Source organism: Cyprinus carpio, chromosome A5 (assembly GCF_018340385.1).
Source record: "Cyprinus carpio isolate SPL01 chromosome A5, ASM1834038v1, whole genome shotgun sequence".
In the NCBI taxonomy this organism is placed as follows: Eukaryota; Metazoa; Chordata; class Actinopteri; order Cypriniformes; family Cyprinidae; genus Cyprinus; species Cyprinus carpio.
This window is the reverse complement of record NC_056576.1, coordinates 23,051,747-23,195,925: the sequence shown is the minus strand read 5'-3', so window position 1 is coordinate 23,195,925 and position 144,179 is coordinate 23,051,747. Positions and strand designations below refer to the sequence as shown.

Here is a 144,179-nt window from a genome sequence, read left to right as displayed (position 1 = left end):
AGCCCAGCACCACAGCAGATGAACCACCAGCCCAGCACCACTGCACAGGAGGGTCGAATCTACACCTGTGTTGGCAGACAAGATGGTTTGACTCAACGCCTGAGTCTTCCGTCAAGGAGCCACCGGCACGTCATCATAGAGGCCGCAGGAGGAGGAGACAGGCGTCAGCCGTTCCTCAAAGCCCGGAGGACGTTCCCGAGCAGGCCGCTGCCGTCCAGGAGGACGTTCCCGAGCAGGCCGCTGCCGTCCAGGAGGACGTTCCCGAGCAGGCCGCTGCCGTCGTCCAGGAGGACGTTCCCGAGCAGGCCCGCGGTCGTCCAGGTGGAGGTGTCCAAGGTTCCCGAGGCGGTGGCCCGATGCCGAGGCCGTTCCCGAGGCGGTGCCCGATGCCGAGCCCGAGGCGGTTCCCGATGCAATGGCCGAGAAGGTGGCCGAGACAGAAGCGGTTCCCGATGCTATGCACGAGGCCGAGGCGGTGCCCGATGCCGAGGCGGGTTCCCGATGCCGAGGCGGTCCCCGATGCCGAGGCGGTGCCCGAGGCGGTCCCCGATGCCGAGGCAGTGCCCGAGGCGGTTCCCCATGCAATGTCCGATGCCGAGGCGGTGCCCGATTGCCGATGCGGTGCCCGATGCCGAGGCGGTTTTCCCGATGCGGTGCCCGATGCCGAGGCGGTTCCCGATGCGGTTGCCCGATGCCGAGGCGGTTCCCGATGCCGAGGCGGTGCCCGATGCGGTGGCCGAGGCGGTGCCCGATGCCGAGTTGCCCGATGCCGAGGCGGTGCCCGATCGGTGCCCGATGCCGAGGCGGTGCCCGAGGCGGTCCCCGATGCCGAGGGCGGTGCCCGAGGCGGTCCCCGATGCCGAGGGCGGTGCCCGAGGCGGTTCCCGATGCAATGTCCGATGCCGAGGCGGTGCCCGATGCGGTGCCCGATGCCGATGCGGTGCCCGATGCCGAGGCGGTTCCCGATGCGGTGCCCGATGCCGAGGCGGTTCCCGATGGCGGTGCCCGATGCCGAGGCGGTTCCCGATGCAATGTCCGATGCCGATGCGGGTGCCCGATGCCGAGGCGGTTTCCCGATGCGGTGGCCCGATGCCGATGCGGTGGCCGAGGCGGTGCCCGATGCCGAGGCGGTGCCCGATGCCGAGGCGGTGCCCGATGCCGTGGCGGTGCCCGATGCCGAGGCGGTGCCGAGGCCCGTGCCCGAGGCGGTTCCCGATGCAATGTCCGATGCCGAGGCGGTTGCGCCGATGCACAGGCGGTGCCCGATGCCGAGGCGGTTCCCGATGCGGTGCCCGATGCCGAGGCGGTTCCCGATGCCGAGGCGGTGCCCGATGCGGTGGCCGAGGCGGTGCCCGATGCCGAGGCGGTGCCCGATGCCGTGCCCGATATGCCGAGGCGGTCCCCGATGCCGAGGCCCCCCCGAGGCGGTTCCCGATGCAATGTCCCTTGCCCGAGGCGGTGCCCCGACGAGGCGGTGCCCCGATGCCCGAGGCGGTTCCCGATCCGATGCGGTGCCCGATCCCGAGGCGGTTCCCGATGCGGTGCCCGATGCCGAGGCGGGTTCCCGATGCAATGCCCGATGCCGAGGCGGTGCCCGATGCAATGCCGATGCCCGAGGCGATGCCCGATGGCCGAGGCGGTGCCCCGATGCGGTGCCCGATGCCGAGGCGGTGCCCCGATGCCGAGGCCGTGCCCGAGGCGGGTGCCCGATGCCGAGGCGGTGCCCGAGGCGGTGGCCCCGAGGCGGTGCCCCGATGCCGATGGGCGGTGCCCGAGCGGTCCCCGATGCTATGTCCGATGCCGAGGCCCCGATGCCCGATGCCGAGGCGGTGCCCGATGCGGTGGCCGAGGCGGTTCCCGATGCAATGTCCGATGCCGAGGCGGTGCCCGATGCCGAGGCGGTGCCCCGAGGCGGTGCCCGAGGCGGTGCCCGTTGCCGAGGCGGTGCCCGAGGCGGTGCCCGATGCCGAGGCGGTGCCCGATGCCGAGGCAGTGCCCGATGCGGTGCCAGAGACGGTGCCAGAGACGGTTCCCGATGTAATGCCCGAGACCGAGGCGGAGGTCGAGGCGGTGCCCGATGTTGTTCCCGATGCCGAGGCGGTGACCGATGCTGTTCCGCAGGTCGAGGCGGTGCCCGAGGCTGTGCCCGATGCCGAAGCGGTGCCCGATGCTGTTCCGGAGGCCGAGGCGGTGCCGAGATGCGCAGGCCGAGGTCGTTCCCGAGGCGGTGTCCTTGTCCAAGGCCGTTCCCCGAGGGCCGTTCCCGAGGCGGTGCCCGATGCCGAGACCATTCCCGAGGCGGTGCCCGATGCCGAGGTCCGTTCCCGAGGCGGTGTCCTTGTCCGATGCCGTTCCTGAGGCCATTCCCGAGGCGGTGCCCGATGCCGAGGTCGTTCCCGAGGCGGTGTCCTTGTCCGATGCCATTCCCGAGGCGGGTGCCCGATGCCGAGGTCGTTCCCGAGGCGGGGGGTCCTTGTCCAAACGCCGTTTCCTGAGGCCATTCCTGAGGCCGTTCCTGAGACCGTTCCCGAGGCGGTGTCCTTTCCGATGCCGTTCCTGAGGCCATTCCCCGAGGCGGTGCCCGATGCCGAGGTCGTTCCCGAGGCGGGGGTCCTTGTCCAATGCCGTTCCTGAGGCCATTCCTGAGGCCGTTCCTGAGACCGTTTCCCGAGGCGGTGCCCGATGCCGAGGTCGTTCCCGAGGCGGTGGCCCTTGTCCGATGTCGAGCCCGAGGCTGTTCCCGAGGCGGAGCCCGAGGTCGTGCCCGAGGCCGTTCCCGAGGCGGTGTCCTTGTCCAATGCCGTTCCTGAGGCCGTTCCTGAGACCGTTCCCGAGGCGGTGCCCGATGCCGAGGCCGTTCCCGAGGCAGGGTCCTTGTCCAATGCCGTTCCTGAGGCCATTCCCGAGGCCGTTCCTGAGACCGTTCCCGAGGCGGTGCCCGATGCCGAGGTCGTTCCCGAGGCGGTGTCCTTGACCGATGCCGTGCCTGAGGCCATTCCCGAGGCGGTGCCCGATGCTGTTCCGGAGGCCGATGCGGGGCCCGAGATGGTTCCCGAGGCGGTGCCCTTGTCTGAGGCCGTTCCCGATGCCGTTCCCAATGCCGTGACCTGGCCATCGCCACAGCCTGCTCCTTACTGGCTCCCCGATTGGCAGGTTCCGTTCGGGCCCACTCAAATGGCGAATTCCTCCCTGGCCGTCTGCACAACGAGAAATGGACTGATCCACCGTGGCCACCTGAACTGCCTGGCCCCTCGTGGTCCCCTGAACTTTCGGGTCCACCAATGGCCACCTGAACTGCCTGGTCCCCTCGTGGTCCCCTGAACTTTCGGGTCCACCATGGCCCCCTGATCTGACCGAGCCACCTGGGCTACCAGGGGAGCTATCACTGCCGGTCCCAGTTCCCTTACACGGGCCTGGCCCGCCATCCCTCCCCCTGTTTCTGCCTCCACCAGTCCCACCTCCCTCCTGGTCTCCTTTGTTTTTTGGTTATTTTGTTCTGAGGAGCATCTGGAAGCTGCTCCTTAGAGGGGGGGTATTGTCACAGTGTCTGTTTCTGTGTATCCCTGGGTGGCCACTAGAGGTCTCACTTCCCCTTATCGTCACTCCACTTTAGAACTGCATTTCCCATAGTCTTGTCTGTTTTCATCACTGCTCATTGCACTCAGCTGTCCGTGGTTATCAATCATTGCACTCAGCCAATTCCCCGTTAGCATTGTCATTTCCTTGTGTAATAAATACCCCGGTTGTTCTGTCATTGTTACCGGAGTCCTTGTTGAATGTCACCCTGAGTTTTCCTGGTTCCCTGGTTTCTCGTGTTTCGGATGTTGTGTATGTGTTCTTGTTTCTGGACTGCTATACCTGGATTGTGACCTTTGCCTGGCTGACCATGAGATTTGGATTATCCTAATAAAACATACTGCAATTGGATCTACCTGTTTGTGTGCGTGTCGTGACACTTATATTTTCTCTTTCCACTATACCATTGCCCTCCAATCTATCCATCTCTTCAATCTCTTCTCCTCTTCCTACATCTTCAGCTCTTCTTTCTCTTTATCTCCTTTTCTCCCTCTACCTTGGCCACCGCCTCTCACTCTTAAACCTCTTCTGTTTCCACTGCTCATACTTCTTTTTTTTATCTTCCTGTATCTCCTCATTTGTCTTCTTTGTTCTTCTTCTCTTCCCCTTTTGTAGTTGTTATAACTAAATAAAACAGCTTTAACAACAAGGAAATAAACTACTTCTTCTTTGATTAGTGGATTACTGACTCATCAGATAACAATTTGGCGTCAATTGAAGACACAAGGTGTGCAACTGACTATTTTACAATTCACAGAGTTTTGTTTGTTGTGTTTTGAAAATGGTACAAAAATGCTTGTGATACTTGTGAAGAACAATGAAAAAGTTACAAATGTTTTTCCTGATATATTAAAGATTTGGTTGGCTGTATGAACTGCTGTGATAAAATTTGGGATTTTTGGTGCACAGTGTTTTGAGAAAATTATGGTTTTGATTTGTGATTTGTATGAAATGAAGGAGAATTTACTATCTGTTTAGGACAATTACAAAGTGTACTGATCACTGTGTTAACTGTTTTGAGAGCTGTTACCTGAGTTTGGAGAAATGTACCAAATCGATTGAGAAAAACCCTACATTTCTCAGTGCTTACACCATGTGGTCATTTAGAAAGCACTAGCATTCAATATTGTTCACTAAAGTCAGCATAACTTGAGCTCAATTAGCACACAGATACCCACGTGGAAACACAAAGAGTCCAAATTTATCACACACCAGTCAGAACCTTCAATAGATAAATAAAAGAGCCCCATTCAGTTCATTCAGTTTTGGAACATTGGATCCAAAGAGACGTGATTGAAAAGGTCGAGGACATCAGAGAGGAGGAAGAGGAGGAACAGGATGAGCAAGAGCAGTAAGGAGTGAAGGAAGAGGTGAAGGAAGAGAAAGAGGAGGAGGATGAGGACGAGGATGAGGGGCAAGGAGACAAGGAGTCTCAGATGAAATTTTTGCCACTCCATGGTATGACTATGAGGGAGGCTGGGCAATGAGTTCAGCCAAACTTAAGTTGCTTCACCGTCGCCTCGATCAAAATAACATTCAGGTAGATGTACCTCAGTGTACTCTACTGTAACTTTTGAGAGCTGTACTCTGTTACAACACATGCATCAAATTCCCTTACATACAGATAGAGATTCTGTCTCCTTCCATTTTGTAAAAAGTACTTTTGTAAAATCAGTACTTCTATTTGTGTAGGACACAGAGACGATGGAATGGAAGAAGCCTGACTAGACATTACAGTTGATGTGTGACAGATTTTACCCCCGCTGCCTGGCTCCTTGAGGGGGAGAACCACAAGCAACAACTTATTACTGGTTTTTGTTTTCGGTTTTTGTAGTATTGTTTTGAATTTATCTCACCAGTGTGTAAGACTATGTTTGTAGTGTGTGTGTTTTTGAGGGCTTGTGTGTGATGTATGAGGGCAAAGTTCGGTTTTTCAGCAAGAGTGAATGTTTTTTGAGTGTAGAGCTTCATTTTGACCTGAAAAATAGATTGTTTGGGTAATTGGGTGAGACGTTATGGATTTGTGTTTACTGTTTTGAGAATATGAGGCATAGTTTCAAGAAATGTGTTTAAGCAATCGAGAAAAACTGTAATTATGTATTTTTTTATTCATTATTTATTTCTGTAAATTAACTGACAGTATATTTCAGTGTGTGTTTACTGTATACTGTATTATATATTGTTTGGTCTTTTCTCTTGTAGTGCTTTCCATTTACTGTAAGATCTCTTTACAGTAGTGTAATGACAGTAAACGTTTGGTAGTTTATTGCTGAATTTTACTTTATCTGCACTCCTCTATTTATGTTGTATATTGTAATAGTGATTGACTAGCAAAAGGATTCCTATTTCCCAAAAGGAGGTTTTTGTAACAGTGTTTTGAACTGATTTCACTAGTGTTCTCTAGGCAGTGCGGTAAGTAGTGTGTGTATTTGGCAGGTTTGTGTGTCATCTGAGGCCAAAGTTTGAGTCTGAAAAAGAGAACATGTTTTTAACTAAACTATTTGATTTTGACCTGGAAGTTTGAACATGGCACAAGTTCGTGTGTAGTTTTGAGATTGTGTTTATAGTTGTGAGAAAATGGTCAGTTGTTTCATGAATTGTGTATTATCAATCGAGAAAAACTGCATAAGCGAGTCATTGCGATTGAACCGAATCATTTTCTGCCAACTATACCTTCTTTGTTTGTTTGTTTTTTTTACCACAGCCAGAGATAGATTTTAGCCTCCTTGAATTGAAGAGAGATGAATGTGGGGGAAATTATAAGTTCTACCAGAAAGACTCAGGAGGTGAAGATAAACCCAATAGTATTTATATACAAAACCAATACAAAGAACAGAATTATTCTGTAACTTGAATCAGACGTTGTAGATTCCAGCTAATCCTGCCGAAGACGAAGGCAGGGCGGAGCATACCCCAAAAGAAAGAAGATTAATACCCACCAGACGAAGTACTTCTTACAAGATCCTAGATCATATGGACAAAAAAAATATAAAAAAAATAAAAGATAAGATAAGATTTAATTAGTCATAATTAAAGTGATTATAAAAGCATTTAAGTATGTATCAGATTATAGCTGAAGTATTAGCTTATAGAGTAGAGGAGATGGGCCACGATAGGCCGGACAGAGATAGACGCCACAACAGGCCAAGTATTGGTAGAGGCCAAGATAGGCCAGGTATTGATAGAGGCCAAGACAGGCCAGGTATTAATAGAGGCCATGATAGACCAGGTATTGATAGAGGCCAAGATAGACCAGTGATAGAGGCCAAGAAAGGCCGGATATTGATAGAGGCCATGATAGGCCGGATAGAGCCACGATAGGCTGGATAGAGGCCACGATAGGCCAGACAGTGATAAAGGCCGGATAGGCCATACTGTGAGTTAGGCCACAGAAAAGGCCCTGATGGGCCACAGTGAGAACGGCCCCGGCGGGCCACAGAAGATGGAAAGGCCCCGATAGGCCACAGTGGGAAACGCCACGAGATGGGTAACAGAGGGGAAAGCCATGAAAGACAGGCCACAGAAAGAAATGCGAAGTTAAGCCACAGTAAACCATAGAGGTTGATGGGATTGATATGAATAGGTATTGTACCACCACTAGTAATTGCATATAGATTACCTTGAGGACAGCTTGATATTCTTTGAGATGGTTTGTGGTTCAAGTCTAATGTAGGATTCGAATGCGGAGGATGACCATCTTCCCAGTAGCTTGATAGCTGATGTTTGAACTCCAAGTAGTGGCCGGTGTATAGAAGCGGTGACAGACCGTAGCTTCTAAACGTGACCAAATAGAGCTGAACCAGCTGCAGAGAGAAAGGCCCCGATAGGCCATGATAGAAAGGCTACAAGAGGCTGTAGAGAGTATAGGCCGTGACGGAAGGCCGCGAGAGGCGGTGAAAGAGTAGATGTAATGAATAGGTGTGACTACACCACCAGTAGATGCTTAATGTACCTTAAACATACAGCTTTACATTTTTAACAAAATGCATACATATTTAAAAACGAATGACTGTATGAGCTATCTAATGACAGGCCACATTATGCCATTTAACACAAAGACAGCGTAGTTCATGTAATGAGAAAAGCCATCACAGGCCAATTTTGCGAAGGACAATAATAGACATTACATAAACATAATGGTCACTTATCTGAAGGTCACAATAGGCCAAAATGAGCAAAAGGCCGCTATAGGGTGAGTACTGTGAAGCCTCGATTAGGCCATGTAAAGTGAAGGCCCCGACAGGGCTGCAGTTACAGTTGATAGCCTGCTTCCGTTTCCTATAAACTATGTTTGAAAGCTTGTGTACAGATGACCACGATAGCCATTGTATGTGACAAACCGTGATAGGACTGGCATGAGGAGCAATGTGAGAAGTAACCACCACGTTAGTTTTGCTAAGAGTCAGTGACTTTAGAGCATATACACGGATACATAAACATTCTACCCACAGCATTGAGTAAAAGAGGCCATTAGTTTAGGTTAAATGATAGAAGTAGAATTAGGGTTCTAGCAGTGACTTTAGAGCATATACACGGATACATAAACATTCTTTAGGCTAGACTCCTGTGCACACTTGATAGAACTCCATCTAACTGCCAGAACACAAAAAATAAACAAATTCAACCCAAAATAGAAAATGAGCCAGATCAGCATGACCATAAAAAGAAGAGATACCCAATGTTAAGCGAAGACCCCGATAGGCTGTGATATGTGAATGCCCTGATAAGCCGAATTTCATAAACAGTAATGGACAAACTTACCTGATGACCACCATAGCAGAATTATGCAAAGTGCCACAATAGTCCATGTAATGTGAAGGCCGCAACAGCCAAGTAAAAAACTTAAAGTCAATAGGTATGAGGAACAGAATGAACCAACACCAGTAGATGCACAAAATAAACAAGCCTTGGTTATAGCTTAAAGTCCACAGAATTGGGCTATTCTAACACTGTTGCTGCGGGCTGTGACCCCAATAATGTAATATTTAGTGCATGGAATGTGAATTTTACCAAGGATACTCTCTCGAACCGCGATTGGGCTAGTTTGAAATAGCAATTGGCGGTTTTGAGTAAGTGTAGAGTAAGTTTGGGGTGTACAATGTTCCCTCTAATTTTTTTTCTTGCTGAGCAAAACTTTTCTCTATTAGGCGGACATTTCGGCCACCTGTGCAAAAAAACATCGTTTATACCAGACTTGTACAGCTGCACACAAAAAAAGTGTGTAACTTTTAACTTTAATGTGCTATTTGTATTTGATTTGACCGTGACTAAATGATGTACATTTTAGATTACCTGATAAAACTTACTGAATATTATTTCACAAAATAATACTGTGAAATATTATTGCAATTTAAAATAAAAGTTTTCTATTTTAATATACTTTAAAATATAATTTATTCCTATGAAGCAAAGCAATTTTCAGCATCATTACTCCTGTCTTCAGTGTCACATGATCCTTCAGAAATCATTCTTATATGCTGATTTATTATCAGTGCTGGAAACTGTTGTGCTGCTTAATATTTTTGGGGGCTTGTGATTTTTGGGGATTCTTTGATAAATAAAAAGTTAAAAGGACAGTGTTTATTCAACATAGAATTTTGTGTTACACTATACACTACTATAAGTTGTGGTCAGATTTTTTCTTTTTTTCTTCTTTGTCTTATTATAATACTTTATTTCAGCTAAGAAAGTGTTTTAAAGGAATAAAAAAGTGATATAATAAAGGACATATTTTTAGGACAAAAGGACGAAAAGAGTTCTATTTGAATAAAGCCCCTGTTCTTTTTTAACTTTTTATTCATCTAAGAAGAATCAAAGAGAAAAAAGCCTCACATGTTCCAAAATAAAAATAAAAAACAAAAAATAAGAAAATATAAAGCATTACAAACAGATTCACAATGATAGTAAATCAGCCATCATTAGAAATGATTTCTGAAGGATAATATGCCACTGAAGGCCTGGAGTAATGAGGCTGAAATCAGCTTTTGCTCCTAGGGAGATAAATTCATATTTTAAAGTATATTAAAACAGGAACCAATATTAGAAATTGCAATAATGTTTCACAGATATTACTGGGTTTTTCTTTTTTTCTTCTGCATTTTCCGATAAAATAAAGACAATCCTTGCTGATCAGAGGACTCCATTAAAACACACAAGGTCAATTATTTATTTAGGTTACTCATCTAGGCCTCAACACTAATATAGCACAACAAAACTGAAAGTATTTCAACTGAGTAGAATAGAATAGAATAGAATAGAATTAGAATTAGAACAGAACAGCATAGGAAAATTGAGGCATTTACATCGGAGTGACTAGAATAGGATAGAAGAGAAACTGGAAGCATGGTTTAAAACTAGTAGAATAGAAACTGAAGCATTATTAAACTGATAGAATAGAATACAATTAGAATCGGAAAATGACAGCAATTTTTTAAACTGATAGAATCGAACCCGGAACTGAAGCATTTAAACTGAGATCTTGTAAGTTAAAATACTTTAAATAAAAAAAAAACAGTGACCGTCAATCTTTCTATAGCTATGCGTAAACAATCCACCTGTGTGTGACTGTCACTGTCTCTGATGTTTTTTGCTATAGTTGTACTTGTTGTTGCCCATCCGATCTTATCGTCACGCACTTACTGAATAGCCGCTCTCCTTTTAATACATGCTAAGACGTTTCGAGTTCACGTCAGTGCGTTTGATGTTGTACGGCCGTCACGATTTGAGAGGGGTATCGCGTACGCAACCATTTAACGAATATTCGCTATTCCGATGTGTCAAAATGTACATTGTGTCGCAACCTTCCTTTTCTGTGACTAACGCCCGCACATTCACCGGTACTGAAACGGTATCGCGATATCATACTCGTAGCCGGGTTTAATGGCCTGCAAGTCCTCCGACTTTCGCCAAAATGGCTTTCCCTCATTTGCGTTGTGCGCGGCATTATTCTTCTCTTGCGGCTGCGGTGGAAGAAGTCTTGTGACAGGTACAAGCTGCTTAACAGAGGAACATTGGTGTAGAGTAAGTTTGGGGTGTAGATTATGCGGGGGATGCGGGGGACATGTCCATGTACATGCTAATCATGCTAGATACATGTTAGTGACATGCTAGTAACTTGCTAATCATGCTAGAAACATGCTAGCAACGTGCTAGTAACTCGCTAATCATGCTAACAACATGCTAGTAATATGCTAATCATGCTAGAAACATGCTAGCGACATGCAAATAACTAGCCTGCATTTGATCAAACACTGTTAAAACAGTAATATTGTGAAATATAACTACTACAGAAATAAGTTTTCTATGTGAATGCATTGTAAAATGTAATTTATCCCTGTGAACTGAACCATTACTCCAGTCTTCAGTGTCACATGATCTTCAGAAATCATTCTAATATGCTGATTTGCTGCTCAAGAAACATTTCTGATTATTATCAATGTTTAAAACAGTTGTTCTGCCCAATATTTTTGTGGAAACCATTAAATTTATCAGTATTCATTGAATAGAACTTGCAAAAGAGCAGTATTTATTTGAAACTTTTTTTTATCAATTTAAAAGTCTTTACTGTAACTTATCAAATGAATCCATCTTTTCTGTATAAACATAATTTTTCAAAACAAATCTTTAAAATATTGAAGATGAAAACAATGACCAATTATAACCACATTAGAACATATTTCAACCAAAAATGTAAATTCTGTCATTAATTACTTACCCTCATGTTGCTCCAAACCCATGTGCAGAACACAAATGAAGATATTTTTTAACAGATGCCTTGTGTACACAAAAAACAGCAACAACAACAAAAAAATTTATTCAGAAATTATGTATCCCCAACGCATTTTCACAAAAGTATGAAAATACTTGAGATGGCCAGCTCTCACACCACTGTTTTTTTGATGCATCATGGTGCTCTCGTGAATGTTATTTTATAAATAAAAAAAGTAATTTTTCAGATTTCATTAAAAGTTCTACATTTATGCTCCAAAGATGAACAAAAGTCTGGTTTGGAACAACATGAAGGTGAGTGATGAAAATTTTTGGTTTAACTAACACATTAGGTAAATTGGTTCCCTCAAGGGCACCAGCAGATCTCTGCCTGATCTCTGATCTTCTCGTTCTTCTGCTCCTTCCACCATCCCAATTCTGGATTACTGAGCCACGGCAGATGTTTCCACTTTGAATACTTTAGCCTGGTTGTTTTTTCTCCAGCATCTAAAGTGAGAAAGAAAACAATAACTAAAGTGCAAATGTAAAACTTTTAATAATAAAAAAAACAATGGTTGTCCAAAATGTAAAGTATACAGTTAAGTTTTTCCTACTGTAAGGGCATTTCTACCTCAGGGCACAAAAGAGTGGGAGCTGACTTACAGGATAAGAACAATTTTCTAGAATTTTCACAGTTCCCTTTCGAAAGGGAACTCCATGCTGCATCCTCTAGAGGGCGCTATGGAAACGCTGTCAGCGTGGCCAGTGTCTGAAGCAGAATGAAATAATGACAATGAACTTGACATTGACAGGCGGACGCCTATGACGTAAGCAAATGAGCAACTGCGGATATAAAAGGGCACCTGTAGAACACATCATCCTCTTTTTTGTCTTCAAGTCTTGTGTACGAAGCTCATATGCATTTGACTCATGAGAGGGTAAGATGCGCTCACTGTTGCATTCGCGGAAATACTAGAGCAGAGGTCTGTACTCAAGTTTTTTTTGCCAGCTTTTGCTCGATCGTGTTTGCCTCTCGGTGGAGTTGAACAAGCTTAATGCGATGCATTCGCGGCGGTTTCTGTTCTTGCCTGATTCCTGAGGGAATTAAGTGTTTGAACAGAGTGTGTATGGATCTAGGAGGAGAGATAGCCATGCTGCGAGTTGTGATTGCATTGAGAATGCCTGATTCTCTTTGAGAATTTAGCGCCTATCACCCGCGTTTCGGGTCTCATGGCTGCCGAGCCAGTTAATCAGGCTGATCACGGGGATTGTAGGTGGGGCATGGAAGGAATCTGACGAGGAATGCTTTTTCTTCCTTTTTGTTTCTATTTTTTTTTTACAGAATAGGAACTGTGTATAATGTGGGTTATCTACATTATTGGTGAAGTAGGCTCCTGAATTGGTGTAAATAAAAAAAAGGGCAAGTTTTTTGAGTTGTTAGGCTCTTGTTTGAGCCTCCTCTGAGCCTCCTCATCCTCTCAGCCCAGGTTGTGATGCTCTCTGTGAGCCTCCCACTTTGGTTGCTATGCTGAGATCACAGTTCCTAATGCTCTCTCAACAGAGCTCTGTGGCTGCTAGGTTGTTAGGCTCTTGTGGGCCTCCTTGAGAAGTCGCTCTTCAGGCGAGCTTTCGAGTACTCCCCTCATCTGAGGGCCTTTGTGCTTATTTTTAATTACGACACTTAGGAGCATGGTTAGTACTCCTAGCTTAGTACTCTAGATTCTGAATCGTTAGCAGTGTACTCCGCTTCCTAGAGCTCCTCTTAGACAGAACTATTAATATGTAGGCTCCATTGTCAGCCTCACTAACTGTGTCTAGTGTTTAGTAGTATGAGTGTAGGCTCTTTCTTTGAGCCTCGCTAACTGCCTCTGGCGCTGAGTGTAACCAGGACTCCTCTCGGTTTAGAGAGTCATTATGCTGAGACCTCGACGCTTAAGAACTCCCCTCCAGGGTTGAGCGTTGTTAGGTTTCTTCTCATTTTAGAGAGTCATCCTGCTGGAGCCTCCACTCCCCAGAGCTCTGCCTAGGCAGTAAGGAGTGTGTAGGCTCTTCTATGTTGAGCCTCACTAACTGCCTTTGACGCTGAGTGTGGCTAGATCTCCTCTCGTTTTAGAGAGTCGTTATGCTGAGGCCTCCAATCTTAAGAGCTCAAACTAGGATTGTGTAGGTTCCCTCTCATTTAAGTCATTCTGCTGAAGCCTCCACTCTTCATAGCTCTGCTTGGACAGTACTATTGGTAGGTAGGCCCCTCTTCTTTTGGGAGCCTCGCTAACTGTCTTTAGCGCTGAGTGTAGTCAGGTCTCCTCTCGTTCTAGAGAGTCGTCATGCTGAGGCCTCCACTCTTAAGAGTTTCTCTAATAGGGTTGAGTGCTAGGCTTCCTCCCATTCAAGAGAGTCATCCTGCTGAAGCCTTCGCTCTTCAGAGCTCCATCAAGGGCAGTGATTGAGTTTGTAGGCCCATTCTTTGAGCCTCACTAACTGGCTCTGGCGCTGAGTGTTGCCAGGTCTCCTCTTGGTTTAGAGAGTCGTTATGCTGAGACCTCCACTCTAAAGAGCTCCCCTGCCAGGGTTGAGTTTTGTTAGGTTCCTCTCGTTTTAGAGAGTCATTCTGCTGAAGTAATATGAGTTTGTAGGTTCTTTTTATTTGAGCCTCACTACCTGCCTCTGGCGTTGAGTGTAGCTAGGTTTCCTCATGGTTTAGAGAGTCATTATGTTGAGACCTCCACTCTTAGAGCTCCAGACTTTGGCGGGTGAGTTAGTCTATGATGTTTGGAGCTTGAGCCTGCCATAAAGCCTAGTGGTTTTGCTGGTAGGGAAGCTGTTCCTCAAGTCCTGACTTTGGGAAACAGTTACCTAGGTACTTATCCCTCAGCATGGCGGCGTTGGTATACCTTTCCCATAGCGCCCTCTAGAGGACATAGCGTGGCGTTCCCTTTCAAAAGGGAACATCTCAGATTACGCATGTAACCATGGTTCCCTGAGAATAGGGAACGAGACGCTGCATCTCTGTGCCATGCTTTGGCATCATGCCTGTGTCTCCTCAGACAAAAAAAGAGGATGATGTGTTCTACAGGTGCCCTTTTATATCCGCAGTCACTCATTTGCTTACATCATAGGCTTCCGCCTGCCAATGTCAAGTTCATTGACGTTATTTCATTCTGCTTCAGACACCGGCCACGCTGACACAAAAACCATATAACCCTATACATTACCCACTTCCTAATTAAATTCTGGATTATACCTCACAGCACATCTTCTTCCAGAAATAATTTTTGTCACTTCCTATAAAGGGGCTTCAGACTGCAGCTAAATGGTTACATTTTGCGATAATTTTTTCTGCCGGTGCGACTACATTTTGTAATCAATCACACTGGTCAACCACTACATTACCCCACCTCATAAGCGCTGCTATTTCTGTTGTATATGAGAAACATCAAGCGAAACAAAAGCTAGTGAAAATGCGCTACTCATTATAAGCTCAGATCAGCGAAGCACAAACAAACTTATCCGAGCTCACAAAAGGTATACTAAGGAAGCTGTGTTGATTTTTCGACACTGTTACTGCACATTGCTGGTTAAGGTTGCCATGAGCTCTATTGAGAAGCATTCAAATTCTGCACAGAAATCTGTTATAAACAGGTCAAACAGCAAAAAGTTATTTACATGTAATCATTTAGCAGACACTTTTATCCAAAGCGACTTACAAATGACAACAATAGAAGCCATCAGTCCAACAACAACAATTTACAAGTGCCATGACAAGTCTCAGTCAGTCTAGCACAGAACACATAGCTATGTGTTTTTTTTTTTCCTAGAATAGAATAGAAAATAAAAGGTAAGTGCTAGTATAAGTTGGTCAAGTGCTGGTGAAGAAGATGTGTCTTTAGATGTTTTTTGAAAATGATTAAATACTCAGCTATTCGAATTGAGATTGGGAGGTCATTCCACCAGCTGTGCACAGTCCAGGAAAAGGTCTGTGAGAGTGATTTTGAACCTCTTTGGAATGGCACCACAAGGCGTCGTTCACTTGCAGAACGCAAGGTTCTGGAGGGCGCATAAGTTTGAACTAGTGACTTTAGGTATATTGGTGCCGCGCCAGTGGTTGTCTTGTAGGCAAGCATCAGTACCTAGAATTTGATGCGAGCGGCTACTGGTAGCGAGTGTAACCTGATGAGGAGAGGAGTAACGTGAGCGTTTTTTGGCTCATTGAAGACAACTCTTGCTGCTGCATTCTGGATCAGTTGCAGAGGCTTGATAGTACATGCAGAAAGGCCTGCCAGGAGAGGATTACAATAGTCCAGTCTGGAGAGAACAAGAGCTTGGACTAGAAGTTGTGTGGGTAGCTCTGACAAGAAGGGTCTAATATTCCTAATGTTGTATAAGGCAAATCTGCGGGACCGGGTCATTGTAGCAATTTGGTCTGTGAAGCTTAACTGATGATCGATCACAACTCCTAGGTTTCTGGCTGTCCTGCAAGGAGTTATGGTTGACGAACCCAGCTGTATAGAGTAGTTGTGATGAAACGATGGGTTAGCTGGAACCACAAGCACTTCTGTCTTAGTAAGGTTGAGGTCATTCATCCAGCTAGAAATGTCACTCAGACAGGCTGCAATGCGAGCAGCTACCTTCAGATCATCTGGTTGGAATGAGAAGTAGAGTTGAGTGTCATCAGCAGAACAGTGATAGGAAAATCCATGCTTCTGAATGACAGATCCTAATGACGTCATGTAGATGGAGAAGAGAAGTGGTCCAAGCACTGAACCTTGAGGAACCCCAGTAGCAAGAAGTTGTGACTTAAGCCCCTTTCACACTGCACGTTCAACCCAGAAAATTGCCGGAACATTGCCGGGTCACCTTCTGTGTGAATGCAAACACATCCCGGGATTGATTCCGGGTTGGGGACCTAGTAACATTGCCGGGTTCAGTCCCGGAATGAGCTCTGTGTGAACAAAAGCCAGAACCAATGCCGTGTCGTAGTATGGACGCACGTTATAGTGCGACTCTTTTACCAGGTGTTTTGAAGGCAGATCAACATTTGCGACGAAAAGATAGGTGCAAACTGTAATGAAGCAGAGATCAAGTAATTCCTCACTATTCCTCACAATTCCTAACCACCAGAGATAGGATCAAGTGGACAAGTAGTAGGATGATTGGAAAGGATAAGTTTGGAAACGTCTGTCGCTGAGAATGGAGAGAAGGAGGAGAGAGAGTGTGTATTAGTTGTTATGAAGTTATCATCAGTCTGCGGTGTGGCGAATTGGTCACTGATGGTTCTTGTCTTATTTGTGAAGAACACTGCAAAGTCATCGGCTGTAAGAGTCGACGAAGGAGGACAAAGAAGAGAAGAGAAAGTTTTGAAAAGTGTGCGACAGTCAGAACAGTTCGCTTGAGATCAAATGAGGCGAGCAGAGTGTTGAATTCAGCAGCCTGGGGTTTTTCTAGGTGGATGTTGAAGTCACTGAGCAGTACCAGAGGAGTACCATCCTCAGGAAAGTTTGATAGTAACACATGCAACTCCTCCAATAAGTTTCGGACGATAAACTACTACAAAGTGGATTTTAAAAGGGTGGGTTATAGTAATTCTATGTGATTCAAATGAAATGTTGCCTGTAAGAGATGGTTGAAGATCAAATTTCCATTCATTTGAGATAAGGAGACCAGTACCCCAACCCCTCCCGGTCGTGCGAGGAGTGTGGGAAAAGTGAAATTAGTGGAGAGGGCTGCGGGAGTGGCAGTGTCTTCAGGTTTGATCCAAGTCTCAGTTAAGGCCATGAGGTTGAGACCAGAATGAGTAGCAATAGAAGAAATAAATTCTGCTTTGTTAACAGCAGACTAGCTGTTCCAGAGACCAACTGGAATAGAGAGTAAAGTAGTAAAGATCAGAGGGACAGGCCGTAGATTGATGGGATAGGCCTGCCTCTGACGTACAGTGCATGCTCTCAGAGTGTTAGCAGTAATAGTAGAGATTTGAAAGCACATAGTGAGTACAATTGACCTAAATAAGTATTTGATAACAAGCTATACAAAAAGTAAAGAAAGGGGAGAAAAGCAATACTCAAGTGCCTTGTCTGTGTTCTTGGTCGGTGGAGTCGTGCAGGTAGAGTTGATGGTCTTTACACTCGTTGGTCTTCACACAAGAAGGCTTCACACAAGGGCTGCTGCGACCGCTGCCACAGTGAAATTAACCACTTTTATATTTGCCTGAGTACTTGTTATTGAAGTCAGCTGGCCACGCCTTATTATTTAGCAAACCGAAACTGGAGAGTCCCGCGATAGGCAAACGTGAGAACAAATGCGACTTGATCACGTATTTACCATGGTAAAACACAATAAGTGAAACAAAGTTCCCAGCAAAGACAACTGTGCTGAAATCTAATGAGAAAACAAGGCAAAACACTTACAAACTGCTGTCCTTTTTTGGATATTTAACCAAAAGTAGTATTGCTAACTATAACCATGCTGTTGTGGCACAAATATTTGAATTTCATTACATAATGCATTTCAGGGTTTGTACATCCTTTTGAGAGAGAAATTCAAGCAATTTTAAGTATCTCACACAACTATTCACAGCACATTAAAACTCTAAAGAGGATACAATTTAAACATTATTTTTAAAGGGAATACCATATACTTTGTGGTAATATACACAATATACTTTGTGGTAAACAAACACTTTTGTAAAATAAAAAGGGGCATCAAATTACCAATATAACCAGTAGATGGCAGCAGAGGAACACTTAGTAAGTAAGTAAGTAAAGTTTATTTGTATAGCACCTTTTACAGACAAGGAAGGGTCACAAAGTGCTGCACAGTAATATAAAAATAAACAATAAAATAAAATAACAACTGTATAAGTACAAACCTAGTACAACTTTACAACTATACTACCATCAAATTCCATAAAACTTCAATAACAAACAAATCATATTGTTAGTTAAAAGCTTGTCCAAAAAGATGAGTCTTTAAGTGTTTTTTAAAAGATTCCACAGAACTCATAGTTCTCAGAACTAAAGGGAGCGAGTTCCAGAGCCTTGGAGCCACAACACAGAAAGCACAGTCACCTCTTGTCTTAAGGCGTGTTCTGGGAACAGTTAAAAGATCTTGGCCTGAAGACCTCAGAGACCGACATGGAGTATGCATATGTAGTAGATCCTGGACGTAAGAGGGTGCTTGACCATGCAAGGCTCTGAAAGCAATGACCAAAATTTTAAAATGTACTCTAAAAAGGGTTACTTATAGGCTTATTAGTCATTCATTTCTACTTTTTACTTTATATTTTGAAATGAAATCACTATTTTAAAATTTTAAATCATCAAGAAATCAAATTTTGTAAAAGTTTTGCTCTTTTTTGTGTATGAAGTAAGAAAAGTTATAAAGTGGAAAAACACAATCTTTTCTGTGACTGAATCACGCATTGAAAAAAAAGAGCTCCTTTTATAATCACTGAAGTTGTTGGTCAGTTCCAATGTAATACAGACGAAAAACTCAAAACGAAACAACTGCCATAAATCTTGTATGTTTTTTTTTTTAATATTGATATTCCGTTTTTGAGAATCGATACAGTATCGGCAAACAAAATATCACGATACTCACGTGTATCAATATTTTCTTACACCCCTACATCCTATCGTGTATTCTAAAAGTATCTGATATTAACTTTTGCATGGATTTTATTGTAAAGAGTTTAGGCTCATGTAACCAGAAGTTTTAAGATATATGAATATGCTTTTAAGTTTTTCGTACCTCGTGGGTTTACTTTATCTTAACAAGCAAAGCAATTCAACATTAATTTCACGGTGTGTCTGTGAAACGTTGAGGTACCACTATAATAGTTTTGTGTGTGCATGAACGTCATGTAGGGTGACCACATCTTAGTTTTCCAAAAAGAGGACAGTCGGTGCGGGTTGGGAGGGGGGCTGGGGTGCGGCTGGTTGGTGGTTAAAGTAGTGTGAAAATATGTCATTTCAATACCTAAAATACATTTTTTTTTTACAGTTACTGTTCTGCATATTGATCATAAACACAGCTAAAAAGCTTACTACCAGTGGCCCTCCTTCAAAAATTTAACATCTAGCACAGTTTTATCATAGGCAGAATGCAAAATGTTTCAATACAAGCATTTCAGTCAAATGTGATTTAAGCAACATTTCAAACCTTTAACCCACGGGGGGAAATCAACCCATTAACAGTTTTTAAAGTAGCTGTTGGAAACTCAAAAGTGAAAACCAGGAGACTTCTTGGGTAATCTTCAGCAGAATTCTTTATTGAGAAAGTATTGCGTGGCGCTGCAGTCATCAAAAGTCTAACTAGTCATTTATACATTTGTGGTTTATATACATTTCTAGGGGGAGGGATACATAGAGGTGGAGACAATCTAAACAAAGCATGCAAATGCAGTACAGGGATCAGCTCGACACTGGAATTTTCCCAGCTTAGATCTCATCAGCATAACAGTGTCATTCAAATGCAGAGGTGCCTGACAGTATCGCCCATACCTCCACATTATCATAGAGACAAAAGCACAGCTGTGCCTTGTGCTTAAAAAGCCAAATGGCAAAGAAGAGCACAAAGACATAGGGCATTATCTCAGACACCTGGGCTTCCTGATTTGATCCTTTTTTTACCTCAAAATGTAAAACACAATGTACAGAACTTTTTCAGTTTATATACTGTTACATTGGAACCTAGATTTAACATTTTATAAATTTGTCATTCCACAATTCTCCCTTTGAGAGTTCTAATAACTCTCACAAAATGCAAATTTAGACACTTAAATGTTCCTTCTTGTAACCTGTTATCATTACAGGCACATAGCACTTGCTCTGTGTTGACTGTCTGTAGGGAAGAATGACATGTTGGCACAGAATCAAACTTGCAGCTAGGGTCCGTTTAGTTCTTATGGGTAATAATCTTTCCTGGTTGGAACTGTAATTTCCCTGTGATGGGCATGGGTTAGTTGTTGAATTAAACACTTGATACTGTGGACGCATAGATAGTACACCAGTAGGAAAACAGCAGACATGCTGTTTCCTTGATCCACAGCCAGGGTTTACTTAACAGGTTTCCGAACCATGTAGAATTGTTGTCAGTCATCTGGTGTAATTTTGATGAAAGATCAAGAATGTCTTGGTTTTTTTTTTCAAGTTCTCTGTTGGATCCAGTAACCCAGTGCAGCACTCAGATCCGATAATGGTGCATGCTCCCCCTTGCGTTGCAAGAATGTAATCCAAGGCCACTCTGTTCTGTAAGATCATTATCTTGTGTGAAGTGAGAATGTTCGTGATGTGACCCAGGGCCAAAGCCGTATCATAAGCTTCTAAATTGACATGTGCTTTGGTTAAAAATTCCATTAGTGACAACACCAAATAGAGTGCAGCTATCACAATCAGAAATGGGGTGTGCTACCCCTGGGATTCCTGCTCCTACTGAAGGTGGATGTGGCATGCAAACGTTCCTTCCAGCAAACAAGGTGTTTCTTGTGTATTTGATTTTTCTTCTGTGACAGTTAGCTCGGTTGTGGGTCTGGTTGTCTTTTAGAGGTGGTGGCTTCATACACAGGTGATGAGGTTGGTGCGTATGGGTCTTGGGACAGCCATCAAGTGGTATCTGCACAGAGTAAGAAAGAAAACAAACGACGACAGAGCAGCATTTGTTGTAAAAGACTGAAAACACTAGAGTTGTATCCTCTGTTCGATTTGAGTCTGCTATTGTTGTTCCTTCTTTCCCTATTTCTTAATTACTGTGACACCTAAAGAACAGCAAGGTAAGGATGGACTAGTGGGTGGGCGAAGGCCTATAAGGGAATCTTCACCGCAGGATTGGCCCCCGAAGCCTGTTGCATTCGGTTCTTTCCTGGGCACCTCACTGGTCCGTGTGTCCTATCCTATCCCTGTAGGTGGGGGAACAACTTAACATGTGTGAAACATGAGTCCAGGTTTTCCTTCCCTGACAAAACACTGCAGCTGCTGTAATAAGCATCACTTGATGTGGTCCGTGCCACTTAGGCTCTAACGGCTTGTTTCTGAATGACTTTATCATGACCTACTGACCTGGGATGATTGTGTGTCCCCCTTCTGGTGGAGTCTGCCAACACAACTCAACTCTCTCTCTGGCACTCTGTACTGCCTTTGTGAGGTTTTCACAGTAATTGATCAGGGCAGCTGAGGCAATGTGTACATCAGCATTTCTAAGATCAATCACACCCGGCATCTGCATTGGGGGTCCTGTAATAATCTCCTGAGGGCTCAGTCTTACTGATCTGTTAGCTGACGCTCTCATACTACACAGTACCGCTGGCAGCGCCTTGACCCATGGTACTCCTTCCTGATGCATTTTGCTTAGCCTGGTTTTGATAGTTCTGTTCGCTCGTTCAACTTGTCCTGATGCTTGTGGCCTATAGGGGCAGTGAAGATCCAACTTAATTTTCTACATTTTAGACACTTCCTTGACTACCTGTCCTGTGAAGTGTGTACCTTGATCTGAGTCAATGCAATCTGGTAATACCCATCTGTGAATGAAATCAGTGACAAGACATTTTGCAGTATGTGCAGCTGTAGCACGCCCTGTTGGATAAGCTTCTAGCCATCTAGAGAATTTGTCCAATATTACCAAAACTTGTAAGTGACAAAATGCTCCTGGTGGAGCTGGAGTATATCCTGCTGCTGTAGCTGCTGCTGGCACATCATTATTTTATCTGACATGTAACACATCTCTTGACTGTTTCGGCAGCTACATTTCTGGATTTTGGATTCCACCATTGATTTGAGAATGTGTGATTCATCATTGCTGGACCACTGTGACCCAAATTGTGTATTTGTTGAGCCAAATATGGCAGCAGTGATTCGGGAGCGACATACTTCACCTCTTTGGTCCAGCATCCAGATTAATCCACTGTGGCTCCTTTGTCTAACCATGTCCATGCTTTATATAGAGGAACATATTTGAACAGATCAATAATTGATTTAGGAGGCAGAATTGTCTTCTGTGCTGTACTACCTGAACACACTTGTACAGTTGCATAGGAACAAGCCTGTTTAGCAGCTACATCAGCAAGAGCATTACCTTTAGCTTCCGTAGTATTAGTTGTGAGATGTGCTTTCACTTTGATCACCACTAATTTCTTTGGAAGTTTCATGGAAAACATTAAATCTTTCACTAATCCAGCATGCTTAATGGGGGATCCAGCAGAAATTAAAAACTGTCTACTTTGCCAAATGACACCAAAATCATGAACCACCCTCAAAACCATACCTGGAATCAGTGTAGATATTTGCAATCGATCCTGAAGCCTGTGTGCATGCTCTAGTTAAAGCTACTAGTTCTGCAGCTTGAGCTGAAAAATGATCTGGAAGATGACCTGAAGCTACAACTTCATTGGTGGAAGTTACTGCATAACCTGCTCGTCTGTTACCCTCAAGGACTTGAGCTGAACCATCAACAAACAACTCCAATTCTGCATTCTCTATGGGAGTTTCTGTTATTTCACTCGTAGCTGCATATGTAAGCGTAACACAATTGTGAGTTATTTCGCCTTCGTTTGCTAACAAAACTTCAGTCATTGCAGACATCATACAAGAGGATGAGTTTATTACTGGCACATGCTGTAAAACAATGTTCAGGGCTGTGAGGGTCGTTAACCAATTTCCCCAACAAGAGGAGGTGACAGAAGTGACTTTTGCTTGATTCATTAGTGCAGACACTGCATGAGGGCATCTTACATTTACAGTCTGTCCTAACACCATTCCTGATGAAGCCTGAAGATCTAGATGAACTGCCTGCACTGCTCTAAGACATGGGCCCATGCCTTGAGCGACTTTGTTAAGTTTACCAGAATAGTAATGAATTGGGCCCCATGATCTTGCATTAAACATGCAGTCATAAAGCCTAAGTGTTCATGTACATAAAGCACAAAGGGTTTATTAGATTGTGCAATTCCCAATGCTGGTGCTTGACATAGTGTTCTCTTTAAATCATTGAAAGCTTTGAGGTGAATTTCTTCCATACAAACAGTACCAGAATCTTTAACCTGGCCTTTCAACAAGTCTTAGAGAGGCATATTCTTCAATCCAAGGTCTACAGTAACCTGCTGTTCCTAAAAATGATCTGAGTGTTTTAATGGTAGTAGGTGGAGGTATGGCTTTGACTGAAGCAGCTTGATCCTGTGTAATAAATCTATTTCCTGCACCAATTGTTTGACCCAGAAATGTGTCTTGGTTTTTACCAATTTGAGCTTTGTGAAAGCTGCATTTGTGTCCTCTTTTCTGCAAATAGTCCAACAATGCTGCCAATTCAGTTTGATGTACCTCGTGATCTGTAGAGGCTATCAAAATATCATCAACATATTGAATCATAGTGGACTGTTTGACTGGACATTCTGGGTCACACAAATCACGTCTGACAGCCTGATGGTATAAAGTTGGGGAATTCTGAAATCCCTGGGGCAAACGTCTCCACTGATATTGTTCATAGTCAACTGTAAAAGCTAATCATGTCTGGCTGTCAGAGTGCAAGGGTACAGAAAAGAATCCATTAGACATATCGATTACAGAAAAAAACTTTACAATCTAATGGTAAGCTATTACAAATTGTAGATGGATCTGCCACTAGGGGTGATTTTGTCAATATGTTTATTGGCTACTCTGTAGTCTATGGTGAGTCTCCATGTCCCATTAGATTTCTTGATTGGCCATATGGGTGAGTTACAGGGACTATTTGTTTTAACTAGCACTCCTTGCTTCAGCAATTTTTCTACAATAGGTTTTATTCCCTGTATAGCTTTCTTACTGATAGGATATTGTTTGGTAACAGGAGGTGGAGTTCCTGTCAATTTGACTGGTTCTACACCTGTCAAAAACCCACAATCATCCTTGTCTTTAGCTCAAATTGGATGATTCTGTAAGAAAGCATACTCAGGAGTTATTACATTATTGGTAGAAACGTGTGCTGAGGAAATGTTTATGCTAGCAGATTCTGAGGACATGTCTAAAGTTAGATATACTTGTCTGAGTAGATCCATGCCTAGAATTGCACCTGTATTTAATGGAGCACATAGCAATTTTGTAGTCAGAGTCTTCGGGCCTAATTGTACCTCTATGGACGGGGTTTCATACAAAACAAAATCTTCACCTATTACACCTGTTAAACAAAGTTTAGTTTTCTTGTATGGGATGTTCTTTTTTGTGATTTTAGAAGAACCTGAGCAAGCTGTCCTAAAGTTTCTGTGGACATTGTAGGAATTACTTTAGGGTTGTAGGTGGGCTGAGAAGGAGCAGAATTGTGCATAGCATTTCTTCTACTATCTTGCAACTTCTTTCTACACTCTTGTTCCCATTGACCTGATCTTTCACAGTAATTGCATTTGCCTTCTCTTTTAGGCCATCTATGGTCATGTTTCCTTGTGCTAAACGTAGCTGCTGCTGCTGCTACTCTCACTTTTACCTTAGCATCTGCATCTCTTTTCCATGTAGCTAAACTGTCTAGATTACTTCTGAGAGTTTTGTTAGATCAAGGTAGATCTAGGAATGGCAAGGCTTTTTTGTACTCAGCTACAAGGCCATTTGACCAGATGCGGAATAATGGTCCCTTGTCATCAAGCACACTTTCAGGATCATTAACTATTCCACTGTAAGACAAGTCTATTTTGGGTCCCATAATATTCTTTAGAATTCTCAAAACACCTTCTCTCAAATTGCCTTTACTTACATGTAGTAGTTCAGAAATAACAGCAGACTCAAAATTGTTGAATTCAGATTCATTTAGAATTTGTGACATCAGTTCTGTGACTTCTGCTAACGACCTGTCATAGAGATTCATTTTGCTGATTAATGCTATTCTAAATTCAGAAAAATGTGTGCTTACTGACGGTAAGCTCTGGCATAGTGACTCTATATCTTTAGGTCCTAGAACTTTGGCAACAGTTTGTACTTGGACAACAGAGGGGTTGGGAGGAACACTTTCAGTTCCCTCAATTCCCTAAGATCTCATCCTAGCGCCACATACCTTTACTGAATCTACAGGCACATCAGTTACTGACAGGATGGCTACATCTGTTTCAAAGAAAGCTTGTAAGTCAGGATAAATGTTATCAGTCTGACTAACTTCTTCCACATCAGTTTTTGCTGCAAATTGTTCTTGCTAATACATGTACCTTTTTACACTCATCTACAGACCAAGTCTTGTCTGGATGGATATCATATTTCTGAGTTAGTTCTTGTCTAACTTTCTCAGTGACTATTAGGTTCATTTGCACTCCTAACAATGATTTGAATTTGCTATCTGACCACAAAGGAGTCGCGAGACCACCTTTTTCAGTTGTGGGGATCAATCTATCATTCTTTGTAAACATTTTGTGAGTTTCTTTGTTACCACACAATCGAAAATATAAAAATTACCCTATCAAAAAAAACCACCAAATACTACCATAATATACAAATCACCCCATCCAAAACAAACTATAAACAATTCTTCCCTGCCGAAACAGAGGATAACACAAATTTCTAGCACTTTACGCTAAACTTCCCTGCCGAAACAGAGGGTAACCAGTTCTTCTCTGCCAAAACAGAGGGTAACAAATATTAACATGTAATGTTAATCTTCCCTGCCTGAAGGATAACCTTCATCTCTAAAATTTTTTTTAGAGGATAACTTAGCTAACCAAACCCTACAGCTGTCTGTAAACTCTTCTCTGATGGCACAGAGGATAACAAATTTGTACTGGTCTTAAAGGTTCTTCTGGATAGAGTTACACTCACCAACCCTTGGTTGTACAGAAAGATTCAGTCTGGAACGAAGACAGATCTTTGTTGAGCTTGAAGTTTCAATCTGGATTCAGGTGAGAAGCTCTATCTGGGTCACGGCACCAAAACTGTTGGAAACTCAAAAGCGAAAACCAGGAGACTCTTGGGTAATCTTCAGCAGAATTCTTTACTGAGAACGCGCTCTGTGGCGCTGCAGTCATAAAAAGTCTAACTAGTCATTTATACATTTGTAGTTTATATACATTTCTAGGGTGAGGGATACATAGAGGTGGAAACAATCTAAACAAAGCATGCAAATGCAGTACAGGGATCAGCCAGACACTGGAATTTTCCCAGCTTTGATCTCATCAGCATAACAGTGTGATTTAAATACAGAGGTGCCTGACAGTATCGCCCATACCTTCACATTATCATAGAGACAAAAGCACAGTTGTGCCTTGAGCTTAAAATGCCAAATGGCAAGTAAGAGCACAAAGACAAAAGGTTATTATCTCAGACACCTGGGCTTCCTGATTTGATCCTTTTTTACCTCAAAATGTATAACACAATGTACATAATTTTTTCAGTTTATAAACTTTTACATTGGAACCTAGATTTAACATTTAATAAATTTGTAATTCCACAGTAGCCATAGGAAAAAAAATGCAGACTTGGCAACCCTGTATTCATATAACCCAGATTGCACGTCTGATGGCAGATGGAGTATTCTGACGATGACTTTTCATACGTTTTAGGGACCTTGACACTGCTATTTACTTGGCAGTCTATGGGACAGTCTCAAGTCTCCAGGTTTTAATCCAAAATACCTTAAATTGTGGTCCGAAGACGAACGGAGCTTTTACGGGTTTGGAATGACATGGGGGTAAGTGATTAATAACAAAAAAATTTTTGGGGGATGGAGTATCCCATTAAAGTAGCCCAGTTCCGCAGGAAAACCACGGACTTGGCAACACTGATTCACAAAAAAAAATAAAGAACAAATCACTACCAAAGCACTGTGATGCAAGGGAGGGGGAGACCCAAAATGATTCTAAACTTAAAACTTTTTTTGCGTTTGTGCTGTTTTACTACTTACAAAGTTCTTTAAAATATAAAACATTGTTATTTACAATACACAGCGTGGTTTTTAATCAAATTTTTAGGGGGGACAACCCTCAGATAGGGTCAAAAAGTCAAAAATTCACAATTACTTTTTTTTATCACATGGTGGAAACCAGTTAAATTAAAATAAATCTAATATATTGATAATAATCAATAATAATTACACTTATTAATGCAAAACTATAACAATTTTATGATTTAATTATCTGTATTTTTAATACCCCCACACACCACCCCAGCGCTACCAAATCTGCTTCTGGTGCCACCATCTGTATTCTGTAGAACTCTCAAAATTTAGTCTGGAGCCCTGCTATATATGCATTGCAATTGTGGTAAAATTGAAATTACTATGCAAGTACTAAAAAAGTCAGCTGCTGAAATGTTAAAAGGATTATACAAAAGAACCGTACCGTAACGTTGACCCTAAAACAGTTATAAAAACCACATTTTAATTTTCCAAAAAGAGGACAGTGGGTGGGGCTGGACAGGGGGCTGGGGTGTGGTTGGTTGGTGGTTAAAGTAGTGTGAAAATATGTCATTTACATACCTAAAATACATTTTTTACAGTTACTGTTATGCATATTGATCATAAACACAGCTAAAAAGCTTACTACCAGTGGCCCTCCTTCACAAAACATAACATCTAGCACAGTTTTATCATAGGCAGAATGCAAAATGTTTCAATACAAGCATTTCAGTCAAATGTAATTTAAGCAACATTTCAAACCTGTAACCCACGGGTAAATCAAGCCATGGCAACAGTTTAAAAGTAGCCATAGGAAAAAAAATGCAGACTTGGCAACCCTGCATTCAACACGAGCTGCAGGAGTCAGATTTGACAGATCATGGGTTGAGGAGAGAGAGATGGCTGATAGACCATGATGGAGGATTTGCTGCTCAACAGATCCTGAGCTTATTGACAAATATCTGATCTTACTTCACACAAAGCATGCATGATCACGTAAACAGAAGTGAACAGTGAGCGCTTATTTAAAAGACATTTAAATACTTTGCGTATTGATAGATGCTCTCCAGATGCACAAAAATTATGCAATATTAGAATGTTTGCGGGAGCGGGCAGGACTGGACACAAAAATCACAGGAGCAGGCAATAATAGTCAGAAATTTAGTGGGAGTGGGATTACGAAACTGTCCCTTGTGACATCTAATACAAAAACTCACACAATCATTGACGACTGTCGAAAGCAAAAGCTGAATCCCCGATATTTTTGGCGGTTCAGAAATCCCGGCTGGAGACATGTCCCGGAAAAAGAAGAAATATGGTCACTCTAATGTCATGGCAACGTACAACACAAAGTACCTCACGTGGGAAACACTTAACGCAACGAGTGAATGTGCATAACTAATGTAAATCAAGCAAGCTAGTATGCACAGGCCACAAAGTGTTGGCGAAATAACACATTAGCGGACCAGAGGGAATAATATGGAATTTCTACCATATAAAACTTCTTGCACAAAATAAATTCAAGCACTTTCAAGGACCTGTGTCAATGTATGCTTATTTTCAAAAACTTTCCAGGGCCTTGAAAAATTTTGTTCAGATTCCCAAACTTTCAAGGATTTCAAGGACCCGTGGGAACCCTATAAAAAGTATGACAGGGGTTCTCAACTCTGGCCCTCAAGGTCCACTGTCATGCAGAGGTTACGCCGCAATCAGATTCATAGTTTGCTAAGTTGTGAATTAATATATTGTGTACACAAATTCAGGCACTGGTAAGCACAGTGGCTGACTATACACTGGTGACTAATTCTGTCATCATTGTACAACATCACTACTGACATTAGTGCACAAGAGTAAAACTGATATCTTTTTTTAATGCTATTTACAGCACATTATGATAAATACTTTGTTACATGTATGTGCAAGAGTTCAGTCATAAATAAATTGGAAATGTTTACTAGATAAGAGATTATTTATTCACTAGTGATATATGTTTATGCTGAAATATAATATTGGTTTGTGTTTTAAATTATATTATGTGTAATAGCGAATTATCTCTTTAAGTTGTGAGCTTCAGAACTTCCTAAGGGAACATAGTGAGCATTGATGATTCCTGGTTTTCACAGCTTTTTTAGGGAGCAAACATTTCAGTGCACTGTAAAAAAATTATGATTGAGACAGCCCTTAACCACTGACTACTGAACAAGGGACCTGAGTGATACACACCCAGAGTTTAGGTCCACACCTGTTCACACTCACCTGTTTGTGACTTTATAGTTAGTAAAACTGAAGACCTTGATTAATGTGTTCAGGTGCACTGCACTAGGTTGGAGCAAAACTCTGCATGTACAGTAAGTGGACCTTGAGAGACAATGTTGAGATCTCCTGCAATATGTTCTGAACATGACAATTCAGAGAGGCAGGATTGCTTCTAGATTAATGACTTACAACACTGGTGTCCAATCCTGGGCATGGAGGACCAATGTTCTGCATAGTTTCTGGTGATCCTTGATCAGCTGCTCAGGTCTGCTTAATTGGGGTTGGAGCTAAACTATGAAAAAAAGAAAGACAACAACCAATATTATGATGTTAAAAAGTTAAACTATGTTAAAATTAAAAAATTTGATTCATAAATATGCACAACATCCATTTTTAATAAGAGGTCTTAACACCGTGTCTACACTGAACGGCGCAACAAAATACAACAGAACCTATTATAATCAGTTATGCTTTTTACACTGGATGCGGCATGGCACGACACGTGAGGCATGATTTCTGAAGGATTATATGACACTGGAGACTGGTGTAATGATGTTGAAAATTCAGCTTTGATCACTTTTTGAAACATATTGAAAAAAAAAATAGATATAGATAGATATAGATTCAGTATGTTTAAATTTGGACTAAATCAGATGGACCAAACAAAACACAATGTTAAACGTCGATTTTTGGGCTAAATTTGGACCAAATCTGACACACCAAACGAAGACCAATTTTCAACATCGATTTTTGGGCTTAATTTGGACCCAATGTGTTGGACCAAACAAAGACCAATTTTCAACGTCGATTTTTTGGTCTAAAAGAAAGCCATGAAGGGCCGACTTTATTCCGCCCAAAAAACGACGTCCAAATGACGTCTGGTGCTGGGTGGGTTAGTTCTCTTATAATCCATTTCAGCGTACAAAACAATCGTAGCAAAATGGCAGCAGCTGGGTCTGTATGAAACGAGAGCAAGTCCGCGATACCAGGATGACATAATTAAACAATTGTACACAATTTTGAATCGAGTTTTAATATTTTATTAGCTAAACAAAAGCAAAGCTTCCAACAAGAAAAAAAAAAAAAATTGTTCAAGCAAGAGTACAGCACCGACTGCTGTTACCCGGATGAGCCCGTGTTATTAGCTTTTACAGGTTGTTATCCAGGGATAAAATACCTCGGAATGTCACGACTGACCAATCAGAATCAAGTATTCCACAGAGCCATGTAATAATGTTTTTTAAAGAAGTCTCTTCTGTTCACCAAGCCTGCATTTATTTAATCCAAAGTACAGCAAAACAGTAAAAAAATTTAAATATTTTTACTAGCCTATTTAAAAATAAACTGTGTTTCCTATTTTGAATATATTTTCAAAAATGTAATTTATTGAGATTTCAAAGCTGAATTTTTAGCATCATTACTCCAGTCACACAATCCTTCAGAAATAATTCTGATATTCTGATTTGCTGCTAAAAAAAACACTTATGATAATGTTGAATTTTTTCAGGTTTCTTTGGTGAAAAGAAAGTTCAAAAGAACAGCATTTATCTGAAATAGAAATCTTTTGTAAAATTATGTCTTTATCATCACTTTTGATCAATTTAAAGAATCCTTGCTACAGTAAATAAAAGTATCAATTTCTATAATTTATTTTCCAAAAAAATAAAAATTATACTGACTCTATGCTTTTGATTGACATAGTGTATAATGTTGCAAAAGCTTTTTATTTCACATAAATGCTGATCTTTGCATCCTTCTAATCATCAAAGAATACTGAAAAAAATGTACTTATCTGTTTTAAATATTGATAATCAGCAAATCAGCATATTAGAATGATTTCTGAAGTATGTGACTCTAAAGACTGGAGTAATGATGCTGAAAATTCACGTTTGATCACAGGAATAAATTACATTTTAAAATATATTCAAATAGAAAACAGTTATTTTAAATAGTAAAAATATTTCACAATTTTACTGTTTTGCTGTACTTTGGATCAAATAAATGCAGGCTTGGTGAGCAGAAGAGACTTCAAAAACATAAAAAATCTTACTGTTCAAAAACTGTTGACTGGTAGGCAATATAGATTACAGAAATGTTATATTGTAATGTTTTTATATATATATATATATATATATATATATATATATATATATATATATATATATAATAACATTATTTCTGTCCCCCTCACTTCTGAAAAGATGGCTATGCCCCTGCAACAATCGAAAAGAATGTCAAACCCACAAATGTTCAGAGAAAACAAACTTCAAACTATATGCAAGTAACCCAAACAAAAGCCGGGCAATAAACCGAGAGACAGCTTGACTGACTGAGTGGGAACGACACATCAGTATCTGCAAACACTATGAAGGGAACAATTATTTGTGTCACTGATGCCTTGTTTGTGCATACAGATATTTCCAGTATCTCATTGGCATATCAAAAAAAGGAAAACAAAAAGGTATGCATGTCCATCTGTCTGAAAAGGTGTGCTGCGCTGGATGTCAGTCCAGACTCCACATAGAAGGATGTGCTAGAACAGTGACCATTGCAGCTGCAACTGCCTCTCACTTTGTTTGGGACTTTGTGTTTCTGCTTTGGCTGAAATGACTGCTATAATCATCTGCAATGTGCACTGACATGGCAGACAGCTCTCTCCAATTATTGAGAGAATGAGAGAGCCTCACTTCGAGCCATAATGGCAGGTGATGTGTTGCTCACACTGGTTCAGAATTACACTCAGGTTGTCTTGGTGCAGTAAAATGAAAGCAAAACATTTAATTTGTCTCTTTATTTCCTAATATCTAGAGCATAAAGCAAAACAATGCAAATCTTCAAAGAGACAAGCTTAAATGAAGGTAAAAGAACCCTTTGTCAAGGTTCTGCCATGGCAGCTTTGACTGTGTTGTCTCTGTTTAATGTTTTTATGTTTGTCTTGTGCCTGCAACACATTGCTTTGTCTTTGTTTGTGTCTGCCATGTGTCCGTTTGGTCCCAAATCCTTGTTTCCCTCGGTTGCGCCCTCTTGTTTAGTCCTTGTCTTGTTCTTGTTTCTCTAATTGTGCTCATCTGGCCCTTGTGTTGTTCCCTCCTTTATATATATATAATATATATATTATATATATATATATATATATATATTAATATATATATATATATATATCTATATATATATATATATTTATATTTTTTTTTTTAATTTTTTTTTTTTCTCTTGTGTTTGCTGGTTTGTTTTGTGACTTGAATCTTGCTTGTCAAGACCTGTATTTATCCTCTTATTGTTTGGACTGTGCTCCATCCTCACCTATCTTGTGCTGTGATTTTGTTAATAACTCACTCATTCTGAATTTGGATCCCTTTCTGCTGATCTTGACACCCTTCCCTGTAATTTGACTGGGGGGTCCCAACATGCACTACACAAAATGTACCTTCTCAACCATGTCATAAAGTTAGATGTGGCTTTCAGAAAGTCTCCACTAATCAGAAGTGACACTGCTGTTTTTCTGGCTGTTGCAATCTCTGTTCTGTGCTCCTGAGAAGGATGAGGTTGAAAAAATAACAAACGCAGAGCGTGATTGTGCAGACAGTGGGAGCAACTCTGGGCCACTGAAAATGGCAGCTGTCAAGGCAAGCTTACAGAGAGAGGAACCTGCGCAGGCCCTTGCTGTCTGAAGACTTTGTCACATTGCAGTAGAAACCTCAAGGAGTTCAGAGGAGATGAGTGGTGGCAAGCTTGTCATATTTATTAAGGAGATATTTCGCCAACATGTGAACTCATGTGTGACCACCTTAGTAATTGCATTTAAAGGAGGAATTTCTTTTCCAGTTTGTGGTACTGGATCATGTTGCAGTTTTTGTGTGTGTACTATATGTAAAAGTTTAGATTCCTTAAATAACTGATTAATAAACTGAGTTGAATTAATGACAAGAGTATCTCACATAATATTATGTGCACTGTAGGGCTGTCAAAAAAAAAAAAAATCGAATTTCGAATATTCGTCGAATTTAAAATGAAAATCCACATTCGAATGCAAAAGCGTTGCATTTTAATTTTAGGTGTGCATTAAGGATGCTTTAAGGCCCGGCCCGGGTTCACATTCCGCGCCCGCACAGCTTTCAAAAGGCGGACGAGCTCAACACGCAGTACCACTTCTGTCTCATCATTCAACTCGTGCGTGCGCTGTTGTAAGCGCAACGTCCGCGCCGCGGTCTCATAAATTGCCTGCACGCGGACGGGGTGCGCGGCTGTCCGCGAGCCCTCTTGATGACGAAAATGACATAATGCAGACGGTGCGTGGACGCGGACGGCCGAAGTATATTTTGGCCTTTATCAGTGGCACACGAGATGCGATGACAATGTAAGAATAACAACATTAAAAATAATTTTTTTTTTTTTTTAGCAGCCTATCCAGTTGAAGCCACTAGATGCAGATATTCTTTCAAAATATTGCATTAAAAAGAGAGCATCAATGTGGAGAAGATCTTGTTTACATCAAAACCGAAACCAAGCCGTTCACACAGAACGAATATTTTGCGCATTTTCTAGAGGGACATCTTCTATCAGCGTTGCACTCGCGTCTTGCACAAGAGAGCCGCATGTTTAGAAAGCCATGTAAGATTAATGTAAATTCAACCTTTTAAAAACATATCTTAATATCGAGACATTTTTTTAATTTATGTTGGGTTTTTTGCCCATCCCACTGTGCCGCGCATGTTTTTAAATGAAAAATGTACTCTGTGTGATTGGCTTTCCGCCCTTTGTAAACTATGCATGCATACATGATGCTGTTTTTTTATAGCTGTTTAAGCAACTTAATTATAATTGGTTTATAAACATTATTTTAAATATTATTCACTACACAGTCATGTATTCTAATGCTTTGAATAAACATGCATTAGTAATATTTTGCTCTATGCACCCTCTTGTGGCCTCAGGAGAGAAGCCAAAAGTTTTTCTTCGCCCTAACTGAAATTATGCATTTTAAATTAGAATATAATTCGAATTTTGATAATATATAAGTACAAAATTCGAATTTAGTTTTTCAGTGATTTTGACAGCCCTAGTGCACTGTGCCAAAGAAGCTTGATAGTTTTATTATTTGAGCTGATAGCAAAGAACAGCACTTTGCTATATATGCACACAAATGAGGAGCTTGGCCCACTGCTCTTCGTCACACCCTGCACCAGCGGGCAGTTGCTGCCTCCACCCATCTACCAGCCACAGCCCCCCAGCCACAGCCCCCCCAGCATGCTCATTGCCGAGGGCAGCCCCTTGCGTCCCGTGCCCTTGTCCTAGCCCCAGCGGAGACACACAGGAGATTCAGGGCTGGATGGAACCAGTGGAGATACAGGAGGAATTAGGAATTACCTCCCCAAAAACCAGTCTATAAGGTCCATTTGAAAAATGTCCATTAATTCCTTCATATAATATCCAGAAACCAGTTGCAGCTCACCCTCAGTTGCAGGAGCATAGTCAGGGCTCTCCTCCACACCCTCGATCTCCACCAGTAATCCCACAACGCACGATGTTGCCGGCTCACACACCTGGTCAGTCGCGCTCTCGAGTCCAAGCTCCGGGACAATGATTGGCTCTGTTATAATGGCCGGCTCGGGCTCTGCAGCTGCTGTGGGCTCTGGCTTTAGCTCCGTGCAGCGGGATGACAGCTGGCTGGTCTCTGGTTCAGAAGTGGGGCTGGAGATATCCTGCTCAGCAGCGCAGACGGTGAACGGGGATCTGTTATTCTCCAGCACCCACTCCACGAAAGCGGCAAAATCATCCCTGGGACCGTTCGCTGGTAGGTGTGCCTTACACTGCTGGCTCAGGCAGGCATAGTAGAAAGCACAGAGTGAGTGGTCAGGGAAGTCCGTAAGGCATGCCAGATTGAGAAAGTCCCTGGTGTGGTCCTCCAGCGAATGGTCCCGTTGCTCCAGGCACAGGAGTCGAACTGCCACATTGGCGGGCTGAGGGAGATAGCTGAGTTCGGCTGCTGGAGTGGTATGTAGAGGCTCCCAGCTCGGGGTGAACGGGCGCAACACGGCTCGTTCCTGAGGGGACTGGACAAGGAAATTTTGGCTGTTCACGAACTTCTTCCACCTCGAAGTCCGAATTGCACAACAACAGAACAATAATAACAATCAAGATCAAATCACAAACCACAACATGTAAAACTGAAACTGACCTCAACCAGCCCCGGCAAAAAACAAGCGCCCAGGAACGAGTCGTGATAACTCACCTGGTTTGTGAGCTCGAGGACATCCTATACATATTGTTCCAACCTCCGACCGCTCTGCCTCAAACACCTCAGTTCTTCCTCAGCCTACATTTTCAGTTGCGGTCAGTTCTTCTGTAACACGTGCGTGTCTACAAATGAAGGGTGCCAGACGAAATTCAAAAAGGAGTTGGTTTTAATGATCACAAGGGCGAAGAACAAACACATACTTAACTTGACTTGACTTGACTTAACACAATGATACTTTAAGAACCGACAAACTAGAACTAAACAGACCGGGTTTATAAACAAAAAAGAAGTAATCAGAAGAACAGAAACAGAAGGGGAGTAATCAATTAACTAAACAAGAAAAGGAAGATGACCAAATAAGGAAAACTCAAAAGGAACAGGAGAACAGAAGTCCATGACTGTGACACTTTTGAGCCTGATAACATGGATCCTCTAGAGTTTTTGTCGAAACTGGATAAGGTAGTGGAGGTTTATAACATGTCAGATGAAGATGCTTGTAGACTTATTATGATATGCATACCACACTCATTAATTAGTGCTCTCTCACAGGAAGTTTGTGACAAAAGAGCAGACAAAGGTGCAAAGAGAAAAGATGTACTTAGACTTGCTGGGACTAATTTGGTTAACTTGAGAAAGATAACTAAGGTGACAATGGAAATTGGAGAGCATCCTCTAGCATTAGCATCCAAGTTGTGGGAAATGTTTACCTGTTACAGTGGTTTGCCCAATGCAACTAAACAAAATCTCATGTTTAAGTCCACATTATTTGCACAGAGTAGTTTGCACATGCGAAAAGCCATTGCTACATTGCTATGAATGTAGATGTAAATGCACCATACGAGCAAATCATTTCCAAAATGACACAGTATTTCATTGCAAGAAGTCAGATGAAAGCTGCAGAATCTAGACAACCAGTTGCTGCCTTTGGCAGGAGAGAATGTTCTAGATTATCAAATGGTTTCCATCTGAGACCAAGGCGATTTGCAAGAGTAAATTTGGAAGGTGTTACTCTTTGTCATGCATGTGGAAAGGATGGTAGGAAGTAGGAACGAACATGAAGTTGTCTGTTTTGCATGTGGAAGGAAGGGACACAAGGTGAGACAGTGTCACTTTTCACACAAAAAAAAGATGAGTTAAGGCCCTGATATTACTTCAGATGAAATCGAAGAACGAACTAATGCAATCTGGCTCCTAAACTCCTTTGAGTTTCCATTGGTCCGTGGCGGTTACGCAATCGGTGGGTGTGTTCTGAAACTCCACCTTCTTTGACGTGCGTTTTTTTTTTTCTAGTTCATTTCTCATTCAGCGGAGGTCAGGCAAGAGAGAACATTATCTCCGGCCTAGTCATGAGTGTCGAATAGCTGAGCTGGCACAGATATAGCTGCACCTGTACGATAGCTCACGGAGAGATTTTAATGATTCAGAGAAAGCATTTAATTCCTAGAAAGAAATTGCTACAAAGCTTGGTGTCGACGACCAGGAGTTATGCAAAAAGTAACATAGAGAAACAAACGAGACGTTTTCCAAAGCCATGAAAAGAATGAAAGGAAAGAGTAAAGAAAGGTAGCAAGTACCAAAGACGTGTTTCAAATAAATGTTACACCATACTGCTGCTGCTGTTGTTTTTCTTTTAATAAGTGAATTTAAAGGGTATACACTAAATGGAATGCCAAACGAACATACAATAATAAACCTTTGTTTTTCTCCAAAAGTAAATCATGACACCACAATAAAATATCAAAAGCTCAACCTTTCTGAAAAGCGAGGTTCTGTGCTCTGATTGACCAACTATCCCAGTGCATTGTGATTGGCCCGAATGCCTTAAAGGTGTGACGAACAATGTTACGCGCCCTTACCATATTGCCATGCCATTTTCCTGGTCAGAACACTGATGCAACAGACCAGCAAAAACATTAAAAACCCATTATTACGAGGCATTTATTGTATCCAGTGTGGAGATAATTACGGATTTATAATGACTTATATTGTCTTTTTGCACATGTGTGTTGCATCATACCTCGTAAACATAAAACCATGTCTGGGGCCATTTGTGATCGGGGAGGAAATGAACAAACAACAAGAATCAGATCAGTAGAAAGACGCTTTATTGCCAAGTTTGCTTGCTCATACACAAGGAATTTGTTTTAGTGACATAAGCTTCCAGTACACACAGAGACACAACAACACACAGTCAAAAAAAAACAAAAAACAACAAGGGATCTTATATGTTCACAAACAGCTTGTAATACTCCAAAGAGAAAGGAAAACTTGGAATCGCATCATATACCCATTTAAAATTTATATATGAGAAATATTTAATTGCATTCTGTAATTAAATTTCTATAGCTTTGATGTTTTGAATGTGAAAAGATTCTTGTGGGGGAAATGGGGGGCAACCTCTTCTTTTTGATCTTGTTTCAGGTATAAGCATTGAGATGTTTGTTTAGATGTGTAACCTCTAGAGGAAAGATGATCCGGTCATTCTGAAGGACAAGAGAAGGCCAGCAAAAACCAGTGGAGCCAGGGGACTTCCACAGAAGAAAAGGACTTCTTAAAGAACTAGACGTGGATCATCAGAACCAGAAATTGAGAGATTTCCAGACTCACAAGATCCCAGAATTCCAACCTTAGAAAGATACTAGAAAACACAGACTGGAACACAGGCAATGAACTGCTTCTTCTTCGAAGAAACTTTGGATGAAAGAGAACCAAAAGGACAGATCCAAACCATTTTCAGAGACTGTGGACAGCAGTCTTACGCTGAAGATGTGAAAAACAGTCGGGCAGAGAGGACATACCCACACTAAGAAAATATGCTAAGACATTTCTAGTGTCAGCTGGGACATGACACTAGAAAGACAACAAATATATGCGACTCCCGAATGCAGACAGAAACATCTTATTGTCTATTGAATGCACCACGTGGAACAAAGGATGTTCATGTTGCATAATACAAGATCAGAACGCACGTGAAGAAACAAACACACACACACACAACACACACACACACCACTATTGTTTGCTATTGGTTGACATTAGGTTGCTCCATTAGCCTTGAGGCTATGTTGTGTATGGTCATAATGTTTAGTACATTTAGATTTAATTAGTTTTTTGCTGGTATTGTTCTCAATGTGGCTCCTCTCCCAACCTAAAGAAAAAAAACTTGTATGCAATTTTCCAAAATTTGAGGAGGAAGAAAAAGTCTCTATGATAATATTTTGCCTAAATTGGATTGGAGAAATAACCAGTCTGCATAAGGTGTGAACCCAATGACAGGGTAAGATTTTCTACAAGTGGCCAGAGGGGGACAACCTAAGATGGGGCTTCACCTCCACTGAGTATCTGCCCAGGAAGGGAGGTCTGTAATCTGTGTAACATGGAGTAAGTGTGGTGATGCTACTTTTTGGCCAAAGAGCATCAAAGGGGAGGGACTGTAAGAATCATATAGTCTGCCCTGATCCAGATTCCCCTCCACAATATATGTTTGATCATGCGCATTTCCAAAAATGGCGTAAATTATAGATAGAGGAAGAAGAAAGTCAACAGTTATATTGTTTCTAGACAATTTTGGGGTGATCACTTCCTGAGCAAATGTGACCAATTTTAGAATGGGGCAGCAGTTGGGGACACAGAGAATCACCTCAGACAAAGGGGTGTCAGTAACTTAATTAACATAGAGACTACAGATGTTACGACAGGAGCAACTGCATTTTTACATTAAGTGTAATAAAACTGTTTACTGTTTTAAAAGGTTTGATCTTAGGATGTTCGGGGTTCATTCAGGACTCCGTTGAAACCCAAGTTGCAACATGTGCTTTGTCACTGCTATGCTGCAATAAACAACTTCATCTCCCCCTCCCCCCCGAGCCTCCAAGTCCTCATCACTTTTCTTACAAGGCAGACACCCACCTTGCTTTGCTCTGTCCCGTCCCTCGAGCCTTGAGATGCTTCATAGACCGGACACAAAGCTTTAAGACCTCAGACCAGCTCTTTGTCGTTACGGAGGCTGGCAGAAAGGTAATGCCATACTCTAAGCGGAGGATAGCCCACTGCGATTGTGGATGCCATTCACCACAATGGCTTAATCAGGCACAGGGTGTGCCCTGCCCACTAGAAGTGTTGCGCCATCATCCTGCGGTGACTGAATCGTGGTGCACTCGCTGAAAGATATTTGTAGAGATGAGGGCTGGGCAAACCCCAATACATTCGCTAGAACTCTGTAGCCTTCATGTGGAGCCGGTATCCTCCTGTGTTCTCAACCTCAAATGGGTAGAGGCACTGAGAGGCCCAGGTTTAGTGTCGGCTTGCTTAAACGGCTCCAGAGTGTTTTCGTACTGTAGACACTGTTGAGCTCCTCCATCCCCTCAGCAGCAGACGTGGCGGACACGCGTTCGGCATCAGGCCTTCACTCAATGAAATCCTTGAGAACTGGTAGAAGGCTGGGTTGCTCATATGTGAGACCTAAAGTGGTTCACATGTGTAAAGTCCATGGTATAGCTTCAGAGCCCATGTTACTCCGGCAGACTTCTGCCATTTCAAAGAGGGTTACAATCACTCTAATCTTATATGTACCTGAAACGGGACTGTTTCATATGTGTTCAATAGGAATTCTGAAACCTACTTCGGGAAGGATGGGGCTTCTGCAAAACGTTACCTGTTCAAGTGGAATGGGTACGTTTTCCCTGAAGGATGGAAACGGAGAGTCCCATTCACAATAGCTGCATGTACTGGGTCACCACCTCAGCTCCTCAGCGGAAAACCTGGTATGCCCTCTCCCCAGCACCAGACGTGGCGGAACGTCCGGCCGCCAGGCCTTCACTCGATTAATCTTTGAGAACCGGGTAAAGAAGGCTGGGTTCTATATGCGAGAAACTAAGTGCATCCAGCAGTGGCTGGATGCAATCATTTCATTTTACACTCAATGTGTTTATGCGGTTTAAAGGTTTAAAAAAAACACATTAATTTCCACATAATGTACATAATGTTTTCCTCTATGCCCCACCTTTCTGAAACAATTTCAATTTTTACAAAGTTTCATCTTTCTGAAAAGCAAGGTGTGCTCTGATTGAGCCAGCTATCCAGTGCATTGTGATTGGCCGAAGCTCAAGCGTTGTGACGGAAATGTTACGCCCCTTACCCTACTGTCATGCCGTGGTCCCAGCTCAATGAGACAAAACCAATTAAAAACCCATTACAAAACAAGGCATTTGTTGCATCCAGTGGGGAACATAATTACTGATTATAAGGACACATACTGGGTTTTTACACGTTGCGTATCGCACCACGTAAGAAATATAAAACCATGTCTGCATTTGTGACGGAGAAAAGACCAAGCATGTGCTACTCTACATTGCTTAAAAACTTGTGTGGGTTTGAATCATCTGTGGCAAATTCTTTAAATATAAAACATGAACTTACAGGGCTGTGCGTCAGAGTCAGCACCAAGACTGTCCTTGCAAAGTTTGGGAACTGTCTCACTTTAGAGAACAGCCTGTGAGCACAGAACCCATTGTAGGCTAGTCTGCAGGTTCAGGGAAAACACAGTCCTCCATAAAATGCGTCACACACTGCGGGCTTGAGTGAGAAAGGCCAGCGGGTTAGAGAATGTGTGGCCGGCGGGATTCGACGCACGGACACATGTGAAGTCCACTGGTCTCTATTCTGCTTCATCCACAGTGAAAGCCGATCTGGCGATCCACAGCGCAGAGTTCATGTATTTTCCCAGCGAACCAGCACGGATCAGCTCTAGGCATGACAAAATGGATATCGTCCTCTTTTGGAAGGCCAAACAAAGTAATTTCGCTTTCACAACGAAACACAGTGTCTCCACAACATGGCGGGGGCAACAACAATTACTACAGCGAGAATAAAAGTTATGCCTTCTTTATTTGCATGAACATTTGGGCGGTGTTATGCAAATCTTCCCACATCGTGATGTAAACATTTGGGGGTGTGTTTAAATTAGACATTTTAGGAGGGCGTGGACAAGTCTTTTATAAAGAATTTCTCTTTGGATTTGAGACTTTAGTCGTCGCAACTTTACAGATCTTCTTTATACACCAAGAGCTTGTAACACTCCAAAGAGAAAGGAAAAATTGAAATCGCATCATATGACACCTTAAGATGCCTTTATTATGATCCTCTATGAAGCAATTTCCGTCGGGTTCTCACAGGCCCCACCACAGGCACAGAAAACCTGCACTTGTTAAAATTACAAATGACTTGCTTTCTAGCGTCAGACCAAGGCTGCATCTCCTGCCTAGTTTATAACTGGGATCTTTAGTGCTGCGTTCGGACACCATAGATCACGACAGATTACAAAACTATACAGGTACTTCCCAGGGAGCAGGTTTTAAGATGGTTTAGATCCTACCTGTACGATCGCTACTCACTTTGTTTATTAAAATAGGGAGTCATCTTCATTTATCACCCAGTTAAAATATGTCCTAGGTCCTCTGCTATTTCTTCCAACACTGCATTGTTGCCCCTGGTAACCATATATTAGAAAAATATGGGATTAGTTTCCACTGTTATGGTGATGATATTCAACTATATATCTCAAACAGATCAGATTGAAACTTCTAAATTATCTATGCTAACAGAATGTGTTCAAAAAAGTTAAAAGATTGGATGACCAAGAACCATAATTTTCTCCTATTAAAATTCGACAATAAGACAGAGAGTATTACTTATTGGACCAAAAAACATTGCACAAGAATCTCGTAGATTGCAATTTCCCAACTAAGACAAGATGTTCCAACTTTAAGATGATTATATTTAAATCTCATTTTAAAAAAAAAAAAAAAAAAAAAAATACCCTTATGACTGGTTTTGTGGTCCAGGGTCACAATTATGAAGTAAGCTTTGTAAGTCATGCCTCTGAGAAAAGGAAACAACTGGCAAAGACATTCCATGTGTAACAGTTTTTGATAGAAGAACATGCACCTCAACAGATGCACTGACAATTCACAAATGTGATTAAAGCAAAATGATGAGCACAACACCAGACGTCAAATAACTAAGTGACAATAAAAATCTATATCAAAATCAATAGCATAATTACAGCCAGAAACCGGAAGCAGTAAACATATATCAATAACCACATAATAATTCCTGCTGCAAAGCCTACTGGGAAATCACTCACCTTTAACAAGTCGGCAACATTGTTCAATAAGGAACTGTTTGTTCTGGGGACAACATCTGGTGGAATATTGTTATCTATTTTTTTATATAGGTTCCAAGTACATTACATTTCTTACTATCTGTGACTCACAGCTCCTTATGCTGGATGAAATGTAATTGCTATTTTACAATGTACAAATACAGCTACCAGGCAAAAACAAGGATTCATCTGTCTCTTCAGCAGCTGATATCAGCACCTGAAGATTCCTCCTACACCTCACACATTAAAATATACCTCCTAGACAGGCTGGCCTAAAGCTTGACATGCGGAACACGAAGCAGCAAGGTGGGCATCTCTCTGTTCTTCACTCTGTCCCTCTCTCTCTAACCAAGAACAACCACCAAGAGAATATACCCATGACCTGCCCCATATTCACTGTACTCATACTGCAATTATATATATATATATATATATATATATATATATATATATATATATAGATAATATATATCTATAAACAAACACTATTTTATTCCTAGGAAATTAGATTTTATAGATTTTAATATTTTATTTTGAATTTGTCTTTTTTTTCTCAGCTGGAGATTGTGTAATTGCTTTGTACAAGAAACACTTCTGATGAACAGAGAGGTACATTATTGTTCAACCCACATTTCCCCAGACATTGTCATTGGTCTCATATCTCACAAACACACATTGAATTTTTTTCATACCACAAGACTCCCTTGGAACAACATGTGCCGTCATAAGCATTGTAGTGAAACAGGGCATCTCGCCAGCCTCCAAGGTTAATCACAAATGGCCTTGTGATTATATGCCTTCATTTGTTTCAGTTGTTTGCACAGTGAAACAATGCTGAATTAAGTCAAAAGTCAAATGTAAACAGCCTGAACAAAACTCTCTTCTAACAGATGTCTTCAGAGATGTCATTAGGCAGATATTTATTTTCCCTCAGAGGTCACAGCTAAATGAGCCAAATAATTGTGACAATAGTCCTTGTGTGAAAAGTAGCACAATTCCATTTGTGCTCCAGTGTATTGAGGCTGATCAACATAAGGTAAAGGCTGTTCAAGCAAAAAAAAAAAAAAAAAAAAAATTCATTTTAAATTTGCTTCACTGTGCATGATTACTTGAGTTCCAACATGGCCAACAGATGTGAAGATACATTTCAATTTGAAAAATCCCACCCACCAATTTGTTTTCATCTAGTGATTTGTTTTCCCCAGTGAAATATCCACCAAAAACCTGAACACCCTGGCAATCTGAAAGAGTCTACTCATTTACATAATCTTATTCCTCTAAGAGTAAAAGCACACCATTTACCCCAGATGAAAATCTTTCAGTGTGAGATGGTTTGAAAATGCAATTCCCTTCCTGGATATTTCTGTAATTATGTTCAGCAAAATCCAATGCCGCATTACTGGTATATTTGACTTTAATGTCTGCAAATGTGCAGTCTAAGTGTTTTAAGGGCCCTGCCATCACCACAACAATCTTATGAGCTATCTGAATCTCTAACACACATTTTCCCAAAGGGATTCTTGAATTTGAATGACAGAAAAGACAGTTCCTAGGAAGTGCATTCTGTTTACAATAGTGAGAAAATAAATTTCTTGTAGTTAGGAAGGAAGAAGCACACAGAAGGAAAATTACATCACTGCTTCCTGTCATCCTCAAGTAATTTATGTTTACATGGAGTCATTAGATAGCAATGTACACTGAATTTGATTGTAACCCATCCTGAAATACGTTTTGTTCACACACACTGATGATCATGTATTCATATAGTCTGTGTAGAGTGCACAGAACAGAACTGTCATTAATAAGACAATTTTTAAAAACACACAATAAAGGAGCGAAATTTCAGCCATACATTTTGCAGGCAAAAATAGGTCCAATGTCAATAGTGTAGCAATGAATGAAGCACAGCTCACAGAGAAGTTGCTGTCAAACCAAGATTTTTTTGCTGGTCAACGCAGCAAATAGGCTAGACCAAATTGAACCCGATGCAAAATCTTTGCTGAGAAATCTTCTGCCCTCATGCAAAATTTCCAAGTGCCTGGATTTCTATTGCAATTACTGGATTTTGCTCTCTAAAATGTGACTGTCAGTGACTATTGTCACTTTCCATTTGTACTCAGAGGTTGGAAATTCCAAGTTCCCAGTAGTACTGGAACTGGAACGCCCTCCCAAGTTGGAGTTCCAACTCAGAATCTCGGAGGAATTGCAACAACTCGAACTTTAAAATCCAATATGGCTGCTCAGTGCATCAACAGAAGAGAAACAGTTATATATTGTTTATTAGCACTTATGTTTATCTGTGTCTTAATAAACTCAGTGGTGTACACAGTACTATCCAACCTCTGTTTGTGGACATGATACTACTTGTACATTTTATAAACTAAATGTGTAATGTTTTTAAGTTTGACTCGAGATAACTCCACACTAATGATGTCAAATGAAGTGTCTCGCTAAAGTCAGGGTTGATCGATCTGCCCCGAGTTCACAGGTCGGATGTCTGACTTCAAGCAACGTTAAGCCAAACTTAGCCCAGCGGAGCAAAATTATGATATTGGAAACAGAGAACTGCTTACCATCAAGTCAGCACTGGCTGGAGGGAGCACAGTTTCCGTTCACCGTCATTACTGTCCACAAGAACCTCCAGTGTCTGCGGAATGCCAAATGACTCAGTCCTCTTCTTCATTTACATTTACATTTACATTTAATCATTTAGCAGACGCTTTTATCCAAAGCGACTTACAAATGAGAACAGTAGAAACAATCAGATCAACGAGAAAACAACAACGGTATACAAGTGCTATGACAAGTCTCAGTTAGTCTAGTACCGAACACGTAGCCAGGGTTGTTTTTTTTTTTTTTTTTTTTTTTTTTTTTTGTAAAATGATAGAAAAGAAAAAGAAAAAAAGGTAAGTACTAGTATTAGTTGGTTAAGTCCAGGCGAAAAAAGATGAGTCTTTAGATGTTTTTTGAAAATGAGTAAAGACTCAGCTGTTCGAATTGAGATCGGGAGGTCATTCCACCAGCTGGGAGCAGTCCAGGAAAAAGTCCGTGAGAGTGATTTTGAACCTCTTTGGGATGGCAACACAAGGCGTCGTTCACTTGCAGAACGCAAACTTCTGGAGGGTGCATAAGATTGAACTAGTGAGTTTAGGTAAGTTGGCGCCGTGCCAGTGGTCGTTTTGTAGGCAAGCATCAGTACCTTGAATTTGATGCGAGCGGCTACTGGTAGCATGTGTAACCTGAAGAGGAGAGGAGTAACATGGGCTGTTTTCGGCTCATTGAAGACAACCCTCGCTGCTGCATTCTGGATCAGTTGTAGAGGCTTGATAGTACATGCAGGAAGGCCCGCCAGGAGAGCATTGCAATAGTCCAGTCTGGAGAGAACAAGAGCTTGGACAAGAAGTTGGGTGGATTGCTCTGACAGGAAGGGTCTAATCTTCCTAATGTTGAATAAGGCAAATCTACAGGACCGGGTCGTTGTAGCAATATGGTCTGTGAAGCTTAACTGATGATCCATCACAACTCCTAGGTTTCTGGCTGTCCTGGAAGGAGCTTATGGTTGACGAACCCAGCTGTATAGAGAAGTTGTGATGAAACGATGGGTTAGCGGGAACCACCAGCAGTTCAGTCTTAGTAAGGTTGAGCTGAAGGTGATGGTCATTCATCCAGCTAGAAATGTCACTCAGACAGGCTGAAATGCGAGCAACTACCGTCGGGTCATCTGGTTGGAATGAGAAGTAGAGTTGAGTGTCATCAGCGTAGCAGTGATAGGAAAAGCCATGCTTCTGAATGACAGATCCTAATGACGTCATGTAGATGGAGAAGAGAAGCGGTCCAAGTACTGAGCCTTGAGGAACCCCAGTAGCAAGTTGTTGTGACTTAGAAACTTCACCCCTCCAAGACACCATGAAGGATCTATCAGACAGGTAGGAGTTAAGCCACTGGAGTGCGGTTCCAGAGATGCCCATCTTTCTGAGGGTGGATAGGAGAATCTGGTGATTAACAGTGTCAAAAGCAGCAGACAGGTCCAGCAAAAATGAGCACTGAGGATTTTGAAGCTGCTCTCTTGCCAGTCGCAGGGCTTCAGTAACCGAGAGCAGGGCAGTCTCAGTTGAGTGGCCACTTTTGAAGCCAGATTTGGTTGCAGTCCAGGAGGTTGTTCTGTACAAGAAACATAGAGAGCTGGTTGAACACAGCTCGTTCGAGTGTCTTTGCAATGAATGGAAGAAGGGATACCGGTCTGTAGTTTTCTAGAAGGTGCTGGATTTAGAGATGGTTTCTTCAGCAGTGGGCTTACCCGAGCCTGCTTAAATGCTGAGGGAAATGTTCCAGAGTGAAGAGAGGAGTTAATGTTAGGTAAGTGAAGGTATGACTGAAGAAGAAATCGCTTGAAGGAGGTGAGTGGGGGATCGGATCCAGTGGGCAAGTAGTAGGATGACTGGAGAGGATAAGTTTGGAAACGTCCGTCTCTGAGAGTGGATAGAAGGAGGAGAATGAGTGAGCATTAGTCGGTGTGAAGTTATCCTCAGTCTGCGGTGTGGAGAATTGGTCACTGATGGTTCTTGTCTTATTTGTGAAGAAAAACTGCAAAGTCATCAGCTGTAAGAGTCGATTGAGGAGGAGGTGGAGGCGGATTAAGAAGAGAAGAGAAGGTTTTGAAGAGTGTCCGAGCGTCACAACAGTTGTTAATCTTGTCATGGTAATATGATGTTTTAGCAGTGAAGACGTTTGCAGAGAAGGAAGAGAGGAGAGACTGATACACACTGAGGTCGGTAGAGTTTCTTGATTTAAGCCATTTCCTCCTACCATGCATGAGTTTAGAGCGATGTTCACGGAGTACATCGGACAGCCAGGGGGCAGATGGGGTGGTGCGTGCTGGTCTAGACGACAGTGGGCAAAAGTTGTCCAAGCAAGAGGTCAGAGTGGAACAAAAAGTGTCCGTAGCACTGTTCGTGTCCAGAGCTGAAAACTGCGAGAGTGAAGGAAGTGAGGATGCAACCACAGAGGATAGGCGAGATGGAGAGAGTGAGCGTAGGTTCCGTCGAAAGGTGACCCGCGTTGGAGCGTGTGCCGCTTCAGGAGTAAGTGCTAGATTAGCAGTAATGAGGAAGTGGTCTGAGGTGTGCAGTGGAGTAACTAAAGTGTTGTCCACTGAGCAACAGCGCGTGTAGATGAGGTCCAGTTGGTTGCCCGATTTGTGAGTCGCTGTAGTAGAGACTCGCTTAAGATCAAATGAGGCGAGCAGAGTGTTGAAGTCAGCAGCCTGGGGTTTATCTAGGTGTATGTTGAAGTCACCAAGCAGTACCAGAGGAGTACCATCTTCAGGATAATTTGATAGCAGCACGTCCAACTCCTCCAAGAAGTTTCCCAATTGACCTGGGGGACGATAAATGACCACAAAGTGGATTTTAACAGGGTGGGTTACAGTAACAGCATGTGATTCAAATGAACCGTGACCTGTAGGTGGTGGTTGAAGATCAAATTTCCAATCCTTTCGATATAAGGAGACCAGTACCTCCACCCCTCCCAGTCGTACGAGGGGTGTGGGAACAAGTGAAATGAGTGGAGAGGGCTGCGGGAGTGGCAGTGTCCTCAAGTTTGATCCAGGTCTCAGTCAGTGCCATGAGGCTGAGACCAGAATGAGTAGCAATGGAAGAAATGAAGTCTGCTTTGTTAACAGCGGACTGGCAGTTCCAGAGACCAACTGGAATAGAGAGCGTTGGAGTAGAGGTCAGAGGGACAGGCCTTAGATTTGTCAGGCAGGCCTTCCTTTGACGTACATAGCGTGCTCTCCGAGTGTTAGTAGTGATAGTAGAGATCTGAAAGCACATAGGGAATACAAGTGACCAAAATAAGTATTTGAGGATGAGCTGTGTAAAAAACTGAAGGCGAGAAAAGCAATACTCAAGTGCCCTGTCGGTGTCCTTGCTCGGTGGAGTCGCGCAGGTAGAGTCGATGGTCTTTACACTCGTCGGTCTTCACACGAGGAGGCTTCACACGAAGGCTGCCGCGACCGCTGCCACGGTGACACACCTACCACTTATATATTTGCCTGATTACCTGTGATTGAAGTCAGATTGTCACGCCTCCCTATTTAGAAGACCGAAACTGTCCAGTCCCCGCGATAGGCAAACGCAAAACCCAAACGCCACAATTCACACGTATTTACCAGGGTAAGACACACAGTAATTAAAGCAAAGTTTCCCTAGCAACGATGATCACGCAGTAGTCTAATGAGAAAACGAGGCAAAAACACTTACAAACTGCTGTCCTTCTCTGTCGCTCGACTGTTTTTTCTGACAAGCGCTTACAGAACAGCTCTTTAAGTACTTTTTACCGGCTTACTGGCTATTGTCACGCCTCCCTATTTAGCAGACCGAAACTGTCCAGTCCCGCGATAGGCAAACGCAAAACCAAACGCCACAATTCACACGTATTTACCAGGGTAAGACACACAGTAATTAAAGCAAAGTTTCCCTAGCAACGATGTTCACGCAGTAGTCTAATGACAAAACGAGGCAAAAACACTTACAAAACTGCTGTCCTTCTCTGTCGCTCGACTGTTTCTTCTGACAAGCGCTTACAGAACAGCTCTTTAAGTACTTTTTACCGGCTTACTGGCTATTGTCACGCCTCCCTATTTAGCAGACCGAAACTGTCCAGTCCTGCGATAGGCAAACGCAAAACCAAACGCCACAATTCACACGTATTTACCAGGGTAAGACACACAGTAATTAAAGCAAAGTTTCCCTAGCAACGATGATCACGCAGTAGTCTAATGAGAAAACGAGGCAAAAACACTTACAAACTGCTTCTTCACAAGATTTAAATTCACCATCACCTATCACCCTGGAGACTGTAATGTGAAGGCCAACTCCCTCTCACTTATCTACTACCCTGATGTGCCCGCTGAACTTGAGTCTATCCTCCCTCCAGCCATAGTGGTCAGTCCCATTCAGTGGGACATCATCGAGCTCATTCGTTCCACCACTTGAGCCGAGACTGCTCTGCTGGGAGGCCTAGAAAGGAAGACTTACATCCCGGCATCCCACTGGCAATCCCTTCTGGCTCGGTACATGATCTACTGGGCTCTGGACACACAGGCAGCCAGCGAACTCTCTCGCTCCTCCAAGCTTGATTCTGTTGGCCCAGTATGACCCGTGATGTCATCCGGTACGTCCGCAGCTGCTCAGACTGTGCCATGTCCGAAACTCCTTGCCATCTCCCCACAGGCAAGCTGGTCCCTTTGTCCATACCTCAGGGGCCCTGGTCGCACCTTGGTGTGGATTTCATCACTGATCTCCCCAACTCGGAGGGCCACACCTGCATTCACGTTGTGGTAGACTGGTTCTCTAAGGAAGGTAATCCCCCTGAAAGGACTCCCAATAGCCTTGGAGACCACAGAATGTCTATTTCACCACATCTTTTGAAACTTCTTTCAAAAACTTCGGACTTCCAGAGGGGATCGTCTCGGACCGGGGTCCCCAGTTCATCTCCCACATCTGGAAGGCTTTTTTCAAGCTCCTCAGAGTCATAGTCAACTTGTCCTCTGGGTACCATCCCCAAGTTGACAAAGAAAGTTGATGATAAGCATCATGGTACCAACAAAGCTGGACTGGAGTGGTCTGGTTTTGTCAACTCGAAACTTATCCTGTAACTCTGAATTTGTTCATCTACCATCATGGTACAGGCCTCTGGTCTACAGTTTACATTGCCTAACTAGCCTGACTACTTAAATGTGTTTACTTACCCCTAGATGCACCTTAGCTCCACCGCTCCAGTTCCTTCACTGCTCCATCAGATCACCTGCAAGACACAATCTTCAATTACCCACAGCTAAGAGACTTGCATACCTTTTATTCCTCAAATTACTCACCTTCAGACTGTTGCTTCTCATCCCGCTGCCCATTTGTCAATAAACCTGTTGTTGTGAGAACTTACCTCTGTGTCTCTGGCCTGTCTGCTGACAGTTTCTAATACAGCGTCTAAGGGAGTGACAGTAAATTTGACATTGTTCTCTCTACTGACTTATCAGTCTCTCTCTATTTTTTTTTCCATTGTTTTAATGTCATGAGTATACTATCAACTATAGTCTTTCTTTTGCTATTTGTGCAAATGGGAATGCAAAAAATATATTTGTGGTAGTCCCCCATTCACTGCTATAGAAGTTTATCCAACTATGACGACTTCTGCTGCTGGTCCATAGCTAAGATTGATTGATTTAATTAGTTAATTACGCAGTAAAAAAAAAAAAAACAGAAACAGTAGCTTTTGATTCCACTGTTCGGCTACTTTTGTTGTATCTGGCCATTTTTTTTTTTTTTTTTTTTTTTTTTGCCGGAGTATGTTCATATGGAATGCTGGTTTTGTGTAGTAATACATTTGAATGCAAAACTTATTCTGTATGGTTTATAAGTGTTTTGAAAAATGGGGACATGGGCTATGTCCTCATAAGTCACCCTCTCCTTGTAATACTTGTGTCATTATACAAAGTTGTGTCCTGATATGTCACAAAAACATGCACACACACACACACACACACACACATGTTTGTTTTTGTGAAAAGTGGGGACATCCCATAGGCATAATGGTTTTTTATACTGTACAAACTGTATATTCTATCGCCCTACACCAACCCTACACCTAACCCTACCCCTTACAGGAAACTTTGTGCATTTTTACTTTCTCAAAAAAACTCATTCTGTATGGTTTATAAGTGTTTTGAAAAATGGGTTATGTCCTCATAAGTCACCCTCTCCTTGTAATACCTGTGTCATACCCATGTCATTATACAAAGTTGTGTCCTGAAATGTCACAAACCACACACACACACACACACACACACACACACACACACACACACACACACACATATATATATTATATATTCTTGCCAGTGTATAATGCAAGATGCACTTTGAAAATATTATAAAATAAAATATATGATAATTTTTGTTATTCATGTTGTTGTATGATCTGCTTGTGTTTTAAAGGGAGGATTAAAAAGGACAGGCCATGTGTCAAGGGCAATTCACTGCCCATGGCCCAAGACACTGGGATAGACTTCTGCATCCCTGCGACCCTACATGAGAGAGGTGGTTTGACAAATGGATGGATGGATTAGGAGTGTGTGTAAATAAGAATGCATTTAAATGTCTATTCAACAGTTGTAAACTACTCAGTATGCTCAGGAAAGTCTTTCCAGAAAAAAAAAAAAACATTGAAAGAAAGAAAGTGGGAGAGAAGAGGCAAAAAAGAAAGTGAACAAGAACAACACAAATGAACATCAGACAGAAAGAGAGAATGAGCGCGAGCTAACCTAACATATTCACTCAGCCTCCATACAATAAAACCACCTGCTGAGGCTGTTGCTTTTAATCCGCCCCCTCTTTCAGACCTAAATTCCTCTGTAGCACATCAAGCAGAGGGCCGACTCCTGCTGTGGCACCCCTCCACATGCCATACTTCAACATTACCCAACGTGAACTCAGTCTTCAGGACTGTCGGCAGTCAGCCATGTCAGCACAGCTGCTCCAAAGAGGAACACACACTGATTTCAGCTTCAATTCAGTTTCTATATATACACTTAAGGCACACTTGTAAATGTTCTACTGGTACTTCATTAGACAACAAAACATAAAATGTTCACTTTTCAAGAAAAAGATGGTAGCTTTGGTAGGTTTAAATGATAGTGTTCAAAATGAACTACTACTACTAAACTAACATGACTGGTACACCATGGTGCTACCAACGCCAAGTCCATAGGTTCGAAATGTATCTGCTTGTTAAGTTGTGTCATATCAAATACTGTTTCTGGGTCAAAGCCTCTATGCTGTTTAGAGTGTGACTACAATCTCAGCAGAAATTTAAAATCAAAGTTAATTTACATCAAACCAATAATCAAAACTTTTAAAAACTCTACACTACACTACTATTATTTTAAAAAGTCAGAACAGATTCATTACTGTCTGGTCAACTGATATTTTAGTATGGAGATAAAGGTTAGGATCATATTTTTTGGTAAACACCACAGCACAACGTGAGCATAATATAGTATGTTGTTTGCTTTTAATATAGAGAGCATTTGGGCCCAGAATGTTGCAGCACGACATCAGACTACTTAACATCCAGATAGTCTGAATGTACTCAATTTAAAATTGTCTGCTAAATGCATACATGTAGATATATTAGTCTTGCTATTTATATATCCTGAGATTCTAGAAGCGCAAGCAGTTGATTCCTCACCTCATATTTCATGATAAAGTTTGTACTCTTTTTTGTTGTTGTTGTTTGTTTTTCACATTTGCTCTATGAAACATGCTGTTACCTAGGTGTAAACCATTTTTTCCACTTTGTTAGTTGATTTAAACAAGTCTGTGTCTCAGTGGTTCTATGTACTGAGAATGTTGCTTATTATTTACACTCTGCACTTCTACAACACAAATTCATGATCTATTGGTCCAGAGCACTGGTTAATAACAGGAATCTTTTACATTTATGCACTCACTACATATGACATCAAGAATTCCTCAGTTGAGTCAAGTTCAGTTAAGTCAAACCTCACAAGAGTTTCAGGTTCAGATGACAGCTTTCACATTTATTCAGATGAACCAAACCTTGTAATTGAACCAAGCCTGCCAAGTGTAAACACACCCTAAATGTGTAATTTTCTTTTTTTCTGCAACATTTTCTCCTCCAAGAGAACTGAACTACAAATGTGAACACAATTTACAATCAAATGAGATGAAAAGGGCTATTGTCCATTTACCAGATCAAAACTCAACATTTTCTCCTACATCATAGATTAAGAGCTATTGCATCTTTACAATCAAATGAGATGAAAAGGGCTATTGTCCATTTTCCAGAGCAGGACTGAACGCAAGGCTTATAGTTGATTTGCATATCTCACAAGCGCTCCAGACAAGCCACGTCAAGAGTTTCTTTGTATGGCAGCCTTTGATGGTTTATCCAGTATCTCATCCTCATTTCTGGTACAGAGGCATTTGAATAATACACCTATTTTCAGACATATAGGGAGAGTAAAAAGAGGCAGTAGATTTTGGCAGGTCCCCTGGTGTGGTTTTATGTCATTCAAATGTGTGAATGTTCCTGCATGACTGATTTTGAGATTTCTTTACTCTCCTTTTTTTCTTTTTTTTTTTTTTAAACTCTGTCTATGTGAGATGATATTGAGCAGAGCTATAGCTATCTAAGAGTTCATTAACTAAACAAATTAGATACACCAGAGTCAGTTAAGGCCTAATCATCTACAGATTCCTCTATAAATCACCTTTTAATCTCGGCTTTGCCTTAATCTGCCTCTGGTTAAAAAGTCGATAAAGTTCATTCAATACAAGTGCTACATTTCATGGATGTATGATGGAAATTTCGCTGATCTTGCTCACCAGAGGTCGCAATGCTTCAGTCAAGTTACATAAATGCTGGTTCAGCGGTCAGATTATGGTGAAGCTAATATATATATACGATAAGGTTTAATTCATTTCAGCAGGAGGGACTGGGGAGGCTTCCTCAGTCATGCAGTTAACTGATCACGAACTCTGGAATGCCAGAGGGATCAATGCATTCTCTCCGAGCCCTTTTAAGTGACGCATTTTGGGCATTCATAGGCCTGAGACCTTAAATATGTGATATAAAGTGTGATTAGTAGCAGAACTTATAATAACACGGAGCACCTGGTCCTTTTATTCAGTCATATATGACTAATTCTTACACAGTTCTGAGAGAGATTGTTTGAAAAACGCCCTCGGTTATCACCACATCAGGCACTTGGATGATCGGAAAAGAGCTCACAAAGGCTACAGAGGAATAGCAGGGATTGCATTGGCACCTGACTATTTCCAGCTGACATCTCTGGTACAGAGACAAGGATTACTGTCCAATTTATCTCTTTCTTCTGAGGCTCACCTCTATCTAAACAGCTTGCCACTTCAAAGTGCAAGACAAACAGAGCAGAAATGGACTGTGTACTCTCGGACAGAATCAGCTTAGCAGAACTCCATTTAAATGGATGGAGCGCTGAAAGAAAAGGTGTTTTTGATCTCTGAGGGAAAAAAGAACAGTGGTAAACCTACAAAGGATCTCTGTCTCTCAGTGCTCATATGAGGTAGGACACATAAGATGGGACTTGCTTTAAAGGTGGAGTGTGTCATTTCTGGTGTGTGAGTGAACTGAAGGATGTACAATTGACCAGATGTGCGTTTGTGAAGTTCATAAATTACATATAAATGCGCTGAGCAATTGGAGTGATAGTATCCTAACAGCTAAGTATTTTGTCAAACTTTTAGGTGTCAAGTCCCCTGAAAAATGATGACCTCTTAGTAAGGGATCCCCTTCCAGGGCCGGGTCTAGACATTAGGAGGCCCTAGGCAAAATTCATACTTTTTCCTGGATTTTTTGATTATTAAAAAGTTGTTTAAAAATAAAAATATATAAATCTTTTATAACAATCTAAAAAAACTTTTATAACAAGTCTCATTACTATTTCTTTTTTATCTATTTAACATATCCATGCTGAATATTACGGTTTTGTTCTGTATTTTTGATCAAATAAATGCAGGCCTGATTAGCATAAGACATTTCTTTCAAAAACATTTAAAAACATTTGAATGGGTCCAAACTTATGTACATATTAATCATACTTTATCTAAGAGGTAATCTCTTTTTCGTTGGATGAAGATGTTATTGTTGTTGTTGTTATTATTATTATTTTGCGGTTTTATTCAATTTATTCAAATCAGCTGGGTATGGGCAGGATTTCCCCCTCCCATTTGACCAATATTGACAACATATATTGTCATATTATTAATATCAATAATACGATAATGTATTTCAGTTGCTGCCTGTCTTAGCTGGTGGACTGGCATATAGGGGATGCTTATGGAATTCCCTCCTTAAAGCCCGAGGCCCCAGGCAATAAGTGTGTTCGGCTACAGACGGCGTTCAATGAGAGTAGCTGAAAACAGACACGTCAAGCCGGACACTTTCTACTCCCATTAGTGACACTCAAGCGGTGTCTACATAGTTTTTTACATATGAACTGAATTAAATGCAATATTTGTCAAATACACAGACGTTTCAGAAATGTTTTCATGAAAACACTTTTTATATACTGCTCAATACAGCGCCATCTTTTCAAGAATAATCATATACTATTTAAATACTAATAAAGTGGGGGTATATATGCTTTTATTGGTGTTGTATGATAGACTTGACTCAGTACAACAGTGTGACTACAGTAAAAAAAGCTTTTACTGTTCTAAAAACACAGATTTGTGGCCATTATTGGAATTGAAAAGGTTAGAATAAACCCAAACACATGTGAACGTTGTCATGTGGTGAATCTGGCCAATCGTGAAACAGCTGTTTCGTCATCAGCGCTCCTGCAGTCGCTCTGGAGAAGCTGCTGCGGCTGAATATCTTAGGATGACATTAAAAGGTCATCCAAAAATGTTGTCTTTTATGTTCCACAGACGAAATAAAGTCATTCAGTTTTGAATTAAATTTTTTTTTTGCTGACCGCCTAGCACCCCCTTGATGGCAGGTTGAATGTTTCAGGTTTGCTTGCATGTATGAGTAATTGAAGAGTCCGGTCACATTATTATTGTGCCCTAGAGCAAGGTGCTAAATCTCTATTTTTTCCCTTGCGGACTGTCCCTGCAATTACTGTAGTTTAGTGGCTTTAGGTAAACAGCACCTACAAAGCGACAATTAATTATCTCTAATGACTAATAGGGAAAGTAAGCTTCTAATTTAATAAAGCAGATGAAGCCATACACTTAAAACATAATACAGGGACATTGCAGATGTTCCTACTGTAGCACATGACGACTGGTACACAAAGATTGAATTTGCATATCTGTTAGTAAAGGAGAATTGCAAACATGTAAATACAGTATATCAGTCAAGTCACAATAATTTCTTAAAGACAATCAGTATGCCATTACACTAAAAAAAGAAACAGAACAACCAGTGAAGGTTCATCATTGGTGATGTTTACTTTTGGCAATGAGCTACAACCACAAAGACAGTATGCAAGGAGAGTAAATATTATGACAAGATTATGAACAGAGTACATTTTAAAGCAATAACATTCAATTAAAAAAGAAATTAATACATATTTCTACTAATACAGTATAAGAGCAAATAATCATTTTTTAAAAACCATCCCATTCCTTAGTAACACTGTTGTTTTTTTTTTAAATGCAAATAGAAAAATATCCATAGATGAAAAAAGGTAGCCAATCTGAGCTGGTTTATATTCTGACATAATACGCTGGAAAATACTTGTCTTATTGACATGAGCTTGGAAAAATTGAAATACTGTGAGACACTCCACTTTTTTTTTTCTTTTTAAGAAAGTAAAGCAAATGACACTGCAACCAACAAATCTGCATTTGTCCTTGGAACAATCAGACTACGGAGTATAAAACCAGTGAATGAAAGACACCAAAGAGGCAAAAAGAGATATTGCCACATCTATGGATATGATAGAAAGCTTGTCAAATTCTTATTTTAAAATACCACTGAAATGGTACAGGACTGATCGGCTTTCCGATCTCAAACACATTTGTAATCTCTGCTGGCTTATGTGCTGCATGCAATACAATATAGAAGTCACCAGAGTATATGATCTAATCTAGATGACACAAAATGCTTATGTTATGAGGACTTCACTTTAAGTAACACCTGAAAACTTTTTGATATGCTTTGTAAATTTGAAACAAATGTTTTAAACAAGGGTTAGGTTTAAAAAAAAAAAAAAAAAGGTTTGAATAGCTTATAAATGATGTTCTTTGATGCAATTCAAATTTATATTGTTTTTTAAACACTGCATAAATGTCAATTATTTACAAGCATACAGAAATCATCTCTAAGATACCTCACTGCACGAAGGGAAATTTCAGAATAACTGTAAGCTATTGAAGGTGCAAAATGTGAGGATGTTTCCTCACTGTAGACTGTTCCTCAAGTCGGCTGCATCCAAAAGAGGACAAAAGCACAGGACAAAGTGTTTAAACACAATAAAAGAAAACAAAAAGAAAGAGAAAAAAAAAACAATAATTCTTTTAGAAAGCCTTAAGTAAAGCACAGAATAATTGAGCTGGGTGAGGAAAGACAATAAAAGAAGCAAATAAATGTGTGAAGGGAATGCTGATGATCAGCTCATCTCCTCCTCACTCATCGTCGCTGTGGCTCCCCTCTGACTGCTCCTGAAAACAAACACACAACCATATTACACACGTGCAGACCACCGAGCGCCCTGCGGCAGAGCTTCATTGACCTCTGTCACGCCCACACCACACCTGACTGATTGTTGGTCTGCAGAGGCTCATTATTCGTAAACTGAGCCGGTTACTGAATGTACCTCCTTATTTCTGGTTAATGACACAATCTAACTCTGACTCATGAGCCTTGGTCACACAGCTCTGACATATTCACACTGACTTTACATGAGGATTACACAATGGAAAGAAAGCGTATGTGAAAGCGAGAGAAACAGAGAGACTTACATTTTCCTCTTGGACTGTAGCAGATGGGATAAAGAGAGAGTAATTAAAACAGTTTAAGGGCACAGTATATCCATTTTCTGTAAAACGATTCCCTCGGGGAACTGCATAACATCTCAAACACCTCTTAGAAGATGAAAGATAAGGACGTGGCTAAGCATCGAGAATTCTCTTTGTTGAGAATCCTTGAGAGGCTGTCTGTGGGCTACATTTTGAGTGGCAGCACCTCTTCACAGTTAGCGGTCCCATAAGCACTCAATCAAAGCCTGTTTTTTTTTCGTTTTGTTTTTTGGTGATAATAACCTCCTCAAGCATGTTCAGTCAAAATGTCAATGTCAATGTTTCCGATAACAAGAATCTAATTAAGGTAAATGTCAACCTGCTAAACAGACTGTATCAATGACAGGCGTAATTAATGAGAGGATTGGTGGACCTACATTCTCCTCCTGGTCTTCCTCGCTGTCATAGTCACTGACCACGGGCTTGGCCTTTCCACGACTTGGTCTCTTCTTGGCTTTGTCCTGACATCTCTCGTCCCGTTTATTCAGCCTTATTTTCACCTTCACTGACTTAGCTTGGATTTATACAAAAAAAAACTAAACATTAAAGGCCTCATGAAACTCAAAACTAATCATAAAGGCCTCATGAAATGCTTAGTGTTTTGTGGCCTTTAGTGTAGATCTATAAAATTGTACTCAATAAAAAAATTAAAGAATTTACTTTTAGTAGATATACATATCTAAAATGTAATCTTCTCTTTTAAAATATAAAAATGAATCATCCTGCACTGATTTTTGTCCAATCAGATGCTCTCGATTGAGAATGTCCCTCCCACTAATAGCACCTGCAATTGACTAGCAAGTAGAAAATCATGTTCACCTATCTGATGCCTTCAGCCACCTTTCTACTATCTCTGACATTTGCATACAATTGTCGCATTTTGTCCCCTAGTGGCACATGCATGGAACTTTTCAAACACTGGCCATTAAGCAACACTCACTTGTTCAAGTTAAAATTAAAGAAAAATGTACGTATAATTATATCTGCACAAAACAAATGACCTCCAAAACATCAAAAAGAACAAACATATATATTCTCTGCAGTTCTTTGAATGGAAATGATTGACTTCAGAGATAATGAAAAGGCTGCTTTATGACTATTAAAAAAAAAAAATGGTTTAGGCTTTTGATATGTGCCTCCCAAACCTCTAACTTTAACAAAACAAAGAAAACTGCACTTCTCAAGCAATTTAAGGGGTATGTTGAGCCTCAGTTTAATCAGTATCTTTTGTCCTTTGTTAATGAAAACTCTTACATTCTTCCTCAGATTCCTCATCGTCGTCGTCATCATCATCATCATCATCATCATCATTGCTGTCATCATCGCTTTCCTCACTAGCAAGCTTTTGTCTTGCACTCTTGAATACTGACTGAAGAACAATGGAGTCCTCATAGATCTAGAAAAAACAAAGGGTGAATTAAAAGTAATAACACAAACAAAAAAAACGGGAACAAATTCTTAAATCTTTAATGCCAGTAATCTGCATGCCAATACATTCCGGAACATTTTTTAAAAGCTGGAAAGGTGAAGTGAAAATATTAATGGACGCGTAACCTACGTGCAGCACTCCTTTAAAAAAAAGTGATGTTAAAAGCGACTGGATATAAAGTTTTATAAAGTTTTTACAGAGGTCTGGACTCCATCTACAGATTGTGCTCACTTCAGAAAAGATGAAATATCGATTTCAAACACACAGACAAAATCGGGTCAGTAATCCTCTCAAAAATACACAATCCACCATGAAAGTACTGCGTGAAGAGATCTGCATAAAAAATTATATAAATATATAAATATAATGTGCATTTCCTATAAAGCTTTAAATTAATTACATGTGGGTATGGGCAGTAATACACTTCAGACAAACCCAAAATCCAAATTTTATAGTGCATGATAGCCACTTTACAGTAATGACATGCTTACTGTCTGCATGTATGACAGGCACTTCATGGATTTCATGAAACATATAATCACTGCAAAATCGTGTTGTAGTCCTACTAGTCAATTCATATATAAGATAGTAATGGAAGGGGTTCAAACCATTTATTCACTCACCTGAGAGCCCTCTAGATTATAAGTCTGAGCGTTGTGACAAAGAAGCATGACGTCTTTCTCCAGATCGCTCACACTCCTGTACTTATGGTTGCGCACACGCTCCTGCAAGAACAAGAACATTTCTAACACCGAAACATCCTTCACCTGTAGGGGTCAACTTTAACAACTCAGGAAATTGCCAGTTAGAGTTGCTTCAGATAATGAGAGAAACAAACATTATAAAATGAACACATAAGGCAAGTAAAACAACCCTTCATAAGGACGAAAGCATCAGTTTATCTCATCTTGCATCAAAAACCAATTCTCTATGGCAGGGTAATCCTGTTATCATCCAGCCGGAGTAATGAGTGCGCCAGTTCTGTTCGTACGATAATATGTTTTCAGCAGAACATATAATGTGTGATGTTCAGATGTCTGCAGGCTTAAGGGTTACACTGAAATAAAAGATGTTACCTTGATCTTCTTGAAGTCTACTGGCTTCCTTATCAGTTCATAGTATTCAGGGAGCTCTTTCCTGGAGGGCAGCTGCACAAAGACCTCGCTGAGCTGACGGCTTGATCTGTGATCAGAAGCAGAGACTGAGGGTTATCCTGACTTCCTCGGACTGCACACAGAGATAAACTATGCAATCAGCCTAGCTGGATTTCTGCTTTACATTATCTTCATATTGGTGCTTTACTGACCATTTACCCTCAAGCTCACCCCAAGCCAACAGGAGACAACACAAGTCTAAATCCAGGACAACAGGAACTGGTATAAAGGCCTGGAGAAGCAATATTTCTTCAGCCATAAGGGTGACAAGGAGTTTTTTTTTTTTTAAACCTCACAGGATCCTGACATCTGCCCATATCTGTCTGTAACAGTTGCTCTGAATATTCATGACACAGCACAGATGATTCATTACACATCCAGTGATTAAATCAGGGCTCAAATTGGTGCAATTATGGTGTGTCGACCTTCATACACGCCTCAATTTATAGTTTTTGCTGCAGATGCATGTTTAGTGTTAGTCTCAGGGTTCACGCTGCAGCACAATGCTAAACAGATTTCAACTAAGCACGAACTCATAGCATTTAGCTTAGTATAAGATTTCAAAACTGCCATCTCAGCCTGCTATGTCATTATTATGACGACATAAAGCAACTAAAAAAACTAGCTAAATTAAATGGAAAAATTATAGGGTGTATAGTTTTTTAATATGATATTGCAGTGAATGGGAGCCGTCAGCATGAGAGTCCAAACAGCTCATAAAAGCATTGCAATAATCCACCAGTAACAACTCCTGTCCAATAGTTAATGGCTTAAAAAGGTGTGTGTTTGTAAGAAACAAATCCATCATTAAGCATTTTAACTTAAAACTGTCACTCCTGGCCAAAATATGACTCCCTAATTATAAAAAAGCTCAGTGCCCTGTTTCCTCTCACATCAAAACCAACTGACATATTTGGTTATTTGTTTCTAATGATATGTTTCTATTCCAGTTTATTTTTGAAATATAAAAATTTAAACAGTGGATGCCATAGCTTGTTTTCATGACAGATTTATTCAAACATACATTAAATATTGCAGAACAGATTATAATATAATGCATATATTTACCAAATGCTCCTTTCCAGAGTTTTTTTTAGCTAACTGTCGAGTTTGTGGTCATTGAATGACTTTTCTGAGGTCATTGTAACATTAACATCAAGTACTATTTCTTTCAACATACCTTCTGATGTACATTCATGTTTATTTTGAGCGATAACTTGTATAACTTTGAACTGAGGCGACTATGTGATCTATCATGCTACATTATGGCATACATCAAAACTTTGTTTGCATTTTGTTATAAAATTGACAGAATTAGAAAGCTGAGACTTTGTTTCATATAAAAAGTAACAAAAATTTTGATTTAAGGTACGCTTTAAATAATGTTTCATTACATTTTGTTCACCATCAGATTGAAAACAGTGTAGCTCAACATCGGTTTATCAAAATGAGAATCGATTAAATTCGAGAAATATATATTTTCAACCCAGCTCTAATGATTTGATGTTAAAAACGTCTTAATAATGGATTTGTTAATTGCAATCACACAGCTTTTCACTTCACAAGACGTTAATTGATGGATTCACTGGAACTTTTATTAACTGTTTGGACTATTCTGATGGCACCCATTCACTGCAGAGGATCTATTGATAAGCAAGTGATGTAATGCTAAATTTCTCCAAATCTGTTCCAATTAAGAAACAAACTCATCTAAATTTTGGATGGCCTGATTTCCAATTTCCAGCAAATTTTTATTTTGGGGTGAACTATTCCTATTTTAAGTTTGAGGGGTACTATCTGCTGACCAATGGCCTGAACTCTCCGTTCAGAAAACCTGTTTGAAAACAGTCATTGCTGCGCTAGTGACAGAAGTTACACACTTCATCTTTAAAATTCCAGCTGAAAGCATTTTATGCTCTCTTGTTTGGGATAAGTCATGAGAGCGTGACACTCTCTGAGACTGGGTTTCTTGTCATTTGAAGACAAATGCAGCTGTGCTCAGTTTTCACATAATGTGACTCATCAAGTTCCATATTGTTATAAATTTGAAATAATAGCAGAGGCTGTCTTAAATACTACCTAATTGGCATCTCTAGATGTCTTGGTTTAAATATGGGCTAGATTAGAGAGATTTGTCTATCATGTAAAATGACTGCCATGTTCAGACAGCAAAATTATTATTCCACAACTGATATGTGCTGTTAACCAGGACGCTGTCATGAGGACCACCAAGAGAGACACCCAGCATGTCAATGTGATGAATTAGCTTCAATTTGAGGCACTGCAGCTTAATTGGGTGACACGTCAAGTTATGTATTTTTTTTCTTTTCTGACAAGAGACTTTCATACAATTTCAAATCCTCCAAAATCAAACCATGGTGAGTGTGACAAGACTTTCTCGGCTGCACCAAAGTTTGAATGTCACTCTGAAGCTGATCTGAAATTCTCAGACGGGCATGACAGACAACATATCATTACCCAAGATCCCAATGCATTACGAGTGTGATGTTCCGCCAACTACAAATAAGAACACTGATTAATCAACAAAAACATTTAATTAAATTAAGCTTATTAATTGCCAATGAATGAATTTCAAATTGCAAATGTGTTCAGTTAATCATCTGAGCAGTGAGGGAGAACTAGCTGGAGCTGCAACTGTAAATTGCCCATCATGTCACATCCCTGACACAGGTGCGCACCCATGCATACTAGAAATTATTCACACACCCTTGGCTTCCAAAAACCTGGACCCACATATTGTGACAGTGTGATCAAGTACAACAATGACCAATGACCGTACATCAGCTTCACTGACAGGGTCTGATGTATTATCTCTATGCTAACTGGCAAAACCTGACACACTGTGACTAATGTAATTGTAAACAAATGCTATGTACTGTATGCTATAATAAAACACTATGTTGTAATTTGACTGTTATCCCTACTCTATCGCTAAGTCCCACACCCATAAAAATCATGTAAAAAGAGGCATGTATTATCATTATTACTGCAATAATAGATTTTCACATGCATAATTTTTTGTTAACTCATTAAATACTGAAATTAAATATAAAATTTGTTCTAAAAAAATGCTATAACATAATTGCACTGACATACACTACTGTTCAAAAGTTTTTTTTTTTTCTTTTTTATAAAGAAATTTAGAACACATTAAATTGATCAAAACTGGCAGTAAATATTTATAATGTTACAAAATATTTACATTGCAAATAAATGCTGTTTTTTATTCATCAAAAAAAAAAAAATCCTGAAAAATATTTAAAAACTATATTAAAATAGACACCAGTTATTATAGACCGTAAATAATACATACTGTATAATATTACTGTTTTTACTGTATTTTGATCAAATAATGCAGCCTTGGTGAGCATAAGAGACTTCTTTCAAAAACATTAAAAAAATCTTACAGAACCTAACCTTTTGAACAACACTGTACATAAAAAAATAAAAATAAGTAAACTTAAAATACCATAAATACCATACCATAAAAACACAGCAACTTTCTCAAGTATATTTATATAAATTTGTCATTTAAAAATAGCTTTGTGGATATCCTATTTTATATTTTGTATGCGCATTTTGCAATTGTAATGTTCACAATTAATTGATTGTTAATCTGAAATGACAATCAGTTACTGTATGGACATTCTTCCAAACTGGAGCACCTTAATTTCAATGGTTAACGGTTATGTTCAGAGAATAAAAGAACTGAAAGGGCCGATATAACTGTAAAACACCATGCAGAATGATTTTTAACCTGCTTCAATAAGATTTGCCACCTGCAACAATACAGCGAGGCGAGGAATGGACTGCCACTATGAGCCATTTGTGGAAGTTTAACAGCACTTACGCATCTCTGTAATTGATGACAGTATCAACGATGGCATTCATCTGTTTCGTCAGTTTGGGTGGGTTTGGGGAAAGCTTCTCTGCTGGAGGACGTCCTCTTCTTTTCTTGGCCTTGTCTCCGTCCTCACGCCTCAGGTCTTTGTCCACGTGTCTCCTACGCTTGCGCCTCTTCAGCCGTATTTCCTCTTCGATTTCCTCCAGGTTGCCATCCTCTACAGCCTGCCAGAGGTCAAGTTCAACAGTTAGGGTCATGTTGGGTAGTAAATGACATGAAGATACATTTTCAAGGGAAATCATTGCATCTAAAGTAAACAAGATACAATTGTTAATTGCTAGACTATATTCACTGTGTACTGGCAATTTGCACTCAGATGTACGTGGTGATACAATCTATATTTCATCTGCCAAAGAAAATTTGGCCAGGCATGTACAGCATTTGGGACTAAAGTCACTTCATCTAAATTTTTTAAATCAAGTGCTGAATCAAATACATGCCAAATAGAAAAATGCCATTGGTGTGATTCTACAAATGCAAATTTCACTGATTATGCTACTATGTATGACAGTGAATATTTGATTTTGAGGACAACTCCCCATAGGCAGTCATAAAGCCATGTTCATTAGCATAAACTACATCTAGAAGTAAAAGAAACTACTCACTATAGAGGAACTGACTATGGGCCCTGATTATGGAGCCATTTGGACTTTCATCAGTCTGACAATCTGATATGATTGAGATCAGCATTTGTGCAGAACTGGTCTTAATTAAATCCATCTGTCTGGCATCTCCTCTCCATCCTGCTCTTCCTTTTGTTACACAGACGGATATAGAGGAATTCTCTCATCTTTCAGTCTCCTCTGAACACACATTTGGCATGAATATTTACAGAGAATGAGTCATTTGCCTTCAGTGAACGTACTGTATGGTTCATTGCATTTGTGCTGTTGAGTTTGGCCTAACACCTGGCCCATTGTAAAGCTGTACCATACCAGTGATCCTGCTGGGTTCGTCTGCACAGTGGGATTTTAAACCTCCAAAGATGCACAAAAACATTTGTAATTCCATTACTGAATGAGTGAGACTTCATCGAAACAAAGAAATATACAGTAAATCCAACGACTTCCAGAGATGAATCCACTCTCTTTAAAGCAAAACACATATATCTGTCTTTATTTTTTTCTCTTCTATAAGATTTTCTCTGCTCAAAAAAGCTCAAAGGTTGGTTATCATAAAGTGGCAGGCTTGATCCTCAGTGCAAAGTCAATCAACACACCTGTTATGCAGCTGAGCCAGAGCCCTCATTTGAGCATAATACGAATGCACAGAGCCAGAAATGAACAATGAGCAAACAAACAGACTTTAAAGAGTTTCTGCTTTTGAAATCAAAACTCGTATATGAAAACATATTAATGTGAGAGTTTCAGTGGTGCAATTATGATTTTAACTCTTTACCAAGATGTTATGAAAGAGGGCCCAGCCCTATATCCTACCCAAAAGAGCATGTTTTGGATGAATTCCAAATTAAGTCAATAACTAAATTAATCTGGAGTTTGTATTTGTCATCGCAAGCAAATTCATAAAGTTAATGTCCTGTTTTAAGAAACATATGCCTTCATCCACTTTCAAGTGGTTATATTAAAGGGGACATCGGATGATCACTTTCCACAAGTTGGTATGATGCTTTATGGTGTTCATGAAATGTCTGTAACATACTTTGGATAATATTCCTCAACTGTCATGTAAAACAACACCCTTTTAATCTTGTCAAAAACAGCGACAATCTCTTCTGTGGGGTGTGTCAACACAAGACACGTGAATATATCTGTATATAGCTCAGAGGTAGTCTTATTCAAATAGCTTAGCTAGCTATCTACATAAAAACAGGCTGCAGATTGAAACCGCTCGCTGGATGACAGTTTCAGACTCGGACAGCTCATGGCAAACTGGCTGCATCTTTTCTTTTCAGCTTTTCTGAGCTGGCAAGCATGGCAGAAATGCAAAAAAAAGTGAACATTTCATCCAATGTCTCCTTTTTAAACTTTCTATTCATAGAAACATGAAAAAAATCTATTGTGGTTTCCAAAATATTAAAAAAAATAAAAACGTTTTCAACATTTATAATGATAAGAAATGTTTCTTGAGCACTAAATCAGTATATCCGAATGATTTCTGAAGGATCATGTGACACTGAAGACTGAAGTAATGATGCCGAAAATCCAGCATTGCCATCAAAGGGATACATTTTGTAATATATTAAACATTTTGTAATATATTAATATAGAAAACAGTTATTTTAAATTGTAATAATATTTTATAATATTACTGATATTATTTAAACATTAAAAAAAACTTCCGTCAAACATTTGAGTGGAAGTGTACAGAAATTTATGCTGTTCACGTTTGTTTATGTGATCAAAAAGAAAAGAAAAAAATTTGTATGGTTTTTAGCACCACATCAATTTTGTGCATTATCCATCAGGTCAGCGCAGGGGGTACGCATCATACTTTTAAACGCTGTGTCCAGAGCACTCAAATGATGCATCCCATGGCTGAGATCCTGGGTTCAAACACTGGCTGTCTGTAGGGATGCCTCTGGCTGGGTTTTAGTAACGCTGAGCCAATAATGGATAACCTCTCTTCCATCACCTCAACCGTTGTCATGGTGAGGTCGCACCTGTGGGTACCAAACTAATCTGAGGGAAAAAAGAGCTCAGCAGCAGCTGTGAAAGAAAGCGTGCTCTTCACGTCATGTGATTAGGGGTGCAGACTTCAATGTCATCCACTGTGTGGCTATGATCTATGGGTTATCAAAACAATACAGAGAAATAAACATACATTTGATCAAAAATAAGGTAAACCCATATTATTGTGAAATAGCATCACAATTTAATGTAATTTATAAATGTTCATATTTCAGCAGCCATTACTTAAAAACATGATCCTTCACATGATAATTCAGAAATCATTTAGATATACTGATTTAGTGCTCAAGAAACATTTCTTATTATTACCAATATTTCAAACAATTGTGCTGCTTAATATTTTTGAAACTATGATACATTTTGTTGAAAAATAAAACTAAAATATAAAAATTTTAAATTAAAAAATAAAATTAGATAAAAATAAATAAAAGTACAATAAAGTATTAATCTTTTAAAAAAAAACGTCAAATTAGGTATAAGTCACAGGAGGTTGGGGACAGACACTGATTTCCAGGTGGAGCCATATGATGCGACTCATTTGTAACTAATAAAAAGGGTCCACCAGGCCTTGTGCTGTTTACATGGATCTCATCTCTTTTTTTTTCCTTGGATTATCAAATGGTTGCTGTTCTGGAAGTACAATCATCTATCTCATGTGCTGTGATGTGCTGTCTATCTGGTGGTGGACAAGGAGATACCCCCTCACAATGTAGAGCACTTTGAGTGCTTAGAAAAGGCAGAAAAGCGCTATATAAATGTAATGAATTATTATTATTCATGTTTTCATGACCACTTTGAACTGAACTGTTCCAAATCTTGCTGCTAAAAATTGACATTTTAGACAGGAAAGTTTTTATATACTGTATATGAAGCTGAATATTGTGTAATGCAACACATCAAACTCACTATAGTTTCTAAAGTGTTTTTTTTTTTAATGCATCCCTTTTCATTTTATCCCTGTATGTGGGCAAGAAAAAGACATAAAGAACAGTGAAATCGCCTGAAGTAACATGCACTTCTCCTCTGACTTGCCCACACTTGGTTACAGTGTCCCTCGGGAGAAGGATTACATGAGCTCCAATTTGTTTATTCCCATTAGCAGTTGCGCCACAGTGTTTATTATCATAAAGTTATATTTTTGAGTCACTAGAGATGCCCACAAGTCATCTTAATCTCACCTCAAGTGGCCAATTCACACTGAAAACGAATGACTTGGCCGTCAGTGTGAATGATCTCTCTTCAGAGGCTGAAGCACCATGGGAGACTAACCTCTCTCTTGAAACACACACACATAATTTAACCCCATTTAGACGTTATATTGCACAACGCAAAAACAGATTTTAGGTTGAAGGCAGACGGAAAATGGCCGGAGTATTTATTTCCCCTAGACTGACGCGTATTCTCTCACACCTCACAACAGACTTCATTTCCCCAACACAGCTGACTGTTTGTAAAACTCTGTGCAGTCAAGCGTCAAAATCAATTTGTTGAGCCATTGAGCTGTGTCCATGAGGAGATGCTCTGTCATAATTTCCTGTGTAAAAGCAATTTGGAGAATGACTACAAGCATAAGTTACAAAAGAAACCATTTTAGGTGTGTGGAGACTATCAAACAGTAAACACTTATTCATACTTTCATGGTACCTTTTACTAAAACAGCAAAATAAATAAATAAATAAATAAACAATGATGCGCTAAATAAGATTACTTTCAAGGTCCAAATCGCCTGTCAAGCCACAATAAAAGCAAGGTGGGTCAGATAGCTTTAATCAGATTAAAAAGTGGTCTTTTTCCACCTCATAAAAACTCACAGACCCCATACTGTTGCTCTGAAAGACCTGATTCCGTGTGTCAAACTTCCTTCCTCTTTCAGTACACTTTTACTCCTCAGTGGCTCTGTTTACCAGGAACTGGCTCCAAATATAATTACCTCCCTTGCTGCTTTACACCTTCAGCCTCTGTGCTCAAATACAGTTTTGCTGTTGTTACCTTCCAGCCAAACCCTGCAGCAGACGGACCCTTACCAAAGAACAACCGCGATGCCCTATGGAAACAGTTTCGGCACTCATTATAGACCGGCACAATCCACTGGGAAGCTTTGAAATTGTTTAGGAGGACTGTGCCGAGACCGGTTTATGTAAGAAAATGAAAGAGGAAAAAGCTTTTTAGAGAAGAGGACAATAAATTTGTGTCTGGATGGAGAATTAGAAAATGAGCTATTTGGATTTGGGGGATTCAGTGTAATGCATCTGGGTTAATTGATCGAGTTGAATTGTCACACAGAGAAGAGATCAGTATTTGTCTCGGCTGCTGTGTTGTTGTCATCTTATCAATCAATTTGTGGTGAGGATATGCTGTGGAATAACATTTCAACTAATTCCCAAACCACTTAATACTTTATTTACAGAATCTAACAAGATGACAGATCATTAAAAACTAGCAGAGGAAACGTGTGTAATGCTGTTATGTGATGGTCAATCATTATAAGTAGTGAAATGTTTTGTTTCATAAGATGTACTTGTTAATTTTTCAAAACTTGAGTGAAGTTGTTTTTCTTTTTTTGAGATTTGATTTGATTAGTTCTTTTGTGTTGTTGATTAGTTCTTTTTTGTATCTCTAGTGATATCAAACCTCCAAGAATTTAATTTTAATGATCAAGTGTTGTAACCGGTCGCTCCATGATTCTCTCCACACTGTGACTGAAGCTGTAACCTCAGTCAGCACATACTGACTCTGCTCTGATTCTTACAGACCTGTAAACTGAAACTGAAACTGGATTCATATTCAAATGATCAAATTATACAATGAAGCCAGTGACTTGGACACCCCACCTCAAACTGATCACTGCTATAACAACATCTGGTTCTCAAACCTTATATATATCATACATATCTAGGCCCAGGCAGAAGATCACTACACTCTTATTGGTAACTGATAGTGTTATCAAATGAATCAAAATATTTAATAAATTAATATGCAAGGAAAAGGGGATTTTCAGATTTTTATAAATTATGGCTGTTCCAGTCCTGCAGAAATCAGCTGAGCTTTCTGTAGTTTATGGAAATGACAATGTAAATGTTGCATAGCCCTGCTTATGACACTCACTTTAAGATACTAATGGCTCTTCAATTGTATAATCATTGTGAACACTTCTTGAATTATGGCTTCTTGAGATCAAGTTAGTACTTTTCATCTTTAATGTTTATGAAGTTCTATCAGTACTAGTGATAACTAAAAGTATTAAAAATTGTATTCAATACCTGAAATACATTTATATAAATATTAAATGAAAATGAGAAATGTTGTTTTGGCAACTAACAGAATTCAACAAGTTGAATCACTGAAATGATATACTAAAACTCAAAAGCAGAAAAGAAAAATATACAAATTAAAACAACAACAAAAAAAAGCAAAAGCTAATTTAAAATATTAATGGACACTATTATAGTATAAAAATAAAACTACAACAACACTGATCAGCACTAAACCTGAAGTGAAGTAACTTGACAAATTGAATATGACAATTTGGAAATATTCATAATGAGTCATCACTGTGCAACTTCATTCAGCATAAAAAAAGACCATTAGAAAGAGAGGAAGACTACCTGTTGCTACGGTAACAAGAGCTCTCAACACGTGGATGGTATTATGTTTATGCCATGTGTCATTCTACATGTTTGTCATGGACTAAATTATAATGAACTAAATATAACGCAAACAGCATACCCTCAGCCACTGCTTTTCTGTCAATGCGTCGCTGTAGTCGACATCTCTGCGATGACGGGATCCACGGCCGAAAATCTTTTCCTCCTCCTCTTCGCAGGTAAGCCGCTCCACCTCAGCATCATCCTTCAGGATCCATGATGGCAACTCATCCTCCTCCATTAGCCGAGGTTTACGCTTAGGGTTGCGTGCATCCTCTCGACGACGGTCTAAATCCATGCGCTAAAAGTGCCATTAATGGATTATGTAAAGTTGAAAGTAATTGCTACACAATTACTGTGAATCACCATACAAGAGACTATCTGTGCAAGTAACACATTTTGTGTAATTTCAGCCTTACCATGAAAAACTCAAATTCGTCCTCATTTCGAGCAATCATTTGATTGAGAGTTTCATCATCTGGAACTTCATCTTCCTCCTGGTACCACACACACACATGCCAACAAACACAATTAGGACACATTTATTTTGCGAGTAAATAGCATTTTCATATCTGGCAAAGTGGATTTTAAATTAACCCTGCATGGGTGCCTTAGACAATTTTGCTTGTTCAAATCATAATTGTGCCAGAACAGGCACAACATGACACCTAAGAAATGCTTTGTTCTGTTCCTTAAGTAATTCAGCTCAATTTTACAGCACTCTGGCTAGTCTCCCAAAATTGCATGCCTTTCCCTTAGCCTTTGTCACACTCAAAATCAATAGAAAAACAGACATTGGTCTCAGCTGAATTGCATTCTCTTATGGGTCAAAGCATAATTTCTGTCAGCGATAAATTGAAATTTGTTGAACAAACTGCAGTGACATTATAACAAGACAGACAATGAATGATGAGTTGAGCAAAGAAAATCAATTCATTGACAAATCACCATTTTATTCTTTGCAATTTTATTCTTTGCAATTGTGTACCAATGCTGATATATAACAATGGTATATAGGACACTATATCAAGTATTTTTTATTTTTTTTGCATTACCAGTAAAAGGAGAAAAATTGTTGAAAAATTCAATATTCCCTTTCCACAGCTTTCCAACAGAGAATAAAAAGTATATATATATATATATATATATATATATATATATATATATATATATATATATATATATATATATATATATATATATATACTACACATACACATGAAGAGTTCAGATGCAAGAGCCTGTAAGTGCTGTCTGAAATTTTTCATCTAAAATGAGCATTTTTATCAGGCTCCTATAATTATGTTCAGTTATTTCACTTTAATGGCATAGGAAAGGATCTATACATTACCATTAAAGCAAAATTATTGAAACTAACATAGGAGCCTGATAAAAATGCAAATTTTAAATGAAAAGTTCAAATGGCACTTAAAGGCTTTTGTATCTGAACTCTTCATAGGCATAAGGATTATGGCGATCAGAAGAAACAGTGATGTCAAATTTATCATTACTCCCTCAGCAGCTGTATTATAAACACCTTCGCAACTGTATTTGTTTTGTTTATATTTGTCTGGAATTTAACATATAAAAATATGTATTAAAAACTATTTTGTAACATTAATACTGCACTGAAAATCTATAATAATAAAATTTTTATTTGTGAATACAAATAGTAATATAACAAGAGAAATATATATTTATCTGACTCCAGTCAAACTTTATTTTAAGGTCCAATTCTCGTTATTAATAAACCATTAACTACGACGTTTGCCTCAATAAACTCCTAATTTGCTGCTTATTACTAGTTATTAAGGTAGTTGTTCAGTTTATGTATTGTGTAGGATTAGGGTTGTAGAATATGGTCATGCAGAATAAATTCACTCCTTACAAATCATGTTGTAAATCTCTGCCCACAAAAATGTTTGAGATTATTCTATCATAATAACAAAGTGAATTTGGTGAGTGCTGTGTTCTAACTGTGGTTTTTAAGCACCTCAAACTCACAGCAAAGCTGAGATGGAGAGGCATGTCCTGTGAACTGAGCCACTCTGAAACACTGTCTGAAGTGCTCTAGATGCTCTAAGTGTAAGACAGTGACATGATTTTATGATTTAAAAAAAAAAAAAAAAAATGAACAAAAATCAAAACTAAATCATCATGGCTTTGTTGGTTCAATTGCATTTTAAGATCTTTGAAACATGGACTTGAGATATTTTGATGCTAATTATAGCCTTAATTTTACATTAAGTTAACTCTGAACTGTTACATAAGATACACAGTTTTAATACTTTTAAAGGATTTGGAGACACCTTGCATCAAATATAAATGGATATGATTACATACTACTCAAGATTTATGGAGTAAAATATCTGTTATTTAACTGTAAACATTTAATATAAAATGGGACAGTTCACCCAAAAATTTAAATTCTGTCATCATTACTATCCCTCATTTCAATCCAAACCTGAATGACTTTCTTTTTTGGTGGAGCATAAAAGACATTTTGAAACGAACAGTGTAGTGTAGTGCAGCGTAGTGTAGTGCTTGTTGTTTATTGTTTCTCCGATCACAAATGCAGACATGGTTTTATGTTTATGCTGCACAATGCAACACGTAAAAACACGGTATAAGTCATTATAATCAGTAATTATGTCCCCACTGGAACGCAACAAATGCTTCATTTGTAATGGGTTTTATTGTTTTTGTCTTGTCACAGCATGTTAAGGGACGTGACATTTCTGTCACACACTTGAGGAATTCGGCTACTCACAACACACTGGATAGCTGGCCAATCAGAGCACACCTCGCTTTTCAGAACGATGAGCTTTGTAAAAATCAACACGTTTCAGAAAGGCGGAGGAAAAACAATAAAGTACAATATGTGGAAAATAATGTGTTTTTTGAACCTTAATCCGCATAAACACATTTCATTACAACAAATACACAAAATAATGTTCTTTTTTAGCAACGTCATATGTGACCCCTTTAAAGTGACTCACCTCATTCTGTTCCTCGTGCTCCAGAATAGCCTGCAGGAAGGCTCTGCGCTCATGGCTGGAGGACTTCTGATCAAACATGCCTGCCTGAATGACTTTCTGATCAACGTTCAGTTTATACTTGGCAGCCGCTAAAATCTTCTCCTCCACACTGTTAACAGTGCACAGACGCAATACGCGTACTTCGTTCTGCTGGCCGATACGATGGGCTCGATCCTGGGCCTGCAAGTCCTGGTGATTGAAACCAGAGTTGTGTGTGATTAACAAAAGTGAGAGAATGCTATTAAGAGAAGGCATAGTGCACTCTTTCTGACTTGTTCAAAGTGTGTTGTGCTTTATATAAAGGCAGACGGAGGAGTAATTTTAGCAATTTCTGCTGAAAATGCGTGGGAAAAAGGTTCAAACTTCATAAAATACAATACATCCAACCATCCAACACCACCTCCCTACAACTGAAAATATATTAAATGAATAAATGAACCAAAAAATTCATACATTTCAAACTTTACTTCAAAATCTATACTTGTCCGTAGCTAGTTGGAAAAACTGTTGTGGTGTTAGATGCTATACTTCAAAACTATTTTAAACAGCCTTTTGCTTATCATTTTGCATGTACTGTAGCTTTGTTTTTAGAATATGTTTTTTTATATATATATATTGACTCATATTAACTGAGAGAATACATGTAATATCTGTACTTTTGAAAAAAAAAAAAAGGCCCCACATCCAGAATCATTAAAAAAAGTAGAAATTTAAATGAAGAAATTTAGAAAAACACACTACTGTTTAAATGTTAGGGGTCGGTATGATTTTCAAAATGATTTTGAAAGAAGTCTCATACTCACCACTAAGGCTCCATTTATTTGATTAAAAATTTAGCAAAAACTACAATATTGTGAAATATTATTACACTTTTAAATAACTGTTTTTCTTTTAAATATACTTTAAAAATTAATTTACCTTAAAATAGACTTTAAAATAAAATAAATTAACATTTTGTTTCAGAATTCTTTGGTGCCTGGTCAGGAAATGTCATGCCCCTTACCAGATAGCCATCTGCTGTGAACTTCAGTGTAAATATTGCTTCAAAATCAAATCAATCTGAGCACGATTTAAACCCGGATGACTGTAACCACTCTAGGTTCGTCTGCCTTGGGAAAGCTAGCGTGTCTCCGGCACAGTGATAACACTCGTTGCCTTCTCTAGTGCAGCTCAACCTGGTCAACCTTTAATTATCAGCATTATTTTTTTTCTCAATTTTCATAAATCATCCTTCCTGAATTTGAAGAATTCATTTCTTTCCAAAAAAATCTTACTAACGCCAACTTTTTGAATAGTATTTTATGTTTTTCCTTTTACCTCAAACAAGGTGTATCACGTGTACTATAAGAAGAAGTCTGATCTAGAGATGACAGATCACTGCCGAACTTTTAACAAGCCATACGACTGTCCAGTTCCTCTCTAGTCACAGCAGTGATTCACACAAACCTGGTGGGGGTTCCAGTCGCTGTCAAAGATCACAACGGTGTCTGCAGCTTGCAAGTTGAGGCCCAGACCTCCTGCCCTGGTGCTCAGCAGGAAGATGAAATACTGTGAGCCTTCTTCATTGAATTTCTTTAAAAGCATTGCACGATCCTCAGACTTCGTAGATCCTGGAGGTCACAACCAGCAACAAACATGTGTTAAAGAAAGGGCTGTCTATAAGTGGGATCACACTCATACAAAAAGTGGTGGGCTATCAATTGGAAATCCCCAGAACTGAGGTCCTAAAGGACAGGAAAACATTAAAGAAGGTATGCGTTGATTACTGACCATCCAGACGCAGATAGAGGAAGTTACGGTAGGCAAAATAATCCTCCATGATGGTCATGAGGGTGGTCATCTGACAGAACAGAAGTACTCTGTGATTGGTGGCTTTCAGCTTGGGCAGGATGCGGTCCAATAATTCAAACTTGCCAGAGGCACGGTACAGGTCAGGGCTAGGTGGACAAGAAACAAAGCATTACTAAAAGGTCAACACCTTCATCATGGTGCACCTCAACTGTCTGGGTCATCTAGTGCAGGGGCCTTGCGGTGTGTTTAATGATCCATATTTGACATATCATGGTAACTCTTAAGGTTATGTAACACTCAATTTGATCCGTACCCACCCGTTGATAATGCCATTTGGATATCCCAAGTGCTCAGCAAAAGATTCCTGAATAGATACAAAATAGGCAAGTTCAGTACAGTTGATGCCATACAAGTAGAAATATACCATGGTACTGTTAATTGCTTTATTTTGATTGTTGACAAATGTTTTAAGGACCAACTCCATAGCTATGGAGTAGTTTTAGGTCTTAAAGAAGATGGTTTCATACAAAAAAAATATCCATACATATAAAATCAGTGAGGTCCAATGTTTTTTGGATGCTTTAAAATATCTTCTTATGTGTTCCTTAGAATCATAGATGTATAATGACAGAAATTTCATTTCTGGGTGAACCTTTATGGCCACGTCTACATTAATCTGGCTATATCTGACAACAGCGTTTTCATTTCGAAGGGCTCTCTGTCCACACTTGTGTTTTTGAACGTTTTCCAAAAGTTGCTCATCCTCACTGACACGTCTAAAAACGCTTAAATCACATTGCTGCAAGTTCAGAAAATGTCTCAATGAGATTATACCAAGAGACCAGACATAATAAAGTTCTCACGCTATTCTCCTGGCACAACCATTTTATTACCAAATATCCCACCACTCACTGGTGCGTCCAGGTCTCACACAAAACTGTCAGTCATCTAAAATGCTAAAAACATAATTGCTAGAAAATATTCTATCATCTTTACAGGAATATGAATATTGTAGAAAGTAACATTTATCTTTAGCAACACTACAAAAGTGGCACATGAATGCTGATACAACCTTATTACGTACAGTGCACAGCATAAATGAGTACACCTCCTCTGAATAAATATAAAAGATGTATTTTCTTAATGATCACTAATATAATTCACCGAAAGATGGCAAAATTTTAACATATTAGACATATACTTAATAAAAACAACAAAATATATGCCAATATTTTCGGTCTTTAATGGGGAGTTTTGCTCAGCTCATCTCTACAAAATACCCCACAGCTGCTCAAGAGTGTTAAGATTGAGTGAAATGCATGTCCACTGAAGGATTTTCACCTTGGGAGAATGAATATCTTCATTGTCATGCTGAAATAATGCAGGAAATGAGGAGAGGGTAGCATCAGTAGTGTGTGTATTCATGCCAGCACTGACAAAGCACAACTCCCTCACACCTTCAGCACTCATTCATCCCTATATAAAAGCTTTACTACCACTGAACATCACTGTGGGTACCAAGCGCTTCTCACTGTACTCCTCCTCTAGCAACACCAGAACATTTTGGATGCTTTTGGATCCAAAATGATTGACTTGGTCTCTTGAGACCAGAGTATGCATTCCCAGAATTCTCTATTTTGTAAATATGGGCCTTGGAAGAGGTTAAATGAGTTTATTTTGATAATTCTAGTGGTGACAACAACCACGCATGTCACTTCTGCAAGCTGCGTCATACTCTGTGAGATAAAGTGTCACTCTTTTCATAACTTTTGCCAGCTCTGAGACACTTGCAAGTTATTTCTCCTGCTCTTTTTCTAGCAAAAATTCACTTATCACTAAATAAAAACTTAAAGTGAAGACCTGATTATTTCAGGAGCCTTATCACAAGTCCATTGTTTTTGAATGTTGGTGCTACTTCTGCTATATTTTCACAATTAAAACAATAATTTGGTATTCCTCTTGTACCATTGTCCTCTTTTATGGTAAGAAATAAGTCACCTGGCAGTTCTCACCCAAGTACTTCCACTGCTGCCAGCATTAAGTCTGAGTATGATTCAGTGGGCTATATAACACTTTTAATTACTGGGAAATTACTTGTCTTTAAAAGTTTTGGTTCAATATACTTACATGTTGATCAAAAATAGCCTTAAACCGATACACTTTTTTTTTTTTTTTTTTTAAGTTTTATTTAGTAACTTACAGGAGGGTGTACTCATTTTGCAACACAAAACTGTATCACTTTGATAAGAAAATCTTATTTTGCTGAATAATTTTCAGGGCTCCAAACAAAAAAATCGAGTAAGGAGCCATTGGCTCCTATAAGAAAAAAACTTAGGAGCCAAATAACTTTTTTTAGGTGCCACAGAATAAACGTGTTTTATTTATTTTACGATTATTATTATTTATTTATTTACATTTTAACATTTCAATCATACTGTTGTGTTTATGTCTCATCTTTTCTTGACTTTATCAGCATTTTAATCCATCTTGTAGATAACCTGGAAACTAAGGTTCACTTAAAGTGGGAACTAAATGTCTTTTCCAGCTAGGGCTGGGTATTGTTCAAAATCTTTCGATCCGGTGCCAATTTCGATACCTCAGTTTCGATACCGGTTCCTAACGATACTTTTTTCGATACCAATTTTATGAAACACATTACCTCAGAAAAACTTTGGTTTTATTTTTTCAGTTTGACTCATGCTCCTTAGCCAGTGCACAAAGGAACAAAAAATGTTTTATAAAGCGCTCATGCTCACCAAAGCTATGATACATTTTTTTCATGATTCTTTGATGAATAAAAAATTCTAAAGAACAGCATTTTTTTAAAAACGAAATATTTTGTAACATTACACGTTTTAATGTCACCTTTGATAACTTTAATGCATCCTTACTGAAAAAAAATTTGTCGTGGTACCGGTCTTTGCAGCAATTATTTTACCGCAAATACTGCATCGCGCGCTGTTGGCATCGAGCCTGGAGGTTCTGTGTGTGTGTGCTCACGTCTCATATAAGTATGCGCGTGGAGAGTTTGTGCGTGTGTGCGTGCGCCTCATATGAGTATGTGCCTGTTTTTATACAGTCTATGGTATGTGCGCGGAGAGTTCCGCGCGTCTCGTGTGTGTAGAGTTTGTGTGTGTGTGAGTGACTTTATGTGTGTTGTTGTGCATTTCATATGTACTTGTTTGAGCACTGACGTTGACGAGTTAACTTCTTAGGTATCGAAATCTGGAACTGAGCATCATTTTTCGATACTCGATAGTATCGAGGCAATTCGGTCGGTACCTAAAAAGTATCAAACTCGGTACCCAGCCCTATTTCCAGCTTGAAATCTACAGTCACAAAGAATTGTTCATTACACAGAATCTGTACCAGTATCATGGAGCATAAGCATCACTTGGCCGCTGAGTGTAGCTTGGGCTCCTCCTACATGAGACATTTCAGTAAGTTGTACTGTAGGATCTCTTATAAAATAGCCTACCTTTTGATGTTAATTCATGTTCACTATGTACTATATTAGTAAAGAGAAAGATTAAATGGGTTCACTTGCCCTTGAACTGAGGCGCTAAAGCGACCGCGCCTGCCACATTAAGGAGCGCCAAAACTGTATTGTTTGAATTTCGTTATGAATTCGGAATAATTTTAAAGCTGGTACTTTTTATTAAAAAGTTACAAAGCACAGAGCTTTTTGCGATTACTGGACGGCAGTTGCACTTCAAATAATGAAGTTCACGCATTAAAAGAACACAGACCAGGATCTTGTTTAGAAGAAGCCATATTCGTAATTATTATAAACGAGAACTGTTAACGATATCGCCAATATCCACACAGCTGACAGCTTTACCTGTTCTAGTTTGTTCAAGCTGTGCACGAAATAGACGCTGTATTTTCGGCACTTTCCCTTCTTCCGTCTCCGTCATTTCTCTCTCGCTGCACAGCAGAGCTGCGTTTATCAGACTGTGTGCGTCAGCACTGATGTGCGGCAGAGATGAGGACTGTCTGAAACTCTCTTTTTCCACTAAAACATTGATGCGCATCGTCTCAGTTTAATACATGAACATAACAAAGATTTGATCGCAAAACAATTAGGAAAAAAGGCATTACATTCAAATTTTTAAGTTATAACATGTAAATATATACCCAGATAGCAATAACACTCGGGCTGATTCTGGCTGAAATGTGTCTCTGTCGGTTCAGTCTCGGCATCTATGAGAAGATAATGGGCCAGAGCCGCGCCGACTCTACAAAACACTTCTGGCTGACAGACGGCTTTTTCCCTCTGAGCCGATCTCGGCTGAAAGCTGTTGTACAAGCGGCAGGTCCACACTCGGTGTAGTTGTGTGTATTGACCTTCGGCCCGAGTTCATTTTATCACAGACGGGGTGCTGCTAGAATGAAGCAAATCATCCGCCTGAGAAAACTTTTTTTAGCGGTTAAATCCTGAGGAGCTTTCGGCGGGTAGTCACCAGTGGCGACCTCAGCAAAAACGTCACTCGCAAATTAATATTTATGGTCGCAAATGCGACTGTTTTAGTCGCAGTTTGGAGCCCTGAATTTTGGCATTCTTCTTTGGTAATTGATCAAGCAGGCTTGTTGGAACATTATATCTCCAAAGAACCCTAACATGTCTTCTAAGTAAAGAGTAATTTCTGAATTTGTTACATTTTAGATGGGGTATACTCATTTATGCTGTGCACTGTATATCAGAACAATATGCGTCATAATTTTCAAATACTTCCATTTTTACAGTTCACAATAGAATGCGAAAATGGCGGTTTTAAAAACATCCACTTAAAAAAACGTTCAACTTTTGCTGGACAAAACTCAGTATGGATAATTAACGCCAAACAAAAAATCCATCCGGATTAATGTGGACATAGTACATTTTAACTCATGTATTAGAAATGCCCTGATGTGCATTTCAGTGTACTGAGACACTGGTGCAATACCTCAATGTGCTGGAACATGTAGGGATGGTTACAGATCTTCTTCAGCTGCATTATGGTGTTCATTAAGGTCTTGGCTCCCCCTTTACCCTGTGGAAAAAAAAGGTATAAATTATTGAAGCTCTGCTCTGATCCACACAGCAGTGTAAAAGTGAGTAAACAGCTTTTCTTTATACCTTCTTGTCTTTCTCCGAGCCGTCAGTAAGCAGGATGCCTTTGCCCTGCATGTGCCTGTACAGAACCTTCTGGATGGCTGACATGTCACATTTGATGACATACTCAACCTGTGACAAATAAGAGACAATCCATCACATGACATAAAGGCTTCATTCATTCTTTTCTTTGAAGGCATACATTTCTCCTGACATTTTAATAACACTTACAAAAGAATAAATTAAAGCATATCTGGTTACCTGAAGCTTAGAAGGGTTCAATTTGAGCAGATGATTTTACCATCACCGTTGTTGTGCCGAATTCTGAACCCCTGTCAGATTATGCACCCCCTCATTGAAATTGCTACCTTATTTCCTAATCCTAACCCCACTCCTAATCCTAACCCCTTCCCTAAACCAACCCTAAACCTAATAGTACTAGGGGGTGCATAATCAGGCAGGGGTGCAGAATTCGGCCCAACACCGGCCCTGACTGTCACCGCCAGAGCGCACTTCCCCAGTACATTCAGCATCTGGCTCATATTCACGATCTTAACCATATTCTCAAAATTATCATTTTCAGGGACTTCAAAATCCATATTTTGATCGCTGGCAGCTTATTCACTACATTCACCATCAAACGACAAAAACACTTATTTTTCATTGTGTACAGTAATTGCTCTGCAGTAAAGCCAGTCAAGTCAGTTCAGTTGTTGCTGATGATATTCTTTTGTTTTATGCCTGCAGTAATTATGAGTGAAACATCACTTCATCATTGTCTATCAAACAATGCCACCTTGACGAATAAAGCTGAATTTCATTTATTGAGCCATCAGATATTTAATTATTGCTGCTCAGGAAAAATATACTTACACTACTACATACCTTGATTCGCTAGCGACCCTATACAATTTTTACAAAAAGTACAACAGAAAACAGACATTTTACATTTTATTCTTTTTTTTTTTTTTTTTATATTGTTTATAATGAATAGCTTGAGGAATACTAAGAAAGTTGATGTATAACTTTAAAAAATGAAGGAGGGAGAGGGTAGTGAATAACATCCCAGGTCGCTAAAGAATCGATGTATGTATTTAAGGGTTAAGAAAGTGACAGAGTGGCTACTTACCTTCTCAGGTAACTGAGACTCCACCTCTTTCTTCAGTCTGCGCAGAAGGAAGGGACGTAACACCTTATGCAAACGACGAATGATAAGGATGGTCTCCTCTTCATTTAGATCCACCTAACAAACATCAATGCAATCCATAACAGAGAGAAACCTCATTAAGCTACAGTGTAACGTGTAAAATAGCCAGGTACATCTACATGGGTGAAATATAATAATCTACCCTCTCTCCTGTCATTGCAAACGGAGCATTGAACCACTGCTCAAAGGTGCTGCAGCTTTTGAAGATGGTGGGCAACAGGAAGTTGAGCAGGGCCCAGAGCTCAGGTAATTTGTTCTGCAGAGGGGTTCCAGTGAGTAACAGCCTCCTGGGAGCGACATAGTGGGTGTTCAACACCTGTGTGAGCTTGCAGTGATGGTTCTTCATGCGGTGGCCCTCATCCACAATCATATACTTCCAGCGAATCTGGGAATTATGAAGGAATCAACAATTAAAGCATTAAGGATCAGATTTTTTTTCACATTAAGGTCATGGGCTTAAGTCCCAGGGAATGAATTAATTCATAAAATGTACACTACTATTTAAAAGTTTGGGGTCAGTAAGATTATTTTTCGAAATAAATTAATACTTTTAACATTACTTTTAACAAGCATTTAATTGATCAAAATGAACAGTAACTGCACAAAATATTTGTATTTGAAATAAATGCTGTTCTTTTGAACTTTCTTGTCATCAAAGGATCCTGGAAAAAGCATCACGGACTCCCGCTCTCTCTCCTGAGGCCAACAAAGAGGTGACTTAAACTGTCATCAACTGGCCACTAGAGGCTGGCTGCAAATGACTCCCCATGTTAAAATGCCCAACTTTACAGCCTGGTTCAAAAAAATGATTTTGGTCTATATAGCTAATTTTGCCCTTCATGACAACTGTGAGGAGAGGATAATTTTTTTTATAACTCATCCGTTTAAATTATATTTAGCCTTAAAGATCTACATAATTAAGGGCGTGGTCACTTGAGTGACAGATGGATTGCTGCTGCTGACACTGTCAATGAGCTAGGTGGGCGTGGCTTCAGCAACCAGCTCCCGCCTTTTTAACCATTTTCAATCATCTGGGAGAGACACGCAGTAACGCGCTGCCAAGATGGCAACGGCCCGCTCCGCCCACTTTGAGCTTCAAAAACGCTCTTCAGGAATCTACTGGTGACATCACGGACATTACGTCCATGTTTTTTTATACAGTTTATGCTTTGAAAACAAGAAATCTAACAGCTAATCAGCATATTAGAATGTTTTCATGTGACACTGAAGACTGGAGTAATGGCTGCTGAAAACTCAGCTTTGCCATCACAGGAATAAATTGCATTATAAAAAGACTTTTTTCAAAAACATTAAAATATCTTACCAACCCAAAATTTTTTAACATAAGTTTATATTTAGAGTGCACTGTAAGTTACTTTAGATAAAAGAGTCTGAAAATTCATAAAAGTAAGCGTGAGTCTTTTACCTTGGCGAGAATGTGCTTGTCTTTGATGATGTACTCGTAGGTGGTTATAAGGACATTAAACTTCCCACTGCGGAGCTGCGGCACAAAAGACCTCCGCATTGATGGTGTGCCTAGACAAATTAAAACAAAACTGCTATTACCTCTGATTTTATGACTTTTATGCTTTATTTCATCATAAAATTATATCGTCCACATTAACAAAACATAGTAATCATAAAAATCAATAGCTACCTTGTAGGCAATTTTCACAATACTTGGTGCCCACTTGTCCAGCTCATAAACCCAGTTGGACAAAGTCCTGTAAAAAAGAAGAACGAAAATCAATACTGTCATTTTTTATACTAGAAGCCACTGAAATGGAATAAATTTTTACCACTAAAATAAGGTCATATCTCTAAATGATATGTGATGGTGTGATCATGGAGCAGAGTTAATGATGGATGTGAGGTGGTTTGAGGACATTTCCTGGAACTTGCACAAATAAATCACAATAACTTAAGCTAAAACAGTGCTGACGGCCATTTTCACCGTGGCTTGTGACATCTCCGTCTCTGAGACATCAGTGCTAAAGCAGCCTAAATGCATGCTAGTAAGAAAATAAGACACCCCCATCTACACAAATAGTGTTACAAGATGTTCTACCATCAGAAAATCCACTTAATTCAATCTCCAACCAAGCAACCATGCATGATCAATATGACGACTGTTTAGTGTCCTATAGTGCTGCCCTATGTCCCCCCTAAAACACAACATAACGAATCACTTTCATGAACTATTATGGCAATTTCAGTCATTAGAGGTCAACTGAACTGTGGGTAACAGTGTTTAGCTACTTAATGAAGCCATTACGTTGCAAATCTTCTTAGGCAGCTCACCTCATTACACCTCTTATCACATTATTCACAGCTTGTTTGCTGGACTTACGAGAGCGGTACGATGATGAGGTACGGCCCGTTGAGCCTCTTGTATTCCATCAGATAAGTGATAAGTGCAATAGTCTGAATGGTCTTCCCCAGTCCCATCTCATCGGCCAGAATACCATTCAGGTTGTTGTTGTACAAAGACACCATCCATTCCAGACCCTGGATCTGAACAAAAAGACTTGCATTATACAGTGGAAATATCATATACAATCATCAGGAACAAACAATCGAGTAGACACATGACACACAGATTCTACAACTGTTCATCGAACAACATGGGACAAAAGACCCAATTGGTGCTTCATAGCTGCCAAGTGGAATCAAAGCATGAATCCTAGTGCTCACTTAGTTCTTTCAAAGGATAAACAGTCTCCCTGAAGTTTTCTTTAAAACACCTCAGCAATCAGGTGGGGAAGAAAAGAAAATTAGAAGATAAGAGGCCTGTTTTCTCACTTTGAAATCCATTACTGTGCAAAGGGGATAACAGATTCAATACAAACCACTCAATTTTTGATATTTCCCATCTGTGTGATTTCTTTCCAGGAGCCTCTTCCATTTCTAGAGTATAATCCCTTGAAATATAATTTAAACCTACACAGCTCTCTTCAGAGAAGATGGATTCTGAGAATAATTCATCTTTGTAGGGATCTATTCAGAGTCTGGTTTAACTGTTGCTTTACCTGGTAATGTTTGAGGGTCCCATTGACCAGTAGGGTGGACTGTTTCTCCACCCTCTCTATGACCGCATGGGCCACTCCATAGTAAGACTGGGAGCTGGTCTCTCCCGCCTGAACACTGTACTCATCATCCACATCCTGTTTAGCAGACCTGCAACACAGGGTCCATAATTAAAAGGGACAGTTCACCCAAAAATGAAAAGTCTGTCATCATTTACTCACCCTCATGTTGTTCTAAACCCAAAAAACTTTTGTTCATCTTAAAAAACTGAAGATATGTTTAATATTCTCTCATAATTTTTGCCCATCCATTAAAAGTTCAAGTAACAAAAATATTCATGCATCAAAAATGATTGGTTCTAAAGCACTTAATGTTTACCATATTTGATGTGGTCTATGTATGTGCATTTGACCATTGATTATATAGAAATAATAGTTCACGTATAGCAATCATGTCTCTTCACAAAACATGGATTAAACCTCTTGATTTAAATGGATTTCTCTTACATAACTATTTGAAGCATAAAAAGTTGTGTGGACTTTAAAGGGATCAACAAAAATGATTAAATAATATTAAAAACAGCATTTGTGTTCTGAAGATAAATGGAAATATAATGAGTGAAAAAGGACATAAGAGTGAGTAGATGACATTTTTAATTTTTGGGTGTACTAAAAAAAAAAAAAAGTTTCTTTCCTGTCATGTAACTCAATTTTATACTCAATTTTATTTTTGTCTATTATACTTGCTACAAGTAAGGTAAAACCACACATTTCACTAAAATGTTTTGTCTGTCCAATTTGTCAAATAAATACATCAAACCTGGAAGCACAGCACTTTAGAAATATGAAATACACATGTACAGTCTCTGGCCACTGTAAATCCACTGGTCGGCACGGTGCTACAAATGCACGAATGCAAGGTCATGGGTTCAATGCTCAGAGAACACACGTGCTGATAAAATGCATAGAATGCAATTTAACACTGGATTTCCAGTGTCAGCTGAATTAATTAATGTCAATGAGTAGGACTGAATTGTTCACACCAAGGATTCAACAGGTTTCGGGAATCAATCAATAGAGATTACTGTAAATGTTGACATGAACTACAACTCCATTAATGGGGCTCTCCTTTGTTGAAAATTGGTGGACATGTTCATTGAGCCAGCGTGAAATGACACATGCCTTGTGATTCTACAGAAATCATTAAAACAAAGCAGAAAATACATGCAGACTATGAGATCAGAGGCTGTGCTGACTGGCAGCAATACAGTCGACTGTGCCATTCAAACCAAGCTCAGTTTGTATTAAGACATTTCCATCAGCCTGACCCACTGACACAATGCAGAATGGATCTATGGATTTATGTTGTGAAACTTGACATGCTGTTCTGCTGCTATAGCCCATTCAGTTCAAGGCTGAACGTGTTGTGCATTCAGACATTCTCTCCTGCACAGCACTGTTGTAATGTGTGGCTATTTCAGTTCCTTCATCTTCCTGACAGCTTGAACCAGTCTGCCCATTCTCCTCCGACCTCTCTCACTGACAAGGACTTTCACCCACTGAACTGGCCACTCACTGGGTGCTTTTTATTTTTTACACCACTCTCTAGAAACTCTAGAGACTGTTGTGTGTGAAAGTCCCAGGAGATCAGCAGTTCCCGAGACACTATAACCCCATCTGGCACCCACAATCACTTCATGGTCTAAGAGTGAATGTGTAGCTGATGAAGTGCCCATTGAGGGTATTTAGAGGAAAACTTCAGCTTATTCAAATTATGAGATTAAAGGGGTCCTATTATGCTTTTTTACTTTTTCAACTTTAGTTAGTCTGTAATGTTGCTGTTTGAGCATAAAAAGATCTGCAAAGTTACGAAGTTCAAAGTCCAATTCAAAAGGAGATATTTTATTTAACAGAAATCACTTTTCAAAAACTACAATGAACGACTCGTTTGGACTACAACCTTATACAGTCTATGACTACTAGGGATGTGCGGGTCTAGTCGACTAAACGGTACAGCTCCTACTAGTCGACACTGAAAACAATAGTCGATTACACAACAGAAAAAAAAACCTTACTATTATTCAAATTACCATCATTTTATTTTACTATTAAATTATCATTTTTACATTTAAAACATTTTAAATAAGTTAAAATAAAATATTTTAAAACAATAATACATTATTTTTAAAAGTGTATCTGGGCATAAACTACATTTTTACCTCAGACCTCGCACGAGTTTTCTTTGTGTAAGTTGTGGCGAGCTCAAACGTGACCACGCGAAAGACGAGCAAGGTGTGGGATTATTTCGAATTAGAAGGAAACTGAGAAGTTTTGTGTAAACTGTGTTATGTCAAATTGTCTTACAAGAACTCTACTGGAGCGATGCGTAATCATATTCAATACAGGCACGTATGCCAGCTAATGTCAATCACGTCATTCACTGCAATCCCGTCCGCACCATCTATTCCTCTAAGAAAGACACTTCGGTGGTGGTGCGGGATGTCCATGCGCTTTCTGAAATTCTGTTGGCTTGCTTTTTGTTCTCTCTGCGTGCGCGACTTCAGTTTCCACAGAGCGCGTTTTATCAAGTGCTGGAATTGTTAATCGCCTCAGGTCCTGTCTTTCTTTTTGTTCGTTTTGTTTTTAGATGATATAGCCTACATGATGAAGTATGTTTTTAAAAGCCGTTTTAATGCTATTCCTTGATCAAATTTCCTATTGTTTTTGACTTGTGTTTTAATATGTTGGCTAGTTATATGAAGATGAAGAATTCTGTCAGGCTATTGATTGATTGTCCATTGTTCTGCATCTCCCCAGCTGATTTTAATAAATAAGCATTGGCTGATGCTGAGTGTGTGTCGTTTTTTTTAACGACCGGCTAAAATTAAATGATGATAACTCGAGGCAAGCGTAGGCTATGGCATAATTGTGACCAATTTTTAGCGGAATTCATTGAGGGATCTGACAATGTGATTCATAGAATAAGTATTTAAAATGTAGGCTATTATATACACACACGCACAAAGTTTTTTTTCCTTATCATCATTTGGGGGTTTCTTGCTTTTAGACTAGTCGAATTCAAAACGTCCGTTTAAACAACAGTCAAATTAGTCGTTGCACACATCCCTAATGACTACAGCACATATTTTCTTGGATTTGTGATATCACAAATATCGACGAATGGGAGGAAACCTGGTTGAGCTGCACTAGAGAAGGCAATGAGTGTTATTACTGTGTCGGATACACGCTAGCTTTCCCAAGGCAGACGAACCTAGTGTGGTTACAATCATCCGAGTTTAAATCGCGCTCAGATCGATTTGATTTTGAAGCAATATTTACACTGAAGCTTGCAGGCGGCTATGGTAAGGGGCATGACATTTCCTGACCAGGCACCGAGTGGAGCCAATCACAGCACACACTGGCCCAGCTAACCAATCACAGCGTATTTCGTATTTCAGAAGGTGGGCCTTCATTTGATACAGGAACTATTCCAGCCGTTCATGCCATACGTGAAAAATAATGTGTTTTTCGAACAACTTAGTATGAGAGCATGTTCTAGTACACCCCCAAAACAAAATATATATACACAAGTTTTTGTTATAATTTTGAATTTGTTTTTTTTTTTGTTAATTTCAGTAAAAATTTTAGTAGTCATTATTATTAGTTTTTTTTTGTTTGTTTTATTTATTATATTTCAAGAAACGAAAACTTTATTTTTTAATGGTTTTCGTTTTAGTTAACTATAATAAACCTGTTTTGAATCATCTCCATTCATGACCATCAAGACATCAGCCTAAGTGCTGCTTAAAGTAAAAGAGGGACATAGCAAATACTGAAATATATACTGAATTTTCATGTTTCGCTCAAATTGTTAAACTGATAATAAAAATTTGCAATGAAAATAAAAATCTATAAAACTGCAAAATAGAAGCATTTTCACAAGTGGTCTTTTGTACCCCACTGTATATAACATATATTATCCAGCAAAGTGCAAACTCCAGCAGAGGCAGATGCTCACAGAAGTAAGAAAAAAAAAAGAACACAAAACAGCTATCAACACCCAAATCATGCTGTCTTACTTTCCCTGCACTCCAGCCCAACAGGGCATTTTTTGCTTTGAAGTAAGAACAGGAAACATACTCTATGATGTGCTTGGCTGCTGTTTCAGATACTTCATCACTGTTGGGATCAATGACTTTCTTTTCTTCTGATTCAGCTCTGGAGACCACCTCTTCATCATCCTAAAAGAGAGTATTAGAGAATTATGCTCATTTAATGCACTGTGATTGCTCGACTTACACAATATAAGATCGTACATTAAAAAAAAAAAGTTACTATGGCATATACTGTAAGGCTTATGGGAGATGCTTTATGGATGCAGAGAAAAGGATAATGATGTGTGTGAGTTTGTGTACTTATGCATGACTCACTACACACCAAGGAGCTGTCAATGCTTAATGAGCAGAAATAAGAGGACACTCACCTCCTCTTCAAATTCCGAGCCACTCTCTTCACTGTCTGACCGTGGAGCAACTTCATATCTGTTTTAAAGGGCATAATACACTAGTAAACACTCGAAGCCTTAGAAGGATTTATTGACAACACAAGCTTAAAAAGGTGCTTGTTATCAAAGCTTTTCCCCCTACAGTTAAATTAAAATATGCTACAAAGGATATTTTAAAGGATACAAAGCTGTAGTCTCTGTCGGACAGGTCATTTTCATTTCAAGCAGACTTTAATATATACAGTCGATATATATATATATATGTGTGTGTGTGTGTGTGTGTGTGTGTTTAAACGTACAATTAATATTAATGTAGTGAATATGTTTTTGCTAAACAGTGTTTTTGTTAGGTTGTTTTGTAGTATGTAATTTGATATTTTTTTCTAAGCAGAAGCTTTATGATGATATACAGGTTCAGTAATTTCAACTCAAATGATATTTACGTCCCTGTATTTTTTTATTTGGCGAGTAGCAGAATAGCATCTTTTTCAAGTGACCAAAATTTTAGTGCATCCCTTTCCTTCAGTGCATTTGAGTTCTCATCACTCACTGCTGTAAACACATGGCTCACCACAGTTTCACAGAAATGTTTTCAATTACCAGACACACAGAGGATGCAATGTAAGGACAGCTTACCCAGGGTTCATCTCGAGCCAGGCCTCTAACTGACTGGACTTCGGGGCATCTGTCCCCTGTAGCACTTTCCCCGTCTCTGTCTGAATGACTTTGACTGGCAGCTCACTCATCTGACTGTTCTCATCTATGAGCTGCACGAATAAGTAAACATAAACGAGAGCTTGTGTTAGAGTAGAGTGAGTTTACCAGAAGGACACACATTGGTCAGTTATCCACATTTCTGATTTCATTTTCATAGCAATTTACTTACCTCTCCATCAGGCCCGATGGCTCCCATACCTTCAGAATCCCCAGCTTCCTTCTAAAGGTTAAACATGAAAGAAAGAGTGTTTGATGATTGTAGACTTCACTGATTGAATCTGAGATTTATGCAAACCACAGTGGGATAAATTGTTAGCAACTGAACCAAATTGAGCATGTCTAAAGTAAATGTATAGTTTGCTATCAAACTTTTTTTTGTGTGTGGTTTCGTTTCCATAGTCATGTCGCCTCACACCTTTTTCTTCTTTCTCTTCCTCTTTTTCTCCTTGGCAGCCTGAGCAGCCTTGTGCTCATAGACAAGCTCAGTCAGGTTGGCCACGTATTCATCTGTCTGTTGGAGAAGGTAGGCCAGACGCTTGTCCTTCTTTTGATCAATCAGCTTCCTGTAACCTTCTTCATCCTCAGCCTAGGGAAAACAGATGGAGAGCCTGTGAGAATCTTTAAGGAACATCTCTTCTCTAAGAGCTTTGAAAGGATTCTGTTTTTGTCTCCTCCATATGTTTTTGTCAGTAAATACATCTAGATTTTTATTTTTTTAATTAACATTTAAAAATGAAACTTTTTAAACATTTCATTTAAAAAGTACACCATACTGGTTCACGGTCTGACACATGTGAGTAAGTCATGATTCAGTCTAATGACTCTGGGTTTGATTCAGACTGATTGAATGAAGAATGAATTAATAATCAAGAGAAGTAAATTGAGTGATTTGTCACCAACTGAGTGATTTCTTCAAGAACTGAGCAGTACGGTGTGGAGTATGCTAATTTCTGAATGAAGTGAGTAAAAACAAAGTTTTATTTCTGATGCTGGAAACAGTGCATCTTACCATCAGTCTCCTCATCCTCTCTTTCTCGATTCTTTCCGTCTCTTTCTTCTGCTCTCTCTCTGTGTTGGTGTGCCATGTGGCGATGGCTTTAGACAGCTTTTGGATTTTTCCAGTGATGGACCTGTGATATTCCTTGAAATCTTTTGCATGCTGCAGAATGCTGTTGAGATACTCCTACAACAAGAAACAGACAACACAGAATGAATCAAAGAGCAAAGTCGAGAGTTTAGGGTCAGCCAGATTTAATGTTTTTAAACAAAGTCTCTTATGCTTAACAAGGCTGTATTTACAGTATTTAATCGAACAATAGGTAATATTGTAAAAATAAAAAATATTACATTTTAAAAGAACTGTGGTGGCAAAGCTGTATGTTCAGCAGCCCTAACTCCAGTCTTCAGTGTGACATGATGCTTCAGAAATTATACTAAAACGCTGATTTGTTTCTCTAGAAACATTTCTTATTATCAGCGCTTCAACAGTTTTGTTTTTCAGAATTCTTTAATGAATGAAAAGTTCAAAAGAACAGCATTTATTTGAAATACATATTTTTTAACATTATAAAAGTATTCTTTTGTAGAGCACCAGTGTACATGCTAGTCAAGGTTTTTTAATCATAATTTAGTTGTTCATTTCCAAACTCTTCCTGACGCTAAAAATAAAACTGCTTGCTGCTTTTAGACTTTATGCAAATGCACCCTTCGCGTATTAAATGAAAAACATTCTGTGCTCAGACCTGTGCCATATTAAAAAAAACATTGTCTTAGCAAGCGCTGCCTTTATATATAGATTCATAAAAAAATCAAATGTGCTTCACAAGCTGTCAGACTGAAATACATAGACATCTTAAAGAAACTTCAGCCACTGGTTTCTAATGCTAGGCACTCTCAGAAGGTCAGGAAGAACATTAGGTATTACACACTGTCAGGAACAGCACTTTCCTATGCTTTTAGTCTCCATAGTTGTTCAGATGTTTAAGAATAATAACATGTACTTCCCCTTATTGCCTCTCTGTGACTGTGCGGGCCAGGGAAATTTGATTTCTTATGATATGACCCCTCTAAAAAGCATCTTCATCAGTTAGTCAGTATAACAGCACATTAATTGTGTATATGAGTTTTTTTGTTGTGGGAGCTTGTCTAGTATTTTTGTCAGTTTGTTCAGTCAATTGAATTATATAAAATAAACATAAAAATAAATAAGAATTAAATTACATTAAACTTAGTACACTGATCATTCATTGATCACCTGGTGTTTCTGTCTGCGTTTCCTTTCCTGCTCGATCTTCTGCTGCTTCTCTAGTTTCTCTGTCATGCGTGCCTCTCTCAGCGTCTGTCTCTTGCTGCGCTTGTAGGCTTTGGAGTTCAGGGCCGTCTCTAGAGTCGTGTCTCGGCGCATGCAGGCTACAACATCTAGCCTCAGCTGAATAAGAAAAAAAGCAATCATAGTCATCTGTAGAAAAATCCATTAAGCTAATGAGCTTCATCAAATGATAATCATATTCTGATGCATTTCACACACATTTTGTTCATAACTGTTGCTAAATACAGCAGAACAAGGCTGTGAATTGTGAGGAGACCGTATGCTATGAATGCAACAAGGGCTCCCTCTAATGGTGAGTTTCACCGCAGAGTATATTCCAGGGTCACACATTTGATTGCAGTGCATACAGATTACAGCTTTCACACCACAGGTGATTGCAGTCCGAGTGCGTTCCAGGAGCGGTGCGTCTACAGCAGTGCAGTGATTGTTTCCACACCAAGTCTATTTTTGCTGAATTAAAGTGATAGCACATTGTTCGCGATAAAAATGAACATGGATTGACACGAAAACATAGTAATTACTCCATAAATGCATATAATTAAAGTCTACTCTGTATCACAGTCAACACATATGGCTTTTTGGCTAGATTTAAAGCAAGGAAAAGAGCACTTTCAGATAGAACCATGGCAATAATAGATGGCACTTGTGGAGGAAGGAAAACAAAGTTCTTTATGAATCACGGATTTCTTGAAATAAAGATTTAAATGCAAAAGAAAATGCAAGAAGGCTGACCGTTTCTATCAGTGGTATGTTTTAATTTAGAATGTTTGTGACAACGTAAGAAAGGTAGTTGAAATGTTTCATAATTTTCTTGCATAACTTAATATATAAATCTAGCAGTAAAACGCATTGAATAATGTGTCGATTATATATATATTGCGTAAACGTGAATATGTTCAAAGGGCCTCATTAATGAAACACAAGCAGAACAATTTTTTGTGTAAATCATTCGTAAAGCCATTCTGACGTAAACTTTCGAATTCATTTTTGTATTTTCAAAATGTTAGTTGATACGAAAGAAATGTACACCTGCTCCCTACCACGTGTAAATGGTATGTAAAATGTTCTGTGTTCTTTTTGGCAAACTGATGACACTGAATTTTGATGCACTGCCATAGTAATTACAAGGTCATTTGCCCTTGCCGTTTTTTTTCTTTTTTTTCTCTATTTTTAATTTATTTATTTATTTATTAAATTTATTTATTTTATTAAAAACGCTGTGCCACCAAAGTGTTCTGAAGCGCCACCAGCCGGTTGTTTTAAGAAGAGCGCCTGACATTTTTTCCAGCTGGCTAAAAACACTTTGGTGGTCACACATTATTGAAAATTTGTTGATAGGCATATGGCCTGCTCTTTTTTTGCATTTATGCAATATACTGGAGCCAAACCTAAGAAAGTAGACCAGAATATTCCACTGCATTCCTAGACATGCAATTTGTGTAACTGTAATTCACAGGCGGGGATTATGCTAATTGTGAATGAGCATGCACGAGCGCCATATTTACGAATAATTGGAATTCATTAACATACACATTTAACTATCAAATCGGACATTTATGAAGAGTTTGTGAATCCAGAGGAGAGTTTTTGGAAGGTCTGTTTTACGTGCAAATTACTCAGAATTTACTCATATTTAGTTTCCTGAATGAAATCCAATGATCGTATAACTGCAGTGTGTAAAAAGACGATCACAAAGCTGATAAAGCATTTTCAACAACGTTTGGATTTGGATAGACGTTGGATTTTAAAATAATGGATAAATGCTGTGTTTGTGGTAAACAGCCGTGGATCAGGAGCGGACTGCAAACGCCTGTGTGAAAGCACAATGAGTCTGTGCTGCTTCTGCACTGCATAAGAAAGAACCACACGTGGACTGCATACGCACTGCAGACAGAGCATGTGTGAACCTGGCATGAATTAAGCATTCATAGCAACTTTGGACACCACCACAATCCACATTATGTGAATATGACAAAGTGCAATGGAACCTGCAAATCAAAAATATGCATTTGCAATTTTTACTTGGCTCATTGTAAATGATTTAATTTATTGTAAAGCAATGGCAATGAGTGATTTTCATTAGAAGTGTCTCTCAATTTATAATGGTTATACATGACTGGAAATATGCTTTTATGAAAATTTTATAAATTATGTGCACCAGTCAAAGTGAAAATTATTCATTTATTTTTGGTTTAATGAACACTTTTATACCGTTTTCAAGGAACATTCTAATTCAGTTAATCTAAAAATGTCATGTGGTGTAACCATCAGTAAAAAGTAATAACATATTTTCTTGAACACACAATTGTTTACAAAACAATTCAAATAAGTTTTAAAATATATTTTTTAAAGGTAAAACATTTTTTAACAAATTACATGAAATATTATTTCATAAATATCACTAAGAGTTGCAACACATAACATTAATTAGCAGTGGAGAAGATTAAAGTTCAATCTAAATAAATATAAGTTAATAAGGTTTTCTTTTCAACAATTATTTTGAACTAAAATTTTAATACAGAAATGATAAAACATGATCAACACTCACTTTGTGTGTACTCACTTTTTTTCAGAAATAGAACATACAAAAATGTCATAACCCCACCTGCCGCTGGAAGTTGAGCAGTCTTAAGGCCTTCAGCTCCACAGTAGCTTTAGTCCGCAGATCAGGTGGCAGTGACCCTGGCAGATTCTCCAGCTCCTGAATTCTGTGAGCAATTCTGGCCTGAAGACTTTGAACACAAATGAGAAAGACAGGTGTACTGAATCCTATCACAATCTGTTTTTTAAGAAAAAGAAAGAAAGTTTAAAAAAATTTAAGCAAAAACTTGTCAATCAAGCACAGATCACCAGATTATTGTTGAATAGAGATGTCTCACAGTCACAAGGTAAACTTTTTAGGAAATAAAAATTTAGAATTCTCTATAAATCACCTGCAAGATCTGAACCTTTCACTTGGTAAAAAATAGATAGTACAGACGGTAAAAAAAGTATGTCTTTGTGACTTCAGGGTACATCAAACAATCAACACATTTCTGTTGTTTCAGACAGTGCAAGCCAGTGCAATCCACCAAGTTCTGAGGATGTTTCAGAAACCTCAGAGGGTTCCTCGTCCTCCTCTAACATTCATTACAGCTCACAACCCCCCAACCCCCAAACAACAACAATAGTTCTGCTGATATTTTAGAGACAGAAGAGCAATGGAAGGTAGGTTGTTTTGTTTGAATCCATACCCAAATTTGAATGTCTCACCTCTCATTAGATGATCTGATTCCACACAATGTTATGTTGTTCTGAACCACAGTTTGCAACATTCTGTACATCTTGAGTATCACAATAACTTTTTTTTCACATCACCACTGCCAAGAAACATTGCTTGAATAGCATAGTTATTTACTGAGAATTTGTTACATTTGCATTTCAGCTACAAAGCTAAAGGCAAAATATTCCAACAAAGTAAATATAAGCAGTTCATTTTCGGGTTAGGTTCCCTTGGTATGCATCCACATTCAGAAGACATCTTGTATAATGTATAAACACTGAAGACATGCCCTTTTAATTGGAGTGTTAAAGTCAGGGGAAATTGTACGTGCACCTCAGAAAACATCATAAAATAATAAAAAATGCAATTCATGAACCCTTTAGGCCAGTGTAGATTTATTAGTGTAGCTTCAGTTGAATGTAATTATTCATTACATACCGGTATTCCCTCTCTTGCAAGAGTTCGACAGGGTCCAGACCCTGAGGCTTCTGAATTGGTGTGATTCGATTCTGTTTCTGCTGAAGCTGGATGATGAGGGAGGGCTGGCCTGGTCCTGGTGGTGGCTGAGGTTGGGGTTGGGAGGTGAGGGAGGTGCTGGGCACAGCTTGTGTGCCAGTGGAGGCCAGCGGGGGAGCTGGAGATGGTCTGCCGCTGGGAGCTGGGACCGACAACTTCTGTTGAGCACTGGGTGTCTCTGAGCCTTGACCTGAAAATAAAGGAGATGCTCTTTGTGAACGTCTTGTGAGATTTATCACAATGTCATGTGTCAAAGAAATGTGCCCGAATGCAAACAAGCATTAAGCTTCCAGTCATCCATAATGCTGTTGTCAATAAAATCAATATAATGTGCCATTATGAAACAACATCAGTAATCTCATTTATATTTCAAAAGCCCATTGTCATTAGGATTTTTGATCATACTCAAAAGCTGCTGTTGATGGTTTTAAGAGTTCAAAGCACAGTGTGAACTGATGGCCAACTCTCAACTGAAAAATCCTTACAAGGACTCATATGACCTGCTTCAAGCCAAGCTCAGTGCCTTTAAAGAAACTTCATAAAGGGCATGCAATCCTTAAATGAGAACATAAACAAGAAATTATACAAGAATATGTTCAGAAGAAAAATAAAAGTTTCTGGATTACTAGCTGGATACAATCTATCTGTTGCTGAACCTGCCATGAGGTCATTCAATGTCCCTAGTCATTTCAAATCGAGAAAAAATGCAGTGAAAATGTCAAGTGACCTGAGGTGGTGCATATTATCTACAAGTACAGCCAATAACCAATGATCTTTAATTTGTGTGAACATCAGTGACTTTTCCAAGCAGATCTAGCAATCAGTTTTTACTGTCATTTGAAAGCATATTTGTTAGCCAGGGGATTTACCCTCTGTAAGGTTGTCTCTTGGCATTTGTTTAAAAGTCATTTTCAAAGTTTAACTCATATGGAGCTTTTTGACCATCTTTATTTGCACAAAAATATTATATATAAATATGAATTTGCTCATACTTCAGCAGTATCTAGAGCGAACAGAAAACAACACTACATTACAAACAAACATAAAAATAAATTTTATACAGATGCACTGAAAAAGTCTCGTTTTCAGAAATGTTACTGGCTTTCATTCACAATATATCTTCGAGTCGACATAAATAGTACATGCATCGTACATGTACAGAAATATTCCAATAGCATGTAAATGCCTTTTTCAGGCTATGTACCCTTGAATTGGAAGACAGGCAGCTCAAAAACATCTGTGACTGGAAGAATATGTATGAAATTTCGTATTTTCTGTCGACGGGAAATATGTCTTTTGATCTAGTGTTGGTTGGGTCAACACACATGTTAACAGGCCACTCAGCTTTCACCAGTTTTGTTATTGTAAAAATAAACTATTTTCATTAATTAAAATAAATCTGAAATAAGATATAAATATTAGATGAAAATGTAAAATTGACAATCTGGCCAGACACGCTGGGAAAGGCTCTAGCATCTCCATGGCCCTACAGAGCATAGGTTTGGAGAATGGATGGATAGAGAGAAAAAAAAAAAAAACTTAACTAAAATTAGAAATGTTGCCTTGGCAACTAACTGAAAATAAAAAATAAAAGAGTTGAAGTACTACAATTACTGAAACTACCGTAAATCTGAAATAAAAATAAATTAATAAAACTACTAAAAAATAACAAAAGAACAAAATTACTAAAACTTAAACTATATAGAAATAAAACCTAATTCAATATATTACCAAGTACTAAAATAGTATATAAATAATTCTAAAATTATTCAGTTGATGGCCATAAAATGCATTTTGCTTCACTGCGCCATTAGGTGGGATGTAGAGATGCAACTGCTTAAGAATAAATACATCTCACACTCACCTTCAGGCCATGGTTTTGGCCCAGAGCTTTGGGTATGAGTCTGCATTGCTGGAGAGGGACACGGACCCGCTGCAGGCCCTCCATGAGTCATTGGCATACCTAGCGAAACAGCACAAGACTGAATAAAAATTATGAAAATTGCAATAAAATATTCCTTACATGGTGACAGATTTTGTATGGAATATCATCAGTTGCAAGCTGCCTTAAAGCATCATAAAAATACAAATACAAGAGAAAACTGAACTGAACTGTAATTTGGACTGCACAAGGACTTGGACTTATTAACTAACACCGAAAATGACCATAAGTATAATCACCTAGAGGTCTGTTGTAGGGGCCAGTGTTGACGGGCTGCTGCTGCATGGTGGGGAGGCTCCTCTTGCCCTGCACTGCTAACTGCAGATTCTCAGGCAGAGGCTGACCCCGGCCCAGGATCTTATATGCCAGGATCTGAGCCCTGAGTTGCTGTAGCTGAACTGGGCTGAAGGCAGACTGACCCCTGGCTTGCTGTCCCATCCCCTGTGGATCCATGGGCATCATGGGTGACTGACCCTGAGACATTTGCGGTGGGGTCGGCCCTCCTCCTGACATAGGGCTAGGCACATGCTCTGGCACCTGGCCTATTGGCGAGGGATGAGGGGACATGTAGCCTAAGAAGCACAAGCAGAAAAGATTTATAAAGTTCATTGATGTCAAAGGTGTTATTTAAAAGTGACAACAGAAAGCTGCTTGGTTTGAAAGTCACTTCTGTGTGAGCTGTGCTTCACGCCTGTTTCACACTGCAAGCGTGAGCGGCGCCTGAGCAGCACGTGAGCGTAACTACAGCATCACTGCAGCTGCAGATGCACCAGAGTATTCACACTAGAAGCGTTTGTACAGTGTCACAGCAGCGGCTCCAAAGCCACATATTTCTTTACAAAGACAACTATAAATTTGTTTTTAGAGGTTGGTCAGTTATAAACTTGAATGTTTTGAAGTCTTGAAAGTTTATTAACATGGGGATTCGCGTGTAAATGGTAAACAACAAAAACTGCTATCATGTTATTTTAGTCATAGGCCTACTCAAATATAGAACGTGCTGTTTTTGTGTTTTTTTTTAATAATACATACTTTTACCATAGGCACTTACCCAGATATGTGGTATTAACCAAGTTACTCAGTAATTCATTGTGTGTCCATAATCTCCAGGCCATTTCTTATAGAAGCTGTCAATATGCTTTATGTAAATCACTTGTGATTAAACTCCATTTTTGTAACTGATCGGGAGAAATGTGAATTATTCGTTGGATTTTAACTTTGTTAGGCTAAGTAAGAATGTCAAAATGTATTTGTTACGCTGAATAAAAATAGCAGGCTATGCGTTTCTAGCTAATCGTAATTGAAATCTTAATATTTTTCTTAGAAGCTGTCAATATGATTTATACGATTGTTTTGTGTCTGTGTTCGTCTCGTGTCCTCGTTTGTAATTTGTGCCAACTGTCTGTTTTTGTAACTGAAGACCTGGAGCAATATAATTATTCATTCTATCTTAACTATAGCTAATTGTTAAGTGAGAATATTATGTTTAAGTCATTATTTGTTCATAGAGATTCATTTAAAAAAATGAAAAGGTATGTTTCTAACCGAGGTGAACACGCTGAGCGTTCATAATATTTTTATTATGACGAATGTTGCAGATGTCAGTATGTTTCATGTGCATTTATTGTGTCTATAGCTCCGTTTCTGTAACTGTGGAACTGAAAATAAATAAAATGCGTAAGTTTGTCACGTCAATCATAATCATGCATCTCTACGTGATTAACGATGGTTTATTTGCTCTTTTGCCCACTAAATTTTTCAGAAATTTCATTAACCACTGAACTCACCCTTACACCGTGTCTACACGGGATGCGAAAGCTGTGCCTTGTGGCAACAGTTTAAGGCTGTCTACTCCGGGCGCGGCCGTTGCAAACCATTTGTACTTTGTGTCAGTACGTGATAAATAGAACGAGGCATCAGTTTACTGTCATGCATTTGTCGTGTCGCACCACATCCAGTGTAGACAGCATCACTGATTATAATACGTTCTGGTTCTATAATAGGTTAGTGGTTCTATTGTCTTTTGTCTCGTTGCATCGTGCCGCTCACGTCCAGTGTAGACACGGTGTTAGGCTACTATCAACAATTCAATAAACTTTTAAACTATATTTCCATTAAACAGTCCTTTCATGTTAATTGCAGAACCTTTAATTATGAATATTAAAAGATACATTTAGGACTGTAAAAGGTACGGATCAGAGAATAGGTTGAGTGAAGAGAGTAAAGTACAAATGATCTTAGATATGAGGATAATTAGTGTAACATAAAGACAGACCCAAAGATAGTGCACAAAAAAAAAAACACTCAGATAATCGCCTTAATTACCTTACTTCTGAAGTCATTGTAGACTTACCTCTTTCAATGGCAGAAGAACGAGAGCCTCTTTTGGTGAATTGAACTATAGTTATGGTTAAAATAATAACCGCTGAGTGCTTTGTTATTATATTGTAGCCTATATGTAATTGTACCTTGACTGTGTTGATCCATAGGGCTCTGTGGAGGACCCATGCCACTGTGCAGGGATCTCATGCTCACCCCCTTCATTTGTCCATAGTGCATATCGTCTCCCATCCCCTTCTCATGCATTCCCTCCAGAGGCTGAACAGAAGCAGGAGATTAGTCATATATGCTGCTGGCATACTGGCAACTTCAAACATACTGTTTGAAAATTAACCTACAACTATTGATCTATTTTAATATAATCAATCCCAAAATCCATCCTCTACCTTATGCATTGAGTGCATGTCCTGTGAATAGTCTCCAGCCCCTTGTCCCTGCATAGCATGTGGGACACTTGGGGGCCCTGGACTGGGGCCCATCATGCTGTGTACAGAGCCAGGAGAGGGGCCGGGTCCAGGGCTGGGCCCTAGGATAGGCCCCGGAGACAGCCCAGCACCTGGTGAGGGACCAGCATGGGGTATCCCAACCGGTGGTTCGTTGGGGGTAGACATCTATCGACTAAGAATCTGTGGGAAGGAAGGACAAAAGCTTGAACCTACTATTAGAGTCTCACTATTATCCAAAATCCCAAACATTGTATGACATCCCAAATGACTATGTTTTTTTATTTGCTAAATAAAATATAAAGCAAAATAATAAAAAGTTAATTATATTTAAAGTCAGATATATTTTATGAAAAAGCCAATATGAATTATATTATATTAATATACATTTATATATTATATAATAACGTGGCAAGTTGCTACATTGTTTTTTTTTAAAGCTACAGTTAGGCTAACTATGCACAACATTTGGTATCTTTTATAATAAAAAAGCAGTAAGCCAAAAGAGGCCATGCATTACAGTCTCGTGTCTTATTGCATCATTATATATAAATAACCTGAAACCAAGTTCTATCATAATAAGGACATATATCCTGTATTATGATATTTAAGGAACCACATTTTTGAGTAATGAATGTCTTTTTCCTGCCCTGGAAAACAGCATTTTAAAGTTTCCTGAATTTTACATGTTTTTCCAAGTCTGTGGGAACCCTGATACTTATTATGAAGTAGTACCAAGAGGAAAAAGGGCTAAACAATTTAAATATTAAAAATGTATATCTTAATTTTACTTTATTATTATTATCATTGATGACGATGATTACAATAATAATAATAATAATAATAATAATGAACTCGCCCACAAACATAAACATAATTAAACAACTTACATTCGTTTTCTAACATTACTTTATTGTTAAATTGCTTTATTATTGTTGCAGGTATTGCTAGTATTAAGAATTAGAAGGACACTCGCCCGCTCACAGAAAAGAAACAGAGGCCTGAAATAGAGTTGATTAAAATGTACGCAAACTCTTCGTGTGTTATTTGCATAACAATGAGCCGCGCTGATCTCTGACACGCCCACTCAAGCGTTTCTGGAAACGAGCAGGATCACAACACGCCAACAATGACGGTAAGGGGTTAAAAATAAAAATAAAGACATACATAAATAAATAAATAACATGCACGGGATCAGATAATGATAATGGTACTCTTTTATCACGTGAAGGCACGTTAACATTTAATTACACACTCTGTTGAAAAGTACAGTAATTATTCTTATCTCTGAACGATTTAAGTTTATTCAGACAAAACTGTCCAAACGGAAAAACGAGGAATAAACAATTAATCCGTCGTGAAATGCACAAATGCGCTCGGGCAGGCCTATGCTTGCTGTCCAAAGCAGAATGATGAAAACTTTAAAAAGCAACCAATAATTAGGAGTGATCAACGTCTACCGTAATATCACAAGAAACCCGTTTATTTAAAAATAGACTCATTGCAATGAATGAGTAACGTTAAATGCACGTATAGCTCGGCGCAGGGGTGTAATCAGGAGAGAGTTGCTCTGATCGGATCATGGCTTCCTCGACCTGCTGTCATGACTGTCTCCCCTCACGCCATTGCAGTTTCCTGAAATCTCAAACTTTCAGGGACCTCCCCACCACAGCGCACTACTAATGCACATTAATAACAGCCTTTCACATTCCTAGCATTACAAACAGTTTTGCATTCTTACAGGAGCAGTTTATTCACCTGCATTAACGTTGTCAAAGTTCAAATCAAGCGAGCAGTAAAGCCCCCGTCTCCTATAATTAAGCAGCAGCTCGCTAACCGCCTGTACAGTTATGTTAGCATGCTAGCCCGCGACATTTTATCAGTCAAAATGGCAAAACAAAAAGCTGCCCACTGACATATATACATCAGTATAAACGTCCAAGCAAAGAGTATTTAAACTCAATTACCTTCTGCGAGGTAAACAACACAATAAAAAGTCTAGCACATTATTTCAGCTTCAAAAATATGACTGCCATATGTTGGTCCCCCTCCCCCTCTGTTTTGCTGACAAGTTGAAGTTCGCGTTTTTTAGTATTTTGGCATTTCTGATTCGTTGAGAGCGCAGGAAATACAGTCGTGTCTGTCGTGTGATTGGCTGAGCAGCACATCGGTCAGCTCGAGGTATGTTTGGGGGCGGGGCCTCTCAAGCACACTTTCGCTTCACAGCGCCGAAGGTGCTGGAAACTCTCGACGGTGCGCCGGGGCGTTTGGGGACACTAGCCCCAAAATTATCATGTTCTCACACACTCGCAGGACTGACTGTGTTCTATTCTCGGCCTGTGTGCGCCCATATTTATCTTTTTTTTCTGTTACTATACTACGGAAGAAGTGACTCCATGCATTTGCATTAAGCGAGTTGTTGGGTGCTAAACAATGCAATTTATTTGCTCTGTAAAACAAGTGAGATAAATTAAAATATAACTCGAACTTAAATGAGTCGTAAAAATAATGAAGTCATTGTTGGACAGAAAATGTACTCCCCGTGAAATAAAAACCTTTCTGCTTCTGATTGGTTCACACACTTGGGAGGCTGTATCTGATTGGTCTCATCACTAAAGCCCACCCCACACGTAATCATAGCCACTTTCAGCGTTACAAGCTTCTCAATCAGAAGGATTACCCAATATCGCCAGATTTTGCATAACATATGGCTAACGAATGTCAGCTTAAATGGGGCAAGGTGTCATGTTTATACATTTCACAGTTTATTAATTAATATTTGTTGGTCAGCATGGTTTCTTTTGGATGTAACTTTTTAAGTTATTTTGTATTTCCTTTTTACTGTTTAAAAATTATCTGAGAAAAGCCTATAATATGCTGTTTAACGTGCTACATGTAAAAGTGTTTAATGTGTAGGTTTTACGTGTAACTAGTAGATCTTTTGATGTAAAAATTGTTTTGATAAAACTGTAGTTTTATGATGTAACCACACGAGGGAGTCAGTGCTTAAGAACTCGATGAGGTTCCAGTCCAATCCATGCACGTATAGCTACGGGTCAGTCGACAGTCAGCTCATAATGTTTAGAGGGTAATTCATGCGTTGACATTAATACATTGTAACACATTTATATAATAAGTAAATTAATGATCTAATTTGCTAACCAATTTGCCAAATTGCTGTACCATCATTCATTATTACCATGCAATAATGCATATAAATGTGCAAACAACATTTCCTATTTTTTAAAATAATGATAATAATAAAATAAATATAGTTCATATAGTTATTGTTTAATACAGTAGTTTTCAGATTTTCTGTACTGTGTAAAAATAGCAACAGTGCTATCACACAGTTGGTGTCATCCTAACTGAAATTATAAATATAATACTCTACATTTACAATCATGTTCTTGGCATTTTTTTTTCCTATAGCATCTTAAAATACAATGCATTGGTTGTGCAGGTACAGCAGAGAAGTCAAGAACAGATTAAACCTCATATGTCTTTAAACAAAGTACATGAGTGCTTGAGAGATGAAGGTTAAACCACAAAGCTCTAAAAACAACAGTATCAGTGCTGTCATAGTATTACCATACTGCTGTTTAGCAAAACAAGAGGGCTGATTGCATATTAGGTTTTCTGAAGATTTTCATACCTTTTTTTCTCCAGAAACAGTCTTCTGATTGGGTAAACCAATATAGACAATTTGCTAATACAACAATGTCAGACTGGCCCTCAGTTGTACCTGGGGGACTTATGCAAATCAGTTTGCATTCTATTGTTGTGAATGAAATAGTTTCTATGGATTTATTGGTAGGGTTAAAATAGCTTTTAATACTAAGTGAGTGAGCTGTCTAGTTTATTGCACTTCTTTTGTATCGTTACTGCTAAAGATTGATTGTTTCAGGTATAGAAAGTAGAAGAAAGTTGGTTTGATTTTATAATGTAATTGTCACATAAATTGTTTAGACTGAAAAAAAGTTTGCTGATTGTATCTTGTTTGTTATGATGAAATCAACATTGTAATCTAGAATCCTTCACATTTATACAAAGTCAAGATTAACCTGATTTACAGTATTAAAATTAAAATTAAAATAATTAAAACAGAAATGTAATTTAATCTAGTTGTAATTAGATTCTTTATTTTAAGCAAACAAAAAAAGGGGCTTAACTCCTTAAATGATACAGTTAAACTATCTAAAATGTACTGAAATGATACATTTGTCTTTTGGGTAGTAATCATGTATTTACAAATTGTAACAGCAGTCCTGACTAAATGTAATTTGGGTTGCAGTGTAACCTTATCACCCATCAGCTTTCTCTGACACCTGCCTGATGATATCAGGTGAGATAGGCATGTTGTTGATTGTGACCTGTTGGAATGACAGATTGTATTCTTGTGGTTGTTTCTCTTATCAAGTCAATTCCAACCGCACGCTTAAACAAATGACTTTTTGTCACACAGGTGGAGATTTTATGTTCACTGCGCACACCGAGTAATTATAGAACATGATTCAGGGTTTTTCACACACACACACACACACACACACACACACACACACACACACACACACACACAAAATTATAATATAATAATAATCAAACAACTAAGGCATAAATGATTTTTGTCCAAATGTTTAAAAAATGTACGGCAGGTTATATACAGATATTTGACTGTAATCACCTTTTAATATAAGTAAGAGATAAATAACCACAAAACGAATACAAAATCACAAAGAATTCAAGATGTAATGTGCAGTTTGTATGGAAATAACATTGTTACAATGTATTCTTATACACAGCAAAGCAATTAAGCACATAGCGATGACTTTGAACTAATCCATTAATATTGTTACATTTTCTCTATTCTGATCAACAATAGGCAGATATGTCAAATCAACTCTTGTTGGACTGCAAGGCACAAACTAAAGGTTGTATTTGAATAGCCTTTGGACAGGTAAACAAAGTATATGGTTTTGGCTCTGTCTCTGCTTCCTTTCCTCAGTAATCCTTTATTTTCTTGCCATTTTCAAAAAAGGATGTCTGCAAGGTTCCTGAATGTAAATTCATCCAAATAAAGCCTCCAAATAACCTGAATGGTTAGTGCCTCCACTTCAGATTCACTGGTCAGGAAAGACCAGACCAGCGTTCATTTGACATGGAAAATGACAATGGACAGTGGTTTCAAAATCAATTTGCCTTAAAACCATTACCTCCTCCGTCTGCCCACCATGAAATTTGCCCACTGTCCAAATTAGGGCATGCGTAGTCGCCTATCCTGTACTCATCCTGTAGTCAGGTGATCAGTCACTATACATATTTGAATGAGTCAAATATGTTAAATGACACTTAGCAGCTTAATGCCAAGTGATTAAATCTCAAATAAGCCTTTCAACTACCAGCTCAAATGAGCACAACACACTCTCAGAAATAAAGGTACAGAAGCTGTCACTGGGGTGGAACCTTTTCAAAAGGTACACTTTTGTTCCTATTAAGTTCGTATATGTACCTTTAAGGTGACAAAATGGACCCTTTAGGTACAAACATGTACCTTTTGAAAAGGTACCACCCCAGTGACAGCTTCTGTACCTTTATTTCAGAGAGTGCAGTATAAACACATATAGGCTTTTAGCTTCATGGAAATTGGTCTTATAATAACAATCCCATGCGCATTACAATAGGCCCAAGTGTTTTAACAAATGTATTGTATTCACAAAAGGACAATTTTAGCTCTTGTGGGCGTCGTATGAACACATCGGTTATTACAGTCGTCACGGCAGTATCGGCATTCACCACGCTCTGTATTTGCACAGTGGCCACAACTAAATATATATCATAGTTTGGAGTGGCTTTCATGGGCTGCTTTGGCTAATTGCCTGTGTTTTCCAGGTGTGACCCAACCAAAGGCACGTTATATTTAGTTTTACATGTGACATCTGTTTCGGGGGCTTGTTTGTTTTGTATGTGGTGCTGTTGGTATTCTGAGCGTCCCAGGTGGATAACTTTCCTTATTAAGCCTTTCGTATTTAAATAAAGCCACACGGCAAAGGGGTCTGTCGTGAGCCATTACACTTTTGAATTTTGTGTTATTGACACCCAATATGCCTAAAACAAATATCAGTTTGTGGAGGATACTTAAAAGTTTGAATATACTCGTGTCATGTTTCAATGCACAACACTCAGTGGAGCCAGGCCCTATTGTTTTTCAGGCATAAGTTGCGGCCTAATGAACTGGAGTTATTTTTATCAGACACTATATATGTCTGTTCTTGTGAAAATAAAACATCCAGAGATACAAATGAACCTGTCAAGCACCTGTAAATCTGACTTCTTCAATCTAAGCAGTGTCCGTTTTGTCCATCCACGGCAATAAACGGTTTCTTAAAGATCCCTCTTGGCCAGTTGGCTACATCCTTCTCTTTTTATCTTGCACACTCTGACCAGTGTTTATTTGCTCCTCTGTCATCCCATTGAAAGTGGAACTCAGCCAGATTGATTCACAGGTGTGGAACACCTTCCATCACTTGACCCTTTAATTTCACCGCTGCGATACTCGATTTGCAAGCCCTGGGATTTTTAACAGGCACTTGGGACCAGCATCTGATAAAGAGCAGCGCTGGAAATCTTTTTCCAAGATGGTGCGGGATTCCAGAGGGGTCAAGATATAGGCTGGGGGAAGGAAGCGCTGTCAGTGAGGCCTCTTTGTAGTTGCCTTTGTTGCAGGTGTTCTGCCACTCACTATTATCCTCTGCTGTCTATTCATCATCTTTACCTGCGTGACATCTGCTAAACTAAGACACATTACTATCAAGGAAGAGACTCTGCACTAAAAATACAAAGAATCTACAAAATTAGGTCCATGATTTCTTGTATCTTTTCTCACTGCGGACCATAAAAAAATGTTCCACAGAGAAAAAAAAGTTTTTGTGTGAACTAGGCTGTTCTTTTAACTTTTAAAAGCAGGGTTACAAAAAGTAACTAAACTGGTCACCAAAATATTTAAAACAGTAATGAATTAACATACGATATGATACGATGCGATACAATATACTTCATTGTCCCTTTAGGGAAATTTTTCTTGGGCTAATGTATGCTGCATTTTCAAATCACACAATAAATACATAACTAAATCACATATGTCTCACATAAACAATGCTATACTGGGGAGCAGAACATGTAGATGGGTATATCAGGCTTCATATTGCACAACTGAAAGACCACTATTATTGCGCAAGTAGTTGCTTCATAGACTAAATAAAAACCAGTAATAAATAACAACGCAGCAATACATAAAAATAAATAGTATAAAACAATAAATAGTGATTGACAGTGATTTTAAATATATATAGTCACCGTTTTATAAACGGTGCGAATAAATAACCGTGAACTGTTTTTTTTTAATAAGTCAGTTAAAAAGAATCATGAATCATTTTCAAACTCTGGTTTGAATCAAACTCGTGGAGAAAAAAAAATCTAATATTTAAGAAAAATTGGTTGTTGTTTAACATAGAGAGGTTCGGTTGATATGTTGACTCTATTGTAATGTAATCTTTGATTAACAGTAAAACTATAAGGTGGGTTACATTTTGAAACCACAATATTTTTAAAGCACACATACATATTCTTGCAAAATGGATATTTACATAGCACAAATATAACCAGGATCACAGATGGCAGTGTTAAATAAGAAGTAAGTTGCCTCTGAATTTTATTATTATTTTGTTTTTCTATAATTTGTCAACTTAAATGTCTTTTGATTTCTAAATGTTTCATTTTAGGAGTAAGTGACTTCCTAGTCATTTTCTTTAGTCTTGAGTCCTGAAAAGAGTGTGTTGAATTTACTGTCTTGCTTCAAATCACGATGAGCTTGGCAATTTAAGCTCACAATGTGTTTTTAACTTGTCACACTGAATACTTTCAACTCCTGAGGGATGATGTCAGCAAAATACCTGACTAGCACCAACGACCAACAGGCATCTGGGAGTAGTTAGAGCTACTTTATTCTCGCACCCTTAGTGTCAAGTGTGTGTGTTTGTGTGTGTGTGTGTGAGAGAGAGAGAGAGAGAGAGAGAGAGAGACAGTAAATGCTGAAATTGTCAGCGCACACACTATAGAAATTAAAACAAATCTGTGTAATATCTTGATATCTTGAACATCTGCAGTGTCCATACATACACACGCATAAGAACGCAAGCAATTGCACATCCTGCCCAGCCCTCTAAGGACTTCTGCCGGATTAAGATATTGTTTTCAGAGAGTAAGACAGCACAGGACTGGTCAGTGTCTTTGGCCGTTCTGAACCATGTAATGAATACAGGCCGTAGAGGAGGAGTTTTGTGCATTAGCTTCTCATATCAGTGAAGATCTCAGGTTTTCAAAACACTTTAGGATGACATGAAGCCTGTGGTATGTGAGAAACAGTTTTGGCCTGACTTTCTATAATAATTTGTCAGTCTCATATTCTCAGGGGCCAAACACTGACGCCCATAAAGGAGCCTACTGAATCATCAAGACACCAAATGCATGGCAGTAAAATTCAATTAATAAACTAATGCACTCTGGTAACAAGTAAACCAAAACCACTCTGAAGAAGACAGATCTGCTGTGTCACTGACAACTTGAACTAGTCGGCCTTTTGCATGCCACATACAGTTAACATTGACCTTTTCCCTCTTTCATGCTATGCCTGAGCACACAGGTGCTGCGCTCATTGGTATGCAACAGGCTTATCTGACAGGCATGCTTTGTCAGACGCATGTGATTTGATACAATGTCTCTGGGCTTAGTTCGTTTTAGCAGTAATGACAGATTAGCCCCACGTAATTGCCTCTCAATTGACTGTAGACATAACAGTGCTTGCCTTTTTCTGACAGAAGCTCAGATGCCATATGAAGGCACAGTGAATAAGTTAAGTGTTTACCGCTCTAAACTCACGGTTCAGGTATTCCGCTCAGCTTTGTTGAGCTGCCACTGGCAGAACGACAGCTGCCCCATCTGTAATGAATTTCTGATTCCTATGTACATAGACATAATTTTATACGTCCTTGCCCTCTCACGTTAGCATTCAGAAGGCAAATCTTTGTTTTCATTTTTCAGCACTGGAAACACAATAAAGGGTTTTTTGCTGTGTAGGACGGGTGTGTATGTAACTTTTTCACCTTGTTTTATGCTCGTGATGACTTGTTGCAGGAAGAGAAGTCATCAGGTGAATGGCATTTGACATAAGGCCTTTGCAAACACTCACCTGCAACAACTAGTATATGATAGGGCCTCTTTTTTTTAATCCGATTCATTCAGGATAAAGTTCAGTATGAGCTATTAGCTATTAGCTGTTAGCTGTTCTTAGCTGTTATTCATTCCGTGGAGTCAGACCTTTTCTGTTTCAGTTTGTAATCGGTTCACAATGTTATTTCCCATTGTCTGTCGTTTTTTTTTTTTTTTTTTTTTTTTGATAAATCAAACACATGAATGCCCTAAATCTATGAGATGAACAGTATTTCCAGGGCAGCTGCCCTTCGATGGAAACTAGAGGTAAAATGTGACACCTGTTTTCAATGAAACAAGTGGTATGGTCTCCAACTTGTGCAAAATAATAAAACCGTTCTGGCACAAAAGGTAATCATATACTCTTCACCATAAATGCATGGGAGATTCTGACAGGGTTTAGGTATGGTGAGCTGTGGCTAGCTCTGTCAGAGAAAAAAAAACTCAAGTAAAAAGCAAATGCTGCTGACATTTAATCATATATGTGACATACAATACAATTCATTTAAGTTAAGAATTGGAGACGGTTTTTATTTGTAGACATATTTAAAAAATCAGGGCTGAGCACATTATCAAGAAGGATTGGCCAAGCATAATATTTGTAACAACTAGCACTGGATTGGCGAGTTGTTTCTATGCAGGCTATTTATAGTGTTAAGTGCTGGTATTCAATTCACTGTGATTTTTTATTTTTTTAAACAAAATATAAAAAGAGAATTATGTTCTAGCTAGTGGAATTATGTTCTAGCTAGTGGCAACTTGTCCATCCTTCACAAGAGAGGAGTGTTTCTATACGGCTGAAACAACAACACCCACTTCAAACAAATTTGGCATATGACTGATATGAGTGATTGTGTTTCTCAATGGAAGGTGTTGCAAAGTTAATACTTTCTCTACCACATTCTGCTGATTGACAGACTTGGATAGAGTTCATATTCTGTGCTTCATTTGTTGACCTAAATGCAAGCTGTGGGTGCACCTGTGTAGTTTATCATTAGTGTTTATCTACTGAATCTGAAATATGTTTGTCTGTGGTTGATTGCTTAAAGAATAAAATAATGGGTTATGTTTAATGTTTGTAGATTTGAAATACTTCGAGACTCTTTTTTTTTTGCTGTTTTATTGATACTACTTACTCCCTCATACACTGTAAAAAAATTATTTTCAAAATTGTACGTAACAGATTATTAGAGTACATTTTACAAGAAAATTACTATTTCAGTTTTTAAAATATATTTTTTTATTTGTCTAATCTACATCACTGTATAAAGTGGTAAACTGATATTAAAGAACTTTTTTTCTACCTAATTTAATGTTTAGTTTTGTTGTTGTAAATTAATGTATTTAGGTTTATTCAGTGATGTTAATATTTTCACTTAAAAAAAACTGTTAATTTAGATATTATCTTTTTTAATGCATAGTACAGTATGTTGCATTATGTTGCAATATTATACTTTACAGTTAGTGCTAAGTGCTTGTTTATCAAAGGCACGAACAGATATATCAGAATGCAAATCTTATAACTGTGAAAATAAATAAAATTATTTTAGAAATTATTTAAAAATAAACTATGAGCAGTATAAATAAAAGTACTAATAAACAGCCAATATGCTAACAATATGCATGCTAATAAGCAATGAGTTAATAGTGAGAATTGGTAAAAAAAAAAATAAAAAAAAAAATTCTTATCATCTGTATTAATATCAGTTTATTTCTGTGTAGCATTTGAATGGTCTGTTGTAATTGTAAACTGTGCAACCTTTTACTTTGCATGAGATTCTTTTAAACAGTTGACCTAATGTACAGGTCAGGGTCAAATCCATGAAGTCACAAACCAAACACAGTGTACCCCCATCCTTCTCAAGCTGATTATCTTTTCCTCTCCTTTCACCAAGCAGCAACATCACCTCACAGCAAGATCTCATGTGTCCAAACTCCAAACAGTCCTTATGAGCTTTTCTCTTGCCTTTCAATGGCCGTGGCGCTCTACAAGTCTCAACTTCACCTGGTAAGTGTGCTCAAACAGAGAGAAACTTCCCCTGATTGTCTGATAACAACAGATTTGCTCTCCACAGATGTCTGATTCAATGTTTATGCTGTCAAGATTTTATCATTAATCATATTGGCCCCATCACACACACTACTTTTATTTCTCATTCATCACAATTTATTACAGGTGACAAATGCAGGATTGCGCTGACTTGTTGTTTCCCAGTCACTGATCCAAGTAACCCATCTACAATGTTTTGTTACACTTTATTTTAAGGTGTCCTTGTTACAGTGTAATTACGAAAAGAAGTATTGAGTAATATTAATTAACAACATGCACTTAGTGTAGACCTAGGGTTTGGTTTAGGGCTAGTTATTTGTAACTATGCAATTGTAATTTACTGTCATTACTATAGTAAGTATGTAACGTAACAAATATATACAGTGGGTATAGAAAAGAATCACCCCCTTTAAAATAATTAAAATGTGTTGCTTTGCAGTCGGACACAGTTTTTGTTTTATTCAGCTGCATTTACTTTTACTTTGCAACTTATAACATCCAAATAAAAGATATAACACCAACATGTCAGAAAAAAACAAAGAAAAAAAAAGATAACCCCCTTGGGTCAGTATTTTGTTTAACCACATTTTGCTTTAATCACAGCCTTCAGTCTGTTGGGATTTGTCTCTGTCTCTAGTAACTTTGCACATCTAGACTTTGCAATATTTGCCCACTCTTCTTTGCAAAACTTCTCAAGTTCAGTTTAATTTGATGGTGAATGTTTGTGGACTGCAGTCTTCAAGTAATTCCACAGAAGTCTGGGCTCTGTTTAGACCATGCAAGGACATTCACCTTTTGGCCAGTTTTGCTGTGTGCTTTGGGTCATTGTTTTGTTGGAAGGTAAACCTTCTTCCCACTGACAACTTTCTGGCAGAGGGCAGCAGATTTTTCTCAGGAATATAATGGTATTTTGCTCCATCCATTTTTTTCTATCCTGACAAGTGCTCCAGTCACTGCTGCAGAGAAACACCCCCATAAGAAGATATCAGCACCTCCATGCTTTACTGTAGGTCAAATTATAAAATTTTAGTCTCATCTGCCTCGGTAATGTGTGTTTTGGCAAAGCTCAGTCATGACTGCATGTGGCCTTTTTTTCTTGAGGAGTGGCTTTTTTCTTGCAACCCTCCCATACAAGCCACATTTGAGGAGAATTTGTGATATTGTTGTCACATGCACACAATGAACACTCTTTGTCATAAATTCCTGCAACTACTTCAGAGTTGCTGTAGGTCTTTTGGTAGCTTATCTGACCAATTTCCTCCTGGTTTCCTCTTTCATCCAGTTTGGAGCGACGTCCTGATCCAGGGAGGGTCTGTGTTGTACCAAATACCTTCCACTTCTAAATAATATACTTCACAGTGCTTCTAGGCATTGATAAAGCCTTTGAATTTTTTTGTATCCATCTACTGACTTGTGTCTGTCAACAATTTTATCTTTTGACAGTGCTTTGCCACCCATAGTTGATTGTTTGCCTGAAATGCTCCAGGAAAGCTCTTTTAATGCTGAGCTAACCTAAATGACCACAGCTGATCATAGTTGAAAGTCAAATGGCTTTGTGTTCCATTGAGAATGTGATTCGCTACACCTGTTTGTGTTTACAAGTCATTTTCCAGCTCGGTGATTCAGGTTTTTTTTTTTTTTTTTTTTTTCTGACATGGTGTTATATGTTTTATGTATATGTATAAGTTGCACTTAGTAAATACAGCTGGATAAAACAATAACTGTGTCCGTCTTCATTTCAAGGCTGCAAAGCAACAAAATCACAAACACTTCTTCTCATCCTTTCACATTCATTACACACTCCACCACTTTAAATAAAATTCAACCCAACATTCATTCAGTCATTCATTCATCGCTGAATTCATTCATTCATTCATTCATTCATTCATTCATTCAACACACTCACCCAAAACTGCTGAAATAGATTACACATTTTTGCCTGGCCCACAGATGTCAAATACAAATTTTAATGATATATCCTACTACGAAATAATTTATGCTAACTGTCAAACTCTTGTCAGATTAGCTGTGCTTGATTATTTGAGAAAAATAGTCATTCTATTTTATATTTTCCTTTTTTATATATAGCTTATATTTTTCTTGTAGTGCATGGAGTGACATGAGACCCAGAAGCTGTCACATCTACATTATACCCATACAGTGTATTAGCACTGCATTCATTAACTCTCAGTTCACACAGAGTTCACTGTGCGCTGGCAGAGCTGAGGAATCGTGGGTCACAGGAGCTGATTTACAGTTAAACCACAGAAGATGGGCTGACTAAATATTATGGTTAAAATGCTTAGGAGTGAAGCTATAGAGTATGCTGTGAGAATGTTAGCATGTCAGTGTGGATGGACCTAAAATACTAATGTAGAACTGCTAAGAATTAACAGTCTCAAGAGAAACATTGAGCATTAGCACAGTGCTGAAAACGAATGAATGAGTGATCTGGAATGTTTAGGGATCGAATACAAGTCAATGCAAGTCCCCCAAGAAATCACAATCCGCTCATGGAAATGAAGGAACCCAATCCAAGAGTGCTTAGACAGGCGCCATTTTTTCTAAACAGTGATCAAGTTCTATCAAATATCAGCACGGCTCTTAAGTGCTTTTTGTGATGAAAGGTCTCCCGTCTTGATCCTCCTCATATAAACTTGTGAAATAGGATCTTTCAAGTACTTGGATAACAATTAAACTCTTGTAAGGTAACCATTAGACAACTCCAACACACGCTGAAGCCTCTTTACCTAAATTTTTTGCTTTGTTTGTTTGCCCCTCAAGCATCATTCACAAGGTTTCACTGACAGCTACATAGAGTGGAATTTGTGGCATTTGATCCAGTGACTTAAAAATACTTTTTTTTTTTAACAAAGCAATGTCTAAACAAATGTCTTTAAATAGAGTGGTTCGGTAACCCGGGCAGGCCTCATTCGTTCCTAGGGCAGCAATTACTCCCCGTAGACTTTGCTAATCCTGAAATATGGACCTGTGACTAATGTTGGAATTTAGCAAGAAATCAGCTCTTGTTTCACGAGGCTTTATTGGAATAAAGCGTGATGCAGTTCCTGTGAAGAATGGGCCCAGGCAAAGTGACTGGGCTGGGCTTCTGCCTCCTTGTCTTTCACTATCACTTTAGTGCTAGTGCTGATTGGAAGTGTCACAGAAGCATGTAACAAGCCTCTTCAGCTCATCGCCAAAGAGATAAGCTGTCAAGTCAATAGCAATTCCATTCAATGTACTTCTGAGATGTGCTGGATGTGTTTGCTTTTAGAAGAGGCATAGAGAGCTTTTTTCTGTTCGGTGTCCTTGAACCTAGGCTTCTGTAACTATAACTGAGGTGGATGTTGAGAAAATATTTTATTTTGTGTTTAAGGCATTTTGAACTGGCAAGACAATAAATAACAACATTCTGTGGAGAAAAACCAGTAAATGTAAAAATTGTATGGAATTTTAAGGGAAGTCACAATGCACATATTTTTTAAATGTTCACAATATATGGTCACATTAGCAAAATTTTGGTAAAAATTTGCACATTATGCACAGCTCACACAGAAGTCACTTTTAAACCAAGTTTCTCTTAACGTGTTTGTATGGTGAAATCTTTCAGCCTCACACAGAATTCCTGATCTTGTGGATTCCCATTTAAATTCGCTGAACAATGGTAAAAGTTATGCTTAAGTTATGAGGTCTGTCAGTTTCTTAATTGTTACTGATTTTTTATAGCTATTTCTTAACTGACACAATGACAGTGCTGTATTTCTACAGAAAGGTGACCCTTTGGAAAGTGCAAATAGGCAGACCTACAACATCACAGTAAACACTTTGAAGAAAACAGTCATTTTTCCTGAAATAGCTGACATGACGTGAACTGTTTTGGTTCAGGAATCTTTCATCCAAAGTGACTCAAAGCTTTGCCTTTCCTTCAAGGGCACAAAGGTGGCAGTTACCAGATTACTATAACATAGAACTGGACCTACTTTGAACCTCAAATGTTCAAATATTCGATTACTGTCACATTATTGACCACTGCTTTTGGAAGTGAACAAATGTATATTTTTAAATAATACAGGTACTTTAGTAATGTTAATTATCTAATGTTTACAAGCACAACTTTGGCTTTTAATAATGCATTAGTAAATGTTAGAATTAACATTAAAAAACATTAACATTAATAAATGCTGTAGAATTATTGTTCATGTTTAGTTCATGTTAACTAAAGTAGTTAACTAATGTTAACCTTATTGTAAAGTGTTACCATACATTTAGTATATTTATCATGTCATAATTTATTTGTATTTAATTGTTTATTGGTAATTGCTTGATTTGTTGACCAAATCAATGTTTTTCAATAGAACTTAAGAATTAGAATTAGAATTGTATATGTAAAGATGTAAATGTTTAATTTTTTTTTTAAATTGACAGTTGCTCAGTTGCTAGGGGGAAAAAGGGAAAATCTCTGGATTATGTTTATGCTTAATATTTACTGTTTATTTTTTGTTTACTGCAACTACCAGTGGAGTAAAAATACATTTCTCAGAAAGGTGTTAGACACCTTGACCTTATATTTATGCATCCTTGAAAAAAAGCTTAATAGTTGAACAATGAACTGAACAGCTAAGCTGTGTTTGTTGGTAAATACTGATTTCTGATAAAGAAAATGTACCTCTTAAAAAGGTCTGTTACATAAACAAGGGCTGCCTGTATTTGTATAGACAAACTTTATAATCTTGTTTCAAAGATAAACTGTAACCGATGACAAAACAACACATAACATGTAAGATGATTCCAGTGCTGCAGTGCTCTCATTTGTAGGAGTTTTTCCACTAGTTATCAGTTATGTCAGAATAATAGTAATATGATATAGTATATCAAATAATATAGTATACTTTAAATAATTCATTGTAGCCATATTCAATTTATTTACATACAGAATGTATAAAAAGTTATACATCAGTGTAGTGGTTTTACTGAAAAAAAAAATAGTTTGGAGAAAAAAAAAAAAAATACTATTAAAAAAGAAAAAAAAACACACACACACACACACACACACACACACACACACACACAGACAGACACTGCAACTTTAATGAATTATTTCTCTTGCATGCATGTCATTTCACTAAACTCATATAAGTATATTTCAACCAAAAATGAATGCCACAAAATATACCTCAGCACAGCTTGATATCATTTGGCCTTTTATAGACCATTTCAAGCCCAAATATGAACTCTAGGAAGAATTAATAATCCCCCAGAGTCTGTACTCATATTGAGGAAAGAGAATACGTTCTATCACTCCCAAAGTACTTTAGCATATGTATCCCATTTATGGCTGATGTTCTGTTAACATTTTTCATACCATACCATCAGCAAGACCAGCTTTTCTCATTGTGCTACACAAATCATGCATTGTATTTTTTAAATATTGATAAAATTGCACTGCATATAACTGCCTGCTATTCCTTCAAAAATTGCATAGTCATTATAGACTCAATTAACTAGTGAAATTGCCACAAAGCGTTGAAATTGTTGTTTTGCTAAAAGTTTTTTTTTTCTTAAGTGTTTTGCCTTTAAACCTCTCATGTGTCTTATCTACCAGCTGACTGAGTACTACAGAACACCGCCTGTATTTATATCATTGTTGTGTTTTCTGCTTTGATCCTCAATTACATTTTGCACCCCTACCAGAACAGCTATCAGGGCAATCGAGAAAGTAGACAGAATCGCAGGACACAAAGACAGCTATAACATCCACAAACAAAATTACATCATGCCATCACACTGCCTCCACCACTGACACACTGCATGCATGGATGTAGAGATCTTCAAAGCCTGGAGGCATTAATAATTTAAGAACAAAAATATATGTGAATATACTGCAAAATACAATGTGATATATTACATAATACATTTCCAAATGTGGGAAACGACCATGTATCAATAAAAATATATACAAATAAACACAAACAATAAATCAAAAAAAAAAAATATAAATCAATAAAAAAATAGCATTAAATGTAATATTTATAAGTTTTATCCTTTATTGTGCACATATGTTGCACATACATTTTCCCATATAAGTGTGAATGTATGTACACACATATATGCACACATTCACATAATGACTTACAGCAGATGTCTAGTTCCCATGCAGCATGCTTTGCTTCTGACTGTTAAAGGAGAGTAAATCTTGAAATTAAGTGTTATTTCATGTGTTTATCATGTGGTTAGGTTGATGACTGGCCAAACACCAGTAAGACTATATATTACTATATTTAAAAAAATAATGGCTGTGCACTCTTCTCTTTACTAAATACTTTAGTACTTGCAGGTGTGCTTGTGCTGTTGTTAATGGGCTATATATGAAAATATGAAACATATATAATGTTAAGTAATTATGAAATATAAGAAATATATTATAAATGTCTATATATGTGTGTGTGTGTGTGTATGCTGCATGAGTAAATACATGTGCAATATTTTTATACACATGCAGTACTATTATCACATGTATTATGTATTACTGAATATAAAATTACACATATTATAATATATAGTTAAATATATTGTTACATATTTTTCAATATATAAAAGCAGCAATTCCTTATGTATTAATCAATATATTGTAATATATTAACAAAACATATTATTCTGTATATCTGGTCACATTCACTGCTCAAAGCTCAAGGAAGAGGAGGGTTCATGACTCGGCCATGGACTTGACAGATGGAGTTGGTCTCCGTGCACTTCTCTGTGTCTGATTGGCCATTTTCTTTCTTGAGAAAGTCCCTGCATTTTTTCAGTAATGGGGTATCTGTCGCAGCAATGAAGCATGGCAAAATACTTTCTGATGCAGGTGTTGTTTGCTGCATTTTGGCACATCAGAGAAGTTACCTGAGAAACTGTTGATCAAATCTGAGATTCTGACCATAAGGGATGAAAATTCACGCCTCTGTTAACAAGATGGAGGTGTTTTGATCTTAAACTTTGCTTATTTGAGCATTCATTTTTGTGTCAGAATTGCAGTCACCCATGATGCATGTGATCAATGAAAGTGGCCATCTAACCTTACATTATCTCTGTTCTGTATCATTTCTCGCTATATTATCAAATCTTATCTGCACTATTATACAATGTGGGTTAATGCCCGTATATTTAGACTTTCTATTGGTCACCTGGGGAAATTCAGCAGAATCTTTCCCATCAGTCTTGTAGCTTATAATATTCTGTAGTTGATGTGATTCCAAAAGATACAGACGCAACTGCAACTGACTCACTTAAGATGTTATCTCAATACTATGAGTGCTTTAAATCATCACACCATCATCGCAATGAGCACCTGTAACGTGACAGGACACATACGCCTACACGTTTACAGCTTAAACAAAGCGTGGTTCAGACCAGTCTAAACTGTTTTCAAGCTGATAAAAACAAAACTGCTTTTGTGAAAAAATATACAGTCCAGGTAGACACAATAAATGCTGCAGTGGGCCTTTGAAATCCTATACTTTGAGGTGCGGTGTGGGTAAGATGTCACACATTTTAAGAACACATGTTCCGTATGGTTGTGCGATTTGGCTTAGAGGATGTGCACATGAGTCTCGACTGCCTGCTGTGTGACGGATGGTCTGGTATTTCTGCATGTGAAAGATCTGCATTTTATTGATGGCTTGATGGTTCCTCTCCCCCTTCCTCAGCAATGTGTCATGAGTACGCATACTTGCACCTTTCTCCTAAGCCCACCCATATTGTAAGAAATACTGAGTAATTCAAAGTTTTCGATTTTTTTTTTCCTCAGTCACTCTCTTAATAGATTATTATGGCAAATTCTGAGACATGAAAATCAGTGTTGTGTAAGCTGCTTAAAAACTGTAGTTTGATAAACTATATACAAGCTACTCAATTTAAAATAACTACCTACACTGATGATGCTATCTAGAAAGGGATAGTTCACCCAAAAGTGAAAATTCTGTCATTATTTACTCACCCTCATGTCTTTCCAGTGTGACAATGTCTCTCCTTTCAGTTACTCACCAGCACTGATTCAGAATGGTAAGATTTTTTCTTTAGAGCAGGTGCTCTGCATTTCCACTAACCAGATAAATAAAAGTAGTGTTATGTTACTGCAGGACTGAGAAAGACCTGCTGAAATAATAGCATTGACTTTTGGGTTGGTTGCCACCTTTTTGTAGAAAGGTGTATGGATCTTGTAATCTTTATGAGTCTTTTGGGCCAAATCTTTTTTAAAACTGCGCAGTAATAAAGGCCTGTGGAGGTATCCAGGCTGTTTGGTTTCATAGGTGTTAAGGGTTGACGAAATGAGCAGGGTGTCTCTGACATATGAGAGATGATATTTTGATGGAGTTCCCATTTGAGGTTGAAGGACCCAAGAGGTGGCTACAAACTACAGGTTCAGTCTGAAAGAGTCAAATAACCTGTGGCTTCGATCCAACATGTCTCCAGGCAGAAACGGCGACCTCCTCAAGTTACATGGTCTGTGGAGAAAAAAACAGCCATTTCTCCATTACTAACCATATTCAAAGTAGTGCCGTGTGTGAGTTGGGACATAGACAACGCTATGGTAGGTGCCCTAAACCCTAATCTTCCTTTATCTTAGGTGGTCAATGCCTCTGAGGAGACCCATCTCAGTCTCACCTACTTCACTAGCTTTTATGAGATAAAGTGAGAATCTAAGAGGTGCTGGTGGATTGTAGATGGAGGGAGAGGATCTTCCTCAAGGGAGAGATCTGTCTTTCTGTAGAGTCCTGTGAACTTCTTTTTAGTATCAGGTGCATTGTCTTGGGGACCCCAGTTGATGTTCCCAAGTGGAATGAGTTTGAAATTTCCCACATTAAAAGCACCAAGACCAGGTGGCTCGCCATTATATGTAGAACTGTGTAGAACTAAATTAGTTTGCATGTCTTTGGACTGGAATTCCTGGAGGCTATTTGAACATAAGTCATTTTTTTTTACCTCAAGCCATGGCTACTTTTAATCAGAACTGTCAATAAATGCACTCATCTGTCTGAAGAAATTGGCATGTTTTCTGCTCCTATCCAGCATGTTTTATCCCAGCGACTGTATTTAAAAAAGAAAGGGTGCTGTAATATACTTCACTTGGTGTAGGAACTGATATAAAAAAGGTGGTTTTGGCTTTGTGGGATATTTACCTTTTAATAAATCATGCACAGCGTTATTAATCGATCAACATTTCTGTTTCTTCACGTGTTTTCACTCCCTAATTGATAATCTTCTAGCATGACAAACTTCATAGTTCTGTGATTTTCAGATCCAGTGTGCTCTCATCAGCCCATGTGTTCTGACTTGGTTACAGTAGTTAGAAGCTTGTGTTGCATGAGACGGCTGCACTTGTTGAAGAGGCTTTCTCAGAAGTCCAGGAAACCAAAGAAGCTGTAGCTGATGCTCAGGAAATAACATGATGAAGAATATACATACAGGTCATGGCCGAAATAAGACTTTGTTTGTACTGTGTAATGCGATTAGAGGATTTTTAAGTAGTTTTGCAAGCAAATGATGCCGGAGCTTTTCTCAAACTGAACTTAGATTAACTTATTAGACATGTTTGTAGTTACTTTTAACCTGCTGATGTCAAGGTGATTTTAGTGAATGAATGAACTCAGTTTAGCTGAAAGGTGCTGTATGTAGGATTGACACCGAGTGGCTGAACTAGGTATTGCAGTCCATATTCAAAATATTGGAGAGGGTTTTCTTCACTTGGCCCCTCCTCCGTATACTTGATGCACACGCAGGTTGCCAGATTGACGACACCAACAGCAATGATTGCACTTGACGATGAATGAAATGAAATACGCTGTGTTTTCCGCCAACTGGCAACCCAGGGTGCCGAAAAACAAGTGGGTAAACTGTCAGTGGGCGGGGTTCACAAACCAAAACAGAGACTGGCATTCTGGCCCGGAACACACATTTTCAAAGGAGAATAACTGACTGTAGCATTGTTTTTCAGATAAACAAGTATGTTAACTTAGCATGTTTCTTAAATATCTGCAAACATATTATTGTATTTTTATGCTTTAGTAGAGTCAAAAACTTACATACAGCACCTTTAAGGTCACACGTGTCCAAGCAGAGTAACCGCAGATGTAGTTTATCACAGAAAGGTTCCACATGCTTTATTTATTTATTTTTTTAAATATACAGCATGTACAGTTTTTTGTTTTACTATGTCTGATTGCCTGAAGTCAGATGTGCCAAAAGGTAAACTGACACCTTCTTCATCTAGCAAACTGTGCATCATTTTTGTCACATGACCATATACAGTAAAGTATAGAAAACAGCCTGTACAGCTGCCTGTGATTGAGATACATGTGACAGTAGTGTAAACCAGTGATAACCCTTTGAAAGATTAGGCATGTAGCCCATCAGATTTTTCAAATTTGTTATCTGTTTCTCCCCTGTATGAGCTTTAATTACATGGAAAATTCATTACGACTTAAAAAATTAGGCTCAGTGATTTTATTTATTCATTCAAATATAAATCTAATTAGCTCAAATTCACATATGAATGAAAATAAAATGACGTAAATAAACTCATTGGTTCATGTGTCACATAACTTTGACATTTTTGAGAAGTTTAATGTTAGATAGATGCATTGCTAATCAAATTTGTATGCAATCCAAAAGTTTAAAATCAGTATTTTTTTTTAATCCAGCAAGGACACATTAAATTGATCAAATTGCCAGTAAAGACATTTATAATGTTACAAAAGTATATGTATATTCCATATATATAATGTTCTTTTGAACTTTCTATTCATCCTGAAAAAAGTGTCATGGTTTCAACAAACCATTTCAACATTGATAATAGTAAGAAATGTTTTTTGAGCACCAAATCAGCATGTTAGAATGATTTCTAAAGGATCACATGACACTGAAGACTGTATATCAAAATATTAATAATTTATATATATATATAAATAAATAAATATATATATATATATATATATATATATATATATAAAAGTTGTTTGACTTGCAATAATATTTCACAATATTTCTATTTATACTGTATTTCTGATAAAACAAATGTAGCCTTGGTGAGCATAAGAGACTTTTCAAAAACATAAAAAAAAGTTGTTAAATTATTTGATTTGATTTGATTTAATTTGATTTGACAGCCAGTAGACACTTAAATTTCAGTCTGTTCTTCATCTAAAGTGATCATATCACTTCACAAGACGTGAAAAAAAACATTCTTCAAATATCTTCTTTTGTGATCCATAGAAGAAAAGAGTTTAGAATGGCATGAAGGTGAGTAAATCATGACCATTTTAATTTATTGCTTTAACACTTAAGAACATTGGTTTATGGCAATTGAAGGAATAAGAGCAAAAATGTGGACTTTTATATTAAAAAAATCCTGCCTATGTTTTCTAAAATACCTTTCTAAATACCACCCCAAGTGTGTTCCAGAGTCATTATGAAGCTGAATCAAGGCCAAGGTGCTCTCCAGCCCTGCAGGGAAGTTCCTGGCTGCTGGCATGCTATCAGACAAGTAGTTGAGACGATTTAATGTGGAACAGTTCGCTTTCTATGGCAGTGAACCTGCTGCAAACAGAGGAGAGAAAGAGATGTAAGATGAATCAAGGAAGATCACAGTATGGAATGGGAAAGTCGGCCAAAACATGGGAGAATGGGTTTCATGGATCCATAAAAGCTTTGAATTTATCCATATGGACATGGAAGGTACGACACGCATTTGTAATTTACCAATTTATTACGGAAACGCTGATGACAAAAGCAGCAGTTAAGCTGTGTCAATTATGTCAAATCCTTCTTTCAAACTTGGGTTTTTTGAAGCGGTGTGAATCACTGTAGTCAAAGTGGCCAAATACTTGTCTGAAGTCTTGCTAATTTCTTTCTTTTTTGAAGATAACGTGCATCTCACGCTTGCTAGGAAAAGTAAAAGAAAGCTGAATGAAAACAAAAACACTCCTGCAGGATGTGTGACAGCTCTCACCTCCGAACCCAGCAGTTGCTCGCTGGTTTCAAATCACCCTAATGACCACATAATGACCTCACTTGAGTCACCTGCTGCCGTGACCAGGCTTGACCTGGCATCTCTTCTGGAAAAAAATCTGTAGCCTTTTAAAAATGCCTCACAGAAACTATGTGGACTAACATGCCATCTCAGCCGCTCGTTTTCCAGTTTAGATTTGGTACATTCTAAGGAATCTTGGCATCCCAGTTGTGTTCAAATAAAGTAGTTTGTAGTTTTTTAGTAAACTAATAAGGAACTCAAGTATACAATGGAGCACATCTGAGATGAGGAATCTTATGGAAAGTAAACTATCCTGCTGGATACATCCTGCCCTGTGAACAAAGGCCTTTGCCAGATGAGACCCCTGGGACCTTTGCACCACTCTTAAACACTCAGAACATTTATGCTGCTTTAAATTTCCTTTTACATCTTTCCCTTGATATCTCAGCTCAGGGATATTGTTTTCCAGAGCTGCATGTATTTATTTTGAATGCTCTGAATCACATATGTTCGCCTTTCCTGGTCAAAGTTTCAACATGGTATAAGCTCAAATAGTCACATTCGACAGATCATCTTTGTAGTATGGTCACTTTCAATTTGAATCTGAAACCCGTTTTTTAAAACAGAATCTAATTGTTGTGTCATGTGATGTTTATTTGGCACTGATAAATGTATTTTAATGCATACTTGATCATCAACTGGTGTTGTTTCTTTTATATTTTACACCATAACGCTGTTTGAAAAGACACATTATTACCTCTTCAATGAACATTCAGTGACCGTTCGGAATTAGGAAGCTTGGGCCATTGTGCCAATTCCCATGAAATCTCTTGATATTTCTTTCAGTTGTTCTCCATTCGTAATTAGTTGTGGTCAGGCTGATCAAAGGACTGGGGCGGCCGGTTGCATGTGAACCAGCGTCTCTCGTGATGACATCCACAAACCAGAATGAAATATGAAATATCAAGTTTCCACGGATGCATGGACTTGTAAGGAAAAAAAGCGAAAGAATTGGGGGATTTTCACACCGATAATGTGAAACATTTGGTGCATGTTGTTGGCCTCTGAAGAGGAAAATCCGGATCCAAAAGTGGTCTGGCAGTAAAACAGAAGCAAGTCAAATGCTAAAACAACAGCAGTCATTGAGAATCACTGATTTAGATGTCATTATAGCGTCTTCCTGCACTAGATAGCTGGGCTCTCATGGAAGACTAGAATGATTTGTGCACTCAGGCATAGCATGGCGTGGCTTACCATGAAAGAAACAAAACAGACCTGTTCTTACTTGCGTTCCACTTACATATCACAATTATGTTGCCAGGAAAATAACCACTTTTTGCAGCTGCAATAAATATTTTGGTTAATATAAAATGGCCCTCTGCTTTTTGCTGTCAGACATATGAAAACCCTTTTCACCAGAGTAAAAAATGAAGCATGTAATTGAATAAAAAAGGAGTTACACTGTGAGATATGAAGTTGCAGTTTCAAGAAATTAGGTTAAAATTGTGATATGTATAACATTGCGAGATATAATGTTGGAATTATAGTTTATTACCTTTTTATTTTAATTATTTTTTTAAAGAAATTGGCATGCATACAGACAAAAACAAATATGAAGTGATGTAGAAGGCATGTAAAAAGGGTGGAAATGATGTAGAATTGTATGAAATAGACCAGATCATTTTAATTTTCATGTACTGTGGTTATGCGATAATCATATTTCAGTAGGACTAAGATTAGAAAGTATGATTAAGACTCAGAACTAAGGATCACACACTTCAAAAATTGGATTAAATGGCTTACACTGTGTAAATCACTCTCTTAAAATACATACAACCAGTATTCACTACCAGTAGTTTACATTCGGTACTTACTATATTGTATTGTAATACACATTTGAGGCCAGAGCTGGGCAGAGCTGAGGTTTGCACAAATTTGTTTATCTGAACCAAATGACTCACTTTATCCTGCTGCTTCATTTGGAGATAAATGCGGTATAGAATTACCCTATGGCCACTTACTCCATCTTTTGTGCAAAGGCTGATTCAAACAGACCGGTAAGTGAGAGAGAAAAGCTGTGGAACAGAGAGTCATCCCTCACTTCAGGCTTCCCCGCCCATCAGATGTTCCCCTGCAGCTCCGAATGAAGTAGCAGACTTTGTAACAAACAACATTGTCTGAGACAGGTGCAGGTGGCAATCAAAGTCTAAACGACCAAATGAATGGCCTCCTACCAAGCTATATAAGCAAATAAACAGAGGGCGGCTTCAAGTGGCAGGATGTGTAACTTCTGCTTGATGGTGGGCAAAGTGTAACAGAAGCTAAACAACGCTTTATCTATTTTGCAGACGCACCCTGCTTAAAAGTGTGGAAGCCATTGCCAGTGCAAAAGGCCACCGGCAGGGATACAGTGTGTTTTTAATTGCCCTCTATGCTTTCTCCATGTGTGGAGGCCAGATCTAAAGCAAACAAGTAACTGTGATGTTTTTTTTTTGTTTTTTTTTGTGAGGCAGATTAAAGGTGTTTGTGCTGTGTGTTAAAAAATCTTAGCTAGGCTGTCCAGTCACTCTTAACAGGCTGCACACTGGGCAGTCAACAGTACAAAGAAGCACATAAATCTCCAAAGTGCCTTTTTCAGTTTTACACCCAAATTAGGGATATAATGGATCGAGGTAAGGGAATGTTTTCAATTGAGATCATGTCACTAACCTTCTACAATGCATCTGAGTATTAGGGTTTGATTATGTTACTGTGTTCCTCACAACTGACAGGGATTATGTGGAAACTCACCCAGAATAAACTATGGCTCTGGTTACTCTTGGGACAGTTTTTAATGATTTTATACACTGTTCAAAAGTTGATACGAAAGTTTTTGAAATGAGTCTCTTATGCTCATCAAAGCTGCATTTATTTGGTCAAAAATGCAGTAAAACAGTAATACTGTTAAATATTATTACAATGTTAAAAACCTGTTTTAATGTGTTTTCAAAAAAAATGTATTAATGTGAGCTAAATTGTCAGCAGCCTTTACTCTAGTCTTCAGTGTCACATGATCATTCAGAAATCATTCTAATATGCTTATTTGCTTCTCAAAAAGCATTTCTCATTGTTAAAAACAGTTGCTGCTTAATATTTTTGTGCAAACTTCTAAGTTGTTTTTTCAGGATTCTTTGATGATTAGAAAGTTCAAAAGAACAGCATTTATTTGAAATAGAAAAGTTTGTAACATTATAAATGTCTTTACTATCCCTTTTGGTCAATGTATTGTTTCCTTGCTGAATAAAAGTATTACCGTAGTATGTATTTATTTTATCACTGCTTTATTTCATTTTAACCATGTTAGCACATGCATGCAAATGTGATTTTTTAAAAAAAGATTTAAATAAAATATCAAAATATATAAAATAAAAGAATCATATTATTGGCTTGATAACTTCTGATACAGTACAAACAATTGATAAAAGCCATAGTGTATAGCATGATTTTCATGTACATCATATGCAAAATTAAGTTTTTGTGAGGAACTGCTAAAAGCAAAGAACACTTGAATGATTTAAACCCTTTATGGCTCCTCAGTCCTGTTGAAATGCTGTATTCTATTTTGTCAAAAAACATTTTTGATATTGCCAAATGGTGACATTTTATAAGGCCTGTGACGTGAGGTAATTTTGGTCTCAATTTTGTAGTTTTGTTCATTTTGCTTTGATATCATTCACTTCCTTTAGAAACATGGTTTTCCAATTACAAGCTAGATATATGGTGCTAATATAGACATAATCATATGCACATAACATGTTTTAGGCCATTAAAGGGATACTCCACCCCAAAATGAAAATATTGTCATTAATCACTTACCCCCATGTCGTTCCAAACCTGTGAAAGCTTCGTTCATCTTCGGAACACAATTTAAGATATTTTCGATGAAAACCGGGAGGCTTGTGACTGTCCCATAGACTGCTAAGTAAATTACATTGTCAAGGTCCAGAAAAGTATGAAAGACATCGTCAGAATAGTCCATCTGCCATCAGTGATTCAACCATAATGTTATGAAGTGACGAGAATACTTTTTGTAAGTAAAAAAAAAAATGCTGCATATGCTCTTCTGTATCAGCTGCGCCACAAGGATACGCTGTTTTCTTTCAAATCAAAGCTAAATACAGATAGAAACAGTGCATCCTTGTGGCGCGTTTGATACAGAAGAGCATATGCAGCATACGGTGATATGGAGAGACACAGAGGAGACTGTTGACAAAGGAATTGTTGAATAAAGTCGTTATTTTTGTGTTCAGCACTATATATATATATATATATATATATATATATATATATATATATATATATATATATATATATAATATATATATATATATACACATATAAAATAGCTAATTTCTGCACTTTTTTGCAGACTGTGAAAATAGATTTAGACCTCCTCAGCTTAATGCTTTTTAGCAGTGACAGATGATTTGACTCGTATTTCCTCCTTCTGTAACTCAGTGCCTGCTTTCTGTGTCTGGTTAAGATCTTTTGTTTTATGGGCCGACTCATGGACCACCACCAAGGTCTAATTGCTTCAGCATAACCTTTCACTCCTTTGGTCATGATTAGTTTTCCTACTTCTTTATCATGTGGCTGACAAACAAGAGGGCCTGATATATTTATGACTGTGCAGTTCATCTGTGTCTGTGATGTGATGGTTGAAGGCTCACAATGAATGTGTGCAAAGTAATGCCACTTGATTTTTCAGCAATGTTCTCCAACCAATCTGGGTAAACATTTTGTCTTGATCATTTATTTTATATTCTGCTAGGACAGTTGGAGCCCATACTTATACCCCCCCCCCCCATCTTAATAATTTAACATAATATTTATAATGTGAAGATGATAAAATCACATTGCAAACATTCATAATATTGTAAATTAAAGTAAGTCATCCCATAGATCAAATATCATTCTTCAGAAATGAGGCAGAGTGTTTAAATGACGTTTTAGCTTCATATTATTGTCTGTATGTGTGTGCAAAGAAAATCTGTGTGTATGTGTATATGCATAATTTTTTTTAACACCTCCTTGTAAGAGCTAATATTTCATTTCTTTCTCATTTTGTCTCTCCCCACAAACTCTCTCCTACTTTATTTTTTCACTCTCTTTCTTTCTTGTTTCACCACATGCAGTTGAGCCAGATCTGTTGTTTTATTCCACCTGCCAAGGATTATGCTATATGAGGACTGTCAGCGTCTCTTTGATGTAACTCTTGGATGGAGTGGAAGTCAACAGCAATGATTTCAACATGTCTCTAATCTGACAGTCGGCGTTTTGTGAACTGGAGCTGCTTTGTAGCTTTCAATCATGGATCAGCTTTTCTGAATTAAGGACTTTGGCTGTAAAACAAAATTAAGTGTGGATACAAGCTTTCATTCACAGTGTTAGTCATGATGGTTGATAATGAAATGAGTTAAATGTGTTCTGTTTTTTTGGGGGTTTTTTTGGCCCCCACTGAAAAATGTTCTGCTGCCTAAAAGTCCTAAATATGAATAACCTCACTAAGAGTGCATTACATGTTTATCTCTCAAAACAAATCATACTTAACAGACAGGACTTGTCTTGTGCTTTGCTGTGTTATCTCAGAGAAAGGTATGCATGAAGATGAAATCTCACTGACGCAGAGCTATCTGTTTATTTGATCGACTGCTTTCTTCAGCTGCAGGAGCATTAAGAGGTCCACAATAGGATCGATGAGTTATCTGCCTGTCTCCTGCTCCATCCCGCTTTCTTGCTTTTTTCCCCCCTCTTTTTCTTTTTCTCATTGTCTCACAAGCTGTTGTGCAGATTTCCCTCAGTTCAGAAGGCCTTGTGTTAGATCCAGCCTTTCTGAACTCTTTTAATCTTTAGAGCAGAGGTCAGCTAGTGGGTCACCAGAAACAGGTCACAGGTCTGTTCTGAGAGAGAAACAAAAGTAAAAAACAATATTATGTATAAAAAAAAAATACTTCATGGCTTATGTTTAAGAATTATTATTAATAATATAACAACATTTTTCGGAAAAAAATCAATAGCATAAACATGCAGAAATCCATTTGTTATCATGTGACAAGGCATTAAAACTAATACTTAAAAATGAAAATTCTGTCATCATTTGCCCACCCTCATGTTGTTCAAAACCTGTCTGAAATTCTTTCTTCTGTTGAATACAAAAGAAGATAGTTTTTAAGGATTTGTTGGTGACCAAACGGTTGACAGTAGGCATTGACTTCCACAGTAAGGCAAGAGGGGGGGCAGAAACGGTTAAGTTACCAACAGTCTTCGAAATATTTTTCAAAATAAAAAATATTTGTCTTCAAAAGAAACAAGAAATGCATACAGGCTTGGAACAGCACAAGGTTGCATGTTTATTTTATTTTATTGTTACATTTTTGGATCATTAATTTTTTTATTTTTTTTATTTATTTATATATATTTTTTAGTCCATATGAAGTCATTTTAGTCATTTTCTTGAAATGCATACATGTTTGGAACAGCACGAGCTTGCATGTTTATTTTATTTTATTTTTATTATTTTATTGTTAAATTTTTGGATCATTAATTATTTATTTATTTATTTTTTAATTTTTTAGTCCATATGAAGTAATTTTAGTCATTTTTTTTAAATGCATATAGCTTTGGAACAGCACGAGGTTGCATGTTTATTTTATTTTATTTTATTTTATTTACTTGTTACATTTTGGGGTCATTATGATTATTATTTTATTTTTAGTCCCTTTGAAGTCATTTTAGTAATTTTCTTGAAATACTTACAGGTTTGGAACATCATGATGTTGCACAAATGATTTCATAATTGTTATTTTGGGGTAAACTATACCTTTAAGGTTATATTACATAATATTAATTACTTTATTATTATGTTTTTCCAGATATGCGAAACATAATTATTTCATTTCATTTACTTGTTACATTTTTGGGTCATTAAATTCCAAAAACAGGGGTAGACACTGAGTTTTTGTGATAATATATTAATTATATTTTAATGCAATACACACACTTGCTATTTATCATCTACACAAAGCAAACATTTTCCATTTCAGAACTCATTCAGTTCATGGAAATTTCCAATAAGAACAACTTATTCTCTGTTAATACTGCCACATGTTCTTATCGGGACTTAAACCCCCTTTTTTGTTTTCTGCAAACAAGACTCTGTTTCCTAAAACATATTTGCACCCTCATCCCTTCTGCCTTCAAAAACATGTTAACATTTTCACCCAAGTGCTTGTGGCCATAAAATACCCATTACGAGAGACAGAGAGAGAGAAAGACATGGAGCTGGAACGCTGACAGCAGCGTTCATAAGGTTTCAATATCTGAAAGGTGCCCCCTCCTTCTCTATAGTGTCATGTAATACAAAACTGTGGGAGACTATAAAAATATTAGCATGTGAAACATTAAAACTAATTCCACTTTTCCTGGTCACATTAACACACCATATCTGGCTGCCTCCTCTTGACCTGTAGTCTATTCAATACAATATTTTTTTTTTTTTTTTTTTTTTTTTTTTGCATATACACATTCTCTGAGGTGTGTGTGTAAGTATAAGACAAACGTGGACAAGCATTATAAAACAAAATCCCTATTCTGTTCTTAAAAACACTGAAATTTGATACTGATTGAGCTTGTGTTTAAACATAAGTACTGTTAACCAGAAAATTGTATGATATGAGCATCATATTTTAAACTATATTAAAATATAGTTACTAATACAAAAATCAAGATAATATAAGAGTCTGCCTTTGAATATTGGTAAGGCCTGTGTCTGTGATTCAGTGTTATTTTTTTTTTTTTCTGACAAATAAAAATCTAAATACTTGCCAAGTGAATGCAAATAGCTTTGATCGTAGCTTTACATTGGGGAACAATTTCATGAAGTCACTACACAGTCACTGGACTGTTATCAGTAGGGTTTGGCCATGAGCTGACTGAGTGCGGACCTTTCACTTGTTCGTCATCAGTCAAAATCTCATTTGTCCCATCAGCCAGCCGTATGAAGCAGACAGCGCCGGTCTCTCTGTGAAGGCTGATGTGTGGGATGGAACATCCTACTCCTTTCTGACTCCACATTCATTGCTCAGCCTGCAGAAAGGAAGCTCATTTATCTCCAGTGTCACTCCTTTTTTATTCCTTCATTTTCTTTGGCTCTGTTCGAGCACATACAGCCTGTGAGTCACTGGAAGCCTTCATTCATTCAAATGTCCAAAAATGCTATTTTAGAAAATGGCATTGGTCATTAACAATCCTTAAAGATTAAAAAATTCCATAGTGGATTTACATGGTATGAGTAATGAATAATTGAGTATGTCCATGCACATTCATTTTCTACTTATCTTAAAGTGATAATCTGCACACGTGCAGTTAGGACTAACAGTCTGAGATTTCATAATTTTTTTCTTTAATTAAATATTTGTCATAATTATAGCTTGACTTTAAACAACAGCAAGAAAATTAGCAGGATGCAGGATGAAGTTCGGAACTTTTTGCCATTTCTCAGGGATTATCTTAAATTAGGATGTAAACTTGAAGTTTAAGAATATATATTTTGCAATTTGGATGTATAGTACGGAACGTTTTAGAGCAAGACAAACCAACTAATACGACAAAACATCTCAGAATAAATCAAATCTATTTTAAATATCTACAAATGTTTGTGCTTTTGTTTATCCAGCAAAAATAATGCCACTTTCTGGAGATTGGTGTCATCACGGATCTGGCACATATTGCAAAAGATTAAAAAGATGATAAATAAAACTGAGATTATATATATATATATATATATATATATATATATATATATATATATATATATATATATATATATATATATATATAAATATATATATTATTATGGAATTTTTTATATTAATTATTAATATTATTATATATAAATAAAATTATGCAAAAATGGCAATATCATCTTAAAACAAAGTAGTGAAATTATTCAAAATTGATCCCATGTTCATTGAATTGCAATATCGTTATAAAAGACAAAATGCTTAAATGATTAGTGGCACTGTGGAAACAGTGCATCAGCTAAGATAACCTTTTTATGCATAACATTTTTTTCCACCAAAAATCTTAAAACTTTTATTTTTTATTTTGTTTACATTGGGGGAAAAATATATTCTGTATATATTCTGTATACACATAGGGCCAGATTTACTAAACGGAGCAAATTAGCGTGAGACTGAAATCTCATAAAAGCATCACTGGGAGTGTAAAGTTCTGCAAGTGATCTACTGACAATGTGCAAATTAAAGAACACCAATGGAACTGGTCGGATCATTTATCACCAAGAGCAGCACAAATTAGCATCTATCACAGCCATGTCAAGTTGGTTAAAAACTACACTTAGCATTTTTTTGGATGCTAAATAATGGTGCAAATACCAGTAAACTGATAATGCAAACCTTAGTAAAGCATATGCATATGCAATAATGTTAGCTGCAAAATTAACTGTATCCATGTCCTTTCATCGCTAATATTTCACTGCATTTCTTTAGTAAATCCTTACAGTAGGATGTTTTTTTTTTTTCACCAAAAGAGGGTTTGTTCTGGCACTAGCTGTTAGTGATGGTGTTACTGATGGTGTTACACCAGCAGTGGTAGTAGAAATAGCTTGAAGAGCCACTGTAAATCTGCTCTGTATTCAGTTTCATACTGACACATGGTTATAAGATGTTAGTGTGTTTGAAGTTTTTTCTATGCCAAAACTGTCATTACAGCTTTTGGACGATGGGGTGAGAGAATCATCGACACATCTGCAGGCCAGAGGAAATACCGAAATTTTGCATGCTTCTTTGATTGTTACATTTAAGATATCATGCGCGCTACCATTGCTGTTGCTGCAAAGCATTAAGCTCAGAAACTGATCTCTTGTAAAATGCGTTTGGAAATACTATAGACATGGAACGCATGAGCATGACGATTCCACACGGTTATCCTAGGAGATAATAAACAAAAGGATAAGGTGATATACTTTAAGTGATATATTGAGCACATTTGGGATTGCACAAAATGAGAGAGAGAAGAGAGAATAAAAGAAGAATGTTGGAGGTTGAAGACTGAGGCTTCATCTTTGATTTATTCTAATCCGTAAAGGTTAGTGTATCTAAGAACAGATCAGTTCGGTAGATCACATCACCCCACATCCGTTACACATTTGCTTCCCTCCCAAATCTTTTTACAAAAGACTGAGAGGTGGGAAAAAAGGCAGTGGACAGATGAAGGACAGAACTGTCCAGCCTGGAAAGAGTCTTCCAGAAACAAAAGGAAAACCTCTCGCAGAGATTAATGCTCTCCTCTATATATTCCGATCTAGAATCCAGATCTGCTTCTCTTTTATGGCTTTCTATGTATTCCTTTGGTATTGTACGCTCACGGAAATAGCTGCATCATCCTGTTCGGCAGTCCATTTGGATCCACTCTTGTTCAAGCAAAGCAGATCTGGCGAGTTCATCTTCACACAAACCTCAACGCCTGTGGTTCTTCAAATCTTTTGTGTTAACTTTTATGGAAAGTGTTTATGCAGGGTCAGGGACGCCGCCTCACACTTCTCTTGTCCTCGGGCAGGGTTTTACAGTGAGGTTGAGTGTTTTGTGTTCAAAGAACATAAGGGCAATGTTCACAGTGGCAGAATATAGTAACAGTCCTATTTTGTAGTGTTTAAACCTTTTTTGTTTTGCTTGTTGTGTTCTCTTTTGATTTGTTTTGTGACTGTCTTTTTTAAAAACTGCTTGTAAATCTCTCATTATGCTTTATTTTGATCAAATCTTGGAATCAGGTTTTTTTTTTTTTTTTTTTTTTTTTTTTTTTTTTGGCAGCTTGTTTTCTTTCAGTTAGCACTGGTTTTGTATTTCTTTTTGTAACTGCCGGATCATAGACCTCATTGATCTCAGATTATGCACCTCAGTTTTGCATGGGAAAAACATTAGGGGATAATTTTGGCAATGTTCACTCAAAAACTGAAGTGAAATTTTAAAAGAAAACATGCTGATAAAAAGATTGAACCCAATATTAGGTGATAATATAGCATTACATTTTTGACCAGGAGTACCACAAGTGTAACAATTGGAGGAAAAAATCCCAAAAAGAAGTACAAAAATTATCCAACATTTTTTGGAAAGTTGTTATACCCTGTGTGAACACATCCAGTAAGTTTTAATCCAATGTAATAACATTACCTTGAATTTTCGGGGAAAAAAGAAAATCCTCTTCAAGTTAAAATGACCAGAACACAACATAACGGTTAACCAAACTGAATCCTTATGTACAATGTGAATTGTGTACAGAGCCTGTTTAGTCATCTCTAAACTTTGGAGGGCTCGAGTCAAAGAGTTATACCTTTAAAACCACAATATATCACATTCCCAGGTAAAGCAATGACAGTGTGAGAGGAAGTGGACTTTTGCTGTGTCCTGCTGAGTCCTCTGCAGTTAAACAACCAGCCTCCCACCAGGGGAAAGCACACCAAAAGGACAAACAAATCCAGGGGAAACATGTTACAAATGCGCTTGATATCCCAAGAAGAAAGATAAATAGAATGTTAGTCAACAAGAAAGTTTAGAAGTTCAAACATGTACGGTAAGACTGTTTTCCATTGCATCGATTACTAAGTGCATGTGTCTCTCGTGCTGTAGTTTGTGTACTCTTCCCAGTGCCCAGGATAATATGAGACTCAGTAACTGATCCCATGATGGATGAGTGTTGCATGAAATCCCACTTTCAGATGGACGCTAGAAAGAGGAAGATCATGTTTATTATTTTTGATAGGGCACCATTATGGGTAACTGTATGACATATTTGGGGACGTGTCAGAACATTCCCTCTACATTCCTTTTTAGAACTTCAGAATTTCCACCTCACATAATCTGGTGCTTTTGGAGCTGTTGCATGGTTAACATGAGGGTGTGAGATCTGAACTCTGAAAAGCAAAACAGTGCAGTCATGGGGAGCACAAGGGAAAAGCCGGAGTGAGAGTGAAGAAGAGGACTTGTGGAGACCTGTAAGGCCTCTGTACCAAAAAAAAAAATGAGGCCAGTCTCCCATGGATTACCTTCTAGGGCCTATATGGATTAAATGTTCTTAAGAAAAAGCAGTAAGACTATCCAACAAAGTGTTTGGAAGGCTTTAACATGTCAGGCTTTGAGTGAACTAAGGTTTTGAGGGCCAAATAATATCCATGTCAAGCCCTTTGGATGAATGAGAAATCGCCTTTATGGACCATTACAATGGACAAAAAGACTTTAGAGCAAAATCTGTTTATATGATGTGAATATGTGAAAATCATCCCAACAATAGCTCATCATTCAAATCTTGAAGAAGACAAATGTAGCTGAGAGTCAGAAAGAAATATAGATAGACTGAACTGTCTGGTTGCAATTATGTCCTTCCCAAGATGATGCAATTGTGACAGTCAGAGCCCCTGCTGCGACCTTCTGAAGGACATGTCCACCAGAATGGAGGCTGGAGGTGTAGGGTGAGGTTGAGGAGCAGCATGCCATCTCTTCTAGGACTGTCTCTCCGGACTGTCATACTGCTCTAGAACATGTCCCCTGTTTGTGTTCATGTTCCCTCTGAAGAATGAGGATTCTGTGCCAGGCCACTCGTAAATAACCCCTCTCCATTGGGAAGCATGAGGCAGGAAGAGCGACTGAGTTTTGATACTTATTGCAGATGCAGAAAATTTCATTTTGATAAGGCAGAACTGGGTTTAACGACTTGATCGCAAGGGGAAAGGATCCTTGCACTGTCCATCTGATGTATTTATTAGCTATGTTTGTACACACAAGGTAATGGAGTTAAGCAGCTGCGGAGAAGAGGCATCAGCTCAGCCATCTGAACCACAGGTCTCATCTACATGAATGAATAACTCTTTCAGCTGTTACAACACAGCCTCTGGATGAGATTTGTAACGGTCAAGCTTGGAAATAGAAGGTTATGCATGTTGGGTCCTCAGGGCCAGCAGGTTGGGGTTTCTCGCACTGAGGTAACAGATGTGATACACTGACATTTGACAGAGATTTAGAGGTTGGCGGCAATACTACAATCTGTGAAGCTGGACTGTCATTAGGTTCTCACTGCTGGAATACAAGCAGCCACCTAATTGGTTAGTTTTAAGATTTATCCAGGAAGGATGCTTAATTGATTAATTTATTTATTTACATAAGAAATGTTTGTTGAGCATCAGATCAGCATGATGATTTCTGAAAGATCATGTGACACTAAAGACTGGAGTAATGGCTTTGCCATCACAGGAATAAATTACATTTCAAAAGAAATTAAAATAGAAATAGTTTATTATTATTATTGCAATAATATTTCACAACGAATATTACTGCTTTTACTGTATTTTGTATCAAAGAAATGCAGCTTGGCTGAGCAGAAGTAACTCAAAAACAAAACAAAAAGTATATTCATTCATTCATTTATTCATTCATTCTGTTTTATTTATGATTAGTTTTTTAGAGCATGTTTTCCCCCAAAGTATTCACTCCGACCTTTAACCTTTAGGTCAAATAAATGCTGTGGATGAGCTGAAAAAGACTTTATTTACTGAAAATGATATAAATAAATCCAATAGTTTTGGCAAGCCTGTTTGAGTCTTGATGAAAGCAGGGAACATTCACACGAGTCGTCAACATGTCACTGCGTCTGTCTTGCGTCACCAATAGCTCAACTGGGTCAAGTTTGTTACAAGCCAGCGCAGTCAAGCATGACACACCAGAACAGTATCCTTTTTTCCTTTTCCTTTTTCAACATGTTGTGATTTTTGAAGTCACACACACTATTATATGCACTTTGCTTTTTCCATCAGTTTGTCAATTTCAAACCAAATCGATGTATTGTCATTCTCTACGGTCTAATATACATTCTGAGTTTCCTCCAAAATAATAGCCCATATTTTCTGCAGCGATATAAAAATGGATGAATTGGACCATTAAAAAGTTAGCTTGGACTGTAAGAGCAGCCTTTTATGGTACGAGCCTGGAAGTGAATACTTGGCAGTAATTGTAAAAAAAAATGTCGATTGTCAAGCCTGAAAGAAGCCTATTAGAATGGCACTAGGTGGAAGGGGTTAAAGATTTTATTATTTCCTTTGAAAAATTGATTCCAGTTTATAAGAGTGCTCTCACAAATGTGTCAAATACAATTCCCCTTTCTCTCTTCCTACAAAATCTTTCAGGCAGAAGCTTTTAAAACTTCAAATGCAGCAAGATCCTCTTACACATGTCATGGTATAGCCCTATATAGATTTTCCCTGGTCACTCAGTGCCTGAGACACCAACGTGTTCAGTGGAAATGAAGATTTTCCACTGAGGAAGAAACAGTTAAAGACTGTGCACTAGTGGTCTGGCTTTTCCATCACCTCTGCAGACGGTACCATCACATCAAGCATGGCTGACAGGGTGTCTGCTGCGTGGACCAGCTCTGTTGTCATTCATTAGGAACACAGCTGTCTGCCCTCCAGTACTGCTGGGTCACTGCCAAGCTACTGCATTTAGTGTGAAGATAGCAGTGATGGACTTGATTCAAGAAATACTTTTGGCCTTTTATAAATGGCAGATAATTCTGAAAAAACACTTGATCTCTGAACAATATAAAAATAATCAACATGCAGCTGTTCATAAAAAGTTTTTTTTTCTTCTTTTTTTTTTCTAAAGTATCATTGTCAGACTACAGAGGAGTAGTTTTCTTTTAAAATAGTCTTGTGGTTATCCTTTGGAATATTTATTTTATTTTATTTTGTGGTATTGTAAAAAGGTTAATTAACATTCATTTCATTGTCATGCCAAACCTGTATGACTTTTTCCTTTCAAAAGGAGATACTTTGCAGAATTACCAAACTGATTTTTGTCTATACACTGTTTAAAAAAGGCAAAAAAACTGTCACTGGTTTTCAAAAGGTACACCTTTATACTTTATTTACCCCTAAAGGATGAACTTTTGTACCTTAAATGTTTATATTTGTACCACAGTGACAGAGAAAAGAGCATCTTGGACATTGTACTTAATATCTCTTATTGTGTTTCATGTAAAATCATACTGGTTTAGTGTAATATGAGAGTGAATAAATAATTTTCGTTGTTTTGTTTACATTTGTATTTTGGTGAACTATCCCTTGAAGATAATGCTTCTTAGTTTTACAGAAAGGGTTGGTGTTTATTTATGAAGAACATTAGTGAAAGGAGTGCACAGAAGCCTGTATGTGGTGAAATATCTTTTTCCACATGATGAGTGACAGAGTGAAGCTGGCACTTGGCCATTGCTGTCTTTTGTTCATGGCCATGCTCTCATCAAACAGAGTGATCCACCCCATTTCCTTTAAGAATCAACAGCACTTAAAGCTGTGAATTAGTTTGCTGGATGTTTCTATTATAAGCAGCAGTAGATATGACAGATTGTTTACTGCCACTGGCAAAGAGAGCTCATTTGAATCCAACTAGTTTGTGTGGATTTAAAGCTTGAACACACCCTTTATTTTCCTAATTACTGTCATGACTCAAGTGACAGCAAATTGCAACAGAGCAAACAGAATTGATGTATATGGGTTGATACATACAAGTGCCTAATGTGATGTTATTGTAAAGTACAGTAATTATAATGACAAACATATATGTGCTGCTTAAGCATATAACCTGTGGGTGTGGGAACAATAATGATGGTTTTGAACATTGCCTCGTAGGGTCATATTTGGTGCAGCGGATATAAATCTTTCACTCTGTTACTGTAATGTGTGCAGGAAGTCTTACATTTGGCTGCCGCTAGCAGCTGAGCTGCACATGTTAGACCCCCTGCCTTTCAAAGGGCCTCTTAATAGATTTTTGAGGAGAAAAATACTTTACAGTTTACTTAAGCAATAATTATCATATTATCATCTTTGAACTAATCATTCACTACTAAGGGTAAATGTGTTCTCCTGTAAATTAGTAATGGTAATGTCCTATCAAATGATCCCGCAGTTGTTCAGTAAGGAGCACTGCACACAGTCCATTTTTACAGGGGTGATATAATTTTTTCCCTCTAAGAACACATGAGGGTTTTTCTCATAGATTTCACCAGAACTCCTTTGATCAAGTGATAGCCATGCTCCAAGAGCTGTTTTGCAGGTGAGAGTATTTTAAGACTCGTCAATTTTCTATAATGAGCCCTATGACATAAATCATTTGTTACCACACATTCAAACCAGCCTTAAAGTGACAGCACCGAAATGTAGACGTCCCTGTGTGATTGATCATATTTTGTATCAGACTCTAGTAATGCTTTATGTCAGGAATAAACTATATTCTGGACATACAGAGCATGCACAGAGGTAAGAAAATATTCTCAGTGCATGAAAAAATTTAAACCTGTTTTGTTTTGGTTGAAATAAGCTTTTAAAAAAAAATTAAATATTAGTGAAATATTCTACATTTTTAAATAAAAAATTAATTTAAAAATTAACAAATGTAAATATTGTATATAAATTATATTTATATACACGCACACACACACACACACACACACACATATATATATATATATATATATATATAGTGTTTAAATGATTAACTATATATTTTCTATTGTTTACACAGATCAGCTCGACAAAAATATGATTATGATGTGGATGTGCATGATGTGTTGTATTTCTGAGGTCATAATACTTCCACAGTGAGATGTCAGCTATTATCTCAGTCCTACGTATCAAAGTAAAGGTATGTATCTGTGTTTCAAGAGACAGGTTTCAGGAGATATATCTGATGACTTCAGTGTCCAAACTGACATGAGGGGCATCACCCCTCGGTCTCTCAGATCCCTGCTCAAGTCTTAAATGTTGCTGTGTAAAAGACAACACATCTTGTAAAATTTAAAGGAGGAGTCAAGTGTGTTTTTACTGTTGTGCTCCAGAAACCAATCCTTACATCTTTGAAAAAATGCCAACTTGCTATCTTGGCAGTGAAATGCATAAATGTATTGTTGTAAATCAGAAATGGTTTTTGGCAGTGTTTGATTAATTGAAAAATGTAATACAATAACACACACATTTTTTACAAACTTGCAATTAATAAAAGTTACCAAACTCTTGAAGTAACTATTTTTTTGTATTACAATCATTTTTATGAAAATGCATCATAGTAGTGGCTGGATTTGAGACAGCACAGTTTCAGAGGAGCACAGGAAATGCCACCTGGATGGAGGGGGAAACATGAGATGTTCACAGCTCTTCCTCATTGTCAGATATGGTATGGATCAGTTTAGTAACAGGCTCCTCTGTGTAGTCTTCCCCCGAGTCTTAAATCTAAATATCTGTGATGTGACAGCTCATCACACCTAACTTCTCTGCTATGTAAAGACCTTCAGTGAGAGAATTAGACACAGCACACAAATCAAGATATTTACTGTTGCTATTTATTCTTAAAAGAAACAGGTGGAGCCAAAGGAATTTCATTTGAGAATTTTGAGACGATGCAGGTTGTCATAACAGTATTTGCTCTATATAACTTACAATTTTCTTGAACTAGTCTTAGTGGAGTTACAAGAGTAGCAATAATAAGGAAATACATTGCAATTGGATTGTAATTGTATATCCCACGTCTTTGATAGCCACACAATTTCTTAGTTTTTTTCCAGGTTGATATTTGGAGATATTAATACTTTATATTTTATACACATACTGTATAATAGACATAAAATTTTATATAATCACTGCCATTCAAAAGTTTATGGTAAGTAAGGTTGTATATTTTTACTTATTTATTTTGTAGAAATTAGTACTTTTTTTCAGCAAGGATGCATTCAATTTATGAAAAATTACAGTAAAGAAATGTTTACATTTTTACAAAAAACATAATATCAAATAAATGTTCTTTTGAACTTTCTATTTTTTAAAGAGTCCTGAAAATGTATCAGTTTCCACAACAATATTAAGCCACTTTTTTTCAACATTGATTATAATAAAAAATGTTTCTTGAGCACCAAATCATAGGTACAAGCATATTAAAATAATCAGCCAATTAAAATGATCATGTGAGACTGAAGACTGGTGTTATAACTGCTAGAAATTCAGCCTTGCCATCGCAGAAATAAATCATATCTTAAAATATATTCAAATAGAAGACAATTATTTTAAATTGTAATAATATTTCATTTTTTCTGTATTTTTAATCTAATAAATGTAGCCTTGGTGAGCATAAGAACCTCTTTTGAAAACATTAAAAAATCTCACCAACCTCCAGATGTTTTGAATGGTAGTGTAGTTCAAACCGATTATTATCGAACACACAGAACATTGTTTAATAAGACACAGTTAATTCAGTCATTTACAAATGACTTGAACTCTCCAGACCAGTGCAAATATTCACTGTTTCACTATCATATATAATAGGAGCCCAAACCACATTAGCGATAATGAGTTATTCAAATTGATTCAAATCAGCTATTGTAGTGGTCAGCCCATGCTGATTGTGGCCAAAACTGAAAAAGTGGTATAGTGGTCAGTCTGCGCCTGTTGTGTCAAATCAAATAGCCTGCAGATGTTTGGATCATCGTAAGATCCCCTGCTGGCTTGTATTTAGACATCATGTCCCTAATGTTCAGAGCAGATCAAACGTATGATCCAGTTTTATTGCACAACATTGTGCAGGAAACAATCTGTGTTTACATGGAAACACAGAGATTAGCACACATATTGTTGGCTAAATAAACTCTATAAGTGTCAGAGTAGCAACGACTCAGTCTTTACCCTCCAGCAAGGTTAAGCTTGTGGCGTGTGTCCAAACAAGTTTCTTTGTCAAGCTTTGCACAAGGAACCTACATTAATGACTTTCATAATGTGATCATGACTTCTTTGAATAGTGTGTTGCGTTATGAGCAGCATTACACAAAAGGAGTCATTCAGTGACTTTCTTGTTAAAAGTGCTTCTGTCAGTCCTCCACTGGATATCCGCCATTATGGCAACAGCAAGCTACCATCTTGCCAAGCTAGCACGCTGACGTTGATGTGTAAATGTGCTAACGTGGCCAGCAATGGCTATCAGGTTTAACAGGCTCCTAATGTTTGAAGTGAAAGTGAGAGTAACATTTCATAAGATTGCAGAAAAGAGAAACCTGCTATGAAATATTTTTATTTATTATTTAATTATTATTTATTATAATGTAAACATTATTATTATTTAATTATTATTTTATATTGTTTATGTCATAGATCAGCTTGACAAAAATGTGATTATGGTGTGGATGTGCACAATGTGTTTTTCAGAGGTCATGCCATCTTAAAATAATACAAAGAAATAAAAAGTTAAAATAAAATAATTTTTATTATATAAATTCTCTTATTTTTGCACACAAACAATTAACTTGACAAAAATATAATTACAGTATAATAACTTGTTGTATTACTTAGGTCATTGATTGCATTTAAAAATTTCATTTAATTTAATTTAGAGTTTAAAACATTGA

General features: G+C 38.4%; 1 protein-coding gene and 1 long non-coding RNA gene across 5 annotated transcripts; one reads left to right on the top strand and one right to left on the bottom strand.

The window, feature by feature from the left end:
* Positions 1–56,751: 56,751 nt before the first annotated feature.
* LOC109065532 (probable global transcription activator SNF2L2) lies at positions 56,752–103,474 on the bottom strand. Of its 4 annotated transcripts, none has more exons than XM_042756570.1 (35): positions 103,326–103,474; positions 101,302–101,541; positions 101,044–101,173; positions 98,815–99,147; positions 98,498–98,596; positions 96,556–96,823; positions 95,461–95,587; positions 92,781–92,954; positions 91,536–91,709; positions 90,942–91,112; positions 90,696–90,746; positions 90,446–90,576; positions 89,789–89,846; positions 89,446–89,546; positions 85,309–85,456; positions 84,630–84,793; positions 83,936–84,003; positions 83,706–83,815; positions 82,422–82,664; positions 82,202–82,315; positions 81,097–81,204; positions 80,924–81,010; positions 76,295–76,341; positions 75,957–76,123; positions 75,633–75,796; positions 74,148–74,375; positions 71,568–71,645; positions 71,231–71,449; positions 64,803–65,020; positions 60,854–60,959; positions 60,401–60,502; positions 59,603–59,744; positions 58,726–58,862; positions 58,292–58,305; positions 56,752–57,991 (listed from the first exon to the last, which is right to left on the bottom strand). In XM_042756570.1, exons 2-35 carry the CDS (start codon positions 101,524–101,526, stop codon positions 57,940–57,942), a joined length of 4,758 nt encoding a protein of 1,585 aa, XP_042612504.1. In that variant the 5' UTR covers positions 101,527–101,541; positions 103,326–103,474; the 3' UTR covers positions 56,752–57,939. The 4 variants fall into 4 exon arrangements, with proteins under 4 accessions (XP_042612504.1, XP_042612503.1, XP_042612506.1 ...); XM_042756569.1 differs by having other exon boundaries at positions 83,706–83,816; positions 83,937–84,003; positions 103,117–103,422; XM_042756572.1 differs by lacking the exon at positions 58,292–58,305 and having other exon boundaries at positions 83,706–83,816; positions 83,937–84,003.
* Positions 102,385–131,107, top strand: LOC122145058. Its single transcript, XR_006160073.1, has 3 exons — positions 102,385–102,493; positions 112,521–112,630; positions 129,869–131,107. It is a non-coding gene; the product is annotated as an uncharacterized LOC122145058 (long non-coding RNA).
* The last annotated feature ends 13,072 nt before the right edge of the window (positions 131,108–144,179 follow it).

Coding starts and splice junctions, on each gene's coding strand:
- LOC109065532 (XM_042756570.1), bottom strand. CDS start 101,526: ATGTCTACCCCCAACGAACCACCGGTTGGGATACCCCATGCTGGTCCC. Junction 89,547..89,788: donor GCTCGGAATTTGAAGAGGAG/GTGAGTGTCCTC, acceptor ACTCTCTTTTAG/GATGATGAAGAGGTGGTCTC. Junction 76,342..80,923: donor ACATGTTCCAGCACATTGAG/GTATTGCACCAG, acceptor GTATCTATTCAG/GAATCTTTTGCTGAGCACTT.